The sequence below is a fragment of the Schistocerca piceifrons genome, chromosome X (assembly GCF_021461385.2).
Source record: "Schistocerca piceifrons isolate TAMUIC-IGC-003096 chromosome X, iqSchPice1.1, whole genome shotgun sequence".
Classification (NCBI taxonomy): Eukaryota; Metazoa; Arthropoda; class Insecta; order Orthoptera; family Acrididae; genus Schistocerca; species Schistocerca piceifrons.
This window is the reverse complement of record NC_060149.1, coordinates 620022636-620166814: the sequence shown is the minus strand read 5'-3', so window position 1 is coordinate 620166814 and position 144179 is coordinate 620022636.

Here is a 144179-nt window from a genome sequence, read left to right as displayed (position 1 = left end):
GCGCTGTAGAAATGTGGGTAGTTCAATCTCTGAATTATGGGTAGTTTGCAGTATCACCATCAGATGGCAACATTGTTAAGTAATGCAGAAGAGCCGTAAACTAACAATTTTCAACATCTTAGATCTTGAGAAATTCTAAAATGTATGCAAAGTACGCAGGCAGCGCAAACAGTGCGTTGTTTACACCGATTATCCAGCACATGGTAAGCACATGAAACAACAATGTAAGCCTAAAATCAAGTAATGTGACGTCATTATATACATATTGCAAAAATACAAATCCATCAGCAGTTTCAAAGAAAGTGCAAGTTAGCTTCCACATATACACATATTCGCCAAATTTGTGTTCGAAAATCCCAAGTATGTACTGCAATGCTAGATTTCCATGCCTAATAACAGTTGACATTTTAGGAAGTATGCCTAACGATTAGATGTCGTAAAACTAACCTGCCCAGGCTTATAATTGAAGAAAAATATGAAATATCTAAATTATTATGCTAAGCAGGCAAGTGTGGGGCTGACTTTCTGAAACTCCTGAAAACTATGCAACGTTATCGGTAGATGTGTTGCTTCCTATTACAAAGGTCAGAAAGATTGTTATGCCTTATGGGCAGAGAAATTTAAAACCTATAACCAAAGATGCTCATCGAATGTTATCGATCGATAATTGTCATGTAACCATCTTGGGATATGTGTGTGTGCAGTGTGTGTGTGTGTGTGTGTGCGTGTGTGTGTACATACAGGGTGTTTCTGTAAGAGCATGCAAAAATTTAACAAGGCATAGAGGAGGAGGCTCCACTGAACAATCTGATAGGTGAGCGGTCTACAGCCCTGCAGTCATGGATTGTGCGGCTGATCCCGGCGGAGGTTCGAGTCCTCCCGCGGGCATGGGTGTGTGTGTTTGTCCATAGGATAATTTGGGTTAAGTAGTGTGTAAGCTTAGTGACTGATGACCTTAGCGGTTAGGTCCGATAAGATTTCACACATTTGAACAATTTGAGGTTGGGAACCTGGGTTAAGGAGATAATAGGAATAAAATCACATTACTGTGTACTTTCTTATTTGCGTTACTTACAGTTAGTTGCAAATACCATCACTGAAACAATGAATGTACCATCTGTACTGTATTTTACAAAATGTCAGGTGACTTCGCATGCCATGGAATAGGATCTCCCCTTCCAATCCAGCGACCACGATATACATCATTGAGAAGGTTGCAGACATCCACATCAAACAAGCACCCATCGTGTCAGATGACGCCTGTTAGGAAATCACTACCTGCAGAGCCTTTCAGCAGCGAGAGAATTGCAACACACTTTCCCATAAACAAGGAGCGTGTCAGTGAGCTCTGTGAAACTGTACCAGCACTGCGCCATCATATCGTACTGTATGTCTCTGAACAGCACTGAGTAATGAATGGATCTGTCGTTGATTCATAGCACATTCTGTCATGGGAAAATGTAAATACGATACAAGATAGCCACCTTATGGACAAGTAAAATAAAACAGAACCTGTATCGTGACTTGCTAGTAATCAGGCTCGTCCTCTTTGTTTCCTTGCAGGAAATAAAGAATGTACATGTAAGTATAGAGCACATTATGCGTTAACTTGTATGCATGTTAGTTGTAAATAAGCTGGAAAACAGTAATATCAGACAAAGCGGTAGACAAGTTTACTGGCATACCTCTTTAAGCCGGCTTCTCTGACCTAAGGTCCCCTACCTCACATTGTTCAATTTTGAACACACTTATGGAAACACCCTGTATAAGAGTCTTCAAAAATGTAACAATTTGAGGTAGAGAACCTCAGGTCATTGAAGGCAGTATACAGCTAGTCCCATCTAAACTTTCCACTGCCAATACTATCTCTGGAACCACAATAGATATTAGCAAACGACTTTCAAAGGAAGTAAATATGAGACATTCTAAACCGTGTGCAAATATCGGTTTCAATACAAACTTATGCCTTTTCTTAATGAACACCCCACATTAGTCCACACGCAATCAATAACATGAGAAATCACAATTATAATGACATTATTTGCATCGCAATACATCAATTACATCGCAACAGACTGGAACTCAAAGTCAATTCGTGAAATGAACTACACCCGCTGCTATTGCACTTCCCTCACATTGTTTGTAATCGTGATGTGGTTGATGTATATATTCTTACTTTCACTGTTATGACGAGGGCCGAAAGAAATAATAGTCATTGCTGCCACAAACTTTGATATAGTATCACGGTGTCCCTCGTGCGTGTGTATTTATCTACGTACAGACTACCGAACAGTACTGACTGGTGTATGCTGCCCCATTACACTCTCCAGAACAACCCTTCGCCTCTGCAGTTGTGTAATTGTGATAGTTGTGAAATGGAGAGACAGATGGGAATCTTCAGATTAGTATGATGTGTATCCAGCACAGATACACCATTATCACATGGCACTACATCAAGGCCTCATGGCAATGGCTTTCACAATCCCCTGCAATATTGTCAGTGGGTTCTGTGGTGAGGCCATTATTTTATGTGTAAGATACAGTTCACCGATGACCACATGTTTACAAACCATGGAAATGTCAACTTACACAATATGCGCTACTGATCACCAGAAAACTCACACCAGATTCACCAGGCTGAACATCAATGTCAACCGAGTGCCAATGCAAGGTGTGGTATTGTGGGATGCCACATCTTTGGCTCATATTTCACTGGCACTCTTCATGGGCAACAGTATTAGCAGTTCTTGAGATGTAACTTAGCTGGAGTAATGGAAGACCTACCCCTTCATTTGCATCAAATAATGTTGTATCAACAATCGTCACATTGATGGATTGAATGGGATGGTTTCATTCAGGTATTTCCAACATGGTTGCTGGACCTCACACCTATGGACTTTTTTCTCTGGGGATTTGGGAAAGATGTGGTGTATCAGCAGCTCCAAAAACAATGGCCACCATGAAAGCCTGTATCCACAAACACTGACACCTGTGAGTGGATCCTCGATGAAGCATGCACAGTGGTGTTGCGAAGCAAATGGCGATTTCTTCGAACATACGTTGTAGCATTTGGACTGTCACAAATGTGATTGCTCTTCAGCATACATTTTGTGTATTACAGAGAAGAGCTATGTTTGCTTTGTTAGTACTATTGTACATTTATGTATGCATTGCACCATCAGCTGTTTACAGTGGTTTAAGATTTTCAATTACATGTCCTGTATGTGGCATGCAGCATTATGTAATTCACGTATAACTTGTTCAAGTAGCATGTATCCCTCTGTGCGATACTTTGACAGCCATTAATTTTATTTACTGTGGCCAGTGGTTATGGGTATTTCGTTACCATTATGTAGATTTTAGTGCTGTTCAAAAGTTCAGTAAAGCATGTATGAGTAAACCGTGTCCTTATTTTTATTGTGGGTGATTGGACATCCATATGTTTCCTACGTCACGTACTAACAATGTACATAGCAATAAGGAAGTACAGTGTTTGTTGATCATAGTATGTCAATCATACTGTGATAACGAGCAATATGCAGGTCACTCTTGTATTGTGGGAAGCGTAATAGAGACGTGTTTTGTTCATTTCGTGTGTCAACTTCGCATTCAAATTCTACGGATGCAACTGATTTTTTGTGTCGCAACCAACGCCATTATTATTGTGATTTCTCATGTTATTGATTTCATATGGAATAATATGTGATGTCTGTTTAAACAAAACAAAAAAAAACATAAATTTGTGGTGAAATGGTCGTGTGTGTGTGTGTGTGTGTGTGTGTGTGTGTGTGTGTGTGTGTTCCAGAACAGATCCCTCAATACAGTTCAGCTGGAATCATGCAGAGATCAGTGTGGCCTAAATATAGTACACATGAGACTAGATCAGTATCATTCTACATCTACATTTACATCTACACGGATACTCTGCAAATCGCATTTAGGTGTCTGGCAGAGGGTTCACGAACCACCTTCACAATTCTCTATTATTCCAATCTCGTAAAGCGCGCGGAAAGAACGAATACCTATGTCTTTCTGTACTAGCTGTGATTTCCCTTATTTTATCGTGGTGATCGTTTCTCCCTATGTAGGTCGGAGTCAACAAAAAAATTTCGCATTCGAAGGAGAAAGTTGGTGATTGGAATTTCGTGAGAAGATTCCGTCGCAACGAAAAACGCTCCTCTTTCAATGATGTCCAGCCCAAATACTGTATCATTTCTGTGATACTGTCTGCCATATTTCGCGATAATACAAAACGTGCTGCTCTTCTTTGAACTTTTTCGATGTACTCCGTCAGTCCTATCTGGTAAGGATCCCACACAGCGTAGCAGTATTCTGAAAGACAGACAAGCGTAGTGTAGGCAGTCTCTTCGGTAGATCTGTTACATTTTCCAAGCGTACTGCCAATAAAACGCATTCTTTGGTTAGCCTTCCCCACAACATTTTCTATGTCTTCCTTCCAATTTAAGTTGTTTGTGATTGTAATACCTAGGTATTTAGTTGAATTTACGGCTTTTAGATTAGACTGATTTAACGTGTAACCGAAGTTTAACGAATTCCTATTAGCACTCATGTGGATGACCTTACACTTTTCAATATTTAGGGTCAACTGCCACTTTTCGCACCATTCAGATATCTTTTCTAAATCGTTTAGCAATTTGTATTGATCATCTGATGACTTTATTAGTCGATAAACGACAGTGTCATCTGCAAACAACCTAAGACGGCTGCTCAAATTGTCTCCCAATTCGTTTGTATAGATAAGGAACAGCAAAGGGCCTGTTAAAACTACCTTGGGGAACGCCAGAAATCATTTCTGTTTTACTCGATGACTTTAAGCCAATTACTACGAACTATGACCTCTCTGACTGGAAATCATAAATCCAGTCACATAACTGAGACGATATTCCATAACGCAATTTCACAACGAGCCGCTTGTGTGGTATAGTGTCAAAAGCCTTCCGGAAATCCAGAAATACGGAATTGATCTCAAATCGTCTGTCAATAGCACTCAACACTTCATGTGAATTGTGTTTCACAGGAACGATGTTTTCTAAACCTATGTTGACTGTGTGCCAATAGACAGTTTTCTTCGAGGTAATTCATAATGTTCGAACACAATATATGTTGCAAAATCCAGCTGCATGGGTCTGTAATTTAGCGGATTACTCCTACTAACTTCCTAGAATGTTGGTGTGACCTGTGCAACTTTCCAGTCTTTGGTTCAAAATGGCTCTGAGCACTATGGGACTTAACATCCATGGTCATCAGTCCCCTAGAACTTAGAACTACTTAAACCTAACTAACTTAAGGACATCACACAACACCCAGCCATCACGAGGCAGAGAAAATCCCTGACCCCGCCGGGAATCGAACCCGGGAACCCGGGCGTGGGAAGCGAGAACGCTACCGCACGACCACGAGATGCGGGCTCCAGTCTTTGGGTTCGGATCTTTCGTCGAGTGAACGGTTGTATATGATAATTAAGTATGGAGTTAAAGCATCGGCATACTCCGAAAGGAACCTGATTGGTATACAGTCTGGGCCAGAAGACTAGCTTTTATTAAGTGATTTAAGTTGCTTCACTACACCGAGGATATATACTTCTACGTTACTCATGTTGGCAGCTGTTCTCGATTCGAATTCTGGAATATTAACTTCGCCTTCTTTTGTGAAAGTATTTCGGAAGGCTGTGCCGGCCGAAGTGGCCGTGCGGTTTTGGGCGTTGCAGTCTGGAACCGCGAGACCGCTACGGTCGCAGGTTCGAATCCTGCCTCGGGCATGGATGTGTGTGATGTCCTTAGGTTAGTTACGTTTAACTAGTTCTAAGTTTCAGGGGACTAATGACCTGCGAAATTGAGTCCCATAGTGCTCAGAGCCATTTGAACCATTTTCGGAAGGCTGTGTTTAGTAACTCTGCCTTGGAAGCACTGTCTTCGATAGTATCTCCATTGCTATCGCGCAGAGAAGGCATTGATTGTTTCTTACCGCTAACATACTTCACATACGACCAGTATCTCTTTGGATTTTCTGCCAGGTTTCGAGACAAAGTTTCGATGTGGAAACTGTTGCAAGCATCTTGCATTGAAGGCGGCGCTGAATTTCGAGCTTCTGTTAAAGTTCGCCAGTCTTGGGGATTTTGCGTCAGTTTGAATTTGGCATGTTTGTTTCGTTGTTTCTGCAACAGTGTTCTAACCCGTTTTGTGTACCAAGGAGGATCAGCTCGGTTGTTTGTTAATTTATTTGGTATAAATATCTCAATTGCTGCCGATACTATTTCTTTGAATTAAAGCCACATCTGGTCTACACTTACATCGTTAATTTGTAATGAGTGGAGATTATCTCTCAGGAAGGCGTCTTAAGTGAATTTTTATCTGATTTTTTGAATAAGTATATTTTTTGCTTATTTTGGAGGATTTGGGGATTACAATATTCAATCTCGCTGCGACAACCCTGTGTTGACTAATCCCTATATCGATTTTGATGCTTGTCATCGTCATACTGGCGTATCACCCCGCGTGATGGTATGGGGTGCCATTGGTTACACGTCTCGGTCACCTCTTGTTCGCACTGAAGGCACTTACAGTGGATATGTTACGACCTGTGGCTCTACTCTTCATTCGATCCCTGCGAAACCCTACATTTCAGCAGGATAATGCAGGACCGCACGTTGCAGGTCCTGTACGGGCGTTTCTGGATACAGGAAATGTTCGACTGATGCCCTGGCCAGCACATTCCCCAGATCTCTCTCCAATTGAAAACGTCTGGTCAATGGTGGCCGAGCAACTGGCTCGTCTCAATACGCCAGTCACTACTCTTGATGAACTGTGATATCGTGTTGAAGCTGCATGGGCAGCTGTACCTGTACACGGCATCCAAGCTGTTTTTGACTCAATGCCCAGGCGTATCAAGGCCGTTATTACGGCCAGAGGTGGTTGTTCTGGGAACTGATTTGTCAGGATCTATGCACCCAAATTGGGCGAAAATCTAATCACATGTCACTTCTAGTATAATATATTTGTCCAATGAATACCCGTTTATCATCTGCATTTCTTCTTGGTGTAGCAATTTTAATGGCCAGTAGTAGCCATCCATGCGAACTTTATGATGTATTGGATATCGAAACCCATGGCTTGAGAGCACTTTGTCAGTAGTACCGACTTATTGTTGATCACTAACATCGTTGCAGTTCCACCTAACTGCTACAGTCACATTGTTTGCAGCAGATGAAAACTGGACGACAGATGGTGAATGATGATGCTCTCAGAATGAAATTTGCCCTCTGCAGAGGGGCGTGCGCTGATATGAAACATCCTGGCAGATAAAAACAGCTTTAACCTGACAGGAAGTTTGATGATGCTCTCATTTTTATGATAATTTACACTCTGTCAATAATAGCTGTTTACACTCATTATAATCGAGCACCCAATCTGGTGATGTGTCTCCTACACTTGAATGCTGTGACTCCAATGTCCTGTTAGAAGATGAACTGTAATAAGCTACTGTGCCTCTGGCAGAAGTTCCAGATTAAGACTGGTGGTGGAGGTGGGGAATGGAGGGAGAAAAGGTTTTCTCGACAATGCCATGAGCCGCATGCTCTGTCTATCACGATTTGGAACACACAAATTTACCATTAAAGTATCCTGTAACATTATTACTCGCCGCCATTTTTTCTGGAATATGCTATGACATCATATTAATTTATGAAAAGCGCATGTGGGATCATATAAAATTCTACCTCGCTAAACTAAACCATAAATCTACATTAATGGAACCAGCCAGCCTCGGTAGTTCTATAAAGTTTATCCTAGGTGCAGTGTATTGTTTGATTCGACATGACATCTTGCATATACAGCAACACTTGGTGTTATGTTGTATAGTATAAGACAGTTATGCTAGACCGTTTAGCATGGATGACCTCCAGATGTAGAGTAAAACTTATATAATGTATTATACATGCCAAATCACAAACGCAGTGTAACGTTATTGGTAGCTACCTTACATATATTATGAAGTATCAAGACATGTGAATACAGGAAACATTTTACGTCTTCCTTGGCTAAAGAATGTGGTATTACTAGCCTGGATGCTACCACAGAAAATGTTCAAATATGTGTGAACTCCTAAGGCACCAAACTGCTGAGGTCATCGGTCCCTAGACTTTCACTAACTAAAGCTAACTTACGGTAAGAACAACACACATACCCATGCCCGAGGGAGGACTCGGTCCTCCGGCAGAAAGGGCCGCGCAATCCATAACATGGCGCCTCATACTGCACGGCCACTACGCGCGGCAACAACAGAATGCATTATGTATTTGATCACTCTGCAAAACTGTTCAGGTACATAACGAGTTATATCTTTCTTTCTGACTACACTGTTGTGGAATATAGTTACATCACGTCGACAGTTATTGATAATTCCTCGTCGCTATTTCTGATGTAATCACCTTATTTTGTCTCTGTTTTCTGTGTATTACAGCGATGATACTTCCGTCTCTGCAAACTGGCAGTCATGCTGTCCAGAGGTACCGTACATCGCAATATTTTGTTTAAGCTTTGCATATTGGGGGTCCGAACATGAACGATGTGGTTCAAATGGCTCTGAGCACTATGGGACTTAACTTCTGAGATCATCAGTTCCCTAGAACTTAGAACTACTTAAACCTAACTAACCTAGGGACATCACATACATCCGTTCTCAAGGCAGGATTAGAACCTGCGACCGTAGCGGTCGCACGGTTCCGGACTGTAGCGCCTAGAACCGCTCTGCCACTTGGGCCGGCGAACGATGTGGTTGAGGGCCTTGTATTACTTGTATATTTCAGCTCAGGCAGCGTCATAGACTGTTAGCATCTTCAACGTCATTCCCGCTTATGACCTCCTAAATTTTGAGCATGCCATCTTCCACATCTACCTATATATATATCTGAGTTTTTAAGAGAATAACATCTATTTGTGTTGCGATATTTGTTTAGGAGTTATAGCAATCGAGGTTTGTCGTTCAATGTCTTGCGTTAGGCATTGAGTGTATTCCATGCCAAATTATGCTTTCAAGGTGCGTGAAATCGAACTTTCGTGGAGGTCTTGCTTATATTATGATAAGCATGCATTTCAACGAGTAACACAAATAGTTTAAATGTAGCAGTTTTTAATTTTTGGTGCTTCATTGTTCTTGCAGAGTGTGAGAGACGTCTCGCCATAAGTGGCGAGTACTTTTATTTATTTTCGAGATATATAGACCTATATCTCTAACATCGATCAGTTGTCGAATTTTGGAACACGTATTATGTTCGAGTATAATGACTTTTCCGGAGACTATAAATCTGCTCTGTAAGACTCAGCATGGGTTTCGTAAAAGACGATCGTCTGAAACCCAGCTCGCGCTATTCGTCATTGAGACTCAGAGGGCCATAGGCACGGGTTCCCAGGTAGATGCCATGTTTCTTGACTTCCACAAGGCGTTTGATACAGTTCCCAAAAGTCGTTTAATGATCAAAGTAATACCATATGGACCACCAGACCAATTGTGTGATTGCATTGATGAGCTCCTAGATAACAGAACGTAGCATTTCATTCTCAATGGAGATAATTCTTCAAAAGTAAGAGTGATTTCAGGTGTGCCGCAGGGAAGTGTCGTAGGACCGTTGTTCACAATATACGTCAATAACCTTGTGGATAGCATCGGAAGTTCACTGAGGCTTTTTGCGGATGATGCTGAGGTATATCGAGAGGTTGTAACAATGGAAAATTGTACTGAAATGCAGGAGGATCTGCAACGAATTGACGCATGGTGCAGGGAATGTGCTGCGAATACGTAGAAAGAAAGATCCTTTATCATTTAGCTACAATATAGCAGCTCAGCAAGTGGAAGCAGTTAATTCCATAAATTATCTGAGAGTAGGCATTAGGAGTGATTTTAAATGGAATGACCATGTAAAATTAAATCGTCGGTAAAGCAGATGACAGACCGAGATTCATTGGAAGAATCCTAAGGAAATGCAATCCGAAACCAAAGGAAGTAGGTTACAGTACACTTGTTCGCCCACTGCTTGAATACTGCTCACCGGTGTGGGATCCGTACGAGATAGGGTTGATTGAAGAGATAGAGAATATCCAACGTAGAGCAGTGCGCATCGTAACAGGATCATTTAGTAATCGCGAAAGCGTTGCGGAGATGATAGATAAACTCCAGTGGAAGACTCTGCAAGAGAGACACTCAGTAGCTCGGTACAGGCTTTTGTTGATGTTTCGAGAACATACCTTCACCGAGGATTCAAACAGTATATTGCTCCCTCCTACGTATATCTCGCGAAGAGACCATGAGGATAATATCAGAGAGATTAGAGCCCACACAGAGGCATACCGACAATCTTTCTTTCCACGAACAATACGAGACCGGAATAGAAGGGAGAACCGATGGATGTATTCGAAGTACCCTCCGCCACACACCGTAGGTGGCTTGCGGAGTATGGATGTAAATGTAGATGTAGACATTGGCTTTTACATTGCCTCTGGAAATGTTATATCTCTTACCGCTACCATCTTTGGTCACGTGTTTGTAGATTGTTCCGTAATAAATCACCTTACTCCTTCTTTCCCTAAGAAGACAAATCCGTGTGTGTGTGTATTATTTTCACGAGCCACAGTTTCCCACAAGTGCAGTTGCACTGATTGAATACATGCTTTACGTAAATATTGCTACCATGTAAACGTTACAGTATCCAATGTTTTCTAGTATATTGTGCCATAATGTAAGGGCATAATATCTGTGGAGAATAATACAGTCTATGAACCTTTTAAATAGCCTAGCAACTGTAGTTCAGACAGAAAGCTGCCCTTATTTTACATACCCTTCAGAAGGCCAGTGTCATTTCTAGTAACAGCGATAGTGGGCAATCAGTAGCATCGATTATGTTTTTCTCCCAGTGAATAACACAACACATTATATTTCTTCCTCCTACAATGATATCTCAAAACAAATTAAAGGTTTAAATAGATAATTTGAGGGCGTGTTATGACTTGCATCAACAGTAGGCATAATTAGTTCCATTCAGATGGTGAATTTGCTTCCATGCACGCCTGGGTAGCGTAGGAATTTCGCTAACACGTATTTTTCTGCAGTTATTAGCCCGGTCAGGTTAAGTTTATATCAGATTGTTTGGCATACTTTCTAAAATGCCAACAGTTATTAGGCATGGAAATCTAGCATTGCAGAAAATACTTTAGAATTTCGGTCACTAATTTGGCTAATATGTGTACAAGTGGAATTAACTTGACACTTCCTTTTGCACTGCAGACTTTGATGTATTTTTGCAATATGTATATTATGGCTTCACATTACTTACATTGTTGTTTCTTGTGCTTACCCTCAGGTATGCCTTGGATAATCGGTTCAAACATCACATTATTTGTGCTTCCTACGTATTTTGTATACATTTTAGAAATTTTCGTCACCTTACATGAGGAAAATAATTAATTTATGACTCTTGTGTTTTTCTAACAGTGGAGCCACCTGATGCTGGCAGTGAGAACTACTCATGGTTCAAAGATCGAACTACCCACGTTTCTACAGAGCAGGCATCTCTTGGTAGCAGTAACACTCTCAAAGAAATTTTGGTACAAGGATGGAATGTTGCTCGTTTTCTACAGTGTAGCCATGTACTAGTGATAGGAGCTCTCGTCTTCTACAATAGCAGCCATCTGCTGGTGACAGAAGCAACTGTAATGGGAAACAAGAATTGATTTTGTTTGACGAATTCAGGGTTTGTGGAATAGTATTTAAGATAAAAATCATTTTCAACAAATACGAATCCTAATTCGTTATTTATATATTATAAGCAATGTTTGGTTTCAATTATTGATAGAGAAACATGCTGCCAATTAATTACAGTATTCTATGGGGAATGATTTGCAGCTTGAAACGAAATTTACTAACGGGACTGGTGCGCCAGCCGTAACCTACGATTTATGTCCCAACAGCTCAGGTGAAAAATACAAACATAACTGCTAGGTTTTTGAGTCATTCAGTGGCCCAGAAAATTGGTCCAACGTTGTACCAATTGCACAAGGCTTACGGAATGTAAATACATGTGACAGATTCTGCTGGTTTAATTCTGTGAAATATTTTAAATGTAATGAGAAGCTCATATGATAACTGTGTTAGAAATACCACAAAAATTTATTATCAATCACTACATTATAATATAAATCAATACTATTCATATCTAATTCCAGAAAATGCTCACAATTCACATAATTAGCACTCTTACAAAGAGCAACAACAGGAATCAGTAAATAGTCTTCAAGGGCGTTATATCGTTCAAAACATATGGGTACTTGTAATGGAACTACATGTCTCTTGCAGTCTCACATTGTTTCACTACGTTTTTTGTTCCTCATGTAAACTTTACCTGACTGAAGAACCACAGGCCAGATCCAGGCAGTTTACATTTCGCCTGACCGATGTACCATGGGCCAACTTATGAGTATCACATTTGGCCTGAATACTGGACCAAGTGTCTCACACATGGTTATAAGCTAAGGGGTTAAACAAATATTTGGGAGTCAGTACTGCAAACACAGTTGACAAAATTTTCAGCAGTTCAGATACCTTATCACATATGCTTGTCAAGTAGGGTGGCAGAGTGTGGGGGTGACGTGGGTTCCTCCTCCTTCCTGCCCCTTGGCTTTGGGATGTGCTTTTTGGAATGACAGGAAAGTGCTGATGCTGCTGGCAGCGAAATATAGCATGCACAATTGTCTCTGCCATAATATGACACCACAGATAAGAAAGTCCTGAGGCTAATGTCAGCAACATTCCTGCCATAATGCCCAGAGCCCTGGTATTCATACTTGTGTGAAATAGGAGTCTTAGCATAGGGTTCTCGGCATATGGAGACAAAGAAAAAATACAGGAGTAGACAGGATGCTAGACCTGACATACGTATTCCACTCTCCTCTATCAACCTTCACATTAAACAGTCCTTGAAAAATAAAAAATAACTTTATAGCTCCCTTTAACTGGAAATCACTTCATCAGCTTACAGTGGAATCAGTACAGTGGTAAATTATGTATTAAATTATTGTCTATTGTTTTGTATATTGTTGTAGAAGTCACTTGTGTGTACTGTACCAATTTTGGTATGATTTTCATTATAGAATTATAATTAAAGAGAGAATATAAAACCAGAATTTGCTTAATTTAGGGCACTGTAAAATATTTAGTATTTCAAAAGGATTTCAGCGCAAAAAGTCTGAAAACCGTTGGTTTAAGAGCTATGAGCGTTTCCTCAGCTTCTTTACCGTGAAACAAATCTCTTCTACTGCAAGCTCTTTGCATTCCATATTATGAAAGACGGAAAACCGTGTGAAGACAAGAAAAAATTACCAGTAAATATTTACTCTAAAGTGCTTTCCTTAAGAGCTATGAACACTTGTTCAGTAGAAGGGAAGTGTTCTACAGTAGCCAAGATGGAGAAGTGCTAATAGCTCTTAAGGTATGCATTTCACACCCATGTCCAGTGGACCACTTTGTATGTCCATGCTGCCTCCTCTCAAAATATAGAAAACAGAGAACTTGCAGTAACAGACATTTGTTTCACAGTATCGAAGATGAATATGTGCTCATAGCTCTTAAGGTAAGTATTTTTGAAACCATGTTTACTAGACTAGTTTGCTTCAGATGATAGTTTCTGTCTTATCCCTGAAAATTGACTATTCCTCCCGGGACACCCTGTTATAGAATCTTCGTTGAGCAGTAGTATGTGCAGAATTTGTTCAGCACATGTGAATAACAACGAATATGGGATTGATTTGAATTGCAATAAAGATTTTGTGTATATTATCTGATGGAAACGATAATAAATGATAACTGTAGAGTCAAGAGGGTGTCACGAAACTATTTAGTTCAGTTAATACTTGAAAATGTGAGAAACATGGAAATCCTCTTTGCAGCAGAAATCATCCTACGAGACAGCTCAGCTGAACTTGACAACAAAGAGGAATCATGAAGATAAAAAAATGATAAGTAGAATCTTAAAAACTTAACCTAAATTGGGGATTTCAAGTATTACTAATTACTTTGCTTTTTTCCTTTTTAAAGCACTAAGTATTGACCAGCAACACACCTTTCAAAGTGGCCCTCTGAGGTTTGCTGACTTCATATGAGAACTTCAATTTTGATATACTTGTAGTAAGGGAGTGGTAACTTGACACAGAAAAAAGTAAAAAGGTGGCTTCTCCTGTTGCCATGGGAATCACTATAGAGTCATAGGTGTGGCTGAAAACTGCTTTTCAGTTGACTGTTCCAGTAATTGTACACCTGGATATGCAGTTAGATTAGTGAAGCGCAAATACCGATTTAGAATTTCCGAGGTTTCCTTAAATTACTCAAGTTCGATGTTGACTCTGAATGATATTTCTCCTCATATGCATACTGAACTGAAGACACCTACCATATTTTTCGAATACTTAGTGTTACTACGGAGTTATAAACGTGAGCCGAGCAGTAGACTGGGCAGAAACTATGAGAAACATACAGGATGTTCTGCGTTTCCTTATATTCTGAAACCTTAAAAAAGTTCCATGGATCTATAAATAGTGCTTTGAAAAAAAACTGTGTCAGATAGGTAAAATAGAAACGAAAGATAAATTATTTTATATCGTTATTATGGAACATAACGATAATGTTTGGAGTAAAGTAGACAATTACAAAATTTAGACCATAGGTATAAATGAAATCTTTGAATCTCATATACTCTTCACCGCGCTTTTATCTTATTTCAAACGTTTAGAAGAAAAATACCACCGATAAATCAGTTAAATTGATTATCTTATGACAGTAATTAAAGAAATACAACTGAATCTCCAAGGTTTCGTGTATGTGCGGGAATCACACAAAAATGACTGTGAAAAAAACTGTTGTCTTTATCTGACGTTAAACAAAATATACTACTAACTACACACGAATCTAGAAATAGTTAATTTGATTCAAGTAGTACATAACTCTTAGTGCTTATTGAGAGCTGTTAGTTTTCTGCTTACATTAGATCCTCTAGAGGTATCTCGTCCTCAGGTTGACGTGGTGGTCTGCGTAATATGCGAATCCAGTCGAGATAAAAATAAAGAAATACCATGGTCATGAGTACTGAAACAAAGCACATTTATTTTATACCGCATTTATCTTATACATTTGCTCTGCAGATACTCTATACAGAAAGAGTCAAACAATAAAACAGTCAGGCTAAAACTGCCTATCTTACAATGGATATCAACAAAAATGGTGATTTACTAACGAAGACGAATCGTTACATAATGTATAATATGGCAGAGGGATGTGTGGAACAGTTAGTTCTTCCCAATATTTACGTATGACTTTGCAGATGACTTCAACAAACTGCATAGGACCGTTGACAGGCTACGCACTTATCTCTTAAAAGAAATATTGTAAACCGCAGCACAGGTAGCAAAAAGATTAGTGTCTGGCACCACATACTGGGACAATGTATTACGAACAAATTTTCGAAATTGTCTTACACTATAGTATCAGTGGAACATGATTATAGTCAATGAAATTGTTTAAGTAGCTAGGTGTTACTGCAACATATTATAAGGAAAGGAAAAAATGTGCCAGTCTTATGAGACAAATTGAATTGGTAAGTCTTTGGGAGATTTTTGAAACAGTTAGCTCGTCAGCATAAGACATTTATTTACTTATTCGTCTTCTGTAGATCCGGTATACAAAAGAACTGCATGGATATGGAACGAGTTACAATATAAGTTAACACAGTAGCCTACTAGTAAATGCTAACAAATGTAAATTGCAATTCGTGTATAAGAAACAAAGTATGTTAATAGTTACAGGCTTAAGCTTTTTCTATAGTGAAACAGAGGTATACAACGATAAAATAATAAATTACAATTTTCCATATTACGAACTATACATTAGCAGGAATTTGATAGTGCCAGTTACCGGAACACGAATTCCCATACTGGTGTAAGATGTATTAAGTTACAAAGTGGAAATAGCAGATATTACAAGTAAAGTATTACATCTAAGTTACAATGTTACATTCAAGAATTCATTAAGAGAGTAAAAAACTTTTTCCAGAAGATATTCCTTCAATTTAATCTTAAATTTTGGCATTTGGTAAGATTTTTTATGTCAGACAGGAGTGCATTAAACAGCTTTATGCTTCAGTAGTATACTCCCTTTTCTTAGCTGAAAATCACGTAAGGGATAGGATATATTGTGAGGTCATTGTTAATATTTTGTGTGTTTTAAAAAGATTTCTGCATGAATGATTCCTGTTAACCCCATTTATAATTCGAATTGCTCTTTTCTGAGTTACAAATACTTTATTTGCCATTGATTGGTTACCCCAGAATATTAAGCCATAGGATAACAATGAATGGAAATAGGCAAAATAAGTAGCCTTAACAGGATTACTATTAACAGTTGTTGCTGTAATACGTAGGGCATAAGTTGCTGAACTAAGTCTTTTTTTCTAGTCCAAAATATGGCAAGACCAATTTACTTTATTGTCAATGTGGAGGTCTAAAAATTTTGTTGAATAAACTTGATGTATATCTTGATCATTACAGCTAAAACGTATGTCATCCTGAACTTTGTGAGACCCGTGGAAATGTATTAAGTGTTTATTTTTTAGATTTAAAGTTAGGCCGTTGCATCTGAACCACTTATGTAGGCCATGGAACACCAAGTTGGCAGATGATGCAATATCATTTTCAGGTGTTTTTTCAATTTTACAATCATCTGCAAAAAGAGTAAATTTGATGGTAGCCTTAGAACAGTGAGGAAAGTGATTAATAAAAATAAGAAAGAGCAAAGGGCCAAGCACCGAACCTTGCAGCACGCCTACACTAACTGTTCCCCAGCCAGATGAAGCTATTGAGCCATCTTCATGATTCAGCAATACCCTCTTCTTTCTGTCTGCCAGGTATGATCTGAGCCACATTCCCACTGTGTCAATTAAACCATAGTAGGCTGCATTCGAAAGGAGGATTTCATGGCTCACACAGTCAAAGGCTTTGGTTAAGTCGCAAAAAATACTAACTGAAGCCAATTTATTTTTTATTGCTTCTAGAACATTATTAGTAAAGGAGAATATGGCATCATCAGTTGACAGGCCTGATTGGAAACCAAATTGGCGTTGACTAAGAGCCTTGTGGAAATTCAGTTGTTCTACAATTCTCCCATGATCAGTTTCTCGAGAACTTTGGAGAAGCATGTTAAAAGGGATATAAGGCGGTAGTTAGAAGTATCAGTTTTTTCCCCCTTCTTGAACAGTGGTTTCACATCGGCATACTTCATTGTATCAGGAACAATACTTTGTCAAAGGGACTCATTAAATATATGCCAAAGTATTACACAAATGGCATTATGACAATGTTTAAGTACCTTAGTGGAGATATTATCAAAGCCAGATGACAATTTGGTTTACATTTAGTGATGATCCTTTTCACTTCACTTACTGTAACTGGGGCTATGAGCATTTGATTAACTTTGCACAGAACAGATCCTCTGAGAAGGCCCATAGCGTCGTTGACAGAACCCCTACAGCCAGTTTTCTCAGAAGCTGTTAGAAAGTGCTCATTTAAGACTCTTGCAACTGCATTCGTTTCTTTAATTAAATTACTGCACTGTCTTATTTCTATGCTGGATACACTGTCCTCTTTTTTTCCGAACTCCCTTTTGATGACATCCCAAACCGTTTTTATTTTGTTGTTAGAGTTGTCTATTTCACTTTTAGTATGTGAGGTTTTGGAGCACTTTATAGTTCTTTTTAGGATTTTACAATATAATCTGTAGTGTTCTTTTATTGCAGGATTTTCAGAACATCTTTGTGACATATATAACCTTTTTTTTGTATTAGATGAAATTTTTATCCCTTTTGTAATCCAGGCCTAATTTCAATACTTTTCTTGTGAAATACTGCTTCAAAGAGGGACATGAATTCATCTGTGAATAGGTTGAATTTAATATTACCATTTCTTTCTTTGTATATTGGGCTCCAGTCAGTCAACTGCAACAGCTGATTGAAATTTTGTAAAGTGTCCACATTGATTGTTCTGAAGAACCTAAAAACTGGTTTATATTTTTTAATGCCAGAACATGAGCATTAAGAGTTAGCAACTGCCCACCATGGTCTGATGGACCATTAAGAATTTGACATACGTTACTAAGACTGCTACTAAACTTATCAATTAAGATGTCGTCAATAAGACTTACATTGGTATCTGTCACTCTGGAAGGAAATTGAACTATCGGAGTTAAATTAAAGGTTTCCAATAAATGTTCTAATTCTCTTACACTGGTGTTGCCTGTAAGGAAGTTTACATTAAAGTCACCCATAATGAGTAACTGCTTAGCGTTTGAATATATTTTTACCAATATTGATTCAACCTGTTTTAAGAAAATACAGATTTTCCTTGCAGGAGCCCTATAAATTGTTAACACTATAACAGACTTATTATCAGCAAAAATTTCAGATCCACATGCTTCAGAAGTAAAATCTTCACAATACATACTTACGTCAATTGATTTATGAGGAATACACTCTTTGACATAAGTTACATATCCACCTTTCTCTCTGTTCGATCTACAGTAACTATCAGCTAAAATATAACATTTCTGATGGGGCATCAGCATGGCAGACCTTACGTGGTGTTCTGTAAAGCACAACATATGAAGTTGGTTTTCATTTAACATAAGGCCCAAAAGCTCCAAATTTCCTCTAAGGCTCATGATATTTTGGTGGGATATACGGAATTTATCTTTCAATACAGATTTAAAGTTGCAGTTTATGGGTGTTAAATTAGAATCTCTCAATACATCATTATGGATACTTGATTTAGTGACTGGTTCTCTGTTAAGGGGCCTGCTTGTGCACACATTACTTACGGGTCGACTTGTGCTTTCCTCTGTTCCTTGACGCAGCGTTGATACCATAAAAAATAGTCTTTGTGAACAGCAGGTCGTCTACTTCTATGGCTTTTCTTGGATATGTGGAAGCAGTAATTTCAGTGGATGGTAGAAGCTTTGAAAAAAGTGTCTCATTGTTCATCTCTTCTTTTTCTGCTCCTTCAGGTGATGGTGGAGATGGGACCTTGGAGACTGTGGTTCTGACCTGTTGAGATGTTGATGGTGGGGCACAGGAGTCTTCTATTGGTGCTGCAATTGCTATAGTTTCTTCTTCTACCGAAGTTGTGAAGGCTGATGCTTCTGTCATTGGTGATGCTGGCATAACAACTGACTCTGGTAATAGTAGTTGTGATGTTTGTTGGGGTGACAAAATGGCTTCTACTGTAATTGCTGTTGTTTCTAGAGAAGGTAACGTTGCTGTTCGTGTTGGTGTTATCTGTTTTTTATCAGTAGATAGTGTCGACTCTGCTGCTACAGTTGGTAAGGTTTGATGAGCTATTGCTTGTGGCTGGCAAGCTAAACGTGGTTCTCCTGGTATCAGCACGTTATTCATATTACTTCTGTGAGCTGCAACCAACAATTCCATAATTTTATAACTGAGAAGTTTCTTGCCCTTACCGTTAAGGTGCAGTCCATGTCTGGTAAAGCATTTTCTCTCCAGATAGTTCAGAGGCGAGAACTGGGTGTTTTGATGCATTGTACAGAGCTTCTCAAACTTTGTGTTGGCTTCATTGATTTCTTTATTAACACACGAGTCATTTATAAGGTCGTGTCTGTGAGTTCCAATGATGATTAGCTTGTTTTTTGTATTAGATTCCAACACTAACTTTAAGTTAAGAACAGCACGAGATATTTCATTCTTGTAGACATCATTGGCACCTCCCATTCCTACTGTAAACTCATTAGCATTTCATGAAGTTCCAGCTTTTATATTATTTGTGACTTGGCACATAGGTGCTCAGTTTTAACATAGTTACAAGAGTTAACACCATAATCCGAACGTAGAACTTTCGCGAGTCCGCGTCCGTTGATATCCGAATGAATATTTACATTAAAAGGTTGCTTTCCTATTCTTGTCACTTCTATTGACTCACTTGTGTTTGTAGTTTCATTTGCACACTTATCTTCTGCACTTTTGATAGTCTCTAAGTCGCTGCGAATGTTTATTGGTGTATCGGTAACTTGAAACACTGTTTCACTTTGTAATGGGCGAGTGAACTTATTAAGCCTAAAATGATCGTCATAATAACTCTTGTTTGCTACCGGTAAAGCTTGCAAAATATGTGCACAGTTTGGAGATTCCAAATAAACCAAGTTCTTTTGCAACTGAATTATGTCGTCACACAGAGTGTTGATTATTTTTTCTTTTGTAGCTATTTTACAACGGATTTCTTCAATATTTCGCTGCAAGGAGGCACGTTTTGCAAGTTGATACGAGTTCCTTGTACTTACATGTGGTTTATCCGGTAATTCATCTTGACTTCCAGTGTTTTTTATTAAAATATGGCATGGCACACGCAGATTATCATAAACAGCATCATAGTTCCCACACAGGGAACACTTAAATACGCGTTTTTTTCGTTAAAAGCGGAGATTACGAATTATACAACTTTAATGGTCGCCATCTTAAACTTATTCAACATTGCATACAAGAAATTGCTGGTGCCAATTCTCGTAGGCTGTGCGCCTAATAGGGATGCTTATTATTTAACATACATGTCCATACTTATTATAAATGTGTATGTATGTATGGACATCTGCTCCTACACCACTGAAACGGCTTCAACCAATCCTTGTATACACATCACTTCAGTCTGGAAAGAACCATTATATACATCACTTCTGTCTGGAATGAACCATTATGCGTGTAAGAACCACCTACCTCTCAAAGGAGTGGGTGTGGGATGAAAAAGAAGCCTCCCTTTCGTATAAAATGATGAAAGGAAAATACTTTATCTCTTACTAAGTTTTTTCTTTTCATCAGTAAAGCTGCCGCATCAGATATGACTTATTAATTTATTACTCATAGAAAATATCGTCATTCGCAAAATATTTTGTAGACAGTAATCACATATACACTGTATGTACCTGCAAAAATATATCACTGTACGACACACAGTTCACGACATATGACGTCATAAACATTGAGCTGTGTGAAAACGAATCTGCAGGCTGAAATTCGCTAGAGATGCGGGTTAAATATGTGAAATATATGTCACAATTTCGCATGTTGTCAAAGCTGCGAGTAAGGATCTACTTCTAAAACCCTGGATCGATTTCAAACATATTTCATACACACATTACTTACTATCTGGAAAAAAATACTGTGAGGGTAAGAACCAGCAACCTCTTTTCTTGGGAGGTGGGGTGTTAAGGTGGAGAGAGAGGGAAGGAGGAAGGGGTGGAAAGAACGAGAGAGGGAGGAATCAAATAGAAATGGATACATATATGGTATCGGAGGAGGTGGAAAGGTAGAGACGGTGATGGTGATGATTGATTTGTGGGTAACTCAGTTGCATGGTCATCAGCGCCCATACAAAGTTCCAATTTTTACACAGTCCATTTCTTTTAACAAAGTCCAATATGGCCAATGTCACGAATGATGATGTTCATGAAATGATGAAGCCAACAGAAACACCCTGTCACTGGGCAGAGAAAATCCCCAATTCAGCTGGGAATAGAACCAAGGACCCAGTGATACAGAGGCAGTAACGCTAGCCACTAGACCACGAGCTGCGGACCAGGTGGAGAGGCAACAGGAGATCGACATGGAAAAGAAAGAGGAGGAGGGGGATAGAGAGAAGGGGAGGAGGAGACGGGCAGAGAAAGGAATGAGGAGGAGAAGGGTGTATAAGGGTTTGGGAGGTGGTAGGTGCGGTAGGAGGAATTAGAGGGGGGAGGAGAAGGTGTACAGAGTGGGGAAGAATAGATGGACAGAGGTGGAAGGAGCAAATAGTCAGAGAGAGAGAGAGAGGAGGAGCATCTGGATAGAGAGAAATGTAGAGTAACCGATGGACAAAGAGGGGGCAGGAGGAGTTGGACAAAGAGTGGGTGTAGAGGAGGTGGGCAGATAGGAGGGAGAAAGAAATAGACAGAGAGAGTGGAAAGTAGACGACAGACTAATAGCATTGGAATAAATACATACCTCGGCTACGCTGGTTATTCACCTAGTTTGCATGTATAAACAAAATTGTTCACTGTAAAGTAGTGTCGTCTACAATGGATCTATTTGAAGGCAAGCCTTCTGAAACTATATCACATCTCCTTGTTAATAAACACGCAATGTATCGTATGATGAGCTATTTTTAAAATTTCGAAAAGATGACACAGCAGATCGTATAACGTAATATGATGCTCTCATATACAGAGTGTTTCTAATTCCCAATAAACACATTAATGGCTCCCAGTGATAACGAGTATTTATCATTATGAATAGGAATTCGTGCCCAGAAACGCACAGTTTTCATGCTGTGGGACCAAACAAGCAAAACAATACAAGTTATTCCAGTCTGTTGAATGAAAGAGGGATGATAATTTTCTGCACATCTGGTAATTACTGGACATGGACCAACCGACCTTATATGTTAACAATGCTCATTGCTAACTATTGTTATTCTCAAGTAAGAGCATGTGAACAACCAGTAGATGACAAGATTCCCGCATTAGACACCTGCATACTGTACATATACTTTGCTCTTTTCTATTCGAAATAATTACCTATTAATTATGTGGTTGCATGCGGTTGTAGAGCTATTTTTCATGTCGAAGACAGGGTTATGTAGAATATATTATTTTATATGTTGTTTGTTTAGAAAAGAACTCCCGTATAAAATTTTAAATATTTTACACACCGAACTCACGGTGTAAAAGCTGTTGTCATTTTCACATTCATGTACGGCTGTGAAACTTGGTGCCCTATCGCCAAAAACTTGAGTGCTTCTACCAATCAGATACGTCTTAAACATCAAACGGGATAAACCATGTAACCAACACTACGGTTCTCGAGGAAAAGAATGTAAAAGGCATTGAGGCAACAATCATCGCTAACCAACTGAGATGATTTGGCCATTTTCATTGCATGAGTGATACCAGGCTTCCCCAACACATCCTTTATGGTGAAATCTCCTCTGCGAGTAGACCTTTTAACCACTGTAAGGACCAGCTAAAACTCATTATGAAAACGACTGTTATAAACGTGCAAAAGTGGAAAGAATGTGCTGTGGACAGCTTACTATGGAGGAATACTACATCCATCTCTGTCAACCTGTTTGAAAGGAAGCGCCGCAGACATGAAGTGGCCTAGCGACAAGCAAGAAAGCTCCGGCGCAACCTCACCCTCTTCCAATCATTCTGTGCGATTTGTGGGGACTCATGTTTTACGCCAAGATTGGCCCGTTCAGTCATCGGAAACACATCCATAAGTTGATCTGAAACGTTCATTCTATGCAGGATGACGTTATGCATACTCGGAATGGAGTTGCAGACGACGACGACTTTGTACCTACCATAATCTTTCGAGAGTATTTCGTATATCACGTATGTATACATCATGCATGAACATCAGTGATTACATCGAAAAAATGAGGATGCATACTGAAAAGTACCAGATGACCAAGTTAATTTCTTCTTTGAAAGTAATAACATGGAAGAGAAATTTAGTGCTTGGTCAGGTACTTCCCACCACTTAAACATTAGGATATAACTTGGGTACAGTCCATTTCTTAAATGGATTTAGCCCTTATAATCACACACATTTGTCTCCTGAATCTCAAGGAACAGACTGAATGTGGTGACGGAGACACAGATCTCCAGAAACACAGTTCTCCACTGCACAAACAGATAGGAGATCCCGAGCAACTGGTAGCACAAGATGGACTACCTTCACCAATACATGAGCGAAGAGAATGAACAGATTCAACCCAATTGAAGGCAATATATAAGGGGAACTGTAGAGAGAATGCAGACAAGGGAAAGACACCAAAGACAGTGAAGAAATGTAGGTAGCATGCAGATTGATAAAGATCAAGTGATAGTGATAGTGAAAATTGTACTTAACTAGCTTGTATAACGTAGTTTTTGAGGAACATGTGTGTATACATTTAAGATAGCGTCAGATAGCGTACAACAAAGATAGCTCGGAAAAACACTGTGCCTAAATACTCAACTCTAAAAGACCTGTTAAAAAAGAAAGTACCGAGAAACACAGTTAATGCAAAACTACCACCAACGAAACAATTAAGAACGTCATACTAAGTTAGACAGTAACATGACAAAAAGAAATATATGATAACCTAATACAGATGAACATCTGTAACAGCTGCTCGCGAAGGACTCTTATGGGAGTAAAGTGGTCTAGCGAGCAGGAGAATAATACAGATACCAGAATGAAGTGTTGCGTGTGGACGCACTGCTCGTGACCAGTTCAGAATGCTCTCGACCTCTATATTTTTCTTATCCGTCCTCCTCTGCAGCGTTTGTAGATTTAAAAAGAAGATTTTGGCAATATTTAAATGAATAGACTCTTTGAAATTCTGAAATTCAAAAATGGCTCTGAGCACTATGGGACTTAACATCTGAGGTCAACAGTCCCCCAGAACTTGAACTACTTAAACCTAACTAACCTAAGGACATCACACACATCAATGCCCGAGGCAGGATTCGAACCTGCGACCGTAGCAGTCGCTCGGTTCCGGACTGAAGCGCCTAGAACCTCTCGGCCACACCGGCCGCTGAAGTTCGGAAGTTATCAACGCTAAAATAAAGTTTCGAAAAATCGTGTACTGTTTCTACAAACACCAGACTCCAGTCAAAGAACTGAAAGACATGAAAAGGAGAAATATCTGAACGGGGAACGATACAAGGTTGTAACCAATTTCTATGCTATGCACCCCGTGCACAGTGAGGAGAAATTTGGAAACAAAACAAAAGTTCAGAAGGAAGAAATAACAATTTGCCAATGACGCTGTGATACTGTCGAGACGGCAATGGACTCAGAAGATCAGTTCAATGGAATTGATGAAGTCTTAAAAAGAGGTTAGAAGATGAAAATTAACTATAATAGATTAAGGTAGTGGCGTGTACTAGAATTAAATCAGTTGATGCCGAGTCAACTACGTTAGGACATTAGGCTCTAAGAGCAGTAACAGAGTTTTGTTGTTTAGAGAGCAAAATAACAGATGATGATAATTGTAAAGAGCAGACTGACAGTAGAAAAAGTGGCGTATCTAAAGAAGAAGAATATTTTGAAATTGAAAAAAAAGTGTTTGAAGATGTTTTCTAAATGTAATTGTGTGGAGCATAGTCTTATATGGAACTGAAACATGGACGATAAATAGTATAGACAGGAAGAGAACAGAAGCATTAGAAATGTGTTGCTATAGTAGAATGCTGAAAATCAGTGGGGTGCCTAGAATAATGTACAAGTACAGAATCGAATAAGCGAAAACAGACATTTATGACACTACTTGACTAAAAGAAGGGATAGGTAAAGGGATTGGGAAACATCATGGATACACCGCGAGAAATTCATGCTTGAACATAAATGCAGTTGCTAGCCAATCCTGCAGGAACACTGCTGTATTTGACCACGAACGGCACATGAACAATGTCTTCACTACCGTACGTTTCAAGTGCCAGTCGTGGTCAGAGCGGTGTTAGCGTAGTTGTGAGTGCATTATGTCGGAGATATGTCAACTCGAACGTGGGTAAACTGTTGGTACTTTCATATGGGTGTATCCATAACCAATGTAGCCTAAGTGTTCGGTGTTTTAAGAGGTTACGTATCGTAGATTTATGCTGCTTACTGGAAAAGCGAAAAAAATATCGTCTACTCACTCATAATGGGGACGGGGGTGTATGTTGAGTGATCTTGATAGACGGCCATCGAAGATTGTGACGAAAAATAAGAGGATGAGCAGATGCAAAAGTCACTGCAGAACTGAATGTCGCACCAGTGAAGACTGTCATCACCAAGAAAACAGACAGGGATCTCAATCACCTGGGAACTGTAGGCAAGATTTCTTCAAAAAATCACATACCAGAGAAACAAACGTCTGTAACAGTAAAACGTGGAGCTGAAGCCATCAACCCTGGACTATGAAGCAACCGAAGGAAGTCATTTGGCCGGATGTGTCTTCTTTCACACTGTTTACAACTTCTGGCTGAGTTTTCTCCCCAAGAGTGAAACATATTGGCGTTAGTGATGATTTTGGCAGGCATGTTATGGTGTTTCATAGACTCCATGGTTTCTCTGCCAAGGATTTTCCCAAATTGAGATGCTGTGTTCGAAGATGACAGGGCCGCAGTTCACACAGCTCACATCGTCCAGGGCAGGTGCCACCATGAGGAAGGATTGTCACAACCCGCTGGGTACCACAGTCATCAGATCGGAATATTATTGAGCCTTTGTGGCACAGTTTGGAGAGAAGGGTACGTAATCGCTATCGATCTCCAACATTACCTGTACTTGCTATTATTTTGCAGGAATAATTGTATAATATTCACTTGAAAACCATACAGGATCCGTATTGATCCATTCTGAGACGACTGGAAGTGGCCTTAATGACTAAGATTTTCCTAAACGGTATTAGAAATGGTAATGCGTTATTTTTACACCCTCTGTACATATGGCAAATGCTGATGCAGCAAGAAATTTTTATGTTCTTGTTGTATAGAAGTGTAGGGTGTGAAAATTGTAGGAGAACAACAAAGCTTGCCTACAGTAGACATTTTCAAGTGGATGTAGGTGTAGGTCACAGCAGTCATGCACAGATGAAGGGTTTAAACTAACGTTGAGAGACACATCAGAGCAGTCTTCTTTCTGAAGAGCACAGCAACAACAAATTTCGCTATCCTTAAAGTTAAAATTTATTTATATGTTTGTACTCCGCCTAAAAGCACTACAAAAACTGTTCAGTTAACACATGTATCACTCCTGTTGTCACACCAGAAACATGTATTAAATGGCTTTCTGAAGGAAACAAGCAAGCAGGTCATACAAAGTGACGCTTCAAATTATTTAAATAATTATAATAACACTACTTCTTGAGCCACATAGTGACTTTTCGAGTATGACTGTCGATAAGGATTTTTTAAATAAATTGGAAGGTAGTATGCCCTGAAATGGATAGCATAAAATACGTAATTTATTCGTTAAAGAGAAAGAAAAATCGTGTACAGCAACCTAGCAGGGAAACAATACAGTGGTCTCCATAAATTAGGCAAAAATCATAAAAACAACACTAGCTACAAACTGTTGAAATGAAATTAGGCTGAAGTGTTGTAATAGTAGTTTTTGAAAAGACTCCAACCTGAAAACTAGCCCATCTTCCATTATATTACTTCATTTCTCCATAGTAAACAACTGTATGTTTGAGAACAGGATACATGTTGCTGCAGGAGTAGTAAGATTATGCAGCTAAGAGAGTCGACTTACTCTCATGGCTACAGGCATCATTCTAAGGAGGCACACGCAGTACAATTAATTTCGAAGCAAAGGTCCAGTGTCGACAAGATTCAGGTTTAGACGGTCAAGATTCACGACGCGCGCCGATGGCTCTTAACCCTCACCAAAGCTACAGGTCTCTATTGATGCAATTAACTGAAGTCGGGAACATTAAGTTCTGAATACAGAAAGTTTAAAGATGGCTTTATGTTGCGAGGCATTAAACCACGTGTGTACGACTTAGAGGGGACACAAGAAAGTCGTTGAACCACAGAGCAATCGTGGTTTATTTCTCAAAGTAACAGCAGAAATATTCCGATTCGGTGAGAAGCCGGAACCTGTAATCATCCAAGAAACGTCTGCGAGATCATGTATTCAAAGGAGACAGTATCTGTGTATAGGGTGCAACGTTTTCAAATGGGGAAACGGACTATCATTATTTGCATACAGAACTGTGAAGTACCAACTAAGACTCCTTTCCTACCGCACCCATTCTTAAACTACCACAAAGATAAAATAAATCGTCTAAAGAATCCTCACATTCTACTTAAACTCCAAATGTACGTACGTCCAATCAAATATTTCGGCCTGATTGCCTCTTACATTTTTCTTCGTCCTTCCTATCTTATTAAAACTCCTATCACAACCAGTATCTTCCACTCACTCCTATAATACTAAAACTCCTACCCAAACCAGTATCTTCCAACCATCACCAGGACTGCACCGAGGTTCCCTTCTCTACACAGGAGACCTGCCCTAGTAACTGCTGATATTCTCTGCAGTCTACCTTCCCCATTACACTGATGCATAGCCTTCCTTGCCCTCTGGCGCTCAACAGAAAACGAGTCATCTTCCTTCTCTGATTTTCACTGCACCACATTCAACCATTCCATCCGATTAACTAATACATTAAAATACACTGCAGGAAAAAAATCGCAGCAGCAAAAATAATGAAAGCAGACAAAATTTGCGTATACATTTGTCTAGATAACGTATTTAAGTGATTAACACAGCAAGATCAGAGGTTAGTGTAAGAGCGGGATAAGCCACTGCAAATGTGAAATGCTAGTACATTAATAACTGGTATAACTGTAGGATGTTGAATGCAAGTGTGAAAACGTGCTTTCGTTGTGTTGTACATGTGCCAGATGTCAGTTTCTGGAATGGAGTTCCTTTGCAGTTGGACTTACTCAATACAGGGACGGTTGATGCTGTTAGTGGATGACAGTGGAGTTGTCGTCTAATCACGTCCCGTACGAGCTCGATTGGAGACATATCTGGTGTTTGAGTAGGCCAAGGCAACATATCGACACTCTATAGAGGACGTTCGTGTACCACAGCTGTATGTGGACGAGCTTTATACTGTTGGAAAACAGCACAACAAATTTAATCACCAGACTGACGCACAAATTTGTAGTCAGGGTGCGTGGGATAGGCACGAGAGTGCTCCTGTTGTCGTACGAAATCGCATCCCATACCATAACTCGAGTGGATGTCCAGTGTGTCTAGCACTGAGACAGGTTGGTTGCAGACCTACAAATGGCCCGCTAACCAACATATGTCCATCACTGACATTGAGGCAGAACCAGCTTTCACAACAGCCCTTTACCCGGTCCCCCACTGAGCTCTCGCTTGACGCCACAGAAGTCGCAAACGAGGATGGATTACCGTGGGGCTCAGATTGCTGCTGCAGACGTAGTTCGATTCACCAAAGCCGTACGTCAGACATAACGGTCTTTCTTCTTGGTAATGCCACGTGGCTGTTTGGAGCCCAGTTTTCTTGTGACTGTACACTCTCATGAGCACCGCTACTGGCAATCATGTACAATGGCTACGTTCCTGTCAAGTCTTTCAGCAGTATCTCAAGAGGAACATCCATCTTCTCGGAGCCCTACTACACGACCTCGTTCAAACTCAGCGAGGTGTTGATAATGGCGTCTGTGTCGCTTTCAGGGCATTCTTGACTGATATCAACTCGTCAGGTCCAATATGAAACGTAACTAACGCTCACGACAGTTACAGGATGCATTTAAGCAAATCTGATTTCAATCCTCACAGTGGCGCTAGTAGAGCCACTCATACGCAGCTGTGGGGAAATCTGAATAGACGTCGTCTTTCAGATATAGAGACATGCCTACCACCTGTCGTTTATGTCACACATCTCCTTCTTGCTATTGCGTTTTTTTCCCGTAAGTGTATATGGTACGAATTTTAGAACTAATATTAACGAGGACTTCAGAAGAAAACTCAAATTAGACCAAGATTACTAACGCTGATAATCCAAAACAAAAAAGATAAAGGGCTTATATACTTCAGCTGAAATTCACACTTATAGCAACCGTATTGTATATATCCATACTTCTATCAGTTTTTGTTAGATCTCATTGTGCTAGTTACTCATGGTCATTCTCTCTGGCCATCTATCCACTTCAGTCCACACCTGTGCAACACTTGTCCTTTACTCTTTCTTAAATTCATAGGCCAACTCCAGATATCGATGTACCCCGTAAATGTGAGCAGCACATTCCATAGTTTGCCATTTCATTGTTGAATTCTAACTACTGCTAAGCTTGTAGCGCCACACACCTTGGCAACTATTTATTTCCACATAGCGTACAGCCTATCTGTAGGTACTGAAAAGACTCCCAGTTTCTCGTCACAAAAATGGTGAAGACATACACCCATGTTATCAGATATATTGCCTCCTCTGCAAACCACGGCGATGTCATCCTCTACCCTGTAATCTTATTCTGTACTTCTCAGCCACATCCATGAGATATCACTCTGTAAAATCCACCTTGCTTCTCATCCGCATCCACAGGGTTCTGTTCCACACAGAGTAAATGAATTCTCTGTTTTTTAAAGATTTTTTAAGGACGGAGGAAGTATCTGAGCTGTGGAAACCCTAAATTGAAGCAATGCTCCTGAAGTGCTGACATCTGATTCAGCATTGTGGGCATGAAGTTTCTAATGGGGGCGGATAATATCAATACATCATAACAATATTAAGCCTAATACTAATATTAACAACAACGATATTAATAATAATAATGATAATAATACAGATTAGTACAAAACAGAACCGACAATCTTTAATTTTAATTTAGAGGTTCTATACTCACTTGCCAGTCCCTGCAGTAAGCACAACATCGTATCATTAGTGGTTAAAACACACGCCACCATGTGGAATATCACCTGTGAAACAGGAAAAGTAATTACTATCTAATGAGATCCACAAGGTAATACGTAATGGTACTAACAGCAGTTAAAAAGAAAGTATGCAGCATCAGTTACTCAAACTGAAGCTATGCATAGGTTACTCATGGGTCAACTAAACAGTATATTTGTAAACAAGATCACAATGTTTCAGAAAATTACGTCATCATTCATTAGAAGCCTACAGGGTATTTAAAGCTGAGTCTGACATGTAACTGATTATAGTTATAGATCGACAGCACATGTGTGAGTTAGGCAACGGATCTAACAAACCGCAAAGGGACCAACATATCAAAAGGAAATTAAAACCGCATCATGTTACACAAATGGGCCATTATTTTGACATATTTTTACTAATTATAACTTTTTACATATCGAAATACTGAAAGAAACCTTTTTTTGTCATGTTACCAAAAGGTGTATCTAGAAGTCTGTGAGTGATTAAGATAAACAGTGTGCAGGGAAATTGCATGTCAATGCTCAGGGTGGATCTAAGCGCGAAAACATGGGGAACTGTGCTTAACTTAAGGCCACACGGCTTAGGACTGGCAAAGGTAGATGGCTTGTACTTGGGGTGCTTGGGAATCACGATTAGAACTCCTTTCAATTAATTTTTCGAAACGTTTGTCTGCGAACATTGTCACTTGTTATAACAACGAAGAATCTTGTGTCGTATTTCCTCGTAATATGTACTCAGGGAATACGTCGTGTTTAATTCTGATAAAAATCTTCCGTTGTCTTAGTCAGGGTCCCATTCTCCCACAGTTGTACAGTTCCTACATCTTCTCAAACATCTGGCCCAGCAGCTTCTGCCCAAAGTCACCAATAACGTTGAGTGCCAATCAGGGCCAGTTAGAAAACTTTTTTCACACAAGCGCCTTATCGTTTGGACTCCCCAAGCACGTTCTCCATTTTCCATTGTACATTTTCACCCATGTCCCACGTCAGTTTCTGTTACTAATTATAATAAGCAGTGTTCACAAATTTTGCACTTGGGGGCTCCTTCAGCTTGGCCCCCCAAGCAGCCGCTGCTAATTGTGATATGCCCTGTACAGAAAACTTACAGTTGTGGTGCCGCTCTGAGCTTGGTGCCTGAGGTAGCTGCTTGGCCTTCAACCAGCTTGGTTCCAGCACCCCATTGTATTCCCCTCATATGAGGACCCAGGCCTGTTGCTAAGCTTATGTCCGCACATCTCACGTTCCTTTCATTTACATACACTCTACATCCTTTCCCCAGTCTATTTCAGCTGCTTCCCTTTCCACGTCCATTAGACAATCTCTGTAACATACCAATAATACCAACTGCATGCTACCAGATTTGTAATCTCTCAAATGAAGCCTCCAACTAACTCTCTTCATATCTAATTAAAGTCTTACCATCTACTAACACCCATTTGTCAACAATCAGCATCTTCTTCCAATTATTTTACATATAACATTTGCTCGAATTCCTTTCATATCAAAATTCCCTACATATATTTAGCACAATCTCCCATCTTTCTCAGTGAGACGGACGTACCTTACCAACATTGTCAACACCATGTTATTTGTCTACATCTACTTCCACATCTACATTTATACTCCGCAAGCCACCCAACGGTGTGTGGCGGAGGGCACTTATCGTGCCACTGTCATTACCTAACTTTTCTATTCCAGTCGCGTATGGCTCGCGGGAAGAACGACTGTCTGAAAGCCTCCGTGCGCGCTCGAATCTCTATAATTTTACATTCGTGATCTCCTCGGGAGGTATAAGTAGGGGGAAGCAATATATTCGATACCTCATCCAGAAACGCACCCTCTCGAAATCTGGCGAGCAAGCTACACCGCTATGCAGAGCGCCTCTCTTGCAGAGTCTGCCACTAGAGTTTGCTAAACATCTCCGTAACGCTATCACGGTTACCAAATAACCCTGTGACGAAACGCGCCGCTCTTCTTTGGATCTTCTCTATCTCCTCCGTCAACCCGATCTGGTACGGATCCCACACTGATGAGCAATACTCAAGTATAGGTCGAACGAGTGTTTTGTAAGCCACCCCCTTTGTTGATGGACTACATTTTCTAAGGACTCTCCCAATGAATCTCAACCTGGTACCCACCTTACCAACAATTAATTTTATATGATCATTCCACTTCAAATCATTCCGCACGCATACTCCCAGATATTTTACAGAAGTATTTGCTACCACTGTTTGTTCCGCTATCATATAATCATACAATAATGGAACCTTCTTTCTATGCATTTGCAATACATTACATTTGTCTATGTTAAGGGTCAGTTGCCACTCCCTGCACCACATGCCTATCCGCTGCAGATCTTCCTGCATTTCGCTACAATTTTCTAATGCTGCAACTTCTCTGTATACTACAGCATCATCCGCGGAAAGCCGCATGGAACTTCCGACACTATCTACTATATCATTTATATATATTGTGAAAAGCAATGGTCCCATAACACTCATCTCTGGCACGCCAGAGGTTACTTTAACGTCTGTAGACGTCTCTCCATTGAGAACAACATGCTGTGTTCTGTTTGCTAAAAATTCTTCAATCCAGCCACACAGCTGGTCTGATATTTCGTAGGCTCTTGCTTTGTTCATCAGGCGACAGTGCGGACCTGTATCGAACGCCTTCCGGAAGTCAAGGAAAATAGCATCTACCTGGGAGCCTGTATCTAATATTTTCTGGGTCTCATGAACAAATAAAGCGAGTTGGGTCTCACACGATCGCTGTTTCCGGAATCCTTGTTGATTCCTACATAGTAGATTCTGAGTTTCCAAAAACGACATGATACTCGAGCAAAAAACATGTTCTAAAATTCTACAAAAAATCGACGCGAGAGATATAGGTCTATAGTTTTGCGCATCTGCTCGACGACACTTCTTGAAGACTGGGACTACCTGTGCTTTTTTCCAATCATTTACAACCTTCCGTTCCTCTAGAGCCTTGCGGTACACGGCTGTTAGAAGGGGGGCAAGTTCTTTCGCGTACTCTGTGTAGAATCGAATTGGTATCCCGTCAGGTACAGTGGACTTTCCTCTGTTGAGTGATTCCAGTTGCTTTTCTATTCCTTGGACACTTATTTCGATGTCAGCCATTTTTTCGTTTGTGCGAGGATTTAGAGAAGGAACTGCAGTGCGGTCTTCCTCTGTGAAACAGCTTTGGAAAAAGGTGTTTAGTATTTCAGCTTTACGCATGTCATCCTCTGTTTCAATGCCATCATCATCCCGGAGTGTCTGGATATGCTGTTTCGAGCCACTTACTGATTTAACGTAAGACCAGAACTTCCTAGGATTTTCTGTCAAGTCGGTACATAAAATTTTACTTTCGAATTCACTGAACGCTTCACGCATAGCCTTCCTTACGCTAACTTTGACATCGTTTAGCTTCTGATTGTCTGAGAGGTTTTGGTTGCGTTTAAACTTGGACTGAAGCTTTCTTTGCTTTCGCAGTAGTTTCCTAGCTTTATTGCTGAACCACGGTGGGTTTTTCCCGTCCCTCACAGTTTTACTCGGCACGTACCTGTCTAAAACGCATTTCACGATTGCCTTAAACTTTTTCCATAAACACTCAACATTGTCAGTGTTGGAACAGAAATTTTCGTTTTGATCTGTTAGGTAGTCTGATATCTGCCTTCTATTACTCTTGCTAGACAGATAAACCTTCCTCCCTTTTTTTATATTCCTATTATTTTTCATATTCAGGGATGCTGCAACGGCCTTATGATCACTGATTCCCTGTTCTGCACTTACAGAGTCGAAAAGTTCGGGTCTGTTTGCTATCAGTACGTCCAAGATGTTACCTCCACGAGTCGGTTCTCTGTTTAATTGCTCGAGGTAATTTTCGGATAGTGCATTCAGTATAATGTCACTCGATGCTCTGTCCCTACCACCCGTCCTAAACATCTGAGTGTCGCAGTCTATATACGGTAAATTGAAATCTCCACCTAAGACTATAACATGCTGAGAAAATTTATTTGAAATGTATTCCAAATTTTCTCTCAGTTGTTCTGCCACTAATGCTGCTGAGTCGGGAGGTCGGTAAAAGGAGCCAATTATTAACCTAGCTCGGTTGTTGAGTGCAACCTCCACCCATAATAATTCACAGGAACTATCCACTTCTACTTCTAAAAACCGCCCAGTCCACGCCACACAACCCCTGCTACCCTTGTAGCCGCTTTCTGCGTGTAGTGGACTCCTGACCTATCCCGCGGAACCCGAAACCCCACCACCCTATGGAGCGAGTAGAGGAATCTGCAGCATACACGGTCGCAGAACCGTCTCAGCCTCTGATTCAGACACTCCACTCGACTCTGTACCAAAGGTCCGCAGTCAGTCCTGTCGACGATGCTGCAGCTGGTGAGCTCTGCTTTCATCCCGCTAGCGAGACTGGCAGTCTTCACCAAATCAGATAGCCGCCGGAAGCCAGAGAGGATTTCCTCCGATCCATAGCGGCACACATCATTGGTACCGACATGAGCGACCACCTGAAGTTGGGTGCAACCTGTACCCTTCATGGCGTCCGGAAGGACCCTTTCCACATCTGGAATGACTCCCCCCGGTATGCACACGGAGTGCACATTGGTTTTCTTCCCCTCTCTTGCTGACATTTCCCTAAGGGGCCCCATTACGCGCCTGACGTTGGAGCTCCCAACTACCAGTAAGCCCACTCTCTGCGGCCGCCCGGATCTTGCAGACTGAGGGGCAACCTCTGGAACAGGACAAGGAGCCATATCCGGCCGAAGATCAGTATCAGCCTGAGACAGAGCCCGAAGCCAGTTCGTCAGACAAACTGGAGAGGCCTCTAGTTCAGCTCTACGGAATGTCTTTCGCTCCCTGCCACACCTCGAGACGACCTCACACTCTACCACAGGTGAGGGATCAACCTCAATGTGGGCAGTATCCCGGGCAGCCACAGTCGTAGTCCGATCGGGGGATGCGTGGCACGAGCTGGCCGTCCCCGACAAACCCCCATCCGGACCCCCACAGTGATGCCCATTGGCAACAGCCTCAAGCTGTGTGACCGAAGCCAACACTGTCTGAAGCTGGGAGCGAAGGGATGCCAACTCAGCCTGCATCCGAACACAGCAGGTGCAGTCCCCATCCATGCTAAAAACTGTTGTGCAAAGAACATCTGAACTAATCTACAGAGAGCACAAACAAATCGACACAAAATTTAAACGGTTATTAAAATACAAGATTGCCTAGTAAATGCAGTAATGCTGCTACTTGCGCACTGCTGACACACTGCTCAGCGGCGGAAGGAGACTACGCGATTTTACACTATTGAGGTACTAAAACGCGATGCTACAACTCTCAAATACATAATACGCCCGAAATTTATGAATTAAACAATGCAAGTACCAAAAACACGCAAAGAAATTAAGAATTAAACTATGTAACAAATAAGTGGGCTAGGAGTATACGACTTTCTGTTGGCAGCTGCTTATCCAACGGCGGCAGGGAGCACATTGGCTGTGACCAACCGACACTGGCAGTTCAAAACAAAAACAGAGGACAGACGACTACGCGAATTTACACTATTCAGGTACTAAAACGCGATGCTACAACTCTCAAATACTATAATACGCCAGAAATTTATGAATTAAACAATGAAAGTACCAAAAACACGCAAAGAAAATAAGAATTAAACTGGGTAACAAATGAGTGAGCTAGGAGTATACGACTTCCTGCTGGCAGCTGCTTGTAATTAATGTCTCATCTTAAAATTTGCCTTCTTATTCCTTTTTATTTGCAAATCAAGTATTCGAAGAGGCTATTTGGTAGTTACAAGTCTACCACCAAAATGACATCGTCAAACACGTAGATGAAGTAAAGTCAGTTAGACGCAGTATATTTTGATTTAAAAAAAGCATTTGAGTCAGTACCACGCACACTCTTACTATCCAAAGTATGATCGCAAGGGTATTGAGAGAAATTTTTGACTAGATTGATTATTTCCTTGCAAGTGGGACGCACCATCTTCGATGGAGAGACATCGGCAGATGTATAAGTAACTGCAGAGTGTGCCCCAGGGAAATCTGTTGAGACCCTTGCGGTTCATGTTGTATACCAATGACGTTGTTAGCAGTAACCACACACTTTTTAAATACGATGTAGTTATATATAATGAAGTAATGACTGGCGAAACTGCAGATATGTTCAGTCAGATCTTGATTACATTTTTACACCACGTAAAGATTGGTAACTTGCGTTACATGTTCAGGAAGAGAAAATTGTGGACTCCGCAAGATGAAAATGGTAGTATCCCATTACTGCAATATCACTGACAAGAGGACCACAGTGCACTCGAATATTTAAATTATTCTTGCATTTATGGCAACTAAAGTTCATAACTCAAATATTAAACTCCCACAATAGTTCAATGTAACCCTCGAAAACTCCCGAGAAAATCGACTAAACCAAGGTCAACTTTTCTCGACAGTTCGTGTGGCTGTGTGGTGAAATGTTCAAATATCACGCGTTTGCAGTGGGTTCACTTCCTAGCTCTCCAAAACTTTAAGTAAAGGTGCAAGTTCCGTGAAAATCTGCATACAGCATAAATACGTACGGCTGAAAAAGAATTTAATTTGTAACGTTTTTTAATGTGAAAAGTCTTTCATAAAAGGTCGATGAATAAGAATTTATATTTTCAATGAAAAATTTTGTGTGTGATATGTAACTAGAAATAAGAAAACGTGTATACAGGGTGGTCCATTGATAGTCAGCGGGCCAAATATCTCAGGAAATAAGCGCCAAACTAAAAAAACTACAAAGAACGAAACTCGTCTAGCTTGAAGATGGAAACCAGATGGCGCTATGGTTGGCCCGCTAGATGGCGCTGCCATAGGTCAAACGGATATCAACTGCGCTTTTTTGGATAGAAACCCCCATTTTTATTACATATTCGTGTAGTACGTAAAGAAATATGAATGTTTTAGTTGGACCACTTTTTTCGCTTTGTGATAGATATCGCTGTAATAGTCACAAACGTATAAGTACGTGGTATCACGTAACATTCCGCCAGTGCGGACGGTATTCGCTTCGTGATACATTATCCGTGTTAAAATGGACCGTTTACGAATTGCGGAAAAGGTCGATATCGTGTTGATGTATGGCTATTGTAATCAAAATGCCTAACGGGCGTGTGCTATGGTATGCTGCTCGGTATCCTGGACGACATCATCCAAGTGTCCGGACCGTTCGCGGGATAGTTACGTTATTTATGGAAACAGGGAGTGTTCAGACACATGTGAAACGTCAACCACGACCTGCAACAAATGATGATGCCCAAGTAGGTGTTTTAGCTGCTGTCGCGGCTAATCCACACATCAGTAGCAGACAAATTGCGCGAGAATCGGGAATCTCAAAAATCGGTGTTGAGAATGCTACGTCAACATCGATTGCACCCGTACCATACTTCTATGCACCAGGAATTGCATGGCAACGACTTTGAACGTTGTGTAGAGTTCTGCCACAGGGCACAAGAGAAATTACGGGTCGATTACAGAGTTTTGCACGCGTTCTATTTAGCGACGAAGCGTCATTCATCAACAGCGGTAATGTAAACCGGCATAATATGCACTATTGGGCAACGAAGAATCCACGATGGCTGCGACAAGTGGAACATCAGCGACCTTGGCGGGTTACTGTATGGTGCGGCATAATGGGAGGAAGGATAATTGGCCCCATTTTATCGATGGCAATCTAAATGGTCCAATGTATGCTGATTTCCTATGTAATGTTCTACAGATGTTACTATAAGATGTTTGCATGACAGAATGGCGATGTACTTCGAACATGATGGATGCCCGGCACATAGCTCGCCTGCGGTTGAAGCGGTATTGTATAGTGTATTTCATGACAGGTGGATTGGTCGTCGAAGCACCATACCATGGCCCGCACGTTCACCGGATCTGACGTCCCCAGATTTGTTTCTGTAGGAAAGCTGAAGAATATTTGCTATCGTGATCCACCGACAACGCCTGACAACATGCGTCAGCACATTGTCAATGCATGTGCGAACATTACGGAACGCGAACTACTCTCTGTTGAGAGGAATGTCGTTACACGTATTGCCAAAAGCATTGAGGTTGACGGATATCATTTTGAGCATTTATTGCATTAATGTGGTATTATAGGTAATCACGCTGTAACAGCAAGCGTTCTCAGAAATCATAGGTTCACAAAGGTACATGTACCACATTGGAACAATCGAAGCTAAAATGTTCAAACGTAGCTACGTTCTGTATTTTAATTTAAAAAACCTACCTGTTACCAACTGTTCGTCTAAAATTGTGAGCCATATGTTTGTGACTATTACAGCGCCATCTGTCACAAAGGGAAGAAAGTGGTCCAACTAAAACATTCATATTTCTTTACGTTCTACACGAATATGTAACAAAAATGGGGGTTCCTATTGGAAAAAAACGCAATTGATATCTGTTTGACCTATGGCAGCGCCATCTAGCGTGCCAACCACAGCGCCATCTGGTTTCCCCCTTCAAGCTAGACAAGTGTCGTTCTTTGTAGTTTTTTCGTTTGACGCTTATTTGGTGAGATATTTCGCCCGGTCACGATCAATGGACCACCCTGTATTTCATACAAATTGCAATTACTTATCTGTCACTTAGCATATATTTGATGAATTCTATATTTAAATGATGAAGGTATTCGAAATGAGTGGGAGGAAAACGAAAAAAGATAATGACTGAAACGAGACTCGAACCAGCGATTACCAGTCTCGAGTGCTACTGATTTTTTTCCAATATTTATATATTTTCAACTTCACGGAACTACTAGTAAAACATGCACCTTTGTTTGAAACTTTGCTTCTGCTGTGAATCGAACGTAAAACCCTTATGTAACTAGCGAGTATTCTGCCACACAGCCACAAAGACTGTCGAGGAAAATTTATCTTCCTTTAGCATATTAGAGACGGTCGTAAATCTTATACAGAGGTGCATCAAGTTGCTTCGGAAGATTAATATTTGAGTTCAGAATTCAGTACCAGAAATGTAAAAAATTACGGGAATCCAATTGCCGAGTGGTTCGCTTGTGAGTCGTCCATAAACGCATACAAGTCCACCATGTCACTGAAGCATCAGCCACTACCCTACAATCTGTGACCGATGATTAGCTCTACATACGACCCAAATAAGGCCACATGCAGTAAGCCACCGTATAGTTAGTGAGGTGAAATGATGTCAGACCACCTAATCATTGTTATCGTCATCATTATTCTCATTACTTAATCCATCAGGTTGCTTCCAGCTGAAAGCCGCCTGTTAGGAAACATCTTTCACATCATTTGTCTATGTGTTGTTGTTGTGGTCTTCAGTTCTCAGACTGGTTTGGTGCAGCTCTCCATGCTACTCTATCCTGTGCAAGCTTCTTCATCTCCCAGTACCTACTGCAACCTACATCCTTCTGAATCTCTTTAGTGTATTCATCTCTTGGTCTCCCTCTAAGATTTTTACCCTCCACGCTGCCCTCCAGTACTAAATTGGTGATCCCTTGATGCCTCAGAACACGTCCTACCAACCAATCCCTTCTTCTAGTCAAGTTGTGCCACAAACTTCTCTTCTCCCCAATCCTATTCAATACCTCCTCATTAGTTATATGATCTCTCCCTCTAATCTTCAGCATTCTTCTGTAGCACCATATTTCGAAAGCTTCTGTTCTCTTCTTGTCCAAACTAGTTATCGTCCATGTCTCGGTTCCACACATGGCTACACTCGATACAAATACTTTCAGAAACGACTTCCTGACACTTAAATCTATACTCGATGTTAACAAATTTCTCTTCTTCAGAAACGCTTTCCTTGCCATTGCCAGTCTACATTTTATATCCTCTCTACTTCGACCATCATCAGTTATTTTGCTCCCCAGATAGCAAAACTCCTTTACTACTTTAAGTGTCTCATTTCCTAATCTAATTCCCTCAGCATCACCCGACATAATTCGACTACATTCCATTGTCCTCGTTTTTCTTTTGTTGGTGTTCATCTTATACCCTCCTTTCATGACACTGTCCATTCCGTTCAACTGCTCTTCCAAATCCTTTGCTGTCTCTGACAGAATTACAATGTCATCGGCAAACCTCAAAGTTGTAATTTCTTCTCCATGGATTTTAATACCTACTCCGAATTTTTCTTTTGTTTCCTTTACTGCTTGCTCAATATACAGATTGAATAACATCGAGGATAGGCTACAACCCTGTCTCACTCCCTTCCCAGCCACTGCTTCCCTTTCATGCCCCTCGGCTCTTATAACTGCCATCCGATTTCTGTACAAATTGTAAATAGCCTTTCGCTCCCTGTATTTTACCACTGCCAACTGCAGAATTTGAAAGAGAGTATTCCAGTCAACATTGTCAAAAGCTTTCTCTAAGTCTACAAATGCTAGAAACGTAGGTTTGCCTTTCCTTAATCTAGCTTCTAAGATAAGACATAAGGTCAGTATTGCCTCACGTGTTTCAACATTTCTACGGAATCCAAACTAATCTTCCCCGAGGTCGGCTTCTACCAATTTTTCCATTCGTCTGTAAAGAATTCGCGTTATAATGTTGCATCCGTGACTTATTAAACTGATTGTTCAGTAATTTTCACAGCTGTCAGCACCTGCATTCTTTGGTATTGGAATTATTATATTGTTCTTGAAGTCTGAGGGTATTTCGCCTGTCTCATACATCTTGCTCACCAGATGGTAGAGTTTTGTCAGGACTGGCTCTCCCAAGACCGTCAGTAGTTCCAATGGAATGTTGTCTACTCCCGGGGCCTTGTTTCGACTCAGGTCTTTCATTGCTCTGTCAAACTCTTCACGCAGTATCATATCTCCCATTTCATCTTCATCTACACCCCCTTCCATTTCCATAATATTGTCCTCAAGTACATCGCCCTTGTATTGACCCTCTATATACCCCTTCCACCATTCTTCTTTCCCCTCTTTGGTTAGAACTCGGTTTCCATCTGAGCTCTTGATATTCATACAAATAGTTCTCTTTTCTCCAAAGGTCTCTTTAATTTTCCTGTAGGCAGTATCTATCTTACCCATGGTGAGATAAGCCTCTACATCCTTACATTTGACCTCTACCCATCCCTACTTGGCAATTTTCACATCCTGTTAATCTCATTTTTGAGACGTTTGTATTCCTTTTTGCCTGCTTCATTTACTGCATTTTTATATTTTCTCCTTTCATCAATGAAATTCAGTATTTCTTCTGTTACCCAAGGATTTCTACTAGCCCTCGTCTTTTTACCTACTAGATCCTCTGCTGCCTTCACTACTTCATCTCTCAAAGCTACCCATTCTTCTTCTACTGTATTTCTTTCCACCATTCCTGTCAGTTGTTTCCTTATGCTCTCCCCGAAATTCTGTTCAACCTTTGATTCTTTCAGTTTATCCAGGTCCCATCTCCTTAAATTCCCACCTTTTTGCAGATTCTTCAGTTTTAATCAACAGTTGATAACCAATAGATTGTGGTCAGAGTCCACATCTGCCCCTGGAAATGTCTTACAATTTAAAACCTGGTTCCTAAATCTCTGTCTTACTATTATATAATCTATCTGAAACCTGTCAGTATCTCCAGGCTTCTTCCATGTATACAACCTTCTTTTATGATTCTTGAACCAAGTGTTAGCTATGATTAAGTTGTGCTCTGTGCAAAATTCTATTAGGCGGCTTCCTCTTTCATTTCTTAGCCCCAATCCATATTCACCTACCATGTTTCCTTTTCTCCCTTTTCCTACTACCGAATTCCAGTCACCCACGACTATTAAATTTTCGTGTCCCTTCACTATCTGAATAATTTCTCTAATTTCATCATACTTTTCTTCAATTTCTTCGTCATCTGCAGAGCTAGTTGACATATTAACTTGTACTATTGTAGTAGGCGTGGACTTCGTGTCTATCTTGGCCACAATAATGCTTTCACTATGCTGGTTGTAGTAGCTTACCCGCACTCCTATTTTTTTATTCATTATTTAACCTACTCCTGCATTACCCCTATTTGATTTTGTATTCATAACCCTGTATTCACCTGACCAGAAGTCTTGTTCCTCCCGCCACCGAACTTCGATAATTCCCACTGTATCTAACTTTAACCTATCCATTTCTAACCTACCTGCCGGATTAAGAGATCTAACATTCCACGCTCCGATCCGTAGAACGCCAGTTTTCTTTCTTCTGGTAACGACTTCCTCCTGAGTAGTCCCCGAAGATCCGAACGGGGGACTATTTTACCTCCGGAATATTTTACCCAAGAGGACGCCATCATCATTTAACCATACAGCAAAGCTGCATGCCCTCGGCAAAAATTACGGCTGTAGTTTCCCCTTGCTTTCAGCCGTTCGCAGTACCAGCACAACAAAGCCGTTTTGGTTAGTGTTACAAGGCCAGATCAGTCAATCATCCAGACTGTTGCCCCTGCAACTACTGAAAAGGCTGCTGCCCCTCTTCAGGAACCACATGTTTGTCTGGCCTCTCAACAGATACCCCTCCATTGTGGTTGCACCTACGGTACGGCTATCTGTATCGCTGAGGCACGCAAGCCTCCCCACCAACGGCAAGGTCCATGGTTCTTGGATGGGGGGGGGGATTTATCTATATGTAAGTTATAACCCGTGGTCTATGGTTAGCGTCTTTGATTCATAATCAAAACGTCTTCGGTCCTGAGTTAGATCCCCGCCACTACCTAAATTTTGATAAATAATCAGCATTGGCGGCCGAAGACTTCCGACATAAGAAGTCAGCCTCATTCTGTCAACGGGCGGACTCGCTTGTCCTAGGGGTGGGAAATCGCCCCTAAAGGCGGAAGAATCAGCAATGATCAACGACATGAGGATGCAGAAGGCAATGAAAACCACTGCATTAAAGACACATAACGTGTATCCACCGGACATGTGGCCTGTATTTGAAGAAGTGTCATGATGATCTCTCCATTGGCAAAAGATTCCAGAATAGTCCCCCATTCGGATCTCCGGGAGGGGACTGCCAAGGGGGAGGTTACCATGAGAAAAAGATTGAATAATCAACGAAAGGATATCGTTCTACGAGTCGGGGCGTGGAATGTCAGAAGCTTTAACGTGGTAGGGAAACTAGAAAATCTGAAAAGGGAAATGCAAAGGCTCAATCTAGATATAGTAGAGGTCAGTGAAGCGAAGTGGAAGGAAGACAAGAATTTCTGGTCAGATGAGTATCGGGTAATATCAACAGCAGCAGAAAATGGTATAACAGGTGTAGGATTCGTTATGAATAGGAAGGTAGGGCAGAGGGTGTGTTACTGTGAACAGTTCAGTGACCGGGTTGTTCTAATCAGAATCGACAGCAGACCAACACCGACAACGATAGTTCAGGTATACATGCCGACGTCGCAAGCTGAAGATGAACAGACAGAGAAAGTGTATGAGGATACTGAAAGGGTAATGCAGTATGTAAAGGGGGACGAAAATCTAATAGTCATCGGCGACTGGAATGCAGTTGTAGGGGAAGGAGTAGAAGAAAAGGTTACAGGAGAATATGGGCTTGGGACAAGGAATGAAAAAGGAGAAAGACTAATTGAGTTCTGTAACAAGTTTCAGCTAGTAATAGAGAATACCCTGTTCAAGAATCACATGAGGAGGGGAAAAGGCCGGGAGATACGGGAAGATTTCAATTAGATTACATCATGGTCAGAAAGAGAATCGGAAATCAGATACTGGATTGTAAGGCGTAGCCAGGAGCAGATATAGACTCAGATCACAATATAGTAGTGATGAAGAGTAGGCTGAAGGGCAAGACATTAGTCAAGAAGAATCAATACGCAAAGAAGTGGGATATGGAAGTACTAAGGAATGACGAGATACGTTTAAAGTTCTCTAACGCTATAGATACAGCAATAAGGAATAGCGCAGTACGCAGTAAAGTTGAAGAGGAATGGACATCTCTAAAAAGGGCCATCACAGAAGTTAGGAAGGAAAACATAGGTACAAAGAAGGTAACAGAAGAAATACTTCAGTTGATTGATGAAAGGAGGAAGTACAAACATGTTCCGGGAAAATCAGGAATACAGAAATACAAGTCGCTGAGGAATGTAATAAATAGGAAGTGCAGGGAAGCTAAGACGAAATGGCTGCAGGAAAAATGTGAAGACATCGAAAAAGATATGATTGACGGAAGGACAGACTCAGCATACAGGAAAGTCAAAACAACCTTTGGTGACATTAAAAGCAACGGTGGTAACATTAAGAGTGCAACGGGAATTCCACTGTTAATTGCAGAGGAGAGAGCAGGTAGGTGGAAAGAATATATTGAAAGCCTCTATGAGGGTGAAGATTTGTCTGATGTGATAGAAGAAGGAACAGGAGTCGATTTAGAAGAGATAGGGGATCCGGTATTAGAATCGCAATTTAAAAGAGCTTTGGAGGACTTACGGTCAAATAAGGCAGAAGGGATAGATAACATTCCATCAGAATTTCTAAAATCATTGGGGGAAGTGGCAACAAAACGACTATTCACGTTGGTGTGTAGAATATATGAATCTGGCGATATACCATCTGACTTTCGGAAAAGCATCATCCACACAATTCCGAAGACGGCAAGAGCTGACAAGTGCGAGAATTATCGCACAATCAGCTTAACAGCTCATGCATCGAAGCTGCTTACAAGAATAATATACAGAAGAACGGAAAAGAAAATTGAGAATGCGCTAGGTGACGATCAGTTTGTCTTTAGGAAAAGTAAAGGGACGAGAGAGGCAATTCTGACGTTACGGCTAATAATGGAAGCAAGGCTAAAGAAAAATCAAGACACTTTCATAGGATTTGTCGACGTGGAAAAAGCGTTCGACAATATAAAATGGTGCAAGCTGTTCGAGATTCTGAAAAAAGTAGGGGTAAGCTATAGGGAGAGACGGGTCATATACAATGTGTACAACAACCAAGAGGGAATAATAAGAGTGGACGATCAAGAACGAAGCGCTCGTATTAAGAAGGGTGTAAGACAAGGCTGTAGCCTTTCGCCCCTACTCTTCAATCTGTACATCGAGGAAGCAATTATGGAAATAAAAGAAAGGTTCATGAGTGGAATTAAAATACAAGGTGAAAGGATATCAATGATACGATTCGCTGATGACATTGCTATCCTGAGTGAAAGTGAAGAAGGATTAAATGATCTGCTGAACGGAATGAACAGTCTAACGAGTACACAGTATGGTTTGAGAGTAAATCGGAGAAAGAGGAAGGCAATGAGAAGTAGTAGAAATGAGAACAGCGAGAAACTTAACATCAGGACTGATGGTCACGAAGTCAACGAAGTTAAGGAATTCTGCTACCTAGGCAGTAAAATAACCAATGACGGACGGAGCAAGGAGGACATCAAAAGCAGACTCGCTATGGCAAAAAAGGCATTTCTGGCCAAGAGAAGTCTGCTAATATCAAATACCGGCTTCAATTTGAGGAAGAAATTTCTGAGGATGTACGTCTGGAGTACAGCATTGTATGGTAGTGAAACATGGACTGTGGGAAAACCGGAACAGAAGAGAATCGAAGCATTTGAGATGTGGTGCTATAGACGAATGTTGAAAATTAGGTGGACTGATAAGGTAATGAATGAGGAGGTTCTACGCAGAATCGGAGAGGAAAAGAATATGTGGAAAATACTGATAAGGAGAAGGGACAGGATGATAGGACATCTGCTAAGACATGAGGGAATAACTTCCATGGTACTAGAGGGGGGTGTAGAGGGCAAAAATTGTAGAGGAAGACAGAGGTTGGAATACGTCAAGCAAATAATTGAGGACGTAGGTTGCAAGTGCTACTCTGAGATGAAGAGGTCAGCACAGGAAAGGAATTCGTGGCGGGCCACATCAAACCAGTCAGTAGACTGATGACAAAAAAAAAAAAAAAAAAAAAAAAAAGTAGTTCTAAATCTAGGGACGGATGACCTCAGATGTTAAGTCCCAAAGTGCTTGACAGCATTTGAACCATTTGAATTGTAAGTCACTAGTGTTGTGCAAAGCCTCTCTATGCAATGTTTTCTTGTTCTATGGAGGTCACACCTTTGACAACACAGCGAAAAGTATACACCTAAACTGTACTTTGGAGGTTGTATCCTATTGACCAATGTGGAATCAGCGGTTAACAGAGGTTGGCCATGTGGACGGTCACAAAGTATACTGTACGCGTATAATTCTTCTTCTACTGACCGTTGGGGTTGATCGCCTATTGTGTGGACGAGGTTTGCAACTTTCATGCTTCTGTATGTAAAGATCAGAAGCCAGTGTCAGGTATTTTACCGCGATGATTATTTTCACACTGGAAGATACGAGAATACTGCCTGTTAAAACACTTTGGCGTTATATTTTATTTACATGATTTTCAGTTCTTTAGATGTGCTTTCTCAGTGACGCAGGTTAAGTCCACCGCTCCGATCGTGGGACATTGTTTCATGGTCGAGGGTCAATACCGTTTTTTCTTTATATCTCGTACAGTAATGCAGTGTCTGTATTTGACAATGTCTGTAAAGTTCGATGCTATATTCCTTTGGGCAAGCATGCATGTCTAAAGGAACAAAACTTGCTGACGATTTATAGCTGTATTGAATCATGCAATGTATTCACAAATTGTTACTGCAGTACTACCACAACTATAAAATTTACTGGGAACAAAGGAAAAATTATGCCGAATACGGATTTCCTGCTTTATGTGAGTGGTCATCTTAACCGCTTCAGCTACCCAAGCATGCATCATGGACAGACCAAGACTACCACATGTCCCAGTGTCTGTTACCCTAGTACTCTCACAGTGATGCTGTTCCCTCACAGGAGACACTTATTTAGCTTTCTTGCCTCACTGCCTTGGATTTGGCATGAATTATATTAGTGCAGAGGCTGTATTTGACAGCGTCTGTAACGTCAGATACAATGTTCCTTCAGACAGTGTCTACTCGGACATATGGACGCGCTTGGATAGCCAAAGCTTGCCGGCACGGTAGTTCAGCGTGTTCGGTCAGAGGGCTGCTCGCCCTCTGTATAAAAAAAAGAAAATGAGTAAAGGAATCAACGATCAACGTGAATGGATGTCTTGTGACGTCCGTGTAGACCAAACTCAACGAACACACACAAAAAATAGGCATTTAAGGTGACTGCTAGTATGAAGAGGGAAACCTAGGTTCGAGTCCCGGTCTGGCATAAATTTTCGTTTCTTCTCAGTAAATTATATAGCTCTGATAGTTCCGTATTCACAATTTGTGAACACTGTGCAAGATTTAATACGGCTATACACTGCCGGGAAGTAATCAGACGAGAAAGCTAAATAAGTGGGAGAATCACATCATTATGAAAGCACTAAGGGTAGTAGGTACTGGGACAAGTAGAAACTATGGGTCTGTCCATGAAGCAGACTCAGATAGCCAAAGTTGTTAAGACGACAAATCGCATTCAGTGAGACATCTTGGTTAAAGTTCCAATTGGGCACAAATTGTCATTTGTTCCCAGTAAATGGTTTACCTGTGATAGTATGATATTTGCAATCTGTGAATATATTGTATGGTCCTTCATTACTCTGCTGTCAATATAGGTCATGGCTCACATTACTATCACACTTGTTTACTCTTACTACAAGGACTTGGAATTATATATGGATATAGGTTCCTTTTGTTCTGCTTATTGAAGATCTGTAGAACTGTATTCCATATGGTCCTACTGAGGCCATATTGAACCTTGGTACCAAAGAATGGCGTTCGTTGGATGACTAATAATCAAGGTTTATTTCAAAGTCTCTTTAATTATTTTTCATTTGCAATAACGCTTATAGTTTATCATGTTTTCATGGTCAGTTACCAAGTGTACACTTATTCTTTGTTTAAAGTCATAGTTTATGCGAACGCAATTCACTGAATATATTCTGCATTCAGTGGAATCATTATTTAGATTCAGATAAGATCCATCAGTAGATTATATATATATATATATATATATATATATATATATATATATTTCTTCACATGCATATTACTGCAATTATAAGGTAGATCTGAGCTGCTGAGAACTTCTGATCCTGAACGTAATGAGAGTGGCGACTGTGATTAATGCTTCTTACACATATATTTCAGACGCCATTACAAGTATTTCCTCTATGAGATGGTAGGCTACAATATGCTGATTATAGCTTTACATTGCTTAAACATATGTTCAAAATGCCCTTACACTAGGAAAGTTCTTCCTGTATTCGAATATCTCAAAAACTGAGGTCAGATCATATTACTGTTAATTCACGGCACTATCACTGAGGTCATACTAGTTACGTACTCAGGTTCAATGCAGTCAGGAGCAGGATGCTTCATCTGATGACCTGCTGCCAGAAAGTGTCCTTGGCCCTCTTTCAATATTTACCTAACTGCAATGATAATCTATAGTTATTTCATATTTAATCTTGTCAATATATGCATTACAGACCTCCTCTTAACAATAGGCTGAAACAAGTCTATTGCTACTAACAATATTTATGCTGTAAACATTAATATACTTTTGACTTTCCTTTAATTACAACGTTGTAGACTTGTTGATATTTCATCATATGAGAGTTCCAAACAATATGCATTTGTGAGTGCTAATACTTTCCGCAGAGAGCTTTAATGGCATGTGTGATCACTTGTCCGCAGTTGAAATTTGGTTAGTGTATCTTTATGTGCACCACAAGTAATTCATGGATATTCTTGTGTGTAACTCGTGGCGAACATATATTATCAAGGTCAGTGAAACTTCTCATTACATGCAACATTTTGTCAAGCAAAGTTGTATGGAAAGCAGAAATTTTTGCAGAGTGTAAGTATAATACTAGTATTTTCTACACAGGGCAATTTTCTTTTAATAAATATAGTGATTATTGTACATGTGTGGAGATTTTTGCTAGTCTTTTCCTGTGTTAACATGCTGACAATCACTACAATTTAAGACTATCCTTCATTCATTTAGAAGATAACACAGGAACTTGAGAAGGTAGTGAATGTTGATCAGTGTGGTTCAGTTAACTTATCCTGTAGGTTGCACAAGTGTTACTAATTCACTGTGATGCCTGGTATAAATATTTTATTATTGTATTTGACCGGATTAATGATTACTTTGTGGGCTTCGAAAATTGTGAGGTCCATATAATATTTCTGCTACTAGGAGAGTACATGCCGACTGAATGCGTTCTAAGAAAAATGTGGATGCTGGCTTTGAACAGTATTACAGTGGGTACTGCATTATTTCTATTACGGTGGTTTGGGCATGGGTGGAAGAGCCATTATCTTAGTGGTCTGAGTCCTTGTCCCATTGAGTCTCTAGGCGACGGTAGTCCATAAAATATTTACAGTCCACAACATTCACTTGTCCATTTGGCGGAAGTGTGAAAGGAGACAGCCTACAAAACTACGAAACAGTGCACGCTCTCCTTGACTCTTACCTTAAAAACATATCACTTAACTTAACCTAGTTATCACTCTTCGCAAAGTAATCAACAAGTTGCAATACATAATAACAACGCTTTCCTATGAGAATAAATTAAACCTGCTACGTTTCCACTATACACAAGATATCTCATCTAGAAGTTAGTTTAACTAACTGCATAAGATTAATGCATAAGAACATACTTTAGCTACAGCAAACTGTTCCCTTTATCATTCCATACTAGCCTCTTGTATAAATGCAGAGTCTTCTATGATTTGAATCTCGGCAATCCTAAATCCATTCGAACAAACCTGTAACATATACACCTACACGTTCAGAAGGAGAGCTTGACCTATACTCAGCATCTTCATGCTTTTGTAGCGTAATGACTCCTCCATTAAACTACAAATGTGCACCCGCATAAATTCAGGTTCGTCTTCCAATATTTTGGCTGCATATCGTTCAGCCATCATCAGAGTGAGCCGAAAAACTGACGCTCCAGCTCGCGGATTATAGCGGAGAACACTTGTTCCTGTGATGTATGATAGAGTTCACAGCAAATTTATGCTTTGCCTCCAATGCTTGTCGAGTGTCATCCGTCTTCATTATGTACTTTCTTCACGTCGTCCCTTGTGCATTTATTCGCAGCTACCTACATAGCGAACAGCTGTGCACATCTTGTGGTGACGCTGCGCGGCAATTTGCGCCCCAGCTACCTTGCTGTTGCTGTACCGTCAAGTACGTTCGTAGAAAGTGCTGGCGGTCACCTTAAATCAGTAGCGAAAGTGACGAACTTCTGCCATATCACGTAGTGGTGCACCTGGAAAATCATAGGGCAGATGCAGAGTCAACCGAGGGACGTGATTCTGCGTGGGCTGAAGCTTCTTCATGCGCATGTCGCCTGCGACTGCTCAACGACGACAATGTACTTGAGGGCTGGGAGGAGCAACGTCTTGCATATGATAACGCCAAGCCGCGGCGGAAGTCTGGAATCCGGACTGAGTAAGGGGATGAGTTTGCTGAGACTGGTCCTTACTTTTTTCTTCACCTCCTGGACGTGTGGGCACCACGTAAGACTGCGGTCAGTGTTGATGCCGAGACTGTGCCGTAGGACACCAGGGGACGGGACAGGGGCGTTGAAACTTATGCCGCAGGGCGCCGTGTCATCTACGTAGAGAGCGAGCTGCACGCGATCGATCTTCGGTGCGCCCAAGGTGTACAACGCTTGCACTTTAAAAAAAAAAAAAAACTCGCAGACCACGCCTTCAAGGTATACGCGCCACCGCGCATGTGGCCACACATCCACAAGCGCCAGGGACGTTGTTAAGTGGAAAATAAAGAACAATGTGCATGCATTAGATCTGTGGTTGCGTGGTCGATCCACGCTGAAATGTCGCTACATCACTATGAGCTTCACTGTCAAGATGTATTTGTAAGTTTCTTGCAGAAAGCACCGGATCCCATGACTTATCCAGACTGAATTCGGTATCTCTATTAACTGAATTCGATGCTTAGCGAATTTCTATTGCTTCTATTGCCTCTTTCACCAGCAAGTCCCCGAAAGATTAAATAGACTCTAAAATTTCGTCGTTTTTGTACACCATAGAGTGACCAGTATCAATACAATGGTCTCCTGCAACTGAATTCTTGGGATATAACAGCCCGGTGTACCTGCTCTGTTTAATTTCTCTTTCATGGCCTACGAGTTGTCTGTGTGATTTATGAAACACCACATTAGCATAGTTTCTTCTAAACCCCAGCCTAGTTATAAGAATGTCTGCAGTGGTAGCTTTAGGGTCAGTGCAGCAGATTACTAACTGAAAGGGCTCAGGTTCGATTCTCAGCAGGTGAGAAAAGTTTCTCTGCTCACAGACTGTGCGTGTGGTGTCCTTACGTTCGTCTTGTCGCAAATGAGACGAAACTCGCCTCGAAACCGCTGCTGTATTGTCTTTCCATCATTGAGATAGCTGAATGGCCATGAACCATAAGCCAATAAATTAAAATAAGAAGAAAAGAAAATATTTTTAAACTATCTCAATTCCATCCATGGACAAGTTCAATTTGCAGTTGCAATTGAAAAAGAGGGATCCTTTGCGTATTTGGTTCTTTTGGTTCTGCACAAAGGTGAAGGCACTTTGGGACATGCAATATATCAGTAACAGACACATACAAATTTGTATTTACGTGCACACAGCTGCACGCAGTTGATGGGTATTATCAGAACCTTGGTTCACTGGTTCACAGAGCACACATCAGTGCTGGCGAGAGCAGTCTGTAGGACTGAAGCCTACGGGTTTTCTCAGGAGCAAATATATAGGGCGCTAAGAATGAAACAAAAGGCGGCCATAAGCAGTGCAGAAAAAGACACAGAAAGATTTTAATCCATGGGTTTCCTCCATATGTTGGAAGTCTATCGACAAAAATAGGGCGGATTCTCAACAAACACTACGTGAAAGTGATTTTCGTCATCCACCTAAGACGGCAGCACTCTAGGGTTCCGTTAAAGACGATTTGATGCTCTGGAAGCTGAGACTTGCAAGATCCTCTGCGAATGTGGCCTTACGTACATTCGACAGACGACTTTTACAGCCCAGAGAGATATATGGAACACAGCGGGTAACCAGGCTGTCAAAATTTTAGCGTCTACTTCGTCTTTCTGGCACTCGGTGGTGAAAGAGGCAACAAGATGTTAAAATGCAGGTTGTAGGAAATGCTTTCGTGTTACAAGACGGACGTCCTCGCTATACAGAAGCCACCAGCAGGTTATGTATCTCGCAGCCATATTATGCTTCGATGGGCCAGGCAGCTACCGAGTGTGGTCTACTGCATCCAGTGCTTGATGAGACGGCACCTACAGAGTTGTGGCAGCCATCTTGGTCTTCTCCACGGTGGGCAATGGCCAAGCAGAAACGAATGTGTCCGAAAATTTCCGACACTCATACCAGTGGTCAATACTTTTCGGCAAGCGAGATGCACCGCAATCATCTGATACCAATAAACTGACCAGTGCCACTCACTATTCAGGGTGCCAACAGTGTCCGACAGATCACGTCTTGGTGCTGATTCCATGTGCTCTTTGAGGCTGCTATGCTACGTGCTCTCCTCCATGCGAGCACCCAAATACCACTAGCTATCTTCATTAATCGTCACAGATTGTGATATTATGAAAGTATGCCAAAACTCCAACCGTGTGAATCAAACGAATTTTCTTCCAGCATCTGATCGCAATGGCCACCTTTATGTACTCAACAGTAGTACCAACCAATACATTCTGGTGGTCTTGGATTCCGGAATCAGCAGAATCTCTGGTGGCTCTGATCTACCTCATACTGCAGATCTCAGACCTCAATTCGAGGTGGCAAATGGTCTGATTGCTACACAGAATTGCCATACTGTACACAAAATTAGCTTTGGTAGTGACCAAATATTCATGTAGACTTCCATTTAAGCAGACGTGAAAGAACCCCTGCTCGGAGCAGGTTTTTTACACCATTTCTAGCCGTGTCCAGATCTGAGAGAACGAGTGCTCAATAGAACATCTGGTGAGGGCATTCAGGGCATTATATGGAGACCTTTGGTGCAGAGTGTCCCACAACAAGCAGACGCATTCAAACATCCTGTGTGCAAGTACAACAGTTACAATCCTCACTTAAAGGTCATCTGGCTGCAGCTAATAAATTGCACATGGTGTTGCATTACAAGATGAAAATTGCCTGCTACATGAGACCCTGCACAAGCGAAACAGCAAATTAGCACATGATTTCAGCCTCATGAGCATTTGGCGAAACGTGAAGAACCAACAAATGAGTGAATAAAAGTTCATTTACAGTCACTGCGATCACAATGAGTACGAATACATTCATGAGTTGTTAATCCAGACTTTATTGGATCTAGACTCAGTGGACCCTAAAGCTGACCATAACAAATGCCGTTTCCAAACAGAAACTGTGCAAACAATTTAAAACTGTATCTCTCGGGTGGTATCATCATGAACAACACTGCCTGCCTTCTATAACAGCTTTCCTTCTGCATCAGTGCCAAGCACCCAGGTTAGTGACAGTGCACTCATAAGAAACACTTCAAGTGCAAGATCGCAGATTCAGCCTTCAGAATAAAACTTTCACCCTGCCACAGAATGTGTGCAGATTAATACTGTGTGCCGGACCAAGACTCGAATTCGTGACCTTCGTCTTTCGTTGGTAAGTGCTCTACCAACTGAGCTACCAAAGCAGGACACCCAACTCGTCCTCACAGCTTTACTTCCGCCAGTACCTCATCTCCTACCTACAAACTCTCAGAATCTATCCTGCGAACCTTGCAAGACTAGCATTCCTGGAAGAAAGCATATCCATTCTTCCAGGAGTGCTAATCTCTCCTACCTTCCAAACATCACAGAAGTTCTCCTGCAAACCTTGAAGACTAGCTCCACTGGAATACCGGATATTCTTTCTTCCAGGGGTGATAGTCTTACAACGTTCGCAAGAGAGCTTCTGTGAAGTTTGGAAGGTAGGGACGAGATACTGGCGGAAGTAAAGCTGTGAGGATGGGTCGTGAATTCCGCTTGGGTAGCTCAGTTGGTAGAGCACCTGCCCGCAAAAAGCAAAGGCGGCGAGTTCGAGTCTCGGACTGGCATGCAGTTTTAATCTGCCAGAAAGTTTCAGTAAGGCTCATTTGAAAAGAGTTGTGTTAAGAGTTATGATAGGAAAAAAAGTAGCTGGTAATGGCTAAACATGTGCATCAAGATTGCGACTTAAAATGAATGTCCGGGAGGTGCAGAGATCAACCCTCTATGGGATGTATGTATTAACTTCACGAAACTGACATCATCAACGTTCAAGAAATGTTCAAAGCAATCAATTAAGTTGCACCATGAAAAATTTTGAGCTATAGTGATCACCAAGTTTTGCACCATCAAGATCGAAGGCGAACCACTTGCGAGATATAAACCGTGCATGACTCTCAGCTAGGAATCCACTTTTAAGGAATGCATATAGAATTCTATTGGTGCGACAGAGGGATGAGAACTGATGGAATGTGATGACATGCAACCAAATGTGAAACAGCCTGTCGTGCGGCCTATCGTGAAACTGGCTATCCTTTAAGGTGTAGCTGCAGATAATGTGATAATATGTTTTATAGGAACGAAAAAACAAACTTTCAGAGGCTGAACTTATCAAGTGATTCCTGTTGGTATGATTTGCAATGTCACACACTTTTCATGAGGGATAATTTGCTCTAAAGGAGTATGATTGTGGACGCAGACAGGGAATCAAGCAAACGCAAGTTATTTTCACCAACTATTGCCCAATGCAGTGCTCATATCATAGTTGAATTTCTCTTTCGCCCTTTTTCTCACTCTTTCTTTCTGTGACGCAAATGTTCCCTACTGCCCTTACAAGACCACACACACAAGAAAGTATTGTAGGGAGCAAAGCCCCTCCAACTTGTCATAGTGCAATAGATATACAGAAGAGCCAAAGAAACTGGTACGCCTGCCTAATATCGTATAGGGTCCCCACAAGAACGCAGAAGTGCCGCTGCACGACGTGGCATGGACTTGACTAATGTCGGAAGTAGTGCTGGAGGCAATTGACACCATAAATCCTGCAGGACTGTTCATAAATCCGTAAGATTACGATGGGGTGGAGATCTCTTCTGAACAGCACGCTGCAAGGCATCCCAGACATGCTCAATGATATTCATAACGGGGGAATTTGGTGGCCAGCGAAAGTGTTTACACTAAGAGGAGTGTTCATGGAGCCACACTGTAGCAATTCTGGTCGTGTGGGGTGTCACATTTTCCTACTGGAATTGCCAAAGTCCGTCGGAATGCACAACTGACATGAATGGATGCAGGTGATCAGACAGGATGCTTACGTACGTGTCACCTGTTAGAGTCGTATCTAGACGTATCAGGGGTTCCATATCACTCCAACTGTAGACGCCCCACGCCATTACAGATCATCCACCGGCTTGAACAGTCCCCAGCTGACTGCAGGGTCCATGGACTCATAGAGTTGTCACCATACCCGTACGCGTCCATCCTCTCGATACAATTTGAAACGAGACTCGTCTGACCAGGCAACATGTTTCCTGTCATGAACAGTCCAGTAGCGGTGCTAACGGGCCCAGACGAGGCATAAAACTTTGTGTTGTGCAGTCATCAAGGGTATACAAGTGGGCCTCCGCCTCCGAAAGCCCATGTCGGTGATGTTTCGTTGAATGGTTCGCACACTGACACTTGTTGATGGCCCAGCATTGAAATCTGCAACAATTTGCGGAAGGGTTGCACTTGTGTCACGTTGAACGTTACTCTTCAGTCGTCAGTGGTCTCGTTCTTGCAGGATCTTTTTCCGGCCGCAGAGATGTCGGAGATTTGATGTTTTACTGGATTCCTGGCATCTCGGTACACTCGTGAAATGATCGTACAGGTAAATCCCTACTTCATCGCTACCTCGGAGATGCTGTGTCTCATCGCTCGTGCGCCGACTATAACACCACGTTCAAACTAACTTAAATCTAGATAACCTGCCATTGTAGCAGCAGTAACTGAGCCAACAACTGCGTCAGACACTTGTTGTCTCATATGGGCGGTGCCGACCTCAGCGCCCTATTCTACCTGTTTACATATCTCTGTATTGGAATACGCATGCCTATACCAGTTTCTTTGGGCTTCAGTGTAACAATCTAGCCTCTAATTTTCAGGGTTCCTTTCATATGTATTGCCTCTTCAAATACCGATTGGTTGGAGTTGAAAACAAATTCCTTACTGAACGATGGGACAAGTTTATTTATCTCAGCTACAACTTTTCGGGCCGATTCACAGTTGACTGTGCACCATCGAGTTGACACTTTGAAATTCCGTTATCTTACGTCTTCCAATTCTATAGAACTGTTTGAAGTTATGCTACCATCCACTGTTTTCCTTGAAATCACTTTAACCTATGCGTTGCTCAATTTGATGTGCATAACATAGTAGGTTACTATCATGAACATCCTGCAAACTCTATCGAGCATCCTTGAAACGTGCAAACGCACCTTGTCCTCCCCTGAATATGTGTAGACTTTTTTATGCACTACACTGTCCTGTTGCTGCGGACATATTCAAAATTTGTAGAGTATTGATTCTCTTAGTATGCTGTAGATGGTCTTCCATATACACAATTATGTTTAGTTTCTGCTCCTTGGACAACGATTGTCCATTACTATGTTTCACTGAAACGGTATTCGTGGCTTCCTGTCTGACAAGGATGATGAACTACATGGTTTAACAACTGCTTCAACAGCACTTTCACTTGTTATGCATGCATCGTTATCACTGTGCACCTCATGTACATTGTCTGCACAGTCGAGCATGTGCAACTCCACATATCCCACTGACTCATCTTGCAGAAACGCTAATATTTCATCTGCCACTCCTTTCTGACTCTGCGAAACTCCATGGGTTCTTTTCTGACGGAACTTCAACTTTGGCACCAATTGTTGTAGATATAATGCAATGTCTGCTTTAAATATCGTTGCCATTGCTCTGCCTTGTATCAACACCATTAGTTCTGTTGCACTGTTGTGAGTCACTTGTCGACTGAGCAGTTTAACTACACTCCATTGCCTCATTCTGTGCTCACCATTCGATTCCTCCGGTCCCTGTTATGATTAGCAGCCAATATTGTGGCTGCATGGTAGATAGTATGTGCAGTGTCGAATGCTGTAACCATCATTGGCCTTTTGCGATCTCACACTCGTGGGCTTCCTTCTCATATACACTCCTGGAAATTGAAATAAGAACACCGTGAATTCATTGTCCCAGGAAGGGGAAACTTTATTGACACATTCCTGGGGTCAGATACATCACATGATCACACTGACAGAACCACAGGCACATAGACACAGGCAACAGAGCATGCACAATGGCGGCACTAGTACAGTGTATATCCACCTTTCGCAGCAATGCAGGCTGCTATTCTCCCATGGAGACGATCGTAGAGATGCTGGATGTAGTCCTGTGGAACGGCTTGCCATGCCATTTCCACCTGGCGCCTCAGTTGGACCAGCATTCGTGCTGGACGTGCAGACCGCGTGAGACGACGCTTCATCCAGTCCCAAAAATGCTCAATGGCGGACAGATCCGGAGATCTTGCTGGCCAGGGTAGTTGACTTACACCTTCTAGAGCACGTTGGGTGGCACGGGATACATGCGGACGTGCATTGTCCTGTTGGAACAGCAAGTTCCCTTGCCGGTCTAGGAATGGTAGAACGATGGGTTCGATGATGGTTTGGATGTACCGTGCACTATTCAGTGTCCCCTCGACGATCACCAGTGGTGTACGGCCAGTGTAGGAGATCGCCCCCCACACCATGATGCCGGGTGTTGGCCCTGTGTGCCTCGGTCGTATGCAATCCTGATTGTGGCGCTCACCTGCACGGCGCCAAACACGCATACGACCATCATTGGCACCAAGGCAGAAGCGACTCTCATCGCTGAAGACGACACGTCTCAATTCGTCCCTCCATTCACGCCTGTCGCGACACCACTGGAGGCGGGCTGCACGATGTTGGGGCGTGAGCGGAAGACGGCCTAACGGTGTGCGGGACCGTAGCCCAGCTTCATGGAGACGGTTGCGAATGGTCCTCGCCGATACCCCAGGAGCAACAGTGTCCCTAATTTGCTGGGAAGTGGCGGTGCGGTCCCCTACGGCACTGCGTAGGATCCTACGGTCTTGGCGTGCATCCGTGCGTCCCTGCGGTCCGGTCCCAGGTCGACGGGCACGTGCACCTTCCGCCGACCACTGGCGACAACATCGATGTACTGTGGAGACCTCACGCCCCACGTGTTGAGCAATTCGGCGGTACGTCCACCCGGCCTCCCGCATGCCCACTACACGCCCTCGCTCAAAGTCCGTCAACTGCACATACGGTTCACGTCCACGCTGTCGCGGCATGCTACCAGTGTTAAACACGGCGATGGAGCTCCGTATGCCACGGCAAACTGGCTGACACTGACGGCGGCGGTACACAAATGCTGCGCAGCTAGCGCCATTCGACGGCCAACACCGCGGTTCCTGGTGTGTCCGCTGTGCCGTGCGTGTGATCATTGCTTGTACAGCCCTCTCGCAGTGTCCGGAGCAAGTATGGTGGGTCTGACACACCGGTGTCAATGTGTTCTTTTTTCCATTTCCAGGAGTGTATTTAATGCTTCCCAATGCCTTACCCACTATGGCGTTTAGAGAGATACGGTGCATAGGACTGAAACTACAGATGTACCACCCTTCTTTTAAAAGGGACAGCGACAGTCCCCTGATAAGCTATAGACAATAAAAGCGGCCATAAATGAATTGTTAACAAAGGTCATCATACAACATTCCAATAGCCCATGAACTTTCCTCACTCATTCCGTTGAGAAAAAGATGGTATATTTCGGATGTGTGGAGATTACAGGGCCCTTATGCTCAAATCATTCCAAATCGGTGCACCATAGTGAACGTACAGGACTTCTCTCATTCTTTATCAGGTGCTGTGGCCTTCAGCATTATAGACTGCCAATAGGTTTAATTAAAGACACCACTGGCCTTAGAGGACGTTCTAAAGACTGCTGCAACTACCCCATTTGGGTCTTCGAATTTTTGAACTTGCTATTCGTTTGGAAAACACAGCACAGACTGAGAGCACTTCACTGATTATACCCTGCGGAAGCTTCCTTTACTTTCTGTACCTTTATAACGAACTATTTTTTTCATTTTTGAGTCATTCCGTGTTGCCAGCAGGGATCAGACTGACGTAACAGAGAACTGAGCCACTGCAGAATGAGTGACACCTACACCGACAAAGGCTTTCAGGTATGACAAACTTCTATTGGCGACATGTTCCACAGGCTGCAAAAATTCAGGCATCACTAACCAACACCCTGACTAGGAAGTTTACTAAGGTGAAACAAATTGAATGTACTACTGAAAAAAGTACGCGCCAACAAAGGAATAATGTGTCTAAAAAGTGAAACAGTTTACCGCTATAAATGTGTAAACGTAAGTTCAAAACGAAAGACTTTGTACTGTTTGAATTGCTGCAAAGGCGAAACGCACGAAAATGTAAACAGCAAAGGCAGTAAAGACGATATTATAGCGTTCCTATTACATGAAATTCATGGATTAGAACTAAAATATGATGAACTTAAACAACAGTGCGAATCTCCATTGTACAGTGATGTGGTAACAGAAAATATCATAAGTAAAAATACAGGAGACAGGTGCAATACACATTGTCGAAAATGACAGAAAACTGTGAGAAGTGGTGTTGAGTGCATGGAATGTGGAAACGTATTTAATTTTCGATGTGGAAAAGTAGATCCCTCACTAAATGGACAGGAGATAATCATAAAAAAACTGGAACTGTGACGAATGTAGGTTGAAAACTATTAGGCCTAAAGTATGTAACATACCCGATTATAATGGACCTGAAGATAACGAAGTTCACAAAATCACATCTGAAGCCAAACACACGAAGCAGAACAACATGGATTGCGGCACAAAAAGCACAGATGTATTAAAATAATCGAAAAAAACACAGCAAAAAATCTTGCAGCAAAGTAGATTTGATGGTGCCTGTTTTGAATTTGAATAAAACAAACAATGTATCAAATGCAGCAGATATAGAACAAGATGGAGCACAGAATTAGGAAATACGAAGAGAAAAACAACACACATCAGAATGTACTCTGATGGTTTTGGAAGAAGGATCGCTACAAGAACAATGTGTAATCTTTTGAATGAACTGAGAGGAAGGTTAAAATGCACAATAGTTATTGATGACTGCAATATTAATTTTAAGAAAACTAATAAGAACAAGGAACCTACAATTATTATATTTGTTTAACACATCCAACATCCAACCTATTGTGCAGGAAACTACCAGATATGCAGATCGGTCTGAAACAACACTTGATCAGTTATTTACCAACAAACAAAGCTGTGAGTACAATATTGAAGTAACAGATACAGTCTTTACTGAGCGTATGGCTTTAAAAATGATGATAAGGAATGAGAACAATAAGAAATGCACAGTCATTGAAAAATATGTACAAACAAGACTTATTAATGCAAACAGTAGCAGGGTATTTAATACTATGCTAAAAAGGGTGCAGTGATCCATAGAACAAACTGATGATGTAGACAAAAAGTGTGACAGATTTATCACTGATTATAAATATTGCTACGATGTAGCGTTCCAGTTAAAAAGAAGTAAAGTCAGTGAGAAGATAAACATCTGGGTAACACAAGGGATTTAAAAATCCTAAGCAAACATGCTAAAATAAATACAACAATAAAACCATACTATAGGAAATACAGAAGGGCCTATAGGAAAGTTTTATAGGCAGTAAAAAGGCTAAGCAATGGTTCATACATTAATAAGGGAAGCAATAAATCAAAATCGATTTGGAAGATTATAAAGAATAGCATAGGAAAATGTAAAACCAAGCCCCATAATTTCAAAATTAAAAGTGAAGGTATAATGATAGTGGGTAGCCAATATATTCAGTGAGCTTTATGTGAAAATAGCACCGAATCTAATTAAAAGTCTGTGCAACTCCAGCAACAAAAACATGAAAGTACCCACTTGTGAAAAGATAATGTGTTGTTCCCAGTAACAGAATGTGAAGTTACAAATGCTATTAATAAACTAAAAAATAAAATGTCTTGTGGTATTGACAGAATTCCAGATAAGGTAATCAAACATAGTTCTATCAGTATAGATACTCGCCTAACTGATATTATTAATACTTCATTAAGACAGGGGTGTTCCCATCAAAGCTAAAACACTCTCCACAATAAAGCCACTTCATAAAAAGGATAGTAGAACTGACATAAATAATAATAGTCCAATGCCTATCATTATTATCAGGTTTCTCTAAAGTAATTGAAAGAGTAAAGTATGAAAGGCTAGCTGACTTCCTGAATAAAAATAAAATACTGACTGATGCTCAAAATGGGTTTAGAAAGGACAGATCCACAGACATAGCAGTCTTCCAACTCACGAAAATGGTTCTAATTGCCTTGGACAAGAACGAATTAAGGTGTGGGATATTCTTAGATTCATCTGAAGTGTTTGATCTAATCAGCCATGACTTATTGCTTATGAAACTTGAATTTTATGGGGTCCGGGGACTTGCCTTCAAATGGTTCAAGTCTTATTTCTCTGATAGACAACAGAAAGTACAAATATCTCATGAAGGCAAAGAGTATCTTTCAGATTTTAAAAAAAACTAGCTATGGAGTGCCCCAGGGTTGTTTCTTAGGCCCTCTGTTGTTCTTGGTGTACATAAACGATTTGCCAGACCATCTGACAGTTGCAGAAATGGTGATATTTGCTGATGACACAAGCATTTGTTTTAAGGGGTACACTGAGAACAACCTACAGCAGAGTGTCTCAAGGACAATACATGAGTCAGGAAAATGGTTTAGCCATAATGCTTTGATCATAAATACGGATAAAACAGTAGTGATGAATTTCAGTTATATTAAAAGTAAAGCTAGAAGATGAGTAAAATCTTAGTTAGGGAAGTATGTTATTGCACAAGCTCCATACACAAAATTCCTTGATATATGGGTGGATGAGCACTTGAGATAGGAAAAGCATCTAGAAGTTTTGAGTAAAATATTAAGTAAATGCTGCTATGTGCTAAGAATGCTTCGAGAATGTTGCAATACTGAATCATTGCTGCGTGCCTATTATGCTTACATTAACAGTTTGCTTAGATATGGTGTGATCTTCTGGGAAAATACAGGTATGGCAAAACAAGCTTTCAAACTTCAAAAAAGGGCAAATAAAATAATGAAAGGAGTTCCCTGCAGAGTGTCACGCAGGGAAACATTTACAGTATTTAAAATATTGACTCTTCCACGCTTATACATCTATGAATGTGTACGCTTTCTGAAAACTCATCAGGATTTTCAACATTAAATAATCAGATTCAAACCATGAAACAAGGAGCAGGGGTAATTTTCACAGAGATACCCACAAAGCAGCACTCTACCAAAAATGTGTAAACTACTAGCCCAAAATACTTTTTAGTGCATTTCCTTCTCCAATAAAGAAGATTAAAGAATTTCATAAATTCAAGGTAGATCTTAAACAATTTTTACTAACACATAGTTTTTATAAGATTCAAGAATATCTGAGTATGGAAAAGTAATATTATTTATTCATACCGATTTAAATATTTGTATTTATTATCCAAGTTTTGGAAACAAATTAAATATAAGAAACTATAATGCAATAGACTATATCCATACAACGTATATCATTGAGATATGAATAAAGAAATTGGATTAAATTGAAGTCACTCTTTGGGGTTAACTGAGATATAACAATTTTCCGTATCCATGTACATAGACACACATTTTCAACAGAAAGGTTCCTACATCACTGATATTGTAAGAGTGACAAATTCTATATGATACAAGCTGCACTGTAGAAAGTTTCCTAAATTACTGACATACATACTTTTATGCTTTCCCACACGTAAGCATTAATATCACCAAAACATTCATAAAGCTGTATAATGGCGGAAAACGAGACTGTACTTGAAGTTTCTTCTAAAATGGAAGAAGGGTGTTGTAAGAAGTGAAGAATCTAAAGGAAATACTATTAAGAAAGAATGTGTAACTGGAGAAGCACAAATTTCCTATATTGGAAAGATGGTGCATAATCGATAAATAAGGTCAAAATGCAGGTGAACATCAAGATGTTTGAGTTACTGATTTATCGCTTCAAGTTGTAGGTGCAATAATTAATACGTTTAGGGAGCAACAAATGCTTTTTTACCTCTCAAACTAAATAATTTAAAATTCAGTAAGAAATAATTTCGAGACATTTTTCAAAGGCCAACATTTCAGATTGCTGTTTGGGTAGACCTATTTGTACGCCTTTGTTTGTACAACAATGTTTAACTGTAAATGTTAGTATTGGTTGTCGTGGCAGCATTCACTACTTAAAAGCACAATGAGAATAAACAAATTAAATTTAGAACCATACTACATTTGACTTCTTTGCCCCAAGCAACAACATGATGTCACAGCTTTTTACTTTTAGTACGAAAAGCTATATATGACAACTGATTTTACAGGATCATGTTCGGTTTCTTAAGTCACAAGTGCCATAAGAAATTTTATACGGTTTCGTCTGAAGAGGAACAGGAAGACATGTTCTTAACTGTCTATAATATGAACATAAAGGATGAACATGATCGTCACGTGTAGGAAATGATTGAAGTGGTGGATATAGGACAATACAGACCATACAAAAAACACCAAACTCTGAGAGACAAACAATTTAAATACAATGTATTGTTGCGTGAGGAGAAAGTGCAGATTTTCGGGGAAGCCTTCTTCTCCTTATACAGTACGTCTGATAAAGGAGATCCATATAAGGTAGAAAATTATAGACCAGTTTCCCTACTCCAATTATTTTCCAAAATTTTACACACATTAATGAAAATCAGACTAATAAATTGCTTAGATGCATACAAACTTCTGAACTGCAATCAACATGGCTTCCGTTTAGGCCACAGCACTGAATCAGCCACATGCGCCTATATTTAAGGGACCATAGGAATCTTGACAATCAAAACTGTTCAGTGGGAATTAACTATGAGATCTTCGCAGATCACTACATCTGTGACAGTCATCACATGATGCAAGGAGCGAGGGATCCTGTGGGAATGTTATAAAGGCACAACAACTGAGTCTTTTCCGGGAAAATAGTGTAATGGTTGGAGGCTAATGCAAGCAAGACGGCCGCGAGTATAGACATAGTCTCAAATCACTGGGTAAATTATGATCATATTTCGTAAGTGAAAATGTCTTAAAGGGATCAAGAATTCGTGCCTTCAATAACAAATGGTGTCACAACCATTGTTTCTCATGGACAGAGGTTCAGAATAAGTGCTACTGTGGTATGGAATATAACCATCGGTACAAGGCCACTAAAATGTACAGTGCAGGTTTGTAAGTGAATGTAGAGAATGAACTTATGACAGAAATTGAATTTCTCATAAAATACGCTAAAACGCTTGAAAATTTGGTAAGAATAGTGAGTAATTCTTCAAAACCTAGCCAACATGTGTTTTCCAGTGTCAGACTAAAAAACAATGCACGACCAACATCAAAAACCGCAGAACTTATTACAGAATTAAGTAATAAATTTAGTGTGCTTGAAAACAACACAGAGAAGGAAGAACAGTCGCATTGTTCTACCATTCATATGGACAGTTCTATGATCAACACTAAATTAAGTCTGCAAAACAAAACAAATAGTCCTATTTGTAAACAAAACAAAAAATACACACTGGAAAACAGACATGAGACCTTTATTCCCGCTGGCAACCATGGAAGAGGTTTACCTGAAATTATGAGTACTAATAAAACAGAATTCAAGGTAATAGGCATAAGGCAACTAGTGGCTCCACTACGTGAAGTTTTAAACAGCTGTAAAAAATCTCTGAGGAGTGGTTGCACATCTGAGATAATTGGAGGTACCATTATGTCCCAATGAAACTAGATGTGCTACGAAAATCTTAAAGGAAGTAATCTGCAAAATACATTTTCGTTGTCAGTATTCCTCATAGGTATGATCCCATAGAAAACTGATGCATGAATACTGAGATTATTACTGTCAACAGACTTTTAGCCAAGATATGTTGAGGTTGTCCTAATGCTATATATGTAAGGGTACATAGTGATTGCAGAGAGCATTTTACGAAGCATGGTCTTCACAGAAACATGAAAGGGAAAAAGCCATCAGTGCTGAAGTGCTGAATGCTATCAAAGACATTAAAGTAGTGCAGCGCACTATCACGCCGTCTGATAGAGAACTTAGTACAGTATCAGCGTCAGCGGAATCAGAAAATGGTAATGTCCCTCAATGACTGGTAGGAATAGATGAATCTTCTACATTAAATGAAGTAAAACAATATGCATCTGAAGTATCTCCCAGTACAGCAGCCTCAACAGACAACTTGTCAGTGGTGTTAAAATCATCAATAACAGCTGAACCATCTCCATGAGCGGCAGACTTATCACTCTCTCCAGCAATTTCAACGGCAGGCCTTACTTCAGTGACTAGTCCAGCAATCAGAAGAGTAGAGTCAAGACCAGTGCCACAAACTACCATACAGACATCAACCACAGCACAGACCAAAACATGATTAAAACATCAGTTATCACCTTCAACTGCAGCATAATCATCATTTGAAACTCCAGTGGCATCTACAGTTGAAGCTCTCAATGAAACTACAGCTTCAGCAAAAGTGCCAGTATCCACCAAAACATTAGCTGCCATAATGGATTCATCATCAAAACTGGCAGCATTCCCAGCATCCAGTTCCATATCCACAGAAACATTAGCCACAACATCATATGCAACATCAAGAATGTCTGCACCTCCAGGGGTAAAAAATACAATGAGCAGGAAACGTGCAATTGTTAAGGATTTTTTTGGGCCCAGCCTCAACAAGGAACAGCCGGTAATATTGGACAGCATAAGTATGAACTCCTTTCAATCTATTTCTAATAAATTTAGAATAATGAGGTTGAATATACGGTGTATTAAAAATAAAATATTAGAACTTGAGATTGAGCGAATCTAGTATAAATTGTATTTGTGTTCAAGAACATTGGTGTAAGAGTTATGAACTAGTTAACATGAGTATTTCCCCATATAATATAGTCAGTCATTATTGCAGGAAGGAAACAAGACATGGTGGTATTTCTGTTTATGTAAAACATGGAGCAAAAGTTAAAAGCTTTTCTGAAGCTGAGACTATGAGTGAAGAAAAACATTTTGAGGTTGCAGTAATACATCTGAATACGAAAAAGAGTAAATTCATAATAATGTCAGTGTAAAGATCACCATGTGGTGATCTTACAGTTCTTCCAAATAAGTTAGAGGCATTGCTATACAAATTATATGATAAAAGCAGCAATAATTATAAGTGGAGACTTTAATGCCAACTTGTTATCTGAGAGCACATCTAAAGATCAGTTCCTGAATGTTCTACAGAGCTTCAACTTGTATCTGCATATAACTAGGCCTACAAGAGTAATGAGGTCTTCAGAAAGTGTCACAGGCAATTTCTTTGCAAATATAGGAGCCATAGATACAGATGTAGATAATGCCAACCTTGGAATATCTGACCACACTGCACTAATCCATAAAAGTCTCACAGCCCCAGTGACTAAAAATGTTTCAAATCAAATGTACAAAAGAACTTTCTCCTCTAACAGTTGCAGTCATTTCGTAAATACACTGCTAAACCAATCATGGGTTTGTTACAAATAAGCACAAATGCTGCATATAATATCTTCTCTTCTGTCTTTATGTTAAAAAAAGGGTTTTCCAAAGAAAACTTGTCAGAACAAAGTAATATGGGCATTTACATACTAACTCCTGGATTACAACAGGTATTAGAAATTACTCAAGGACAATGAAACTGCTTAACTCTACGCTTAAAAGTTGTACTAGCCCCAAGATGAAAGAACATGTAATAAACAACAAAAAAATATGTAGAGAGTTAATTACAAAAGCAAAATTACTAAGTAATGGTAGATTAATAAGAAAATCAGGCAATAAATCAAGAACTACTTGGAAAATAGTGTGATGAGAAACAGGTAAGAGCCTTGTGAATCAGGAAATAGTATTTAAAAATACTGAAAATACTGAATGAAAAGATGAAATTCTGGCAAATTACATTAATGACTATTTTTAAGTTTATCTGTGTCATTAACCAAAAACTTTACCAAACGTGAGAAATTAACTGCTTCAAAGGTAGACAGTAGTAGGATTGTAACACCCACAAATTAGAATGAATTATTAAATGTGATAAAGAGTCTAAAACCAAAAATGTCTGCAAATCTGGATGAAGTGCTTGTGTCAGAAATTAAAAAATTTGTCCAACAGATTATAAAGAACCTGATACGTACTGCTAGTTTGTCATTGAGCGAAAGGATGTTTCCACAGAGGTTGAATATCTCAAAGGTTAGACATCTGTTTAAAAAAGGAGATCCATATAAGGTAGAAAATTATAGACCAATTTCCCTACTCCAAACATTTTCCAAAATTTTACACACATTAATGAAAATCAGACTAATAAATTGCTTAGATGCATACAAACTTCTGAACTGCAATCAACATGGCTTCCGTTTAGGCCACGGCCCTGAATCAACCATCTGTGCCTATATTTAAGGGACTATAGGAATCTTGACAATAAAGTGTTCAGTGGGAATTAACTACGAGATCTTTCGACAGTCTTTGATTCAGTATATCACCAAATTTTGTTAAGCAAGATGGAGGTAGTAGGAGTAAGAGGGGTCGTTAGGGAATAGTTTGGATCTTACATCCAAGACAGAACTCAGGTTGTAGAAATCACCTCAGATCATAATAACCAGAAAATCAAGGGGTTTCAGATGCAAAAAAGTGGATATAGACGTCCTGCAGAGCAGTATTCTTGGTGGTTTATCATTCTTGCTTCATATAAGTGACATAAAGAATCCAAATATTGCTACCAAAATTATGTTCTTCACAGATGACATCAGCATTATTATAAGTGGTGATAAAAAGTCACTATGTACCACAAGGGAAACAGTATATGCAGTATGGAAAAGCAACACAAGGAAATGACCTCCTGTTAAAACTGAGTGATAAAGAGATGGAGAATGTCCAGTCCACAAAGTTTCTGGGCATGCATATTGATCAAAACTTAAGCTGGAAAGACCATATCAAGTATTTATGCCACAGGCTCAATTCAGCAAGTTTTGTATTGGGGATAATATTTAGAGTATGCAGCATAGAGTGTGATAGATTAGTGTATTTTGCTTGCTTTCAGTCTATTGTGTCTTATGGTATAGTATTCTGAAGTAAAACCAAATCATGCTTAATAGATATCTTCAAACTACAGAAAAGAGCTATTTGAATTATAACACATAATTCTCCAAGAACTCATTGTAGGCCCCTTTTCAAACAATTACAAGTACTCACAATACTATCACTGCTTATATTTAAAAGCATTCTATGTACAAGAGCACACCTGAACAATTTACATACCAGTGAGGACTGCCACAATAATAATACTCGCAATTCTAAAAATTTACAATGAGAAAGAGTAAGGATAACACAATCCCAAGAGCCTCAAAGTTATTTTGGAATAAAATTTTACAATGCTCTGCCATTGTACATGAAAGAAATAACAGATGAAGTAAAATTTGAGACTGAGCTTAAAAATCACCACTTAAGCAAAATCTTCTATGACACAGATGAGTAATTTCAACATCTGTAAAATTTTCTCTTAACATTTTTGTATATGTTCATGACAAATGTTGTATTCTAAAAAAATAAATTTAAAATATCTATATAAGTGATATTCTGTTATTAGGTTCGTATTACATGTAATTTGCATGTTAATTACTACTTTTGACAATTCCTACAACATGTAAATTATTTACAAGAAGATAATAAAATGAAATGAAAATTATTGTGGCAAAGCAATATACTCTTTAGATGCATCCTTGTCTACTAAGTAACTGTAAGTTTTATATCAACTACTTCAATGAAATCTTTGCATTGTGGTTTGAATGCCCTCAAGCAGATGTGTCTTGGGTTTTTGACGAATTAAACAATAAAATTAAAGACCCAATGGGAACTAAACAGCCAAATTGGCGGCAGTAGCTGAACTAATAACTCAAAAAAGGAAAAGCAATACATTTTACAGCGATTTAAAGGAAAGCAAGAAAAAATGTATGAATAATGGAAATACTGCGACCTTAATGTTTCACTTCATGCAAAACCATACCTGACACGAATACCACTTCTTCTGATTTCCTACTTGAAGCATTTATCCATCAGTGTGTTTACAATTTAGAATCTGAAGACAGAAGAAATTCATTTCTGTGTGTACCACTAGGGACATAGGAGAAAAGGTGCACATGAAGTGGCGTCATTTCTTAATGATTATATTGACAATCTTGTCCCAAAGAATCTATCAGAAATACACTTATTTAGCAACAACTGTAGTGGATAAAATAACAATAACACACTTATCAGGTTTTGCTTGGCTTCAACCTATACGAATTGGTGATGATGACGTTTGGTTTATGGGGCACTCAACTGCATGGTCATCTGCACCCGTACTGAGTCCCAATTATTATGCAGCACAATTTGCACACATTCCAATCTAGCCATTGTCGCGAATAATGGCAATGATGATGAAATGATGAGGATAACATAAATACCCAGTCCCGGACAGACAACATCCCCAACCTCGCCAGGAATCGAACCCAGGACCCCGTGATCCAGAGACAGTAACGCTAGCCACTAGACCAAGACCTGCAGACATGAATAGGATTGATACTATGATCCACTTCTGCCCACTAAGTGGACATTCATTGTTACGATGCGCTTGGAAGTTAGGGATGATAAAAAGTATTCTTAAGAAGGGAGACAGGATTTACACACCGTATGAATACTGCTAACTTGTTGTATCATATTCAAAAACTGCCGCATTTAATTTGAAAACGGTTGAAACAAATGATATTATGGATTTTACCAAATACTGGCCTCAATGTTGTAGAAAGATGATGGTATCCCTACAAACATCACGAGCTTCTAGTGAGAGAAAGCAGCCCTTGAGTGTATCTCATTTAGTAATTTCAAGTATTTGTCGAAAAAGAAAGTGTGCATTCTAACAAGCACCTCGATTGGAGGGTAGGTCGAACACACTTTTCATCTGTCTCACTCAGGAAGTGCTGTTCCACACAGGTTTCTCACTCAACCATTACATCAACACAATGAAGTTGCTATAATACTGAGTAGGATGGAAGATGCCCACCCGGCTAGCTACACGGTCTAATATGCCGCTTCCTGAATGGGAGGGTGCATTGGTAGGAATCCACATGGCAGATTAGTGTCGAGGTCCGGTGTGCCAGCCAGCCTGTGGATGCTTTTTAAGTCGGTTTTCCATCTGCCTCGGCAAATGCCACACCATAATTATTGTACCACGCAAACATTTGGGGTTACACTCGTCTGGTATGAGATGATGAGATGTTCCTAGGGAGGGTGGGGGGTCCACTGGGGGCTGCGGGTGCTGAACGGCACAATAAAACCCTGTGTGGAGCGGTGGTGGGGTGAGTGGACTGTTCTAGCCTGTTGTGGGGTTGTGGACCACTGAGGGATAAGACAGGGACAAAGCCTCTACGTCGTTTCTAGGTCCCCGGTTTAATTCACACAATTCACACGCAATACACAAGATGGAAGATGTTCGGAAATTCATAAGATATATTCCTGAAGAATGTATTAACTTTTATGAACAGATTTTATCCTGGCCACATCTTGACTCTTAAGTATTTTGCAAATGACAAAACACAGGTATTCGGTTTAGTATAAGCACAATGTCATCAAGAAAATGCAAAGTCAACTTATCTGATGTTTCTATTTTGCGTGTAAAGCAAACCAAAATAATATGTTTTGAAATTGTTTTACTACCTGAGATGTTATCCTATTAATGTATTGGTATGTGGCTAATGACGAGGTTCTTGAGATAATAAAGTTAATCTGTGAAAATAATTTCATTTGGGAATGGCATCTAATACTTTCAGTGCCAAAAGATACCTAAGTCAGCCATTTTCCATATTTTTGTACACTAAAATATTTCATTATTGAGCACTTGTCCATACAACATCTATTTCATTTTATTAGAAAATTAACTAGTAATTTTTTGTGATTGCATATTCCTTAGTTATTGAGGTGGACAGTATTTTGTTGTTCCTCAAAATTTGCTTCAAGTGACTTAAGTACATTTCTACAACGGCAAGAGTCTCCAACATAAATGAAAGTAAGTACTAACATTAGATTTTCAACAAATCACTTCAAAAGAACTTAGTAGAAGTAAGTTGTGCCATTGAGTTAGCTCACCTTTAAGGGTAAAAAATACGTAGATGGAAAGTAAACTGGAGAAAAGTAAATGCAACGACAGGAAGCTAAGAAAAGAAATGGAAGAGCTATGTATGGAAATATTGTTGAAAACGCCTAACATGGTGTAATAAATGTGTAACAAACCATAAACAACTTATTATGCTCTATGAAAATCTGTGGAACTCAGTTAATGTTGGTGTTAAAAGGTGGGGTGGGATAGGGAAAAAATTATATAAGCATTTAACTCAGACAGTAAAATAAATGGAAACTCACAGAAAATGTTATGAATAATGCTTTTCCTTTATAGTACTGATTGCTTTCTGTTGCTTCTGCATACCATCATGAAATGTGAATATAACAGGTGTCGAAACAGTTTACTGGCTGCACAAAATGACAGTAAAGTTAGAATCAAAAAGTATAAAAAAACTCTCCAAGCATCTGAAATTATTCATATAAGCCCTTGACTCTTAGCTATGGCATCATTTTTGTGGATCTTGTAAACAAAACATGGATATAGTCCACAAACTCCAGAAAGAAGAGCTGTTACAGAGTAATAACTAAAAATACTACTGAACTCACTGTAAAGATCCATTTAAACAGCCAGGGATTCTAACTGCAGCTTATTAATGATAAAGAAGATCAGCAGTTCTCTCATACACTGTACACTTTATGACTGTGGAACAATAGCCACACTAAACTTAGATTACATCGAGTGAACAAACAAGAAACACAATACAGGATTTTCTACAAGAAAATAAAATTATACAATGAATCTGTCAAGGAGATTAAAGGGGTAACTACGTTCCACATATTTAAAAAAATTAGATCAATCATCCTTCTTAAGTACACTGAGGTGACAAAATTCGCGGGATAGCAATATGCACATAAACAGATGTCAGTAGTATTGCATATCCAAGATATAAAAGGGCACTGCATTGGTGTAGCTGCCATAGGTACTCAGGTGATTAATTTGAAAAGGTCTCTGACACAGTTATGCCCACACGGTGGTAATTAACAGACTTTGAACACAGAATGGTAGTTTGAGCTAGAAACTTGGGACTTCCATTTTGTAAATCGTAAGAAATTCAGTATTCCAAGATGCATAGTGTGAAGAATGTTCCGAGAATATTAAGTTTCAAGCATTACCTCACACCACAGACAAACAGTGGCTGACAGCCTTCACTTAATGACTGAGTCCAGTGGCATTTGTGTAGAGTTGTCAGTGCTAACAGGCAACAAACACTACATGAAATAACCACAGGAATCAATGTGAGATGTATGACAAAACATGCATTAGGACAGTGGGGAAACATTTGGTGTTAATAAGCTATGGCAGCAGATGACTGACACTAGTGTCTTTCCCAACAGCATGACATCACCTGCACTGCGTCTCCTGGGCTCATGATTTTATTGACTGGATCCTGATAAGATAAATCACACTTTCACTTGGAAATAGCTGATGGTAGGGTTCGAGTGTCATGGACTCCTCAAAGTCATGGACACAAGTTGTCAACAAGACACTGCAAGCTGGTGGTGGCTCCAAAATGGTATGGTCTGTGTTTACATGGAATAGACTTGGTATTATGGACCAATTGAACTGATCAGTTACTAGAAATGGTTGTTTTTGGCTACTTGTAGACCATTTGTAGCCATCATAGATTGCATGTTCCCAATCAATGATGGGCCACGTCACCAATCCACAACTGTTCACAATTGGTTTGAAGAGCATTGTGGACAATTCAGGCAAATGATTTGGCCATCCTCATCACCTGACTTGAAACCCATGAAACATTACGAGGCTTAATAAAGGAGTCAGTTCATGTGCAAAATCATGCACTGGCAACACTTTCACAATTATGGAAGACTAGAGGCAATATGGCTCAATATTTTTGCAGGGGACTTTCAGCCACTTGTTGAGTCCATGCAACGAGTCACTGCACTATGCCACGCAAAAAGAGGTCTGACAAGATATTGGGAGGTTTCCCAAGACTACTGTCTAACTGTAATACTCACGAATAAATCAAAGATTATATAAGTAACACAGAGCATGGAATGGTCAAAAATTGACATTATTTAATAGTAAAGAACTGCTCTTCTGCAGTAAAGTGTCACATATTAATGAAGCTTAATAAAAAATTACATCCCCGAGGTTCGTGATGGAAAATTCTAACTTTGTTCCATTTTCTTGATCAGACGATCTCACCACCGACAGTCTTGCTGATAACAGAGTATTCCTTTCCCAACTTTTGACAACAGGTACGATAACATCACTCCAACAGTTAAACATAGGGATATTTGAGCTGGTACTTCATTAAAATCTTTGTTATGAAGTAAGTAAGGTGTGATAAAACAAAAACTGAAACTTTTTCTAATGGTGAAAGTAGTATATTAAAATGTTAGGACACTAATGAATATTAAGTGCATTTAAGTTCAATAAGAAGACAAAGGCAAAGGAAGAAGCATGTGTGAACTTCTTGTAACAGAACTGTTGGAAACTTAAGTGACGATACTATGCTGTAGAACCCTGTTTCCAAGATTCAATGTTGTCATACTGAAAGTTCATTTTAAATCATCATGTACATTTTATATCTAATAAAGGTCTTGTGGTAACTATTCCTGAAATTTCACTAATTTTAAATAAGTGATTCCTGTATTAGAGAAATTTAAATAAAACAATTCACACCTTTAAAAATGGCTACATAAACTATTGTCACTAGCTTAAGTGTGAGTGTGGAAGCTACTGGCTTTTGAGAGTTATTATCAGTGTGGTCATAAAGCAAAGGTTGGTTTTAAATCCAACGTTTACCTGTTAGGGAGGAAATAATCTTGCCCTCCTTGTACATGCAAACCATCTGGTTTTACTTGTAGGGGACATGCAGTTCAGTTTTCTATCCAAATAAGTGTCAAGTAATGGTACCGGGTACATGATGTGGTAGGGTACATGACATGGTGTACTAATGTTAATGGCAGTTAGTGTACCAACTTGAAAATATTCCATTTTCACACCCACTGACGTACTAATGATGTAAAATCTCATTTACATTCCCAACACCGGTGTTACTCAATCTTTGCATTGCCAGAGCTGCAGCTGAACGTACCTCTTGCCATGATGAATTTACTGTAAGAGTGGCAGTTTAGCTTCAGAAACCATACATATAAGGTTATTTTCAGAATGAAATATTGCTTTATAATTTGTAAACAATCCCATTTATACACCGATAGCATTTGCCCAGTCAACTACAAATAAACCAAAGTGTATGAACTGATTTACCCACAATTGCACCAATGTAACTGTTTTGAAGATCACTGAGTGTTGAATACTAGTGGCCAGTTATTACAGAACAGGTTCCCTATTCCCTCAACAGTACAAGTTGTAGGCAATGTGCTGACAATAATAATAGTAAAGTATTTTGTTCCAAGCAATGATCACCAAGGTACACAGAAATTATCAACATGGAGAATGATTTCCACGGTTTGGTTTACTTTTCCCTTTGTTAGAAAATTCTGAAATACAGTGATACTGGCTTCATCACACTATTTATGAGAAATGACAGTTCTGTCATGGAGTACAGATCTTCTGCACATCTTGAAAAAGTGTTACTACAACAAATAAACATAAGAATAGGAAGCTATAAGTTTCTAAATTTGCTAGTGGATACTGACAGGCAACACATCATTGTCAAACTAAGAAGCACAGTGAGGTATAGAGATTTACACGTGAGGTGAACTATTAGCTTCGTATTGTGGCTTCATTTCAGTTGTGCTCAAGTCTGTGCTACGTTTTGAAGCACTGAACAAACAGAAATCATATACCGATTTCCATTTCTAGTTACAGGCAATATTCATGAAAGCCAATAATAACAACAAAGGTATGGGGATAACCAAAGTGCTTGCTCACAATTGAATAAATTTTACCTATCACAAATCTCCAAGTACTCATGAAACACATCTCTCACTAATGTGTGTTACACAGTGTCCACCTCTGCTATAACTTACTTAATTACCTTGCATTAATAGGAGCCAATACATTAATGTGAATAATGGAAATGCTGTGGTAATTGATGTGTCATATCTCGTAGAAATGCATTCACTGGTCTATTTCCTTCTTGTATGATTCATTTTTTTACGTTTTTCCAACATTTTTCCTTAAGACAGGATATTTACTCAATGAGGGAAACATTTTTATAGGTCAACAGGAACCTTTTGCCATGTGATAAGTTTTCTAAAGTCTGTGGCAGCTCATGCAAAATTTTACAATGTGCTACAATATGACAAAAATATACAGAATGTGTTTTACTATGGAATCATGACAGGTGCAACTTGATATTACTGTGATATTAGCTTTAAATAATGCACTAACCCCAATTATGTTGTTTATATGTTTATGTCTTGTCCTTTATGAAGCATTAATATGTCCTAGTTCTTTCCCTCCAGTTGTACGCGACACATCACAGTTTCATCACAGTTTCAAATAACAAATGTGGAAAACAAAAATGTGCATTGCAAACATCACACCCTTACATCCCAATCTTTTCACACATTTTGACACTAAATTTCCTGGTACAGTATCCATTTTTACAACCACCTATAGCCTTTTGACTTACAAGGGTGGTAATCGTAACTAAACTGAATATTAAAACTTGAATGCATGGTATTAATGTTGCACAATAATTGTTGCACATTAATGTTGTGTAGACAAGTGTTTAATATGTCTATGTCCCTCCTAGAACCAATGGACTATTCCATAAATATTAAATTGAAGGCATTAGTTTTAGGTGTATAAATTGAACTTTTTAAATTTTATAATTAGCTGTTTATCATTTATAGAATAAAAAAATTTAAAAAAAATTAGTGTAGCAGCAGGAATCGAACCCAAGCCAACAAATTGCCAGTCAGTGTGCTTTACCATCTCTCATACTCTAAGCCTAAATCTTTAGAGAGCATTTTATCTTTTTGCATGGCCCAGTCATTTGAAAATTTCTAGGAACTAGAAGGGCACATCTACCGTCCCCTACACACTTAGCTTGAGCCAAATTGGTGAGCCCTATCTCACACCCTCCTGTTCATTGATTTAAATTTGGGGCAGATCCACCTAACTTTTTAACTGTCACTCTCTCCTCCAAAGATCTACTGAAAAAGTACCTTAACACATCATCAACAGATCATTTACAGAAAACGCTTTCATACCCAATTTTCACATGTACTTGCATTTTACAGAACCACCTACAACCTTCTGACTTAGATACAAGTGCAGTAATTGTAACAAAATGGAGTATATTCATTTTATCTATATAAACTGAACTGTGTCAAGAAATTCAGACTTTATAGTTAATAGATCAACGCTGTGTAGAAAAAAACGAAAAAATTATGGTAGCTGCATGAACTGAACCTAAACCGATGAGTTACCAGTTGGCTTTCTTGACCACAGTACCAAAATATCAACCATTCCTCAAAACTCCCTCATACTCCACGCTTGCATGATACTTTATGTGCAATTTCAAAGAAAAATATTGACCTGGTACTATGAACAATGTAGCACTCATTATGGCAGAAGGGATGATGCCAAATCACAGCTGCCTCCCTTCTCTGAACTGATCATAGCAAATCTGACCATCATTTCAACGATGAACACTGGTTTTTAGTTACTGTGGACAGTGTGCTATAAAACATTTTTTCATCCATTTTATTTCCATACCACTGTGCATTCAGAGAGAAATGGCACGCTTTCAAGGTGATTTTCAGCTTGCATTTGAAGAGAAATGGCATACTTTTAATGTGATTTCCAGCTCGTATTTGAAGAGAAATGGCACAATACAAGTGTGACATTTACAGTATGTGGAAGCACATTAGCACATGATCACCAGCTGCCACAGTGAACAATTCAAATTTAGCTGTAAGCTATGGCAACAAGGAATAAATCTGAAACAATGTGCATGTATCATATTAAAGTGGTCACTGTTTTGACTATCAGTAGTCAGTAATGCTAGACAAATATTTGACAAAACAAAAGGTAAAGTAAATTAGAAAGAAACAAAGTTGATGGAAAAATAGACTAAAGGACATTAAAGAATGCAATACAGCAAAGAAAGAGATGGAGGAGAGAGACAAAAATGGAGCTTCGGAGGAGACTGGATTACTAGATTAAGAATTTAAAGAATCTAAGTTGATTGTAACAAATAACATGACAGTGGCAATGAAGAAGAGGAGAACACCTTCACCCTGTAAAATCATACTGAAAAGATAGAACGTTAAATGTGTGAATAATTTCAATTATCAGTGTAGCGACATATCAAGTTATGGAGGTGTCAAACTAGAAGGTTTATGTAGAGTAGTGAAAGGATCCAGCTTATTCTGCCACGTAAAAAACCTAATCTGGGTCAACGGAGCCCTTTAAGAGCTAAACAGACCACTTATAAAAACCTTCCAATCATGGTGTATTGTCTGCAGACCTGTGTCATAAATAACAGAAAAGAGTGTCAGATAAAAGCATGTGAACTGAAGTTCCTTAAGTCAGCCCTACAAAAACCAGTAGAGAAAGAGTCAGGAATGAGAGATATGCAGGTCATCTTGACAATGGAGAAAATAATGAGCACTGTGAGATTGAAGTGGTTACGTCATTTGAAGCAGATGCACCTGACTCAAAATTCTATGTCAGTATTTGGAGATGGAGGTATAAGGAAAAAGACCAATTGTAGGGCATAGGAAGAGATGGGAAGACCAGATTAATGAAAATCTCAAGAGCAGAGGAATAACATGGGATGCAGTGGAGAGATAAAAGTTAAAGAGGGCCACAAGAAAATCCTGACAATTATGGTTATGTACATTTTGTTCAGAGTTGTGTACGATTTTTGAAAACATTTATGCATTTGTGCCATGACCATGGAAGTGCTCTAAGAGAGCAACACTGTTCTGACATTCTCTAAAAATTGCAACAAGAAGTTAATTTTTTCACCTGATCTGGTTAACTGTCAACTGTAGTGGGTGACTGTCCAGTGAGCACACTAAAAAAGTTCCCCTATAACTATTATCAAGATATTAAAAGAAATAGTTAGAACCCTCAGAGCAGTCGAATAACTATGATGTATTACTTAACTGTCTGAAGTTCCTAATTTTCACCAAACATCAATCCTCCACAATTCCAAAAATTATGAAGCAGTAATTTGTTGATGACATACTTAATACTGTGTACAGTGGGGACAGTTACTGAATGGATTTATTAGTATAAAATTTTATTTTTATTTTTCACTTGATGTTCGTCAGTGCCTTCTGCCTGGCGGCTAGTTGCAGCGTCTCAGTCACATTGCCCAGAACTGGATAGAACCACTCTGAAACTCACGTGTTAAACCATCAGCAGCTAAATTCACGTGTTGCTGATGAGGTAACGCTATCGAACTGCACGTGTTATGATCTGGCCGACCATTAGGGAGGCTTGCAGGCGGTCAAGTGCGGGTGGAGCCGCGGTCAGCTGCTGGGAGCGGACAGGCTGTTTACTCTCTTCTGCTGGCAGCTTCCGACCCGACCCGACGTTGTCTTCTCCTGCTCGTTTGGGCAGCTGCTTGTCTATGCCTGCCTTTTCTTTTTACGGCAGTAAAGATTCATACAATAAAAACTACGTTTGATTTTTCACCTTAACGTGTGCCTACTGCTTTCCCCCCTGTCCAACCCTGACACATTAACATCTGCTGTCAGGAGTGGGATAGGTCACCGCTATTCCTGTCGCATTTGAAGTTTAAGCAGCTGTACCTAATGCAGCTGCCAGCAATACTTTACGCTTAACGCGCCAGATGCACCACGCGATAACAAGCGCACGCATTTGTGGTTCGCCACACAGTGTTCCGCCGTATCGGCGCCTTTTTCCATGCAGCTGCCGCAGCAAATCCCAGGCCACATGGCGACGCACCTCGCCGCCATTGTAACCTTGCCTCAAACCTGAAGTACTGCCACTGGCGAAGACAACTCCCTACCTACGGGAAAACCAGACCCAGTAGCTGCTCTCCAAGCAGAAATCAATAAATTACTATCACAGAAGATAGAATTAACGGAAGAATGCCAAAAATTGGCTCAAATCCAGTCTGACAATTTAAGTGTGCCAGAAACTCACCCTGCCGCACTGCAAATAACAGCTGAAAGCATCTCCAGTAGCATAGTACCCCAAACGTACATTGTAACCTTGGCTAACAGTTTCCCTGTAGTCAACTTTATCCCGACATTTTCCGGGAAACCCAATGAACAAATACACTCATTTCTGCATACTGTCCGAGATGTAGGCTGCGCTTTGCCCTTGGCCAGACGATTTCCTTTTGAATGTACTGCACCTTAAATTGTCAGGTGACGCCCATACCTATATTGAATCAGTGCACGCCCTTAGGGACACAACCTCTTTCACCACGTTAGAATCTGGGTTGAAAGAAATGCATTTGGACAGATGTGACACCCGCTATTACAGGGACAAGTTATTCACCCTGCGCCAGAAGTAAGGGGAGGACATATAAGTATTTGCTGACCGAATTTGTACTGTGGCTTGCCGCACTTACACACTGGGTTTGGATCCCGCACGTAACGAGATATTAATCAATGAAGCGGAAGCCTGCTTGATTGATGTATTTATATCTGAAAGCGACCCGTATGAGAGAGAGGAGGTCAAAATAGCATCACCTGCATCGTTGCATGATGCCACACGACTTGTGATGATGCAGGAGGAGGTAGCACATTTCATTGCCAGTTCGGCGCACCCAGACCAACAGCCACATCCAATTTTTAAATACGAGCAGGCATACTAATGCTGTTGAAAGGCAGGCCATGCTGCCGCGCAGTGCCGTACACCTTACTGCTCTCAGTGGGGAATCATAGGGCACATGAGTAAAAACTGCCTGAAGAAGAAGGGAAATGGGGGTCCCTTGTACAACCTGCGCCGAGAACAATTCACCAACAATCCACCCCGACTTCAAAGACAGCTGGGAAACGGTCGAGGCCAGACTGTGCCCTCTGCTTTTTTTAACATAATTAAAACAATTTAATGAACTTTATACACAATTCATACACAGTAAAGAACAGACTTTAATCATAAGTATGTGTTCCACTCACTCAAATTTTAAGATTGTCCTACATGAACTGTTCAATTGAATAATAATATTTATGTACCAGTTCCTTATTTAAGTTTCTTCATCAATTCTAAATCAGCTTTGAGCTATTATGTTCCTCTTACGTTGCAATAAATTGTCTTACCCCTGGAAATGTAATGGGTCTAGTGGCAATAAATAGTCCTGACCTTTTTGAGGATGTCCGCATTAAAACTGGTATTAGTGACCATAACACAGTTGTGGCAACAATGATTACCAACGTACAAAGTTTAACTAAAACAAGCAGAAAGATATATATGTTCAGTAAACTAGATAAAACAATTAGTAGTGTCATATCTCAATGAGGAACTTGAAACTTTCAACACAGGGCAGGAGCATGTAGAGTAACTGTGATGCACATTTAAAAGAATAGTAGACTATGCACTGGATAGATATGTACTCAATAGAGCAATTCATAATGCAAGGGAACCTACCTGGTGTACTGTATCTGTAAGCAAACTTGTAAGGGAACAGAGATTACTGCATTATCGGTGTAAAACACAGTGTAGGGCTAAAGATACAGATATGCTCAATGAAACAAGTCTGGCCATCAGGAGAGCAAAGCATGATGCCTTCAATGATTACCAAAGCAGAATATTGTGAAATGATCTTTCACAGAACCCAAAGAAATTCTAGTTGTATGTAAAGGCTGTTAGTGGAACCTAAGTTACTGTCCACTCCCTTGCAAATGAGACAGGAACTGAAACTGAAAGCAGCAAGGCAAAAGCTAAAATGCTTAATTCGTTTTTCAAATGTGCTTTTAGAAGGGAAAATGCAAAATAATTGCCCCAATTTAATTTGTGTATCACTGACAAGGTGAATGCAACAAGTATTAATGTCAATGTTGTTGAGAAACAGCTGAAATTGTTAAACTGAACAAAGCTCCAGGGTCTGATGGCATCCCTTCATATTCTATACTGAATTTATTAGCCCCTCTTCTAACTATAAACTATCATAGATTCCTTGAAGAAAAATCATGGCCAGTTATTGGAAAAAAAGCAGAAGGCACGCCTGTCTGCAAGAATGGTAGTAGAAGTGATCGACAAAACTGTTATCCAATATCCTTGACATTGATTTGTTGTAGAATCATTGAACATATTCTGACCTCGAACATAACAAGGCAATTTGAACAGAAGGACATGCCCAATGCCAACTAGCAGAGATTCAATACACATCGATCATGTGAAACCCAATTTGCGCTTTTCTCACATGACATACTGAAAGCTTTGGATCAAGGCAATCAGGTAGATGTAGTATATCTTGATATCTGAAAAGTATTTGACTAAGTACCATACCTATGCCTATTGTCAAAATTATGATCATATGGGATATCAAGTGAAATTTGTGACTGGATTGAGAACTTTTTCGTAGGGAGGACACAGCATGTTATCTTTGATGAAGAGTCTTCGTCAGATGAACGAGTAACTTCAAATGTGACCCGGGGAAGTATGGTGGGACCCTTGCTATTCATGTTGTATATTAATGACCTTGCAGACAATATTAATAATAACATCAGTATTTTTGCAGATGATGCAGATATATATAATGAAGTACTATCAGAAAGAAGCTGCATAAATACTCAGTCAGATCTTGTTAAGATTTCAAAGCAGTTCAAAACTTGCAGCTTGGTTTAATTGTTCAGAAATGTGAAACTGGGCACTTCACAAAACAAATAAGCATAGTATCCTACAACTATAATAGCAGTTAGTCTCTGTTGGAATTGGCCAACTCATACAAATACCTGGGTGTAACACGTTGTAGGAATATGAAACGGAATGATCACATGGGCTCAGTCATGGGTAAAGCAGGTGGTAAACTTTGGTTTCCGGTAGCAAACTGGAGAAGTGCGGTCAGTCTACAAAGGAGGTTGTTTACAAATCACTCAAGTCACTGTTTCTAGACTACTGATCAAGTATGTGGCACCTGTACCAAATAGGACTAACAGGGGAAACTGAATGTATACAGAGAAGAGCAGATAGTCACAGCTTTGTTTAATCCATGGGAGAGTGCCACAGAAATCTTGAGGGAACTGAATTGGAAGACTCTTCAAGATAGATGTAAATTAGCGTGAGAAAGTCTATTATCAATGTTTCAACAACCAGCTTTAAATGATGTCTCAAGAAATATACTACAATCCCTCACATATTACTCACATAGTGATTGTGAGGATAAGACTACAACAATTACTGTACATACAGAGGCATTCAGGCAATTGATATTCCTGCCCTCCAAATATCAATGGAAGAGGAAGAAACCCGAATCACTAGTACAGTGCGATGTACACTCTGTCATGAACCTCATGGTGGTTTGCCGAGTATAGGTGTAAATGTATATACTGTAGAATGTGACCAGAAAGATTAAAATGATGTATGGGTGATATAGAATTATTTTGATTCCTCATGGTGTAAACATGTTGAAATTGATTTGCTACAAATAAATCATGGTACTATGCACAAAGTTAAATCAGTTCACATATGTGCATAAATATTTAGATGCGGGTGACATGATATTCTTCACTTCTGATTGTGGATACATCAAATGATTATATCATTTTATTTTATTTGAGTTTCATTATTCAAGACAGATGGTTTGAGCTACCCTGAAATATAATTCTCTACCCTCTTACTGTTTAGAAGTTGCTGTGATACACTGCTTGCCATATTTTCATGGTATTAGCATTGTATGCTATCATTATTGCAAATTCCTGGCTGTTCCATTTATTTGCAAACTGCTGTATAAGCAAGGCACATGATAAATTTTTGTCAAGAGGCATTCTTAGAAATTCAACACAACTAGCTTCATGCCAGTCCTGGTTTTTGTGATGTATTTCTCCATCATTTAACTTTGCTTAGTTTGGTTTGATCTGCATTAGCTGCGTTTTTTCCATTTTTATTTTTAACCCATTTGGATTACATCTGTTATATAATTTTTGCGTAGTACTTATGACAGTTTGCAAAAACTGGTCAGTACTTTTCTTCTTTTCTTTCTTCTTTCTTTCTTCCTAGGCTAAAGGGTCTTTCCTTCAGCACCCTTCAGTCTACCCTCAGGTTGTCGCTCCATCTTTTACGTGAATGGCCAATATTTCTTTTACCAACTGGTAATTTATATCTTATGATATTTGAAATCTTCTGTTCATTCATTCTGACTATGCTTTATCTCATGTACCCACTCATTCGACATCTGTGACTCGCCGATCATTCAAAGTGCCGAGGCGCAATTACGCGCGTCCTCTACGTGCGGCGCTGTCTGCCAGCCACGCAGCAGCTAGCTGCGCCACCTAAGCGGCCAGCCGAGCAGCGGCCGCTAGACTGGGACTCAGTGCTCATTCGAATGCTAACGTGTACACATGTCTTACTTGTCACCTTACTCTGTGACTTATATGTGTTGTTGTGTCGTTCCTAAATATATGTGTTAAACTTGAAGTTCTAACAATTGGCGACGAGGTAGTGGATTTTTCCTTTTCACCGTTGACTCTCAGGGTTCCATGGCTACTGTCGAGCAACTATTGCAAAATCTCCTTGAACAGCAAACGCTTCTAACAGCGGTGATTCGCGATTTCGTCGCGGCGTCAAATGCGGGGCGTTTCTCGTCGTTGGCTATACCTCCTTTTCCTCCTTACGACGAGACGGCGGAAGACTGGTCTGATTATGAAAAACGTCTTCGACAGCACTTCGCTGCGATCGATGCCCTTCCTCGCCCTACATCTGTTAAAGAACTGCAGGCCTTCTTGGGGAAAATAGCATACTATCACATCATGTCACGGACGAACAACCATGTAAGTCTCTGTTCCTTTCCTGGATTTCACCTCCAATGTATCAGTTGTTGTCGTAATTGGCTCCTTTGAAGGATCCTGCGTCTTTGTCCTTTGCTGAAATGTGCTCACTTCTATTTTCAAAAGCAAACGCATGTGGTAGCCTCTCGTGTTGCCTTTTATCGTTGTCAAAAACAACCAAATCAATCCTATCGCGCTTGGGCTGCTGAACTTCACGGCCTCAGTCGAAAGTGTCAATTTGTTACTGACGTTCACAAAGAATCCTATGCCGATTCCATGGTACGGGATGCTATTATCCGGTCGGCGCCCGACAAAGAAGTTCGGCAACGTGCCCTTCAGTTGGCGAATCCGACTCTAGATAAAGTTCTCTCCATTGCGCAGTCTTTTGAAATTTCTCGCGCCGCTGGGGCGCAAATAGAGGCGTGGGGTGATGTCGGGGAAATACAACCTCTGTGCGCTGTTGACGACGCGTGCGGCGCGTCCCCGCCGGCCGACGTGGCCACAGTGCGCTCCCACGCGCATCCTCGGCCTAGCCGTAAACAACCCGCTAAGAAACTGCAGCAAAACCCACGGCAACTTCCTTCATGTCCGCGGTGTTTTACGAAACATTCACGCGAGGATTGTCCCCAACGTTGGGCTGTGTGTCACAATTGCAAAAAGAAAGGTTATGTGTCTTCCGTTTGCAAATCCGACCGCATACATGATGTTCATGAACATGACGCTGATTCTGATCCTGTGTTGTCTGTCAATTGCACTTCTTCCCTTTCAGGGGAGTTATTCCTCACTGTCCAAATCCTTGGTCGAGATGTTCGCATGCAAGTGGATACCGGTTCTGCTGCCACTATAATTAATTCTCAGACGTATCTTCAGCTGGGTTCTCCACTCCTGTCCCCTGTCACTCGGAAATTACGGACGTACAATAAACAGAAGATTTCTCTCTTGGGACAGTTTAATGCTGAGGTATCTTACAAATCCGTCGTTCGCACTGTTCCCATATTTGTGGTCGACCAGAGCAACGCAGAAAATCTTTTTGGTTTCAGTGCCTTTCGCGTTTTTGTGTTCTCCATAGATGACTCCGTCAATATTGTCTCAGATGCTATTCCTTATGCTCAACTGGATTCCTTGTCGACGACATTTTCGTCACTTTTTTTCTCCTGGGTTAGGCCGTGCAAACGACTTTGAAGCTCATATCACGCTCAAACCCACTGCTCGGCCTAAGTTTTTTCGGGCTCGGCCCATTCCTGCGGCCCTTCGTGATCGGGTAAAACGGGAGTTGGATCGTCTCACTACTTCAGGGGCCTTGCTTCCTGGCACTTCCAGTGAGTGGTCCTCTCCTGTCGTTGTAGTTGCTGAGCCCAATGGTGATATTCGTCTCTGTGGCGATTTCAAAGCCACTGTAAATGCTCAATGCCTCATCGGCACTTACTCTATGCCGCGTCCTGAAGAACTGTTCACTAAACTTGCTGGAGGCCAGTATTTTTCTAAAATTGACCTGTCAGAAGCTTATCATCAACTTCCTCTCGACGCTGCTTCCCGGCAGTTTCTGGTCCTTAAAACGCCTTTCGGCCTCTATCAATACCAACGCTTGCCATTCGGGGTTGCTAGCGCCCCTACTATCTTTCAGCGATTCTTGGAACAATTATTGCTCCCTGTCCCTGGGTGTATCAATTACATGGACGACATTGTTGTCTCTGTCTCCACCACTGAAGAACATCTTCAAAATCTCCGCACACTTTTTCATGTCTTACAGACTGCCGGTCTTAAGTGTAATCTTCAGAAATCACAATTTTTTCAGGCATCTATCACGTACTCGGGGTTTCAACTCTCTCGGGATTGTATTCGTCTGCTTCAACAAACTGTTGCTACGATCGATGCCCTTCCTCTCCCTACATCTGTTAAGGAACTGCAGGCCTTCTTGGGGAAAATAGCATACAATCACAAGTTTTTACCGCCTGCGGCTTCGGTGGCTCAGCCGTTGCATCGCCTGTTGCATAAAAACGTGCCTTTTCACTGGTCCGCGTCATGTGAAGAGGCTTTCCAGAAGTTGAAGACTATGCTGAAACAGGCCCCATGCCTGGCTACTTATCGACCTGGCCAACACCTTGTTCTTGCCACAGACGCCTCTCAATATGGGGTCGGTGCAGTCCTTGCGCACCGTTTTTCTGACGGTTCGGAACAACCCATTGTTTATGCCTCCAAAACGCTCACGGATGCCCAACAAAAGTATTCTCAAATTGAGAAAGAAGCTTTGGCCATCATTTATGCTCTTCATAAGTTTGGCGTTTTTCTCTATGGCTCAAAATTTCATCTTGTTACGGATCAGAAACCACTTGTTTCCTTGTTTCATCCATCGTCACTTCCCGACAAGGCTGCACACCGCCTCCAGCGTTGGGCTCTTTACTTGTCCCGTTTCAATTATGAGATTCATTTCCGGCCAACGGCTCATCATGCGAATGCTGATGCTCTGTCTCGCCTTCCCATGGGTCCTGATCAGGCATTCGAAAGGGACGAACTTTTGTGTTTCCACCTGGATGTTGCCGAGCAGCGGGTTGTGAACAGGTTCCCCATCACTGGGGACAGGCTGACGGCTGCTACGTGTTCTGACCCTACCCTCTCCCGGGTTTTACGCTGTATTCAGAAGGGTTGGCCAGATCGCCCGTCCGCTAAGACTTCTGATCCGTTGCGGAACTACTACATTTTGCGCTACCTCCTCACGGCTAGGGATGGTGTTATCCTCCCCTCCACTGACAATGCTTCGCCGCGTGTTGTGGTACCTGCGTCTTTGCGTGCTTCGGTCTTGCGCCTCCTTCACCAAGGGCACTGGGGTGTGTCTCGCACAAAATCTCTGGCGCGCCGTCATGTGTACTGGCCTGGCATCGACTCTGAAATAGCACACATGGTCGCTGCCTGCGGCCCTTGTGCGTCACAGGCCGCTGCCCCGAAGCCATCTTTGTCACTGTGGCCTTCGCCTGAGAAGCCCTGGGAGCACATTCATGCTGACTTTGCGGGACCCTTTTTAGGTACTTACTGGCTCCTCGTAATTCACGCCTACTCTAACTTTCCTTTCATTGTCCGTTGCACGTCGCCTATCACCGCGGCAACCACCAGTGCTCTCGCCCGCATTTTTTCTTTGGAAGGCCTCCCCTCTACTCTTGTTACTGATAATGGTCCGCAATTTGCCTCTTCCGAATTTGCGGATTTTTGTGCTCGTCACGGCGTTACGCATGTCACGACCCCGCCGTTCCATCCACAATCCAACGGTGAGGCTGAACGACTGGTCCGCACATTTAAGGCTCAGATGCGGAAACTTCTGACTTCTTCTGCTGCTGATGATGATGCGCTTCTCCAGTTTCTGGCGTCTTACCGTTTCACCCCCATGGGCGACCACAGCCCGGCTGAGCTCTTTCATGGCCGACAGCCCCGCACGCCACTTAATCTTCTGCGGCCTCCCACCTCACGGCCGCGGGTGCCTTCACTTGGCCGGTTCACCGCCGACGACCTCGTCTGGGTATGGGGATATGTCAGGCGGCCAAAATGGAGCCCGGGCCGCATCTTAAGACATCGTGGCAGACGCCTGTATGAAATCCAGACGGACACGGGTGTTGCAGTGTCATTCGGACCAGCTTCGGCCTCGGGTGCCAGCAACGCCTGTTCCGAATGCCGCCACACCACCTTTGGCTTTACCTGACGCTCGGGAACTTGGCATCTCTCAATACTCACAACGCAGCCCTCTCACCGTCATCGCGATGCCAGCACCAGAACGGACGCCACCAGGAGATGTGCCCATGCAGGAACCGGAGGACCATCCTATGTCAGAGCAAATCTACTCGCCTCCTCCTCCAACGGACGCCGACACATCGCCCATGTCTCCTGTCATATCAACTGGACTTGCCACAACGGGCAGATTGGTGCCTGGAGCCCCAGCAGATTCGACCCCTACGTCTCTTGTCATCTCGACCCGTTATCATCGGGGACACTTCCGTCCGTACGGGAAGCCTCCTCCTCCAGACTTTACGGCGAGTCAAACAACGCCTATGGACGTTAGCCATCTCCAGGACACCTCCATAAAGACCAGTGCAACAATTTCAAAGGGGGGAAAAGTGTTGTGACTCGCCGATCATTCAAAGTGCCGCCGCGCAATTACGCGCGTCCCCTACGTGCGGCGCTGTCCGCCAGCCATGCAGCAGCTGCACCACATAAGCGGCCAGCCGAGCAGCAGCCCCTAGACTGGGACTCAGTGCTCATTCGAATGCTAACATGTACACATGTCTTACTTGTCAACTTACTCTGTGACTTATGTGTTGTGTCGTTCCGAAATATGTGTTAAACTTGAAGTTCTAACATCCTTTTCTAATTCTTTCACATCTCTCTCTCTTGCAGTCTTTTCTGTAATCCTTCACATAATTTTCATTTCCATGGTTTCCAAAAGTCTTTTTGTTCAGGATGTATCTGGTCTTGTCTCAGTTGTGCATGTCATAACTGGTCTCACCATTGTTTTGTGTATTCTTGCCTTTGCAGCTTTTCCTATATTCCTGTTTTTCCAAATAGTATTACTTAAAAAACCTGCCACATTATTTGCTTTTGTTACTTGATCTCTAACTTCCTTTTCGTCATGTCCACTACTGGCCAGTTCATTACCAATATATTTAAATGTTATTACCTGTTGAATAATTTTTCCAGCCACTTCGAGGTTGCATCTAATTTGTTCCAGAGATTTGGTCATACATTTGGTGTTTTGAGAGGATACGACCATATTTAGGTTTTTGGCTGCCACTTTAAGAGTATGTAAAAGTTTGTGTAGGTTATCTTCACTGTTTGCCAGCAGGACTACATTGTCAGCAAAACAAATTATTTTTATTTTTTTGCCCACCATTCCATAATGACTGCCAGCCAAAACCTTCTTTATCACCTTATCCATGACTATATTAAAAAGTAGCAGGCTGAAAGTCACCTTGTCTAATACTACTATTAACTGCTATGCAGCTAGTTAACCTGGAACCAATATTTGCCTGGATGTGGTTAGTGAAAGAAATATCTTCATTTGCTTTTATTAAATTGTAGAGCAATTTTACCACATCTGTATACTACCAAAATCCTTCTGTAAATCAATGAAACAAAGATAAGCTGGTTTACTGTATTGTGGACTTCTCCACTACCTGCCCATGAGTGAATACTGCACCTGTGCATGACATATCTAAAACCATTCTACTCCTCTGTAAGGGTGGTAATGCTTCTTATTTTATTTCATATTTTTTGTTATGAATTAAAGAACTAAACTTGATATTTATTCTTCAATAGTTGGATGGGTCATTCTTATCTTCTTTTTTGTACATGAGAATTCAAATACTAGTTCTCCATTCTTTTGGAATTTCATTACCTGTTATAACATTATCAACCAGCTTGGTTAGTTGTTCAGTTAGTGGATATCTTCCATACTTCAGTAATTCATTGAAGGTTCTATATTTCCCTGGAGACACCCTATCTGCAACAGACTGACAGCTTCTTTTGTTATGAGTTTGCACATTGAACAAATACAACATCATTTACTTATATACTGATCTCTTCTCTCTTCATTTTATGATGAAATTTTACCTTTATACAACTCTGTCAGTGCTGCTATTTCCAATTATTATAGGAGTGTAAGCTACAAATATCTATTACCTACAGTCATTATTAAGCAGTAGATCATTTATAGAAAACAGAAATGGAATGGAACATAATACCAAACACTGGGGTTCTCCTTGTAAAATGGTTTTCAAATTTGAAGGATTATTTCCTTTCTGTCGTGGCATAATCACTCCTTGATACCATGCAGCAAAATTCTTATTCTGTGTTCATGAATGATAACATCTGCAAATGTGCATCAGACAGATGTCAGGTCTGGATTGGAGGTGTAGTATTCCTTTTTCAGGCAGAGAATGAGACTACAGATAGCTCATAATTCCATAGTGTCTCAGCTCATAAATTATACACCTCATCTTAGGTATTGCAAATTGACAGCGGCTGCCTGGGACCAATCTACTGCTTGTTTATCTTTGAGGTTGATTTTGGTTATTGTCCTATTCTCGACATATATAAAACACCACTCATGTTACACTGACAATTCAAATAAAATTCTTTCTGGTTATAATAAAAGTAACGTAACAAAATAAACCAATCAATGATAAATTAATTTTTAGAAGCCATTATTGGCTAACTTTTTTGTAGGTTGTCTTCTTATTACTGTAGCCAGTCACATAAAGCACCAACATTATGCCTGCATTCTGTGGGTTTCTACGGGCAGGACAAGAGGCATTTCCTCATTATAGACATAAGCTGCAGCCACACCCTGGCCCTACATTGGGTCCATCCCAGACTTCAAGAGCCTCTAATATTGTCATAGAAAATGTTCTGTATAGTTAACCATTGTGCAGTACAGTTTTGCAGATATCACTGGGAACTGCTGTTTAATTTCCTGTGTCCATGTTGTTGTGCAAGGATAGAGAATCTATTAAGTTAGAAAAACACATTTCATTCAGATATGAACTAGTCAGAACACAAAATTATCAATAAGCAGTGGCAGCTGCTGTGTACGAGCACAAGAGCACATGAACACCATAATGTTTGACTCCTTGCAGCTCTATTGGTTATTTTTCTTTGAGTGCTGTTAAACATAACATAGATGCTGTAATCTAAAACATATGGCACTTAACTCCAACGTGCTGCTGCTCCTCTAGACTCTGTGAAACTTGGCAACAATGTTGTGAGCACACCTGCAGTTGTGCACATGTCATGGAGCTTTTGCACATGCACGGCTTGCATGACATAATTGCCTTACGGGCCAAATACATACGGATCTGCTAAACAATGTGCGCAGTTCACAATGTGCACAGCTAGCCCTTGCCACTCAACTAGAACTTTACATCAGTACCACCAGTTGGTAGCACTCTGTGGCAGACTTTTATCCCCATTTTCTCGGCATAAGACATTCGTCAGATACACTAATTCACTCACTATATACGGTACTAATATTATATTGGATCTTAGTATAAGTTAAGCTTATCTACATCTACATCTACATTGATACTCCGCAAGCCACCCAACGGTGTGTGGCGGAGGGCACTTTACGTGCCACTGTCATTACCTCCCTTTCCTGTTCCAGTCGCGTATGGTTCGCGGGAAGAATGACTGTCTGAAAGCCTCCGTGCGCGCTCTAATCTCTCTAAGTTTACATTCGTGATCTCCTCGGGAGGTATAAGTAGGGGGAAGCAATATATTCGATACCTCATCCAGAAACGCACCCTCTCGAAACCTGGCGAGCAAGCTACACCGCGATGCAGAGCGCCTCTCTTGCAGAGTCTGCCACTTGAGTTTATTAAACATCTCCGTAACGCTATCACGGTTACCAAATAACCCTGTGACGAAAGGCGCCGCTCTTCTTTGGATCTTCTCTATCTCCTCCGTCAGACCGATCTGGTACGGATCCCACACTGATGAGCAATACTCAAGTATAGGTCGAACGAGTGTTTTGTAAGCCACCTCCTTTGTTGATGGACTATATTTTCTAAGCACTCTCCCAATGAATCTCAACCTGGTACCCGCCTTACCAACAATTAATTTTATATGATCATTCCACTTCAAATCGTTCCGCACGCATACTCCCAGATATTTTACAGAAGTAACTGCTACCAGTGTTTGTTCCGCTATCATATAATCATACAATAAAGGATCCTTCTTTCTATGTATTCGCAATACATTACATTTGTCTATGTTAAGGGTCAGTTGCCACTCCCTGCACCAAGTGCCTATCCGCTGCAGATCTTCCTGCATTTCGCTACAATTTTCTAATGCTGCAACTTCTCTGTATACTACAGCATCATCCGCGTAAAGCCGCATGGAACTTCCGACACTATCTACTAAGTCATTTATATATATTGTCAAAAGCAATGGTCCCATAACACTCCCCTGTGGCACGCCAGAGGTTACTTTAACGTCTGTAGACGTCTCTCCATTGATAACAACATGCTGTGTTCTGTTTGCTAAAAACTCTTCAATCCAGCCACACAGCTGGTCTGATATTCCATAGGCTCTTACTTTGTTTATCAGGCGACAGTGCGGACCTGTATCGAACGCCTTCCGGAAGTCAAGAAAAATAGCATCTACCTGGGAGCCTGTATCTAATATTTTCTGGGTCTCATGAACAAATAAGGCGAGTTGGGTCTCACACGATCGCTGTTTCCGGAATCCATGTTGATTCCTACATAGTAGATTCTGGGTTTCCAGAAATGACATGATACGCGAGCAAAAAACATGTTCTAAAATTCTACAAGAGATCGACGTAAGAGATATAGGTCTATAGTTTTGCGCATCTGCTCGACGACCCTTCTTGAAGACTGGGACTATCTGTGCTCTTTTCCAATGATTTGGAACCCTCCGTTCCTCTAGAGACTTGCGGTACACGGCTGTTAAAAGGGGGGCAAGTTCTTTCGCGTACTCTGTGTAGAATCGAATTGGTATCCCGTCAGGTCCAGTGGACTTTCCTCTATTGAGTGATTCCAGTTGCTTTTCTATTCCTTGGACACTTATTTCGATGTCAGCCATTTTTTCGTTTGTGCGAGGATTTAGAGAAGGAACTGCAGTGCGGTCTTCCTCTGTGAAACAGCTTTGGAAAAAGGTGTTTAGTATTTCAGCTTTACGCGTGTCATCCTCTGTTTCAATGCCATCATCATCCCGTAGTGTCTGGATATGCTGTTTCGAGCCACATACTGATTTAACGTAAGACCAGAACTTCCTAGGATTTTCTGTCAAGTCGGTACATAGAATTTCACTTTCGAATTCAATGAACGCTTCACGCATAGCCCTCCTTACGCTAACTTTGACATCGTTTAGCTTCTGTTTGTCTGAGAGGTTTTGGCTGCGTTTAAACTTGGAGTGGAGCTCTCTTTGCTTTCGAAGTAGTTTCCTAACTTTGTTGTTGTACCACGGTGGGTTTTTCCCGTCCCTCACAGTTTTACTCGGCACGTACCTGTCTAAAACTCATTTTACGATTGCCTTGAACTTTTTCCATAAACACTCAACATTGTCAGTGTCGGAACAGAAATTTTCGTTTTGATCTGTTAGGTAGTCTGAAATCGGCCTTCTATTACTCTTGCTAAACAGATAAACCTTCCTCCCTTTTTTTATACTCCTATTAACTTCCATATTCAGGGATGCAGCAACGGCCTTATGATCACTGATTCCCTGTTCTGTACATACAGAGTCGAAAAGTTCGGGTCTGTTTGTTATCAGTAGGTCCAAGATGTTATCTCCACGAGTCGGTTCTCTGTTTAATTGCTCGAGGTAATTTTCGGATAGTGCACTCAGTATAATGTCACTCGATGCTCTGTCCCTACCACCCGTCCTAAACATCTGAGTGTCCCAGTCTATATCTGGTAAATTGAAATCTCCACCTAAGACTATAACATGCTGAGAAAATTTATGTGAAATGTATTCCAAACTTTCTCTCAGTTGTTCTGCCACTAATGCTGCTGAGTCGGGAGGTCGGTAAAAGGAGCCAATTATTAACCTAGTTCGGTTGTTTAGTGTAACCTCCACCCATAATAATTCACAGGAACTATCCACTTCTACTTCACTACAGGATAAACTACTACTAACAGCGACGAACACTCCACCACCGGTTGCATGCAATCTATCCTTTCTAAACACCGTCTGTACCTTTGTAAAAATTTCGGCAGAATTTATCTCTGGCTTAAGCCAGCTTTCTGTACCTATAACGATTTCAGCTTCGGTGCTTTCTATCAGCGCTTGAACTTCCAGTACTTTACCAACGCAGCTTCGACAGTTGACAATTACAATACCGATTGCTGCTTGGTCTCCGCATGTCCTGACTTTGCCCCGCACCCGTTGAGGCTGTTGCCCTTTCTGTACTTGCCCAAGGCCATCTAACCTAAAAAACCGCCCAGCCCACGCCACACAACCCCTGCTACCCGTGTAGCCGCATGTTGCGTGTAGTGGCCTTCTGACCTATCCAGCGGAACCTGAAACCCCACCACCCTATGCCGCAAGTCGAGGAATCTGCAGCCCACACGGTCGCAGAACCGTCTCAGCCTCTGATTCAGACCCTCCACTCGGCTCTGTACCAAAGGTCCGCAATCAGTCCTGTCGACGATGCTGCAGATGGTGAGCTCTGCTTTCATCCCGCTAGCGAGACTGGCAGTCTTCACCAAATCAGATAGCCGCCGGAAGCCAGAGAGGATTTCCTCCGATCCATAGCGACACACATCATTGGTGCTGACATGAGCGACCACCTGCAGATGGGTGCACCCTGTACCCTTCATGGCATCCGGAAGGACCCTTTCCACATCTGGAATGACTCCCCCCGGTATGCACACGGAGTGCACATTGGTTTTCTTCCCCTCTCTTGCTGCCATTTCCCTAAGGGGCCCCATTACGCGCCTGACGTTGGAGCTCCCAACTACCAGTAAGCCCACCCTCTGCAACTGCCCGGATCTTGCAGACTGAGGGGCAACCTCTGGAACAGGACAAGCAGCCATGTCAGGCCGAAGATCAGTATCAGCCTGAGACAGAGCCTGAAACCGGTTCGTCAGACAAACTGGAGAGGCTTTCCGTTCAGCCCTCCGGAATGTCTTTCGCCCCCTGCCACACCTTGAAACGACCTCCCACTCTACCACAGGTGAGGGATCAGCCTCAATGCGGGCAGTATCCCGGGCAACCACAGTCGTAGTCCGATCAGGGGATGCGTGGGACGAGCTGGCCGTCCCCGACAAACCCCCATCCGGACCCCCACAGTGATGCCCATTGGCAACAGCCTCAAGCTGTGTGACCGAAGCCAACACTGCCTGAAGCTGGGAGCGAAGGGATGCCAACTCAGCCTGCATCCGAACACAGCAGTTGCAGTCCCTATCCATGCTAAAAACTGTTTTGCAAAGAACGTCTGAACTAATCTACAGAGAGCGCAAACAAATCGACAAAATTTAAACGGTTATTAAAATACAAGATTGCCTAGTAAATGCAGTAATGCTGCTACTTGCGCACTGCTGACACTGCTCGGCGGCGGAAGGAGACTAAGCGAAATTACACTATTCAGGTACTAAAACGCGATGCTATACTCTCAAATACTATAATACGCCCGAAATTTATGAATTAAACAATGCAAGTACCAAAAACACGCAAAGAAATTAAGAATTAAACTATGTAACAAATGAGTGAGCTAGGAGTATACGACTTGCTGCTCAGCTGCTTATCCAACGGCGGCGGGGAGCACACTGACTGTGACCAACCGACACTGGCCGTTCAAAACAAAAACTGTAGACAAACGACTACGCGAATTTACACTATTCAGGTACTAAAACGCGATGCTACAACTCTCAAATACTATAATACGCCCGAAATTTATGAATTAAACAATGCAAGTACCAAAAACACGCAAAGAAATTAAGAATTAAACTATGTAACAAACGAGTGAGCTAGGAGTATACGACTTGCTGCTCAGCTGCTTATCCAACGGCGGCAGGGAGCACACTGACTGTGACCAACCGACACTGGCCGTTCAAAACAAAAACAGTAGACAAACGACTACGCGAATTTACACTATTCAGGTACTAAAACGCGATGCTACAACTCTCAAATACTATAATACGCCCGAAATTTATGAATTAAACAATGCAAGTACCAAAAACACGCAAAGAAATTAAGAACTAAACTATGTAACAAACGAGTGAGCTAGGAGTATACGACTTGCTGCTCAGCTGCTTATCCAACGGCGGCAGGGAGCACTGACAGTAAACCTGTTTTGTGGGTTTCTGGATGAGTAATAGCATATTAAGTTATGAATTTTATCATATAGTAATCCATTGGAGTCGCTGAGAATATTAATGGCCTAAAGCACATCACTGTCCATTGTGCTTCTGCAATCTGTTGATCTTACGGTGAGTCAAGTTTATCTGTGCTGTATGCTCACATTGTATATATGAAAATTCATGAAAAGCTGTATCACTGGTTTCTCTGATATTCACTTTAAATGTGGGATCAATGGCAGTGTGCCTTAGGCCCTTATGGACTTCAGTGCCTCATTTGATTTCTAGTCAAGTGACCATGTTGATAGACATGGAGTAGCTCAGGATTCAGTAGCTCAGGATTCAGTAATAATACCTCAACCCTTTATCTTGTATTTAAAAGGTATATCTGTAGCAGTGAATGAAAGAGTGATTGTGTGCCTACTGCACTACCTTACTAGTATGTAGAGTCTCAGTAAAATGATTGAGAAAAATTTCCAGTGATAGCAAATGGCAAAAAAGTGTTTTGGAGAAAATGATATACCGAACAATAGGAAGAAAACATGTTCAAAATTTGAAACGAACAGAACTAATAGATCAGAGGAGTTTCTGAGCACAAGTGTTACAGACTTAGATGAAGTTGAGTGCAATAGGTTTTTCTGGCAATAGAGGTGAACAAATTTCTGATGTGGCAAACTTGACAGATAAGATCTGCTGAAAAAAAGTACAAATATATTCTTGAAGAAGAAAATCTCATATACAGTGGACAAGAAACCTTGGTCAACTTGTACTAGAGACATATTCTCCCACACATACTGTACTGCATACCAGTATGGGGAGGAGTAGCAGAAGTACAGTGTCAGATATCTCTAAAACTCCACGGGAAAGCCATCTGATGCAAAGTAACACTAACATCAAGGGAATCCTGCAAAAAAATTTAAAATATTAATTGTAGTGAGTTACAAATATGAGACAACACTACTCTGAATAGTAAACTGTTTAGCACATCTAAACAGACATTTCCATGACTGCGACACAAGAAAATGTAGCTGCAGCAAAAGGCTGAAAATGACTGGTCGGGAGCCTACAAATACAAGTAGCTTATCAAAAAAGATACTGTCACTTACCATAGAGAGCATAAAGGGAAGGAGCACCTTCAGAAGATAAATCTGATTGATGGTGTAAGCTGAATGACTCCTAGCAGCAAATTCATAGAACTAAGGTAAATTTAAAATTAGGAGTAGAACAAAATACTTCTTTTTTCATGTGACAACTAACTTAATGACAGAAGGAAAAAGTAAGACAAAGTTAATGCTGAAAATACAGAAGAGAATGTATAGATAAAGTGGAAAATTGTGTTCCCAATTCTGTGTACAGCAAATTTAATTTTTAAAAGGTTTCAGTAGGTATAAATGTCTAAATACTTTCTGTGGAAAGGGTATATATATATATATATATATATATATGACTTAAAAAATTGTTTATAATTTGTGTGACTGTCCAAGTACACTCCCGGAAATGGAAAAAAGAACACACTGACACCGGTGTGTCAGACCCACCATACTTGCTCCGGACACTGCAAGAGGGCTGTACAAGTAATGATCACACGCACGGCACAGCGGACACACCAGGAACCGCGGTGTTGGCCGTCGAATGGCGCTAGCTGCGCAGCATTTGTGCACCGCCGCCGTCAGTGTCAGCCAGTTTGCCGTGGCATACGGAGCTCCATCGCAGTCTTTAACACTGGTAGCACGCCGCGACAGCGTGGACGTGAACCGTATGTGCAGTTGACGGACTTTGAGCGAGGGCGTATAGTGGGCATGCGGGAGGCCGGGTAGACGTACCGCCGAATTGCTCAACACGTGGGGCGTGAGGTCTCCACAGTACATCGATGTTGTCGCCAGTGGTCGGCGGAAGGTGCACGTGCCCGTCGACCTGGGACCGGACCGCAGCGACGCACGGATGCACGCCAAGACCGTAGGATCCTACGCAGTGCCGTAGGGGACCGCACCGCCACTTCCCAGCAAATTAGGGACACTGTTGCTCCTGGGGTATCGGCGAGGACCATTTGCAACCGTCTCCATGAAGCTGGGCTACGGTCCCGCACACCGTTAGGCCGTCTTCCGCTCACGCCCCAACATCGTGCAGCCCGCCTCCAGTGGTGTCGCGACAGGCGTGAATGGAGGGACGAATGGAGACGTGTCGTCTTCAGCGATGAGAGTCGCTTCTGCCTTGGTGCCAATGATGGTCGTATGCGTGTTTGGCGCCGTGCAGGTGAGCGCCACAATCAGGACTGCATACGACCGAGGCACACAGGGCCAACACCCGGCATCATGGTGTGCGGAGCGATCTCCTACACTGGCCGTACACCACTGGTGATCGTCGAGGGGACACTGAATAGTGCACGGTACATCCAAACCGTCATCGAACCCATCGTTCTACCATTCCTAGACCGGCAAGGGAACTTGCTGTTCCAACAGGACAATGCACGTCCGCATGTATCCCGTGCCACCCAACGTGCTCTAGAAGGTGTAAGTCAACTACCCTGGCCAGCAAGATCTCCGGATCTGTCCCCCATTGAGCATGTTTGGGACTGGATGAAGCGTCGACTCACGCGGTCTGCACGTCCAGCACGAACGCTGGTCCAACTGAGGCGCCAGGTGGAAATGGCATGGCAAGCCGTTCCACAGGACTACATCCAGCATCTCTACGATCGTCTCCATGGGAGAATAGCAGCCTGCATTGCTGCGAAAGGTGGATATACACTGTACTAGTGCCGACATTGTGCATGCTCTGTTGCCTGTGTCTATGTGCCTGTGGTTCTGTCAGTGTGATCATGTGATGTATCTGACCCCAGGAATGTGTCAATAAAGTTTCCCCTTCCTGGGACAATGAATTCACGGTGTTCTTATTTCAATTTCCAGGAGTGTATTTTCTGCAGGATGCCATAAATATATAACTCTGTTGACTTTTGTTATATATGCAACATTTTTGTGTAAATTAATGCAGGCTGTTAGCATTAATCATTACTGTGTATTGCAAAGAATACACTCCTGGAAATGGAAAAAAGAACACATTGACACCGGTGTGTCAGACCCACCATACTTGCTCCGGACACTGCGAGAGGGCTGTACAAGCAATGATCACACGCACGGCACAGCGGACACACCAGGAACCGCGGTGTTGGCCGTCGAATGGCGCTAGCTGCGCAGCATTTGTGCACCGCCGCCGTCAGTGTCAGCCAGTTTGCCGTGGCATACGGAGCTCCATCGCAGTCTTTAACACTGGTAGCATGCCGCGACTGCGTGGACGTGAACCGTATGTGGAGTTGACGGACTTTGAGCGAGGGCGTATAGTGGGCATGCGGGAGGCCGCGTGGACGTACCGCCGAATTGCTCAACACGTGGGGCGTGAGGTCTCCACAGTACATCGATGTTGTCGCCAGTGGTCGGCGGAAGGTGCACGTGCCCGTCGACCTGGGACCGGACCGCAGCGACACACGGATGTACGCCAAGACCATAGGATCGTACGCAGTGCCGTAGGGGACCGCACCGCCACTTCCCAGCAAATTAGGGACACTGTTGCTCCTGGGGTATCGGCGAGGACCATTCGCAACCGTCTCCATGAAGCTGGGCTACGGTCCCGCACACCGTTAGGCTGTCTTCCGCTCACGCCCCAACATCGTGCAGCCCGCCTCCAGTGGTGTCGCGACAGGCGTGAATGGAGGGACGAATGGAGACGTGTCGTCTTCAGCGATGAGAGTCGCTTCTGCCTTGGTGCCAATGATGGTCGTACGCGTGTTTGGTGCCGTGCAGGTGAGCGCCACAATCAGGACTGCATACGACCGAGGCACACAGGGCCAACACCCGGCATCATGGTGTGGGGAGCGATCTCCTACACTGGCCGTACACCACTGGTGATCGTCGAGGGGCACTGAATAGTGCACGGTACATCCAAACCGTCATCGAACCCATCGTTCTACCATTCCTAGACCGTCAAGGGAACTTGCTGTTCCAACAGGACAATGCACGTCCGCATGTATCCCGTGCCACCCAACGTGCTCTAGAAGGTGTAAGTCAACTACCCTGGCCAGCAAGATCTCCGGATCTGTCCCCCATTGAGCATGTTTGGGACTGGATGAAGCGTCGTCTCACGCGGTCTGCACGTCCAGCACGAACGCTGGTCCAACTGAGGCGCCAGGTGGAAATGGCATGGCAAGCCGTTCCACAGGACTACATCCAGCATCTCTACGATCGTCTCCATGGGAGAATAGCAGCCTGCATTGCTGCGAAAGGTGGATATACACTGTACTAGTGCCGACATTGTGCATGCTCTGTTGCCTGTGTCTATGTGCCTGTGGTTCTGTCAGTGTGATCATGTGATGTATCTGACCCCAGGAATGTGTCAATAAAGTTTCCCCTTCCTGGGACAATGAATTCACGGTGTTCTTATTTCAATTTCCAGGAGTGTATTTTGCTGTAGTATCTACAATAGCTGGCTACTGCTGATTATTTGTAATCATTAGCAATACTCAAATATTTTGTTTTAATATGTGAGTGATAAATTTGTAGGCCATTGTGATTATTCTGTATAAAACTAGCAACATGTTATGTCTAATATCATTGTAAAATATGATCTATGGATACAAATAAATTAAACTGAGTCAAACTAAACCTAACAAGCTGTCAGAATAAGCTTGGGTGAAGAACAACAACAGCTGTGTGATGCAGAGTGAGTGAGTGAGTGTGTGTGTGTGTTTGTGTGTGTGTGTGTGTGTGTGTGTGTGTGTGTGTGTGTGTGTGTGTGTGTGTGTGTGTGTCTACATGTATATCCACATGCTGCGAATTACTGTGAAGTGCATAGCAGAGGGTACATCGCATTGTACAAGTCACTAGGGCTGCTTCTAGTTTCATTCAGATATGGAGCATGGGAAGAATAACTGCTTAAACACCTCTGTGTAATTAGTCTCATCTTGTCCTCTAAATCCCTACATGAGTGTTATTTAGGGGGTTGTTGTATATTACCTGATTCTTCAATTGAAACTGTTTTATTCAAAATTTGTAAGTAGACATCCTCAAGATAGATTGAGTCTGTACAGTTTTTTCACCATACCTCCCATGGGTCAAACGGATCTGTCATCTCACGCTGCCTTCTTTGTATACATTCAATTTCCCATGTTGGCCATATTTGGTGTGGATCCCTCGCACTTAAATGATATTCTAAGATATATTCTACAAGTGTTTTGTAGAGTTATAGCATTTCCATAGTATTCTACCTATAAATCCAAGTTTGCCACCTGTATGATGTGTGATAGAGCCTATGTGATCACATCATTTCACACCCCAACAAACCGTAAACTTCAAGCATTTGTATGAGTTGACTGATTCCAACTGTGACTCACTGAGACTATAGTCATCAGATATTAATTTTTTTCCCTCTGTGAAGAGCAAAATTTTACACATCTGAACATTTAAAGCAAGTTGATAATCTTTGTACACATTCAAGTCTTACCAAGATATGACTGAAATTGTGTGCAGTTTTTGAAAGACAGTATTTTGTGACAGCAAACTGTATCGTCTTACAAAAACTCTGAGGTGAATAATCATGTTGTCGCAACATCTTTAATATGCAATAAGAACAGCAATGGTTCCAATACACCTTCCTGAGGCATACCTGAAACTACTTCTACATCTATCAACGACTCATCAGCGATAACAAGTGGCATCCACCCTACTAAAATATCCTCAGTCTGGTAACAATTTTTTTCTTTTCAGGGAAAACTTACCCTGAAAGTTATGCAATGTATAATACTAAGATCTCATCCTCTTTCTGAACTGAACATCTCACTTGTTACAGAGGTATGCTGACTCAGCTTTTTAGGATAGCAATTGGGAATTGGTGGTGCACAAAATGGTCCTGATGGCAGCTGATAGTGTGTGTAGTGTTATTAAACTATCTGCATATAGTACGTGCAGTGACTGGGAGTGATAAGTGGATGAACAGTGTAGCATTAGCCTTTTATGATTACCAAATAACTTATTTTTAAAACTGTATTTTACACTAGGGGTAAACTAAATGAGTTGGTAGTCTTTTTAATAGAGTGGTTTGGTATTGAGTAGGGTAAGGGTTCCAGTTTTCATGCTGTCATCATGATTTAGGTTTTCCATGGTTTCCCCAGATTACTTCAGGGAAATGCTTGGATGGTTCCTACTATAACATCACAGTACCAGCTTCATCATGTAGCCTGTAAATGTCTATATATGTGAATTACCTTGTTTTTGTTGTTCTTAAACTGTAATACCAAGACATGTCCAACACCGATGTAAAAGAGATCTATGGATAAATAATACTACTACTACCACTACTACTATTACTACTACTACTGTTAAATACCACAAAATTTAAAGAAACATTCTGTAAATTGTTATCTCTGCTGTAGTTGTGTTGTCTGCCTACAACACTGATTAAAAATGATGTCTGTCCTCTATAACACTGTATTGTATTTTCGTGGTACTCCTATTGTTCCTCTTACCAAATTTTCACTGCATCCTCCCACATCCTCTCAGACACATTTCCAGACGGCTTTGTCGCATTTAGTATATTCTGCCATGAACCTTTTATTGTTTGCATCAAACACTCATCCTCTCTTCAGTCCAATGGAATCAATTGCACGATGCTTTGCTACCTAATAGTGGTGAGTAACCCCTTTCATCATTACAACAATAGAAATACACCATGTCATAGATATCACACTACACCAAAATCATTGGGGAACCATTGTGATCCACTACACCTCGAACAGCACTAATTAGTCCTGGAAATTGCTCAAAGATCAGTCTTGCTCAGTATGATCAAATATCAAACACTAGGCCTACAGAAGTCAGTTGGCCTGAAGGACTACAATCATGCTTGTATAGTGTTTTTCTGCACATAATGACACCATTTGGGAGTGAGGCAGTTCAGTATTTCTTATATATGAGTAGGTAAGATCACCAATGGGATACTGCAGGTTAACAAAAACATGAACATGGTTTGAAAGTTGTTTTCTGTATCATTTGTAGATGATAGATGTTGGTTAATGCATAAGACACCCATCTTCATTCAAACTGAAATCCCACAGATGGGAATACATACAGCTCCTGCATTAACAGTGGTCTTTTGGCAATCAGGATGAAATTGTACATATGGTTCGGATGAACTGATATCTTGCCTCAATGTATTTCAACATGTACCATGGTTCATTATTCCAGATGACCTTTTTCTGTGCTCTGAGCACACTGTCATTATGACCTGGCACCACTTACAAACTTTGTGCACATAGACATCCTCTAAGCAGTCTTACAAGTATGTGGCAACAGCTTGTGTGCACATAAGATATGTTTGTGATTTGTATGTAAACTCACATTTTATTGTTATTGGTCATCAAAAAAATGGTTCAAATGCCTCTGAGCACTATGGGACTTAACATCTGTGGTCATCAGTCCCCTAGAACTTAGAACTACTTAAACCTAACTAACCTAAGGACATCACATACATCCATGCCCAAGGCAGGATTCGAACCTGTGACCGTAGCAGTCGCGCGGTTCCGGACTGAGCGCCTAGAATATTGGTCATCACTGAATGGGAGAGTGATATGATAAAGTGTGGTTCACTTGTGCTCTGCTATAATCTGTGATAGTCTACCACGAACCTGTCACCATCCCATTACTTACTCTATTGGTGGTGATTTCTCCCAACTGGAGTGTTGGTAGTATATTTTTGACCATGCACAAATAAAAAGCTGAAAGTATGCACAACTTCAAAAGTGTAGTGTGCATTGCATTGGGTTCCATTGATATGAGTGAGTTGATAGGGTGTCTTGCCTATCCTTTGTGTGATTTATGGACAGTGCAAGGATGGGGACAAATAAGTTAGCTTCTCTATTAGCAGAAACTGTAAGAGGTTCCACAGTCCCACAAGGGGTGAACCCTGTGGTTAATAAATCCAGGCAGACAGATTTTTAGGATAAAGCCAAAGTCCAGACAGATGACAATCAAGATAAATAGTATAAAAGAAAGTTAATGTACAGTAAATAGAAGTAAAGCTAAGGACAGTATCAACTTATTTCATCAAAATATCAGGGGAATAAAAAATAAAGTAGATGAGCTGTTGGTGTATTTAGATGATCTCAAAAATAAGAATGAGATTGATATACTTTGTCTGTCTGAACGCCATGTAACTGTGGGCATGGATAGTGTCAGTACAAGTGGGTATAATTTAGCATCTTACACTTGTAGATCTAGGATGGATAAAGGAGGAGTTGCCATTTTCATAAAACAAGGGTATAAATGCAAAACTGTACAAGAAAGCAAATTTTGTGTTGATCAGCACTTTCTACATCTACATTTATACTCCGCAGGCCACCCAACGGTGTGCGGCAGAGGGCACTTTACGTGCCACTGTCATTACCTGACTTTTCTGTTCCAGTCATGTATGGTTCGTGGAAAGAACGACTGTCTGAAAGCCTCCGTGCATGCTCGAATCTCTCTAATTTTACATTCGTGATCTCCTCAGGAGGTATAAGTAGGGGGAAGCAATATATTCGATACCTCATCCAGAAACGCAACCTCTCGAAACCTGGCGAGCAAGCTACACCGCGATGCAGAGCGCCTCTCTTGCAGAGTCTGCCACTTGAGTTTGCTAAACATCTCTGTAACGCTATCACGGTTACCAAATAACCCTGTGGCGAAATGCGTCGCTCTTCTTTGGATCTTCTCTATCTCCTCTGTCAACCCGATCTGGTACGGATCCCACACTGATGAGCAATACTCAAGTATAGGTCGAACGAGTGATTTGTAAGCCACCTCCTTTATTGATGGACTACATTTTCTAAGGACTCTCCCATTGAATCTCAACCTGGCACCCGCCTTACCAACAATTAATTTTATATGATCATTCCACTTCAAATCGTTCCGCACGCATACTCCCAGATATTTTACAGAAGTAACTGCTACCAGTGTTTGTTCCGCTATCATATAATCATACAATAAAGGATCCTTCTTTCTATGTATTCGCAATACATTACATTTGTCAATGTTAAGGGTCAGTTGCCACTCCCTGCACCAAGTGCCTATCCGCTGCAGATCTTCCTGCATTTCGCTACAATTTTCTAATGCTGCAACTTCTCTGTATACTACTGCATCATCCGCGAAAAGCCGCATGGAACTTCCGACACTATCTACTAGGTCATTTATACATACTGTGAAAAGCAATGGTCCCATAACACTCCCCTGTGGCACGCCAGAGGTTACTTTAACGTCTGTAGACGTCTCTCCATTGATAACAACATGCTGTGTTCTGTTTGCTAAAAGCTCTTCAATCCAACCATAACGCTGGTCTGATATTCCATAGGCTCTTACTTTGTTTATCAGGCGACAGTGCGGACCTATGTCGAACGCCTTCCGGAAGTCAAGGAAAATAGCATCTACCTGGGAGCCTGTATCTAATATTTTCTGGGTCTCATGAACAAATAAAGCGAGTTGGGTCTCACACGATCGCTGTTTCCGGAATCCATGTTGATTCCTACAGAGTAGATTCTGGGTTTCCAAAAACGACATGATACTCGAGCAAAAAACATGTTCTAAAATTCTACAACAGATCGACGTCAGAGTTTTGCGCATCTGCTCGACGACCCTTCTTGAAGACTGGGACTACCTCTGCACTTTTCCAATCATTTGGAACCTTCCGTTCCTCTAGAGACTTGCTGTACACGGCTGTTAGAAGGAGGGCAAGTTCTTTCGCGTACTCTATGTAGAATAGAATTGGTATCCCATCAGGTCCAGTGGACTTTCCTCTGTTGAGTGATTCCAGTTGCTTTTCTATTCCTTGGACACTTATTTCGATGTCAGCCATTTTTTCGTTTGTGCGAGGATTTAGAGAAGGAACTGCAGTGCGGTCTTCCTCTGTGAAACAGCTTTGGAAAAAGGTGTTTAGTATTTCAGCTTTACGCGTGTCATCCTCTGTTTCAATGCCATCACCATCCCGGAGTGTCTGGATATGCTGTTTCGAGCCACTTACTGATTTAACGTAAGACCAGAACTTCCTAGGATTTTCTGTCAAGTCGTTACATAGATTTTTACTTTCGAATTCACTGAACGCTTCACGCTTAGCCCTTCTTATGCTAACTTTGACATCGTTTAGCTTCTGTTTGTCTCAGAGGTTTTGGCTGCGTTTATACTTGCAGTGAAGCTCTTTGCTTTCGCAGTAGTTTCCTAACTTTGTTGTTGAACCACGGTGGGTTTTTCCCGTTCCTCACAGTTTTACTCGGCATGTACCTCTCTAAAACGCATTTTACGATTGCCTTGAACTTTTTCCATAAACGCTCAACATTGTCAGTGTCGGAACAGAAATTTTCCTTTTGATCTATTAGGTAGTCTGAAATGTGCTTTCTCTTACTCTTGCTAAACAGATAAACCTTCCTCCCTTTTTTTAATTCCTATTAACTTCCATATTCGGGGATGCTGCAGCGGCCTTATGATCACTGATTCCCTGTTCTGCACATACAGAGTCGCAAAGATCGGTCCTGTTTGTTATCAGTAGGTCCAAGATGTTATCTCCACAAGTCGGTTCTCTGTTTAATTGCTCGAGGTAATTTTCGGATAGTGCACTCAGTATAATGTCACTTGATGCTCTGTCCCTACCACCCGTCCTAAACATCTGAGTGTCCCAGTCTCTATATGGAAATTGAAATCTCCACCAAAGACTATAAAATGCTGAGAAAATTTATGTGAAATGTATTCCAAATTTTCTCTCAGTTGTTCTGCCACTAATGCTGCTGAGTCGGGACGTCGGTAAAAGGAGCCAATTATTAACATAGCTCGGTTGTTGAGTGTAACCTCCACCCATAATAATTCACAAGAGCTATCCACTTCTACTTCACTACAGGATAAACTACTACTAACAGTGACAAACATGTCACCACCGGTTGCATGCAATCTATCCTTTCTAAACACCGTCTGTGCCTTTGTAATAATTTTGGCAGAGTTTATCTCTGGCTTCAGCCAGCTTTCTGTACCTATAACGATTTCAGCTTCGGTGCTTTCTATCAGCGCTTGAAGTTCCGGTACTTTACCAATGCAGCTTTGACAGTTTACAATTACAATACCGATTGCTGTTTGGTCCCCGCATGTCCTGACTTTGCCCCGCAACCTTTGAGGCTGTTGCCCTTTCTGTACTTGCCCGAGGCCATCTAACCTAAAAAAAACGCCCAGTCCACGCCACACAACCCCTACTACCCGTGTAGCCGCTTGCTGTGTGTAGTGGACTCCTGAACTATACAGCAGAGTTTGTGCATTTGAACTTCAGCTAGATAATGTAGTATTGACATTGGCAACAGTGTACAGGTCCCCTTTAGGAGACTGGGAGCTATGCATAAAAGAGTTTGACTCCCATTATGCTGTCTGTCAGACAAAAAGAAGAAATTAATAATCTGTAGTGATTTCAATGTAAACTTTCTAAATGATGCTGAGAATAAAAGTGAACTAGAAGTGTTTTTAACAACATATAACTTAGAATCAGTGATCAATTTCCCTACACGTATAGCTCAAGACAGTAGAACACTGAAAGATAATGTATTTGTACAGAAAGAGGATGTAAAACAAACACATGCTTTCCCTGTGGTAAATGGATTGTCAGACCATGATGCACAACTGATTAACTTACAAAACCTAACAGGATGTGCAGTTCGGAAACCATTAAATAAAAGTGTTAGGTCGCTCAACCCAGTATCTATAGCGCACATCATAGAAAGCTTAAGAAATGTTAATTGGGGAGATGTATATAATGAGCCAAATGTTAATGATAAACGCAACATATTTCTTCATAAATTTATATCCCTTCTTGAACATTGTTTCCCAAAGAAAATTAGTAAATGTAACACCACACACTTTTCACAGAAACCTAGGATTACTACAGGTATTAAAGTGCCTTCAGAAAGAAAAAGAAAACTTTATGAGACAGCAAGAACTAGTAAAGATCAAGAAGTAGTTTTACACTATAAAAATTATTGTATCATACTGAGAAACGTTGTAAGGAAATCAAGAGATATGTATGTTAGAGAAGAAATTAACAAATCCGGCAATAATATCAAATCAATATGAAATGTTGTTAGAAGGGAGACAGGAAAAGTAACCGCTGGGGTAGGTAGTATTACTAACAGCACACAAGTAGCTAATGTATATAACAACCATTTCTTAAGTGTAGGAGAAAAAATTGGTGAGAACACTTCAAAAGAAAAAGTCAGACAGTACATGGAAGAGTCTGTTTTGAAAAGTTTAGTCAGATTAAGTTTCACCTAACAACCTCTTGTGAAATAAGTAAAATTATTAAATCTTTGAAAAATAAATGTTCTGTTGGAGTAGATGACATCTCTAATAAGATATTAAAGCAAGTGGAGGAATTACAGCTGATGTTCTGAGTCACATATGTAATGCATCACTAACTCAAGGTATTTTCCCAGACTGGTTAAAATATGCTATTGTCGGGCAGCTCTACAAAATGGGGGACACCACAGATGTCAATAGTTATTGGCCAGTATCCTTTCTTACAGCATTTTCAAAAATCTTTGAGAAAGTAATGTACTCAAGAGTGGTTAGCCATCTCAACAGTAATGGATTTCAAAAATGCTGTTCCACTGAGACAGCAATATACAATTTCACTGTCCACATAATAGAGTCTTTAAATAGTAAAATGTCACCAATAGGAATTTTCTGTGACTTGTCCAAAGCATTTGATTGTGTGAACCATGACATTATGTTACAGAAATTACAGTTCTATGGTGTAAATGGAATAGCATATGAGTGGTTTAAGTCATACTTACAGAACGGGAAGCAAGAAGTTTCCTTACATGGGTCAAGTGATTTAAATAAGTTGCCACTTCACCTAACCACGGTGAACTTACATTAGGTGTTCCACAGGGTTCAATCATGGGCCCCCTTCTGTTCATGATGTATGTGAACAACCTCCCTTCCTATCTGAAACAGGAAGGTGAACTGACACTAGAATGAGATTTTCACTCTGCAGCAGAGTGTGCTCTGATATGAAACTTCCTGGCAAATTATAACTGTGTGCCGGACCGAGACTCGAGCTCAGGACATTTGCCTTTCGCTGTCAAGTGCTCTACCATCTGAGCTACCCTAGCATGACTCACACCCCGACCTCACAGCTTTACTTCTGCCAGTATCTCGTCTCCTACCTTCCGAACTTCCAGAAGAGCACTTGCTCGCAAAAGGCAAAGGTCCCAACTTCGAGTCTTGGTCCGGTACACAGTTTTAATCTGCCAGCAAGTTTCTGAATTGACACTGTTTACTGATGATACAAGCATCATCATTAATCTGGTAAAAGAAACTCCAACTGAAAATGATACAAATAAGGTCTTTGGAAAAGTCATTAATTGGTTTTCTGCAAATGGGCTTGCTCTAAACTTTGAAAAAACAGTACATTCAATGTTCTGCTGCAAAAAGTACAGATCCTTCAATAAATATAACACATCAATGGAAGTCAGTAGACAGGGTGGAGCATACTAAGTTTTTGGGTGTACACATAGATGAGAACATAACAGGAAAATTCATGTTTTGGATCTTCTAAAGTGACGAGGTTCAGCAACTTTTGTAATCAGAATAATTGCCAATTTTGCGGATATAGAAAATAGTAAGCTAACATACTTTGCATACTTTCACACTCTCATGTCATATGAAATGATATTATGTGATAACACAACATTTAGACAAGTAGTATTCACTGCTCAAAAGAAAGGGGTAGAATAATGTGTGGGGTTCATAGTCACACATCTTGTAGGCATCTTTTTAAAAGATTGGGAATTCTTACAACAGCTTCACAGTACATTTACTCACTTATAAAATTTGTTCTCAACAACATGAATCAGTTTAAAAACAACAGTGGCATTCATGATTATAATACCAGAAAAAAGAGAGACTTACACTATCCTTTACTCAACCTATCTTTGGCACAGAAAGGGGTAAAGTATGCTCCTACAATAATTTTCCGCAAACAACCAAATGAAACAAAATTTCTGACAGACAGCAGTAATAGCGTCAAAAATAAATTGAAATCATATCTCCTTGACAACTCCTTCTCTACCATAGATGAATTCTTGAATAGGAATAAATATCACTATAAATATAGTATATGCATTTTGTGCCATTTAAGGAGAGGAGGTAAATAACTGAAATATTAATCCTTAACTCTGTATTGTCATATATATATATATATATATATATATATATATATATATATATATATATATACATATATCTTAAAATATCTTGTTTCATATGCACATATCCTGTGCATTTGGCATGTTCCACGTAATAACGGCTACTGTACCATGCGACTGATCAATGGAACACACTACCAACTATGTAACTAGTTAACTATGGCACCACCATAGTCATGGGAAATTATAGATTATTCCATTTTCTGTGGTGGCAATAATGCTCTTTGGCTTCAGCACAATAGCTTTGTACATTGTAATTGTTCATCAGTATAGTCGGCATGTTCAATATGAGACTTTCTTTCTTTTGCTATGTTCTGTATTTCAGTATACAAGATTTTCAGATGTTAATGGTGGGCTGACCATGCTTTGATCCTTCTTAGGAATAAATTTATCTGCATATTTTAAAACATTTCAATTTCCAATTGTCAAGTGCTACATTTCATGCCCACTGTAGTAGGCCTTAGAGCCTGAAGAACATGAATAGCTGAGTGAATAAACGTAACTACTGTCTTCCACCTTTAAGCTTTCAGGTTTTCAAATCTCATATGATGCACTCCCCAACAATGTCGTTCCTTCTCATCCTGTATGATAATTCTCCCCTGACCATTAGTTCCGGGTGGCTTTCCTGAAATCTACCCCAATTCCTAGGCCTCTTCAGTCCTTTTCCTTCACCCTTCTTGCTTCCGCTTCAACCCTTCTGCCTGAAGAAGGAGCCACTGGCTCTGAAAGCTTGCCAACCATAACAACCTTTTAGGGGTGTGTTCTACTGCTACTTGGTGAGCAGATTTTTTATCTATCCAATTGAATAATTGAGTGAATAAACAGGCTAGGGAAAAGAGTGTCCCATAGATAAGCTGAGATATATCATGATCCAAGTTGTCACAATAAGATAATGAATTTTTAGGAGTACCGGTAAGAATTAATTGCAGCATATGACAACTACAAATGGAAATATGACTCAATTCCTAAAAATTAACAAAATGTGGTTGCATTTTACAACAAAATGTGTGCTTCGTATGAGGAAAACATAACAAAATTTTAGATGAAAGTATACCTTAATAGGCACAATGTAGCAACATAAATTTCACAACATATGCCATTTGCAGGATAGAAAAATTTATCATAGGTTAAACAGACACTGACGCGTGGGTATAATGGAGAGATTTGTAGTTGGTTGTCGCTAAATAAATATATCTGAGATGTATGCCATTATTTAGTGTTTTGTTATCCATATGAATTATCATCAAGATCTTTCCATATAAAATAATTTAAAAATGTTCTGCATTCAAATAAAGCATTTTCAGCTTCCTTCCACGTATTCAACAGTATTTTCATAGAATTTAAGTCTCACCTTAGACATCTTAATAGGAAACAGAAGTAGATTCATGAAATGCAATAATTTTCAGAGGTAAATTCAAGAATGAAATCCATTAGAATGTCTGAAATTCCTGGCCAGGTTTTCTAATACGTTATTAGTCCCCAAGAAATTACTACATGACAGATCAACACTCTCCTTTAACAATATTATCATTTGGAAGGGAAAATTCCACCATGACAAATTCCATGGAGCCCATTGAATTAAACTGTATATATGCAAGAGAATACATAATTTTAGGTTTCAGTTAATACTGTATCTTTAGCTTGCAGTACATAGTTGTTGATCTATGTGTCATCACATATGAACAACAATTATATTCTTTTACTGTGCCATGGTTTTTCGTGAAATTTGTGAAATGAGAACTTTTACACAATTCATTATATAATCTGTTCTGAATTGTGTTTGTGTGTGTGTGTGTGTGTGTGTGTGTGTGTGTGTGTGTGTGTGTGTGTAGGAGGGGAGGCAGAGGGGAGAGAGAGAGAGAGAGAGAGAGAGAGAGAGAGAGAGAGAGAGAGAGAGAGAGAGAGAGAGAGAGAGGGAGGGAGAGATGGAAAGAGAGAGAGGGGGTTCATGAAACATGTATGGTACCTTAATAAAAACCATGTCATATAATAATAATAATAATAATAATAATAATTTTATTGTCATTCGGCCATTACAGCAATAGACAACGTCATATACATACTAAAATACAATTAATAGTTTGAAAGAAACAACAGGTTTCTTGTTAACATTATAGTATTATATTACAGTTGATAAATTCTCTTATGTCATAGAATGGGTGGAGGACTAGCCAGTCATGAATTGTTTGTTTGAATAATTGTTCAGGTAATTCTTGAACAGATTGAGGAAGTTTATTAAATAATTTGTACCCCATGATTTCGTAGCTGTTGAGTGACTTTGACAACCTGTGGTAAGGAATATAGAGGCACCTATTCCTTCTTGTATTGTGGCTGTGTACATTTTCTCTGGTTTTTGTTTCTGGTAATTTCTTCTTCGTATAAATTAGAACATAGTATATGTACAAGTTTATAACAGTCATGATTTTCTGTTCACAGAACAATGGTTTACAGTGTGCCTTATATGCAGAACCAGTTATTATCCTAATAGCTTTTTTTTGCAGTATTAATATGTCATGTACACAGCTAGAGTTCCCCCACAAAATAATTCCATATGTTATTATACTCTGAAAGAATGAAAAATAGGATGTTCTAACATATTTTTCAGGAACACAATCCATAAGTCGCCTTAACAGGTAAATAACTCTAGACAATTTACCACTAATATATTGTACATGTTGACCCCAAGATAATTTATCATCAATGTATACCCCCAAAAATTTGACATAACTTGGATCGTCTGACAGAAACTTGTCTCTAAGACTACAGACCATCTGCTGTGTTTTGTTTTCATTCAGCAGGAATCCATTTGCCTTGAACCAATAGGATGCTTGGTCAATTGTCTTTGCTGCACAAGTTTTAAGGCTATTGAAATCCTCACTAGCATGAAGAAATGTTGTGTCATCTGCATACAACACCGTGGTGGACTTGATAAATGACGGCAGATCATTTATCATTATCAGGAACAAGAAGGGGCCCAGCACAGATCCCTGCGGAACACCTACCTTGACTTGCTCTATACTCAGCATTTCTCTACCTACACAAACAACTTGCTTACGATTCTGAAGATATGATTTTATTAATTTAAGGCTGTTATGTCTAATGCCATAGAATTCCAGTTTTTCTAGGAGTGGCTTATGCTTTACACAGTCAAAAGCTTTGCTTAGATCACAAAATGTGAGTTGAGCATAGCCCTTATCCTCAAACACTTGATGTAAGTATTTGACTACAAAGTCTATAGCATCCACAGTAGACAACTTTTTCCTAAAACCATACTGAGATTCACTAATTATTCCTAATTTTTCAAAATAGACAGATAGCTGTTGGTAAATTACACATTCCAGTATTTTAGAAAAAGCTGGGACTATGGAGATTGGTCTGTAACTGCAAGGTGAGTCCATATCTCCCTTTTTATATATTGGAATTACCCTAGCCACTTTGAGTTCTTCGGGAAAATATCCTTCAGATATGCATTTATTTATACAGAATGTTAAGGGGTACACAATATAGTCTATTACTTTCTTTAGTAAATTACAGGATATGTCGTATATATCTACACTGTCTGAAGATTTCATCCGTTTTACAATGCTTAGGACATGACTAGGTGAGACCTCGGAGAACATAAACGTACCTGTGTCTGTTGGTGTTCTGCAAACATTTTTAGAAAGTAACTCTGATGAATTGATATCAGGTTTGATTATAGTATTTCCTACATTTTCAACAGATTTAATAAAGAAATCATTGAATTTTTGGGGACTTATATTAATTTTTTTGCTTCTTACATCTTTAGCAACACCATTTATTAATTTCCATGCAGCTTTGCACTTATTTGTAGAATTATCAATGGTATTGAAATTATGTGCTTTTTTGGCTTCCACAATGGCTTTTTTATACTCATTCCTGCATTTTATATAGGCTAATCTGGCATGTTCTGTTTTCTGATTGCTACATATATTGTGCAACACCATAACTTGGTTTTTCATACTTGATAATTGTTTAGTGAACCATGAATTTTGTCTGTTTGTAGCCCTGTTTGTAAAGCCTTTGTCAGTTAATTTGCATTTCTTTATGGGGATATTGTCATTAAATTGTGTCAGAAATGTTTTAAAAAATCTCTCAAATAATAGTTTCCCTGACAAATCAGCACTAAGACTATAACTTGTGTCACCATGACATTGGTTGAACCAGTCTCTCTCAGCAAGGGACTTACAGAGCTGAACAATTTTGTCATCTGTGACAGGCCTGGTGATTATAACTTTTGGGACAGGCTTAGGAATATTACTATTATCAATACAGAACCTACTTGTATAGTTTAAAGATACAGAGTCATGATCTGAAAATGGAAACGCTGTAACAGCACATGATTCTTCTGTAGTTTTAAAGTTGACAAAAATATTGTCAAGACATGCTTTATCTCTTGTGGGCCTGTTATTGATTGAGTGCAAATTGCACTGTCTTAAAAGGTTTTTCAACTCAGTCACAGTACGTTTATGTGTTGTTATATCAAAATCTGCATTCAGATCTCCACCAATTACTATGTCATAATGCAACCATCTGTTCCCTCTTAGTACATCTAACAGCATGTCCAATTTTTCTAGAAATACATTGATGATACCCTTAGGTGACCTGTAAAGGGATACTATTACTAACTTAAGACTGTCCATAACTATACCAGTGGCTTCAAAGTTCTGTTCCTCACATAAATAATCTAGGTCCAACTTAACAATGGAGCAACTGAATGACTGATTAATATATATTGCCACACCACCTCTTATATGCAGTTTTCTACAGTAACTATTTGCTACATTATAGTTATCAAGTTTGACAACTGTAAGTACACTCTCAGTAACCCAATGTTCACTCAGACAGAAAATATCAAATTTGTTATCTAGTCCAAAACTGTTTACAATAAATTCTATATCTATTAGTCCTTGAACATTCAGATAGCAAATTTTAAGATCATAATTGTTGTTTATTCTAGATTGAACGTTTTGGTGAGGTGTTGTGAAATTTGTTACACTACTTATCTCCTGGGCTGCTTCATCCTGCTGCCTTCCACTAAAAAATCATTTAGACGGACAGGAGGTGCTGTTTTCCATCTACACGTAACACTTGATGCTGCTTCTCCTGCTGCAATTCTCATTTCTCCTTTTAGAGGCACTATAGTTACTGTTGCTGGTGAAACTTCTGCTGTTGATGCTACTGTTACTTCCTTTTCCACTGCTGCTACTGATAATGCCACTGGTGACTGTGACGCTTTACATGTTTGCACAGTTGTAATTTTTTCATCATAAGGTGTATCTGCAGATGTTTCTTCCTCATATGCTGTTGGTGCACTTTTCTTTTCTGTTATCATTGGCAGAAAACCTGTTGCAGGTAGTGCTATTTTTACATAGGCACCCACTCCTGCTGTCTTTATCACCTGGAGAATTTCTTTCGCCAGCACTTTCTTGCCTAGGTTGTTTCTGTGCAGTCCATGTCTAGTAAAATGCTCTCTTACTGAACTCGTTGCTTCAATGAAAGTTGTGTGCACAAAACCGCTACAAATCTTCCTGAATTTCCGATTTGTCGCGATGATTTCTTTGTTTACACACGAATCTTCCGTTAAGTCGTGTCTGTAGGGAATGTTTACAACAAATACCTTCGCCTGTGAAATTTTTCCTAGCGATTCTTTCAGTGTTCTTACAGCAAGGCTGCTTTCATTTTTATAGACATCGTTTCCCCCTCCGATTATGACACAGTTGACGTCGCTTTTCACGGAACTTTCACAGTTTTTCAGCACTTCTCGTAGAGGAGCACCAGGTTTCGAAATTCCAATCACTTTATATTCGGACTGCATATCAGACATGATTGTAGCCAGTCCCTTGCCATGAGTCGTCGATAATATGTATATTTCTTCCTTCTTCTTCTCTGTTTCCTTTTTTGTCTCGTGTTCAGTTTTATTACAAGTTGCTCTCACACGATTTTTTCGTTTAATAGTATTTGATGGTAACGTGTTTCTGCTGGCACTTTTTTGTTCAACAGATCTTTCCGAGTAGTTACCTGTTACACTGAGATTTTTTGTCCGTGATTCTGAGCTGTCTGCACTTAGAACATCGTATTTATTCATTAGTGGAACACGAAAAACATTGGTATTTAAGACAGGTCGAGAGATTTTCTTAGGCCTAGTATATACACACTCTCGTTTGCCTGTTTGCGTATCTGTGGGAAGGTCCATATAGTCGATCAAACTTTTCAGCATTTCTGCATATTGTCTAGCTTTACTTAAGTCACTTTGCAGTTCTTCCCTCACACTTATTTCGAGTCCAGCGTTGCACATTTCAAATGCAGTTTCAAGACCGTTGCACTCAGTTCCACAGTCACATGTAGGCCTATGTTGACCGAGATTTGCTTCCACGAAACAACAAGAATGATACCATTTATGCGCCACTACACATATTTTAACACCTTTTATCACTTTTTTTGCACATAGCATACAATTCACTGACGGTAATTTACCGATATTCACGGAGCGATTTGCCACTACATTCATATACGCCGCCATCTTGAACTAGAATATTGATTTACCAATTCAGTCCAAAAACAGTTAGTGCAGATATTCATTCTGCAAAAGCTACAAAGGTGAAAGTGAAAGCAAAATCATTTAAATCAATTATCTACAAATTACAGGTTAGTGTGTGTTTTATATATCTGTAGTCTGGCAGAAAGCCCATTTACTGGCGTGACTGATGGCAAAATATACATCTTAACAAATAATGATAAAAATGTAGTTTGTTATTTTTCACAATTATCTCAAGATCAAAGGTAATTATTGGTTCCAAAATATGCAATCACACAGAAGAGGCACACATTTTTTCAGAATGTAATTCCTGTCTTTATTATTTGAATGTTTACCCTTAATACAATTCTTCTAGTTACATGTTGGTAGGTTCCATTTTTTAGGTGACAAGGGAAGATGCAAAGAAGTTAAATAAAATGGTGTTCCAAAATCAAATAATCACCTGAGACACCACATGTGCCTTGTATTGAACTTTCAGTTCTTGGAGAAGCATTTGCCACAAAAATGACAGAGAAGTATTACATAGCTGGAAACTAATTTGTATTGTGAGCTGCGGTACTGGCTTGTCAGTTGCAGATACAGATAAGAACTTTCTAGACTGAGATGTGGAAAAGAAAAACCTCTCAGTAAAGAAGCGTACATTGTCCAATAGAAATTGCCCGCATACTTTCTCTGGGCTACGGCAACTACCATACCTGGATTAAAGTACAGTCTACAGTGTAAGTACACAGGAACGTCATAATGGTCAGCTTATTTTCTTGGGAAACTCCCTAGGTTGAGATTGTGTTCAAGTTTTGCTGCAACATGATGTTCAACAGCTCCTGGAAGCTCTTGTGTCTATTCGTAGTTAAATACATCTGCATGGTTCAAAATGAGGAGAGTTGTTTGCAGTGAATAAGGTGATACTAATATACAGTCACTTCGTTAAAGAAACCAACTGTATGTCAACTGTCCCTGAATTCTCTGATTTGGCCAGAGTCTAATGTTTCAAATATCTTAATTCAGAAGTGACATTGAAATTAATAAGAATAGCTTCCATTTGGTGTCAGTATGACGAAAAATTGATGGTGTGTGTGTGTGTGTGTGTGTGTGTGTGTGTATGTGAGAGAGAGAGAGAGAGAGAGAGAGAGAGAGAGAGAGAGAGAGTAGAGAGTAGGGTGAGGAGTGGGTGAGGGATTAGAGGAAGCATACCCCACGTCCTAATATGCACGCCCTTAGTACTGAAGCCTTACAAGAGACATGTTGAATGGAGTTTCTCCTGGTGTTCTTCAATATAAATACTTTTAGTTAAAAGTTGTGGTTTGTTGGTCATATCATAGATGTCTACGAAGTATATGGTATCAAGAGTACAGAAGTTATTCATTATAGAATTTTAACCAAATTGTGGAAACCGTTGTCTGTGACTGTACCAAAAGCTTTGGCATTACCAAATGCAACAAGAAACGCTGTCCGTTTCGCACACACTACTTAAATTCAGTTTGTTTTCTTGCCTGTCTGTTCACAGTAAATTTTACCGTATTCATGTTGTGGCACTGTTTCTCAGCCCTGACAGATGCGTACCTTAGCAGAAAACTGCAGAAATTCAGTCTCCAGTATATCTCTGTCTATTCCTCGTACACCTCGGACAGGTCCACGTCAACACCCCTCCCAAGGTAAACAGCGCCCCAGTTACCCATCGCTTGCTGCACAACTTGATCACAACCGCAGTTTACTATTTGTATGTGGACATAGGAGACCCTTCAAGGCATGTTGAGACTACATTCACTGCAGAGCGACTGTAGAAGTCACTGAAGGATACATCCACGTTATACTGTAGCTGTATTCATCTGTACTTCATCAATGGATCCAAATGAAACACTCGAAAGCAAGAAATACCATTATTTTGCTTTAGAATTGAGGGAAAAACTGTGAAACTTCAAGGATGAATAGTGTGCAACACAGCGCATCATGCAATCATATAGCTACAAATTCTACAATATACTGTATATGGCAAATTACACGTAAAACTCAAAAGATAAGTATCATCTACGCTAAGGCCTAAGCTGCTAAGAGTGGCTTCTTACTGCTTTTTGAAAATTTCCCAGATTAATCTCTTTAAATTCTGGTCCCAGGTTAAAATTCACTCAGACAACTCTTAAAAAAAATAATACGAGAGCTTTCAAAATACATTTTATTCAACATTCATCATGCTGGACACCATTCATAAAAAGAAGGCATAAAAATGATGCCTCGGTCTAATAATGTTAAATTTTGAAAGAAGACGAATGTAATAAAGATTGCATCAAAATTTTTTAAAAGTTTCCTGTTTCTCCACTCTGACGAGAATTAATCATTAGCGTTTTTTGAGGATGGAGGCCTCTTTTCGTTGATATCAAGTACTATTTCCTCAGTCGCTTAGAACTTTCTTCTATTTCAAATTTTTAATTTTCGAAAGCAACCCAGACTATTGGTGTATAACCAAACACAACTTTTCTGTTTACTAATTCGATGGATAAGCATGCTTAACTCATTCATATAAGGCTATAATTTCAGAATGGCCGTATCAATATTCATATTAACAATAAAAAACGATGTGCTTTGCATAAGCTACATAAGTACGCTTACCTTTTTAAGTATGAAAGTAATTAACTTAAAAAAATGTTTGATAACTATTAAACATTTGTGATATATTAAGCTTCTTATACTTTCTGTTGAATTAAGTTGTTGGGACATAATCCAGTCTCAAGAATTAATAACAAGCGTACCTAATCAGTATAGTATTGGGCTTACTTGGGTTATGCAGTAAATATGTTATTAATTTACCAGAACAGAGGGATAAACACGAGCAAGAAGAGGTAGCATGTCACATTTTCCGGGCAGTCTGCCGCCATTGTTTCCGTGAACAATCACTTAAAACTGTTCTTCAGTGCTTCGGATTTAGTTGGCGGCCCGCAAATTCTTAGTTGTTAGTTCCTAGAATTTTTCTTCAACTTATTGTTGTGAGCCTCGTAGGTAAGCTACATTTTTACACAAGAACTATAACTGGACTATTTTAGTATGAATGCTGTTTTCGGTACACCAGTTACCTGATTTCATTTTATAGTTGTTTATTACATCAAACAGTGTCAAAAGTGCTACAGCTATCCCCCTATTTAAGAGAGAACCAATTCATCTGATCGAAAAAACGAACACTACGTTTTCTAGAGGTTGGAAGTGGATGCTTAACAGCCATGTAGGCTAGTAGTGCTCTAACGAAAGTAAATTGCGTGCAGATCAAAGCATGCGCGAGACAATCTGTTCCCTACTAAAGAGAAAAAAATATGTATTTAACCACACGCCAATGGCATAGAACTCTCATTAATTTGAATAATATATTGCCTGAATTAAAGTAATTGCTTACGTGTAGAACTCTTAAGTACCAGTTACCCATTCATTAAATGACCAGATAACGCGGTAGAACATGAAGATACTGCTACGTCCAGAAAACGAGTGTAAATAAAACACAGTTACACAACAGTTACTTACCACAATATACCACATTTTATCTTATGGTGGTTGCAGATGCCGTATCTCGATGACCTGCTACTCAAATGCACCAAGACCAACGGAAAGCGCCAATCTTGCGAGTTTATCACCTTTGACAGCAGAGATTAATACATTACGTATTTATAGTTCTATTTAGCTGTTGCTCCTCCACGTATCAAGACAGTGAAATAGATGGTGTTGATCTCTTAAATCGTTCTCCTACTCCACAACAACAATATACGTCAATTACGACGTTAAAAGTGATACCTCCGAACAATAATTTGAACAATTGTAGTATGTTGCAGCCTCTGCAACTCAATAATCGATCACATGATACTTCGATATAAAACATTTCTGTCCAAAATCTAAAATCCCACTTTGTCTTCGGAGACTAGCAAGACGGTGTCGAATAAATTAAGGTTCAAAGTGAAGCGTAATGTTCATTAATTTTATTCCAAGAAAAAACTTTTAAGTTCAAGTGGATAGTCAGCGAAGAAACTTTTTTGTGATGGAGCAACTATGGTTTGTGTAACTACAATACGCCCAGATCAAGTAGCATCTTTGTACGAAGGATTTATGATTTTGTTAATGTGTTGCATCTAAGATAATGAGATAAGCCTCATGCTCTCATTCGTAGACCCAGAATTTACGAAATGATAATTATTTAATATTTCATGTGTTTCTTCTATACTTCGCACCCCAAGCTGCGAAACATTGTACACTTCAGAGAGCGGGTATTTTGATATAATACGAAATGCGAACGTATTGGAAATTTGCGTTTGCGGAAATATGAACGGTATCAATCGATTCCATAAGTTTTTGTGCTTAAATGCCGACAAACAAAGACCGAAAATGAGAAAATAAGCATCGCAACAGTATAGTTGGCATTTATATTCATAGAAACGTGTAATTTTCACTTTCCAAGGAACGAAAGTTCTCTTAGGCATGACAGTTAGCCGACCGCTGTGGACGAATGTTTCCAGGCGCTTCAGTCTGGAACCACGCGACCGCTATGGTCGCAGGTTCGAATCCTGCCACGGGCTTGGATGTGTGAGACGTCGTTAGGTTCAAGCAGTTCTAAGTTCTAGGGGACTGATGGCATCAAATGTTAAGTCCCATAGTGCTCAGAGCCATTTGAACCATGACAATTATAGCCGTGTTTCCGGCCACGTATGCGACTAAATAGCATAACTTAAAATGCTGTGCTTGGGGAGGGAGCATCCTATTGTGACCGGTCACTCGGAATTATTTATGTAGCAGTTCGTAGATTCTGTGCCTCACCTCTTCCATGGTTTCACGACTCTGAGATTCAGAGAGCATTTTCAGATGGTGAAAAGGTGCCCATATTAAAGAAGCTAGCTCTAAGTGTGTCTGAGTTAGTAACTTTTCCTCTAAATAATTTTAGTCGGATTCGTGAAAGGTTTGTTTCAGATGCCTCTCCGTCTTGAGGTTTTTGCTTAAATTTCTCAGAAGCGTCACCTTCCGTGGATACAACAGGTACAATGTAGGCGATTTATCAGTTTCTAGTTCTTTTGAGGCCTCCTTGAAGACTTATAAGGAAAGTCGCTGCTTTAAAATTCCAGAAATAATTCACATGCTAACGTATACCAACTGAATATAAAAGCACTATAGCATACACACCGTCAGAAGAGAAATCAATTCGTCCAGTAATGTGATGTCGGTGCCTTCTATAGTTTTTATTTTTCCTTTCTCAGTGAGCTTCTCACAAAATATTGAGTACTGCTTTTTCACCAATTCAAGCATGGTTAATCATGTCTTTCAACAAGTATTGTTCGACTGCTCCAGAGTTCTGTCAAGGCTATGAACAAGGTCACTTTCCTTTGCGTATGTCACTAGGTCCTTCACCACAGTCGGAACAAAATGAAAGTGCGGACAGTTGGATGCCATGTACTGCATATTCAACGCATTACTTTTCATTGTGTTAAGCGATGACAGGAACAATTCCGTCTAGGAATATTCACGAATGGAAGTGATAATGTTGGCACTTTGATCAGTAGTAGACAGTATATCCATGAGACTATTCACGTGAATACATAGGGAAATAAAAAGTCTCAACAAGTCCTTTATAAGATTTTCGCCCGTTTTAGGTTTGCCTGGAAACATCGTAAACGAGACGTGTGATCTTAAGTCCCGATTAACAAAATTTGTGGTCGCCGAACATTCACCTCTGTTCACTAATAAATTACCTCAGGTGTAATTTCATTCCTAAGGTTTTTCCCTTGTTGTGTTACATGTCGTGAGACAGTTGAGGGATGAGGCATAACAGCTTTTGCGGATAGATTTTCGTAAGTCACTGCACTGTCAACTATTGTTTGAGCCACATCCCAAAATCCTTCACCTCCAACTGCTTCAAATAATCATTAGTAGGCCCTATCTTGCTCACATGGGCACGCATTGGTCAATAATTTTGTCCTGAGTAGATATGGGAAGGCGTTTTTGGTCAACAAACATCACTTTTTTTTATTAGTCACATGCGAATGGCGTGAAATATTAAGTGCCAGATGACCCTTTAGTGTGCGCTTGAAGTTAATTGCATTCCAAACAGCATACATAGTTGACTCTGTTGCCATCTACTGCAGGCTTAAACACTGACCAAAACAAATTTCTGAGATTTGGATCAGGCTCTATGGTTCTGTACTCACCAGGCATTACGTTACAGTACGTTTTATTTCCTGTTTTCCGTACATACTTTCGTTTCCAACGACCTGCAATTTCCACACACATCTCCTACAGTAAGGAAACCATGAAACTGTTAACGAATGGTCAGCATTATACTGTCACTATTGTTTGGCAGCCGCGTGGGTTAGCTGCGTGGTCAAGGGCGTCCTGTCACGTTTGGCGCGGCTCCTCCCGTCGAATGTTCGAGTCCTCTCTCGGGCATGGGTGTGTGTGTTGTCCGTAGCGAAAGTTAGTTTACGTTAGATTAAGTAATGTGTAAGCTTAGGGACCGATGACCTCAGCAGTTTAGTCCCATAAGATCTTACCACAAATAAAATAAATATTGTTTAACAAATAGAAAGACAAAGAGTATTTGCAAAACACTAAACACGAAGTTTTTTTAAACAATTTCTTATATTTTATTAATGATTCGCGTCTCATTTGTTTGTCTACACCCAAATACTATTGTTACTAACTGTGTTCGAGCAGCTGTATTACAAAGCATCTGTTTTAGTATGAAGATGGCACAGTGTTGTACAACTGCCGCCAGCTTGGTTACAAAAAATTAAAAAGCGTAAACAGAATGCATGAAAGTGGACCAGGCAATTAGTGTCCTTAGGGAATGCGATAAAGTAGCCAATATGAGGAAAAACAGCAACGACCCGAGAAGCTATAACTTGCACAATACAGAATGGCCGTTTTTTCGATGAGTGCTTCTGCAAAGATTAATAAATACTCCTTTGGATTAAACTCTGAAGTGACACTAGAAGCTTTCTGACGTGATATGTATATTTGTGAGTAGGAATACAGAGATCACAATATGTTGTCTGATCGCAATTTAGATTGCACGTGAAATGATATGAAAATATATGGGAGGAAAATAGCCTTAGAAAAAGATAATATTTTGGGGTAACTCAACAATTAGACAGAAAGTATTCACTGCTCAAAAGAAAGCGGTTAGAATAATGAGTGCAGTTCATAGTCGCACATCTTGTAGGCATCTTTCTAAAAGACTGGGAATTCTTACAATAGCCTCACAGTACATTTATTCACTAATGAAATTTGTTCTCAGCCACATGGACCAGTTTAATAACAACAGTGACATTCATGATTATAATACCAGAAAAAAGAAAGACTTACACTACTCTTTACTCAACCTATCTTTGGCACAGAAAAGGGTAAAATATGCTGCTATAAAGATTTTCGACAAATTACCAGATGAAATAAAATGTCTGACAGACAGCAGTAATAGCTTAAAAAATAAATTGAAATCATATCACCTTGACAGCTAGTTCTATACCATAAATGAATTCATGAATAGGAATAAATAAATCTATAAATATAGTAAATGAATTTTGTGCCATTTAAGGGAATGGGGTAAGTAATAGAACTATTAATCTTTAACTCTGTATTGTGTATATATTAAAAAAATCTTGTTTCATATGTGCATTTCTTGTGCACTTGACACGTTAACATCATAACGGCTACCATACCATGCGATTGATCAATGGAACATGCAACCAACTAACTTGGATGCACTTTAAAAATAAAGCAATTAATTCTCCTATAGAAGGACAGAAAACCACATGCTTAAGCAGTAAGCACTAAAACAGACTTCAAAGAATATAAGCACACACCAGAGATATGTCACAGAACATTGACTGTCCATTACCTGACTGTTGTTCATTTGTTAACGTCATTAACATATTTAATGTTGCACTCACCACATCTTAAACACATTGTAAACAGTAGTAACGAAAAATAGCATACCACAGTTTGCATAATAGAGACAAAAATTAAATTATGTTAAAAGAAAAGCAAGTGGATTTTCATATTTTCAATGTAACTTTGTGTAAACATCTTATATCTGACACTCAGGAATAACTTCAGAACTGTAAATAATGTTACTTTATTTTTGAGTGTCTTTCCAGCATAAACAGTAGTAAATCTTATTTTCAGCTGCACATACTTAGTGATTGCTGTGAAATTATTAGACTAGTAAAAAAAAGAAAATAGATTGATGGTGTGAGGTAGTTGCAACAAGATATAAAGATGAGAAGCTGAGGACATGTAGAACAACAGTTAAAGCCTTTCCAAGAAATGATGCTAGAGGATCATGGCCATAGGTTAGCTAAGCCTGTATCACAGACTCGTTATCAACTGACTGCTTTACTGCTACAGTTCCTGAACATTACTCTCTTGATTTCCAGGTAAGTAAGACACTGCTTCGGTATCAATGAAAAGCCTCAATTTTACCCCACTATATTCAGTGAAAACACAGCACACTGCCAAGAAAAATATCTAAACCATCTTTAAGCTGAGAGTTTTGTTAATCTGTGTCAAATATGTGACTATAAATATCAATTTGAAATTGACCTTTCCAGACTGAAATTTTTAGCTTTGTCTGTATATCATTGAAGATAAAATTTGCACAAAAACTTAAAACAAATATAATTTTATTATTTAATTTCTTGGATAAAATGGCCATCATTGATTATGATGTACACTTTTCCAGTATATAGTTCTTTTACGATTTTACATCTGTCCTTGAAAATTGTTTTCTCGACAGTTCTATAAGTGTAAACAGCTGCTTTTCTACTTCATGCAACAGAGACAAGACAAGTGGGGTTGTGTTAACAGTATTTTCTTTCACAACAAGAGCAGAAATAGTTTCTACATCTGAATGTTCCTCTTCAATAACTTCACTAAGTTTGCTGTTAATTTTATTTACTATGCTGTTCATAGAAGTTGATTGCTTGTTTGTTCACTGTTAGCCTCCTAAATGGATTTTATTTTTTCCAGTTTGAAACATAAATGGTCACTGTTTTTCTGCACTATAACTTTTAGTTGTGTTTTTAAGGAGTTGGTGTTGGTTTCATTCGGTCCCTGTTAGGTTTCATTTCTGTTTTCATTCCTCCAATTTTCGTAATATTATTCTTAGTATGTCATTCTGATCAGGTTTGTCAAAAATATCTTGACCTACATCTAAGAGCCCCTGGAGCTTCACTTCCTATTTCTTTAATTTCATACATTTTAACGTTATTATAAAGTACTTTGTTCCAAAGAGAACTGAGTTTTGTAAAGACTGAGCACTTTACTTGTTTTTTGTTCCGTAGTCTCATGCGCAAGGTTTCAGGTTGTTTGTTGATTGGCAGTCTGGCCAGAGTAGCTGGAAGTACTGGTCGACTGTGGATTATATGTGCCTTTTGTGTGAATGTGTTTGTTTCCCATTCTTTTCTGAAGAACACTTTGGAACAATTCTTAATGTGTAACAGTCTTTTTGTTATGCAAGTGTGTAACTTTATGTATCATCTTTACTGTGAGTGGGAATCTATACTTTTCATAATTGTTGTTAATTGTTTTTCAATTACTTGTGTTCTGTAAAATTCTTTTACAATCTTCAATCATAGATCCACGTCTATTCAGTAAATTTTGTTATGAGCATCATAGATATAAATATTCTTGGGATGTTTGTCTGAACTAAGGAAACTCATAGTGCCTCAGTCAAAAATGCCTATGATCCTGGTAAGAACACCCACCTAAAATGCCTTTCACTTACTGTAACAATTAGAAAACTGTTCATTCTCTTCACAAAATTGAAAAATAATGTGGAATATTTTTATAGCAATGTACTTCAAATTTTAAGGGAAGTAATGCTACACAGTTCATTGAAAGTTTCACCCGACATCAAGGTGGTGTCGGTGTGTTGAGGCTCTCATGTAGTGCATAGCTAGAATATCATTCGTTAGCTGCAGCATGTTTGGCAGCAAATCGTGAACACATTTTTTTCACTATACAAATAATGTGGGTTTATCCACAATCATATACAGCTGATCTACATTCAGGTTCACAGATTCAATACACAAGAATGATACACATGACTTAATACCACTTACACTATCCCATATTACAATGATCTTCACTCATGTTTAAGCTATCAACTGCAAAATCAGTCTGATGCAATTAGTACCAGGGAACAATAAAATAAGAGATGCTGTTTTTTTCAAGAACCTTCCAGAACATTCTATGAGTCCATACAATACTAGTATGACTTCCAGTTTATATTCTACCATTTCTTAATTTACTAAGTATTTTTTGTGAATATATATTTCTTTAAAGGTTTTTAAAGGTGACAGCCATTGATAATATTTGTAAACTGTCCACAATATTCAGCCTTCAAACTCCTTGTTATGCTGTGTTGTTGGTTACACAAAAACATTATAAAAATAAAACATATAGAAATAATAACAAATGTTTGGGTCTGGATTTAAAGTTGTATGGTGAAAATAGTAATAAACAATGTAGCTCTGTTTTTTAGAACATTATCTGTTAATTATATGCAAACTTATCTTTGTAGGCATCCTTGCAGTATGTCAGCATACCGATATATAAATGAAAAAAGTATGTTTATTTCAAGATTTTGTCTTACAACTGGGAAACTTTGTGCACATCCACAGGGATGGATTATATATTTTGTTATCTCAGTGAACGTTCCATCAGATTCTCATTCATTACAATGTGAATCACACACAGCTGAGAGCCACCATGAAGCAGGTATTTTCTTCATAGTAACTGAACTTCTATGCAACCAATTCTCCTGCAGTCCACAACAGTGGTAACTTGTGGACTATGTGTTGGTTTTCTTTATACGGAATGTCTGATACTTACGGGAGTGCTCAGGTTCACACTGTAAGGCCAACTGCTGTTCATCTGTGTAAGGCAGACTTTATTACTGAAACTCTTAGCAATTTAAATATGTCAGCTATAAAGCATTCTATACTATGGTGTGTTTTGGATTATGGGAGATTTTTCAAGTGCTGAATCATGACATCAGTTTGTGTAAAGTTGCTGGTACCAATAGACCATAGAAGCCAATTATTACAAGCCCAAAATACTACCATTGATGCTGAGGTGAGACAGATCAAGAACTTATTAAATTACTTAAAATATCTTCACCATCATTCGAACACAATTCCTCCTGAACCTAAAGTTATTGCCACTGAAATTAATATTGCTTCAGAATTTTCAGAGGTGCAAACTAAAAATAGGAAGTAATTTCATGTTGCAACCCAGAATGAAGTGGCAGGTGTCAATTCATAAGATTTATTAAAGTTTTTTTTTTTTTTCCCCATTGGCAACTTCAAAGCCTGATATGAAACTGTGTAGATTTTAGATGAAACATTTGGGTATTTATGGAAACACACAAAGATGACACATGATAGGTCACTGAGATATGCATGTAGTTTATCAAAGCTGTTGAAGACAATACTCTTGATCCGTTATTCCTCTTGAATAAGATGTATGGCTTAAAATTTCACCTTAATTCAGACTATAGGTGTAGTTATGCACATCCTTTATACTCTTCGAGGGACTGTAGCTGAAACAAAAAAGTCATTCAGCATTGTGGCTCATGATAAGGTGTGTCTTACATGTAGAAGTCATCAGCAACATTTCATAGATTTAGGGACCTTGCATCTGAATGTAATTTGGCAAGACAACCAGTCTCTGGTGCAGTGAATCAGACATTTGCTGAACAAAAGGCTTGCAATCTTCCACTGGCAATGTTACAGACAAGTATGTTGTAATATAGAGAAAACTACATGACTCATTGTGGTTTGCATGTGAGTGCACTATCGACTGTTTACTGAAATGTATGGCACAGCACACATTTCATCACTGCGCAGATAGTATAATATTGGTCTCTTGTCTTAAAGGGAAATGAAAATAAATAAATTCAATTAAGAAAATAGAATGAAATGAAGTGTATACTCATTTTACAATAATTCATTAATGAGGAGCATCTGAAGATGCACTATTAAGTTCGAAATTCAAGTTTTCTATCTTGGAATGTAGGTCTCGGCCAAGCTATCAGTCAGTTCCCTAGCTGTGGAAGTCTTGAGTTGTGAATTAATATCTGCATCACTACTTTTCAAACTAATATTTGTTCCTAGTCTTTCAGTCTCCTACGTCTCGAAAGGATCATGGTGTTGGTATCATTTATGATATATTTAACCTTGCATGCTTCATCCACATGGTGTGTTAGTTCTTTCAAAGCTGCAATGGGAAACTGGATTCATATTTTATGACTGTTTTCTATTTTACTACATTCCAAGCGATTTTCATTGCGCTAAAGCATTACACAAAGTGTATCATATTAACTATTTCTAGTTTCCTGACATAATAGAGAGAATGCAATTAAACAGTTTTCTTAAAAAGGCAGTGTACAGTAATGCAGCATTTTGAACTTGTACTGGGTTGAAGGAAGCCATTTGTTGCAATAAAAGCATTGGAAGGACTTCATCCCAAAATGAGTGTGAAATTTAGAGCATGATCTTGGCTGTGGAACATCATGCACATATGATACAAACTGTTTTCTTTCTAAAAAATTATTATGATTAAATATGATGAACACCCCCCCCATGAACCATGGACCTTGCCTTGGTGGGGAGGCTTGCGTGCCTCAGCGATACAGATAGCCGTACCGTAGGTGCAACCACAACGGAGGGGTATCTGTTGAGAGGCCAGACAAACGTGCGGTTCCTGAAGAGGGGCAGCAGCCTTTTCAGTAGTTGCAAGGGCAACAGTCTGGATGATTGACTGATCTGGCCTTGTAACAATAACCAAAACGGCCTTGCTGTGCTGGTACTGCGAACGGCTGAAAGCAAGGGGAAACTACAGCCGTAATTTTTCCCGAGGGCATGCAGCTTTACTGTATGATTACATGATGATGGCGTCCTCTTGGGTAAAATACTCCGGAGGTAAAATAGTCCCCCATTCGGATCTCCGGGCGGGGACTACTCAAGAGGATGTCGTTATCAGGAGAAAGAAAACTGGCGTTCTACGGATCGGAGCGTGGAATGTCAGATCCCTTAATCGGGCAGGTAGGTTAGAAAATTTAAAAAGGGAAATGGGTAGGTTGAAGTTAGATATAGTGGGAATTAGTGAAGTTCGGTGGCAGGAGGAACAAGACTTCTGGTCAGGTGACTACAGGGTTATAAACACAAAATCAAATAGGGGTAATGCAGGAGTAGGTTTAATAATGAATAGGAAAATAGGAATGCGGGTAAGCTACTACAAACAGCATAGTGAACGCATTATTGTGGCCAAGATAGATACGAAGCCCACACCTACTACAGTAGTACAAGTTTATATGCCAACTAGCTCTGCAGATGACGAAGAAATGGAAGAAATGTATGATGAAATAAAAGAAATTATTCAGATTGTGAAGGGAGACGAAAATTTAATAGTCATGGGTGACTGGAATTCGAGTGTAGGAAAAGGGAGAGAAGGAAACATAGTAGGTGAATATGGATTGGGGGACAGAAATGAAAGTGGAAGCCGCCTTGTAGAATTTTGCACAGAGCACAACATAATCATAACTAACACTTGGTTTAAGAATCATGAAAGAAGGTTGTATACATGGAAGAACCCTGGAGATACTAAAAGTTATCAGATAGATTATATAATAGTAAGACAGAGATTTAGGAACCAGGTTTTAAATTGTAAGACATTTCCAGGGGCAGATGTGGACTCTGACCACAATCTATTGGTTATCAACTGTTGATTAAAACTGAAGAATCTGCAAAAAGGTGGGAATTTAAGGAGATGGGACCTGGATAAACTAAAAGAACCAGAGGTTGTACAGAGATTCAGGGAGAGCATAAGGGAGCAATTGACAGGAATGGGGGAAAGAAATACTGTAGAAGAAGAATGGGTAGCTTTGAGGGATGAAGTAGTGAAGGCAGCAGAGGATCAAGTAGGTAAAAAGACGAGGGCTAGTAGAAATCATGGGTAACAGAAGAAATACTGAATTTAATTGATGAAAGGAGAAAATATAAAAATGCAGTAAGTGAAACAGGCAAAAAGGAATACAAACGTCTCAAAAATGAGATCGACAGGAAGTGCAAAATGGCTAAGCAGGGATGGCTAGAGGACAAATGTAAGGATGTAGAGGCCTATCTCACTAGGGGTAAGATAGATACAGCCTACAGGAAAATTAAAGAGACCTTTGGAGATAAGAGAATGACTTGTATGAATATCAAGAGCTCAGATGGAAACCCAGTTCTAAGCAAAGAAGGGAAAGCAGAAAGGTGGAAGGAGTATATAGAGGGTCTATACAAGGGCGATGTACTTGAGGACAATATTATGGAAATGGAAGAGGATGTAGATGAAGATGAAATGGGAGATACGATACTGCGTGAAGAGTTTGACAGAGCACTGAAAGACCTGAGTCGAAACAAGGCCCCCGGAGTAGACAATATTCCATTGGAACTACTGACGGCCGTGGGAGAGCCAGTCCTGACAAAACTCTACCATCTGGTGAGCAAGATGTATGAAACAGGCGAAATACCCTCAGACTTCAAGAAGAATATAATAATTCCAATCCCAAAGAAAGCAGGTGTTGACAGATGTGAAAATTACGGAACTATCAGCTTAATAAGTCACAGCTGCAAAATACTAACACGAATTCTTTACAGACGAATGGAAAAACTAGTAGAAGCCAACCTCGGGGAAGATCAGTTTGGATTCCGTAGAAACACTGGAACACGTGAGGCGATACTGACCTTAAGACTTATCTTAGAAGAAAGATTAAGGAAAGGCAAACCTACGTTTCTAGCATTTGTAGACTTAGAGAAAGCTTTTAACAATGTTGACTGGAATACCCTATTTCAAATTCTTAAGGTGGCAGGGGTAAAATACAGGGAGCGAAAGGCTATTTACAATTTGTACAGAAACCAGATGGCAGTTATAAGAGTCGAGGGACATGAAAGGGAAGCAGTGGTTGGGAAGGGAGTAAGACAGGGTTGTAGCCTCTCCCCGATGTTGTTCAATCTGTATATTGAGCAAGCAGTAAAGGAAACAAAAGAAAAATTAGGAGTAGGTATTAAAATTCATGGAGAAAAAATAAAAACTTTGAGGTTCGCCGATGACATTGTAATTCTGTCAGAGACAGCAAAGGACTTGGAAGAGCAGTTGAATGTAATGGACAGTGTCTTAAAGGAGGATATAAGATGAACATCAACAAAAGCAAAACAAGGATAATGGAATGTAGTCAAATTAAATCGGGTGATGCTGAGGGAATTAGATTAGGAAATGACGCACTTAAAGTAGTAAAGGAGTTTTGCTATTTGGGGAGCAAAATAACTGATGATGGTCGAAGTAGAGAGGATATAAAATGTAGGCTGGCAATGGCAAGGAAAGCGTTTCTGAAGAAGAGAAATTTGTTAACATCCAGTATTGATTTAAGTGTCAGGAAGTCATTTCTGAAAGTATTCGTATGGAGTGTAGCCATGTATGGAAGTGAAACATGGACGATAACTAGTTTGGACAAGAAGAGAATAGAAGCTTTCGAAATGTGGTGCTACAGAAGAATGCTGAAGATTAGATGGGTAGATCACATAACTAATGAGGAAGTATTGAATAGGATTGGGGAGAAGAGAAGTTTGTGGCACAACTTGACCAGAAGAAGGGACTGGTTGGTAGGACATGTTCTGAGGCATCAAGGGATCACCAATTTAGTATTGGAGGGCAGCGTGGAGGGTAAAAATCGTAGAGGGAGACCAAGAGATGAATACACTAAGCAGATTCAGAAGGATGTAGGTTGCAGTAGGTACTGGGAGATGAAAAAGCTTGCGCAGGATAGGGTAGCATGGAGAGCTGCATCAAACCAGTCTCAGGACTGAAGACCACAACAACAACAACATGATGAACATTGCAACTGTATTTGTGAATGTTATTTATATGTGTAGCTACCACATTTTATCCTAATTCTGACTGAAAATGTGTGTAGAAATCAGAAATGTGAATGCAAACAATGTGCTTGGAAAAAAATTAAACACAGAAGCCAGAAAATGTAACTTTCATTGTCAATTCCATCTTTCTGCACCCACATAGAAATCAGTGTTACATATTTTAATACCTGACACTAAGTAAACAAATTTTCCAGAAGATATTCTGCATCTTATAATAACAAACTAACTTCAGTAGTTCATTGTTTCCGTGGTAAGAATAAGAGCTGCAGAAAAAGCATCTAAAATCTAATTGATGTGCACTTGCTTTTGTACAGAGAAGAAGCATCTGCAAGCACTGTATTATTCATAAGTAATGTGAATGTTCATGTCCACTATGACATCAGAAAGGAAAACTTACTTGGTACACCTTTGTATAAACTTTCTACTCTGCTTCAGAAAACTTGATGATATTACTTCAAGGCAGCTGCTTTCAAAACACAAAGCAATGATGTGTCACAGTCTGCATAAGTGCCTAATGCACAAAGAGTCTGTAATACAGGATAACACCACATCAAACGTGCAGTCAAACATAGTACTGTAAATAGTGGCTCGATGGTACACATGTGTATACTACCATGCACTGTAATTCAGCCTACTGCATAATGAATCACTGTTAGCTCACCCTAACTACATTGGCAGTATCTCATGCAATATATAGTACCATATGACTTGCTGCATTTTTGATTATATTTTTAGTCTTTAATAAGAAATTATATTTATTCTATATTTCATCCCAATAAGTGTTTTTGTGAATCACCATTAAGTAAATCATGTCAAAACTTCTTTCAAATAGGATTGAAATTGGACTGGTATATTTGGAGATGGGGCCCAACCACACGTCCTGTGCCAGGCCACAACCAAGTTCTCAGCAGCTCTGTATAAGGGCCCATGAAATTACCACGATGAAAAAAGTCTGAGCTTATAAAACATTTCTTCTCACACACCATTCCCAAATGCAACAGGGAAAGGTAGAAATGACAGTGGTGCCATAAGTGCACTTTAATACACACTGTAAGGTGGTTTTCTCTGTACTTATGTTCCTCTTTAAAGTTAATTATTATTATTACCATCAAACAAGTAAATCTGACAACCACAAAAACCATTATTATTGGAATGATAATAATGTCCTGTCAAAATTCTGAAAATGTAACTCCAAGAATGTTCAAGCACGGTTTTATTTTCTCCAACAAGTTTCCTTAATGTGATAAAGACAATGTGGTCTGAAAATTGGAGCTCATACTGAGAATAATCAACACTTGACACCATACTAAACATTCAAGATTGTATATGGAACAAAATTAATTGGGGCTGGAATCAGGGATACTCTCAACCACAAGCCATTAAGCTTGTTTGTGGAGAATACGTACATGTTTTCAGTGTCCTTTAACAGCAGAAACCATAAACAAGACAATCAGGTAGTCTAAATTTCAAGTATTCATTTGCCATACATAACTAGCTGTCCCAGTTGTGTGTACATAACTTCCAAGGAAGGGTGGAGTAATTTTAATGTCCTCCAAGTACTTGGTTGATAAAATGAGAGCTTAATTAACCATCATAATTTTCATGTGACATTTGCAAATGCAGCAAGGATGATTGCAGATGATAGTGGTACCAGAATTACTCTCTACTACACGCTGTAAGGTACTATCCTGAGTACTCATGCAGCTCTTTAATGTTAAGAAACATCATTAACAATGTAGGAAGTAGATCTGACAACCTCAAAGTTCATTACAAATTGAACAAATCTCATTTACTGGAAAACTTCTGACAATGTACTGTCCACAATTGGTCACGCAAAATAATACTTCCTCCTACACGTTGCTCATTAGAAGTGATGCAGACAGGATTATGTGAGTAATTAGACCCCATAAGGATGATTTTCAACTATTCTCCTCCCCAGTATTAGCTGTGATTTTATTTAAAATAAATGGAATTCATTGTAGAAGCAGAAAATATCACCACTGCCTGCCATTAAGCTGGTATGCAAAATACAAACACATATCTATGATGTTCTTGAACAGAAGTAACCATAAACTAGACAATCTGACAAATTTTAAGTTAATTATCTATTTACTATATAGGGCTAACTGTCCAAATTTTGAGAACATACCTTCTAATGAAGCTTGGGAAGATTACTACATCCTTCAATATTTGTCTCTAGAAAATTTCCATATAGAAGAAAACAGGGATGGGAGGTAAGGGAGTGGTACCAGAAGCATGCCCTACTACACAATGTAACGTGGTTTCCTCAGTGTACACATATATTTGTAATGTGTGTTGACATTATTAACTATACATAAAGTAGATGCAACAACATCAGTAGTCCATTTTAATTAAATCAAAATGCTTCACAGACATTTCAAGACTCTTGGAGTTTAAATATTACTTCCCACTACAAGTTGCTATTAGAAGCCACAGAGACAAGAGCATCTGAAATACCAGAACCCATAAGGAGGAATGTCAACAAGTGTCTTCATACCATTCATGATTCTATCTCGAATAAATGGAGACAGCTGCAGAACCAAAAGTTCTCTCCAGTATCTAACATAAGCTGGCATGTGGTACATAGATAAAGTTTTCAATGTTCTTTAACTCATTAGGGGACACATCTTTTGTAGCATCTCAGAGAAGATAATTTTTTCACTATGCTTTTAGAATTGTGATCAACTGCATATATTTATTTCTTGATAATTTTGTTATTGTGATCTAGGACCAAGAACTATGGTGTGCATATATCATCATGGCACATTTGTGAGGTATTAAAACTGTGGTGGTAAATTGATTTCACACTTCCCTTTGTGAGCTGTTATGTGTTGCCATTACACATAAAAAGTAATGAACATTGTATTCTGTTTTTATTTTATGTTTTCTTTTCCTCGATTTAAAAAAAATATTTGTTACTGGTATTAATGTTTACCTACTACAACGTGAAACAGTCCTTGAAACTTTATCACTCAGTAAAGGTATGAGCTGATACAGATCACAATAAAGTATATTGCAGAAGGGAAGCAATGTGTTCTGACAACAGTAGTGATCCCACAACAAACAGAAAGTGGTTGTTGCAGTAGTTTTCATACACCTGGTGCAGTGTGCTACCACATATATGCCAGGCATAGACAGAGATGCTGAGATACATTCCCAAAAACTTTGGGATACCCCTAAGTTGGTGGTAAGTATGCAGCCCAAGGACCATGAAAGTTGTTAAGAAATATGTTTAGTGTGAAGTACATCCACCATGGCCCATGAAAGGGTTAAAATACATAACTGTAAACAAGGAGATCAGACTGTCTTAAAGTCAAATAATTATGAGGGGTGTTCAGTAGGTAATGCAACATTTAAGTTTTCTAAAAGGCAGTTGATTTTATTGGCGATTCCATACTCTTCCCCACTCTTTTGGCTACAAAATCCTATTTTTCAACATCATCTCCATTCAATGTGATGGTCTTATGCCACTAACTGGAGAGCTTGTATGCTGGTACGGTACCACTCTGCTGGTCTTCATTGGAGCAAATGACATGCTGCATCAATATACCCCACATCACCCATGTACTGCTTCCTGCAGAATGCATCCTTCCTTGAGCCAAAGGGAAGGGAGTAGGAAGGTGTGAGAACTGGGCTGTATGGTGGATGAGGGAGTTTTGTTGTTGTGGTCTTCAGTCCAGAGACTGGTTTGATGCAGTTCTCCATGCTACCCTATCCTGTGCAAGCTTCTTCATCTCCCAGTACCTACTGCAACATACGTCCTTCTGAATCTATTTAGTGTATTCATCTCATGGTCTCCCTCTACAATTTTTACCCTCCACGCTTCCCTCCATATACTAAATTGGTGATCACTTGATGTCTCAGAATATGACCTACCAACCAATCCCTTCTTCTAGTCAAGTTGTACCACAAATTTCTCTTCTCTCCAATTCTATTCAATACCTCCACATTAGTTTTGTGATCTACCAATCTACTCTTCAGCATTTTTCTGTAGCACCACATTTAGAAAGCTTCTATTTTCTTCTTGTCTATACTACACTCCTGGAAATTGAAATAAGAACACCGTGAATTCATTGTCCCAGGAAGGGGAAACTTTATTGACACATTCCTGGGGTCAGATACATCACATGATCACACTGACAGAACCACAGGCACATAGACACAGGGAACAGAGCATGCACAATGTCGGCACTAGTACAGTGTATATCCACCTTTCGCAGCAATGCAGGCTGCTATTCTCCCATGGAGACGATCGTAGAGATGCTGGATGTAGTCCTGTGGAATGGCTTGCCATGCCATTTCCACCTGGCGCCTCAGCTGGACCAGCGTTCGTGCTGGACGTGCAGAGCGCGTGAGACGACGCTTCATCCAGTCCCAAACATGCTCAATGGGGGACAGATCCGGAGATCTTGCTGGCCAGGGTAGTTGACTTACACCTTCTAGAGCACGTTGGGTGGCACGGGATACATGCGGACGTGCATTGTCCTGTTGGAACAGCAAGTTCCCTTGCCGGTCTAGGAATGGTAGAACGATGGGTTCGATGACGGTTTGGATGTACCATGCACTATTCAGTGTCCCCTCGATGATCACCAGTGGTGTACGGCCAGTGTAGGAGATTGCTCCCCACACCATGATGCCGGGTGTTGGCCCTGTGTGCCTCGGTCGTATGCAGTCCTGATTGTGGCGCCCACCTGCACGGCGCCAAACACGCATACGACCATCATTGGCACCAAGGCAGAAGCGACTCTCATCGCTGAAGACGACACGTCTCCATTCGTCCCTCCATTCACGCCTGTCGCGACACCACTGGAGGCGGGCTGCACGATGTTGGGGCGTGAGCGGAAGACGGCCTAACGGTGTGCGGGACCGTAGCCCAGCTTCATGGAGACGGTTGCGAATGGTCCTCGCCGATACCCCAGGAGCAACAGTGTCCCTAATTTGCTGGGAAGTGGCGGTGCGGTCCCCTACGGCACTGCGTAGGATCCTAGGTCTTGGTGTGCATCCATGCGTCGCTGCGGTCCGGTCCCAGGTCGACGGGCACGTGCACCTTCCGCCGACCACTGGCGACAACATCGATGTACTGTGGAGACCTCACGCCCCACGTGTTGAGCAATTCGGCGGTACATCCACCCGGCCTCCCGCATGCCCACTATACGCCCTCGCTCAAAGTCCGTCAACTGCACATACGGTTCACGCCCACACTGTCGCGGCATGCTACCAGTGTTAAAGACTTCGATGGAGCTCCGTATGCCACGGCAAACTGGCTGACACTGACGGCGGCGGTGCACAAATGCTGCGCAGCTAGCGCCATTCGACGGCCAACACCTCGGTTCCTGGTGTGTCCGCTGTGCCGTGCGTGTGATCATTGCTTGTACAGCCCTCTCGCAGTGTCCGGAGCAAGTATGGTGGGTCTGACACACCGGTGTCAATGTGTTCTTTTTTCCATTTCCAGGAGTGTATTTATCATACATGTTTCACTTCCATACATGGCTACACTCCTTACAAATACTTTCTGAAAAGACTCCTGACACTTAAATCTATACTTGATGTCAACAAATTTCTCTTCTTCAGAAACGCTTTCCTTGCCATTGCCAGCCTACACTTTATATCTTCTCTCCTTCGACCATCATCAGTTATGTTGCTCCCCAAATATCAAAACTCCTTTACTACTTTAAGCATCTTATTTCCTAATATAATTCCCATAGCATCACCCGATTTATTTCAACTACATTCCACTATCCTTGTTTTGCTTTTGTTGATGTTCATCTTATATCCTCCTTTCAAGACACTGTCCATTCCGTTCAGCTGCTCTTCCAGGTCCTTTGCTGTCTCTGACAGAATTACAATGACATCGGCGAACGTCAAAGTTTTTGTTTCTTCTCCTTGGATTTTAATTCCTACTCTGAATTTTTCTTTTGTTTCCTTTACTGCTTGCTCAATATACAGCTTGAATAACATCTGGGAGAGGCTATAACCATGTCTCACCCCCTTCCCAACCACTGCTTCCCTTTCATGCCCCTCGACTCTTATAACTGCCATCTGGTTTCTGTACAAATTGTAAAAGGTCTTTCGCTTGCGGTATATTACCTCTGCTACCCTCAGAATTTGAAATAGAGTATTCCAGTCAACATTGTCAAAAGCTTTCTCTAAGTCTACCGATGCTAGAAACATAGGTTTGCCTTTCCATAATCTATTTTCTAAGATAAGACATAGGGTCAGTATTGCCTCACGTGTTCCAACATTTCTACAGAATCCAAACTGATCTTCCCCAAGACTTCTACCAGTTTTTCCATTCATCTGTAAAGAATTCATGTTAATATTTTGCAGCCATGGCTTATTAAACTGATAGTTTGGTAATTTCACATCTCTCAACCCCTGCTTTCTTTGGGATTGGAATTATTATATTCTTCTTGAAGTCTGAGGTATTTCGCCTGTCTCATACATCTTGCTCACCAGATGGTAGAGTTTTATCAGGGCTGGCTCTCCCAAGGCTGTTAGTAGTTCTAATGGAATGTTGTCTACTCCCAGGGCCTTGTTTCGACTTAGGTCTATCAGTGCTCTGTCAAACTCTTCACGCAGTATTATATCTCCCATTTCATCTTCATCTGCATTCTCTTCCATTTCTATAATATTGTCCTCAAGGACATTACCCTTGTATAGACCCTCTATATACTCCATCTACCCTTCTGCCGTCCCTTATTTGCTTAGAACTGCATTTCTGTCTAAGTCCTTGATATTCATGCAAGTGGTTCTCTTTTCTCCAAAGGTCTCTTCAATTTTCCTGTAGGCAGTATCTATCTTACCCCTAGTGATTAACACCTCCATAGCCTTATATTTGTCCTCTAGCCATCCTTGATTAGCCATTTTGCACTTCCTGTCAGTCTCATTTCTGAGATGTTTGTATTCCTTTTTGCCTGTTTCATTTGCAACATTTTTGTATTTTCTCCTTTCATCAATTAAATTCAATATTTCTTCTGTTACCCAAGGATTTCTATTAGCCCTCGTCTTTTTACGTACTTGATCCTCTGCCGCCTTCACTATTTCATCTCTCAAAGCTACCCATTCTTCTTAGCTACTGTATTTCTTTCCCCCATTTTTGTCAATCGTTCCCTGATGTTCTCCCTGAAACTTTCGACAACCTCTGGTTCTGTCAATTTACCCAGGTCCCATCTCCTTAAATTCCCACCTTTTTTTCAGTTTCTTTAGTTTTAATCTACAGTTAATAATCAATAGATTGTGGTCAGAGACCACATCTGCCCCTGGAAATGTCTTACAATTGAAAACCTGGTTCCTAAATCTCTGTCTTACCATTATATAATCTATCTGAAACCTGTCAGAATCTCCAGGCTTCTTCCATGTAAATAGCCTTCTTTTATGATTCTTGATCCAAGTGTTAGTTATGATTAAGTTATGCTCTGTGCAAAATTATACCAGGTGGCTTCCACTTTCATTCCTTACCCCCATCCCATATTCACCTACTACTTTTTCTTCTCTTCCCTTTCCTACTATCAAGTTCCAGTCACCCATGGCAATTAAATTTTCGTCCCCTTCACTATCTGAATAATTTCTTTTATCTCATCATACATTTCATCAATCACTTCGTCACCTGTGGAGCTAGTCAGCATATAAACTTGTACTACTGTGATAAGCATGGGCTTCATATACAGGGTGTTTCAAAAATGACCGGTATATTTGAAACGGCAATAAAAACTAAACGAGCAGTGATAGAAATACACCGTTCGTTGCAATATGCTTGGGAAAACAGTACATTTTCAGGCAGACAAACTTTCGAAATTGCAGTAGTTACAATTTTCAACAACAGATGGCGCTGCAAGTGATGTGAAAGATATAGAAGACAACGCAGTCTGTGGGTGCGCCATTCTGTATGTTGTCTTTCTGCTGTAAGCGTGTGCTGTTCACAACGTGCAAGTGTGCTGTAGACAACATGGTTTATTCCTTAGAACAGAGGATTTTTCTGGTGTTGGAATTCCACCGCCTAGAACACAGTGTTGTTGCAACAAGACGAAGTTTTCAACGGAGGTTTAATGTAACCAAAGGACCGAAAAGCGATACAATAAAGAATCTGTTTGAAAATTTCAACGGACTGGGAACACGACGGATGAACGTGCTGGAAAGGTAGGGCGACCGCGTACGGCAACCACAGAGGGCAACGCGCAGCTAGTGCAGCAGGTGATCCAAAAGCGGCCTTGGGTTTCTGTTCGCCGTGTTGCAGCTGCGGTACAAATGATGCCAACGTCCACGTATTGTCTCATGCACCAGAGTTTACACATCTATCCATACAAAATTCAAACGCGGCAACCCCTCAGCACCGCTACCATTGCTGCACGAGAGACATTCGCTAACGATATAGTGCACAGGATTGATGACGGCGATATGCATGTGGGCAGCATTTGGTTTACTGACGAAGCTTATTTTTACCTGGACGGCTTCGTCAATAAACAGAACTGGCGCATATGGGGAACCGAAAAGCCCCATGTTGCAGTCCCATCGTCCCTGCATCCTCAAAAAGTACTGGTCTGGGCCGCCATTTCTTCCAAAGGAATCATTGGCCCATTTTTCAGATCCGAAACGATTACTGCATCACGCTATCTGGACATTCTTCATGAATTTGTGGCGGTACAAACTGCCTTAGACGACACTGCGAACACCTCGTGGTTTATGCAAGATGGTGCCCGGCCACATCACACGGCCGTCGTCTTTAATTTCCTGAATGAATATTTCGATGATCGTGTGATTGCTTTGGGCTATCCGAAACATACAGGAGGCGGCATGGATTGGCCTCCCTATTCGCCAGACATGAACCCCTGTGACTTCTTTCTGTGGGGACACTTGAAAGACCAGGTGTACCGCCAGAATCCAGAAACAATTGAACAGCTGAAGCAGTACATCTCATCTGCATGTGAAGCCATTCCACCAGACACGTTGTCAAAGGTTTCGGGTAATTTCATTCAGAGACTACGCCATATTATTGCTACGCATGGTGGATATGTGGAAAATATCGTACTATAGAGTTTCCCAGACCACAGCGCCATCTGTTGTTGAAAATTGTAACTACTGTAATTTCGAAAGTTTGTCTGCCTGAAAATGTACTGTTGTCCCAAGTATATTGCAACAAACGGTGTATTTCTATCGCTGCTCATTTAGTTTTTATTGCCGTTTCAAATATACTGGTCATTTTTGAAACACCCTGTATATCTTGGCCACAATGATGCATTCACTATGCTGTTTGTTGTAGCTTACCCGCATTCCTATTTTTTTATGCATTATTAAGCCTACCCCTGCATTACCCCTATTTGATTTTGTATTTATAACCCTGTATTCACCTGACCAGAAGCCTTGTTCCTCCTGTCACCAAACTTCACTAATTCCCACTATATCTAACTTTAACCTCTCCATTTCCTTTTTTAAATTTTCTAACCTACCTGCCCGATTTAGGGATTTGACATTCCACACTCCAACTCGTAGAACGCCAGTTTTCTTTCTCCTGGTAACAACCCAATAAAGGTTTATGACCTCCTCCAGGTGTGCAGACTTGTGTGAGGCTTTGTATTGTCACGTAGGTTCATTGGCATTTTAGTGGTGACAAACACACTGAAGTTATCTCCTCATTTTCCAGAGGTTAGCACAATATACTTCAGAGTTGATCATTGTATCATAAGGGAGGATATCAAACAGAATAGCCCCTTTAGAGCCCCAGAACACTGTCACCATGAGTTTACCAGCTGAGGGAGCTGCTTTGAACTTTTTCTTCTGAGGAGAGGTGGTGTGGTGCCACTACTTGGATTTCAGTTTTGTTTCTGGTTTGAAGTGACAAACCCATGTTTCCTCACCTGTCATGATGTTTGACAAAAAATTGTCATTATCCAGCCTCTACTGGATAACTACGTCAGCACTATCAACAGAGACTTACAGATGTGTAGCAAGATGTTTGATTGTAATCCATTGATCACCTCAAATAAGTGTGTCCAGTAGTTTCATTATTTCAGGAGTCAAAGCTGTGGACAGGCAGATGGCACATGGGACATCAGACAGGTTTGCACAGCCTTGTTATGGTGATGACAGATGCCTTGCCCAATGAATGACAATGCTTTTTTCCATTGCCAGATCTCTCTAGACATTCTGCAAGTTCCTACAAATATCCATGATGCACTGTTTTTCAGCCAGAAGAAACTCAATGACACCTCTCTGCTTGGAATACACCTACGTCACGGATTCCAATTTAAAGGCTATGTCTGGTGCCACAACCTATCAGAAATTAATGAAACTATAATAGATGAAACAACATTATTTTATTATGTCCCACAGCAAATTCTACAGTTTTTCAACTGAAATTGGTCAGCAAAAAAATTGTTGCATTACTTATTGAATGCCCCTCAAATGTAGTATGTACATGACCAACTGTTCAAACTATAAAAGACTATGTTCCTGAATAAATTTTCAAATTATAACATCCGCCAATACTTGGGTCCATAAAATTACCGTTAGAGCTCGTAGAGAGTCTAATCAAGACTGTTTCTTCACAAACATTCTTTGTAAAAGCAACAGGGATGCGAGGAAACTAGTGGGTTACAAAAGATCCCTCTATTACATGTTGTAGGTAGGTCTGCTGAGAGTTCACATTAATCTTTAAAATTTATAAATATTATTACCCTTAACAAGTAAATCTGACAACTACAAAATACTTCTCAACTCTCTGATAATGATTCTCTGTCATAATTTTGAGTACATACATTCCAAGACTGGTCAGGCAAAC